The following is a 132114-nucleotide window of genomic DNA, read 5'->3' on the forward strand; positions in this document are numbered from 1 at the left end:
AGGTTCGTAATACCGATTTTACAAACTGAACATTTTGGACAGAAAAATAGTTTAAAGAGCAATTAGGAAAGAAGAGAGAGAGAGAATGAGAGAGAGAATGAGAGAGAGAAAGAGAGAGAGAGAGAGAGAGAAAGAGAGAATGAGAGAGAGAGATTATGAGAAATTATGAGAAATTATGCCCAAACATATAGTGGTCCCTATAAGCTTGGGGCTGCCATGAATTTGACAGTATCTTACAGGCAAAAAAAATTGTATTTCATATTACAGTACACATAATATAAATACAGTATCAAAACAAGTACTGTGTGATGACACACGGTACAATTCTGTAAAATTGTCTGTATTATACTGTAAAAAAGTAAATGCTATCGGAATCGGAATGAATGAATGGATGAATGAATACAATTAATTGAGCGGAGAGGTTTGTATTTTACTGTAATTACAAGGGATTGGTGCAAGCAGGTTGGCTACTTGATAAAGTGTTTACACATTACAACATATTAATGAATATTCGTTTTTTTTAATATCACTTGCACTTCTAGATGCTTAAACTGGCACCGACTACACAGCAAAACAGACCAAAAGGACATGGAAAAAATGCTCAACCATTTATGGTTTAAGACTTGCTGCCACTCTAATCTGCCCCCTATACAGTGCTTCAGAAAGTATTCACACCTGTCACGTTCCTGACCTTATTTCCTTTGTTAAGTATGTGTTTAAGTGGTCAGGACGTGAGCTGGGTGGGCATTCTATGTTATGTGTTTCTATGTTGGGTTAATTGTATTTGCCTGATATGGTTCTCAATCAGGGGAAGGTGTTTTACGTTTCCTCTGATTGAGAACCATATTAAGGTAGGCTGTTCTCACTGTTTGTTTGTGGGTGATTGTCTTCCGTGTCAGTGTTTGTACCACACAGGACTGTTTCGTTTGTTTTGTCTGTACCTGTTCGTGCGTTCTTCGTGTTTTGTAAGTTCGTTTGTTCAGGTCTGTTGACTTCGTTTATTATTTTGTATTTATCTAGTGTGCTTCGTGTTCGTCTTGTTTAAAATAAATCTATCATGTATTCAACCAACGCTGCATATTGGTCCGATCCTTCTCGCCTCTCCTCGTCAGATGAGGAGGACGACTTAGACGAGCGTTACAACACCCCTTTACTTTTTCCACATTGTGCTGTGTTACAGCCTGAATTTAAAATAGATTCCATTTAGATTTGTCACTGGCCTATACACAATAAATCAAATCGTATGTGAAATGCGCCGAATAAAACAGGTATAGACCTTACCGTGAAATGCTTACTTACAAGCCCTTAACGAACAAAGCAAGTAAGAAATTGATAAGAGAATTTTGTTCTCCAGGTACATAACCCAATTTAATTGTATTACTCAGTCTGCAAACCAGAATTTGTAAGATCCTGGTCGAATGAAACAGACGGAGGCCCAGCTACAATAGATAATCAAAAAGGTTTATTCACGGGAACGTCCTAAAGTCAGGAATACAAAAACAATTATTTTTATACTGACTTCTCACGCCCACACATTCACACAACCATACGCACACACACACACACACATGCATACAAACAGACGCACACACACACGCATACAAACAGACGCACACACATGTCCTGCTACCCAGCTGCCAGAGATTAGTGACCTTGTCCTTGAGACATATTCCCTGTTCTTCTCCCAAATCTCTAGTCAGGTCGGCACCGAGCTCAGACAGTCTGTGTTTATAATACCATAAAGACATATTGTCTTTACCCTAATTCTGACTAGACTACACATTTATTGATTATGATGTTATACATTCTAATCACTTCCATACAATTATATGTTTCAGGGCGGAATATTCTAATCATTCAATTAACCGATAATTCTCACCTAACAGAAACATTTGCTAAATAAACTAAAAGAAAAATAGTAACACAATAAAATAACAATAACATGGCTACATAAAAGGAGTACTGGTACCGAGTCAATATGCAGGGGTTTGGGTTAGTCGAGCTAATTGAGGTAATATGTACCATTCTTCTCTGCAGATCCTCTCAACCTCTGTCAGGTTGGACGGGGAGCGTCGCTGCACAGCTATTTTCAGGTCTCTCCAGAGATGTTCGATTAGTTCAAGTCCGGGCTCTGGCTGGGCCACTCAAGGACATTCAGAGACTTGTCCCGAAGCCACTCCTGCGTCGTCTTGGCTGTGTGCTTAGGGTAGCTTAGCATCCGATTCATCGGTCCACTTCCGTATTGAGCGCATCACTAGTACTTCCTGATTGAGTTTTTGCTCGTAAGTAGGATTCAGGAGGATAAAGTTATGGTCAGATTTGCCAAATGGGCGACGGAGAGGAGAGCTTTGTGTGTGGAGTAAAGGTGATCCAGAGTTTGTTGTTTTGTCTCTAGTTGCACATGTGACATGCTGGTAGAAATGAGGTAACACTGATTTCTGTTTTCCTGCATTAAAGTCCCCGGCCACAAGAAGCGCCACCTCTGGATAAGCATTTTCTTGTTTGCTTATGGCCTTATACAGCTCGTTGAGTGCAGTCTTAGTGCCAGCATTGATTTGTGGTGGTAAATAGACAGCTACGAAGAATGTACATGAAAACTCTTTCGGTAAATAGTGTGGTCTACAGATTATTGTGAGGTACTCGAACACAGGAGAGCAAAACCTTTAGATCTCCTAATATTAGAGATTGCGCACCAGCTGTTGTTAATAAAGAGACACCCCCCCCCCACCCCGATCTTACTGGAGGCTGCTATTCTGTCTAGCCGATCCACAGAAAACCCAGCTAACTGTATATTATCAATGTCCTTGCTCAGCCACGACTCTGTGAAATATAGGATATTACAGTTTTTAATGTCCCGTTGATAGGATAGTCTCGAATGAGCTCATCCAGTTTATTCTCCAGTGATTGCACATTCGCCAGCAGAACGGAGGTAAAGGCGGATAATCCACTCCCCGACGCAGTCAGCTCTTCATACGATTGACGGGATTTGAGCCTGGTCCGGGAAGAGCAGTATATCCTTCGCATCAGACTCATTAAAGAAAATAATTATTGTCTAATTCTAAGTGAGTAATCACTGTTCTGATGTCCAAAACCTATTTTCGGTCATAGCAAACAATGGCGGAAACATTATGTACAAAAAAAGTTAAAAACAGTGCAATTTTTTTTTTTTATTAAACACACAAAATAGCACAATTGGTCAGGAGCCCATAAAATGGCGGCCATCCCCTCCGGCGCCAATGTTAACTGATACCAGTTTTGACTTAAAGTGGCTTGAAAATCTATGGCAAGACTTGAAAATGGCTGTCTAACAATGATCAACAACCAACTTGACAGAGCTTGAAGACTAAAAATAAAGTGCAAATATTGTACAATCCAGGTGTGCAAAATTTAGAGATTTGCCCAGTAAGACTCACAGCTGTAATTGCTGCCAAAGTTGATTCTAACATGCATTGAATACTTATGTAAGCAAGATATATTAGTGTTTTATTTTTCATCTATTTTTTACAAATGTTAGCATTTTTCTTTCCACTTTGAAATTACAGAATATTTGGTGTGGATCATTGACCAAAAAAATCACAATTAAATCCATTTTAATCCCACAACAAAATGTGGGGAAAAAATCTAAGGGTGTGAATACTTTCTGAAGGCACTGTAGACATTTTGAATTGATGAAGCACTTTAAATACATAAGAGTTAAATTGTTGCAGCATCCTTACCCAGGGGTGCAACAAATATAGTCTCTTACAAAGCATACATCAAAATATGTTAATGAGCCAAACGCTCTAACCACTAGGCTACCTGCTGCCATATATGGTAGGGCACTGTATTCGGTGGGGTGGAATTACAGTACCATTCGAAATACAGCAATTTCCCACAATGCACCATAATTTACAGTATGCAGCAGTGAAAGATTTCTGATTTTTTTACTGTTGATAATACCTCAAATTACTGTATAATTTATAGTTTTCTGTTACAGTGTAGGTAGGCAGGTTCCTCACTTAAATTCACTGTGAATCTTTGATGCATAAAAAGCTAAAATTACATGATTTTTGATGGGTACGAGTCATAGCTTTCCAAACACTGAATTCAAAACACACTCTGACTGCAAGTAGCCTAAATACATAAACGCTAACTAAAATATAGTTATCTTCCTGGTCGACCTATCTGACAGCTTCGGTCTATTCCAGCTGTGATGCTCAGTATAAGTAAAGCGTCACTACAAAAGCTATCAAACACTTGTGTAGGAGAAAAAAATGTTGAGTCACTTACCAAGTCTACCATGAAACAATCGCCCTATATTTCCCAATGTGGTAATAGAACAACCTATGACAAAAACGCGCGTAATATTCCCGGTGGCAGAGAGTTTGGACAGCGCAGAGTGCGCGGCAGATGTCTGGAGCTCAGGGGAAACTTCTCATATGGATGAAGGGCAGTAAAGCCACCGGTTATTAAAGGTCATAGAAGAAGGTATTTCTCAAAAGTTCTTCTTCCCGCCTCTTGTCATCATCACAGTTCCAATTATCTAAATATTTGACCTCTATCAGACCGAGTTTTCACAACATTCTCGCTGAGAAATTAAACAGTTTGGAACCTAAATCTGTTTGTGCAACCCTACACTGCTTGTAGAATTTAGCTCACGCACGTGATAACACTTGAAAGGGAGAGAAGCAGAGCGCGCGGTATGGTGATATATGTATCCTAGTTCCAGAATTGATTCGCTCCAACGCAAAGCTTCTCAATGGACAAAAAGGCTAACGAAAATAAAACACCGTGCCGGGGTTATGTTGTTTTGAATTTGTTAACCGTTATTAGGTTGTGATTGAAAAGAGGTGAAGTGATGGTAAAGTCGTTCATTTTCAAAGGGGCGTTGCGGTGTTGGGCATGATCCTTTCACACAAGTTTAATACCAAAACATGTTCTAAGAATCCTACATCATGCCAGACACTATTTAGCATGTGACGTCTGCAATGCAAGTTTGATGTCAGTGAGAGAAACAACAAGGCAAACAGATGTTATTTTGTGTAGAATAGTTACATAGTATTGTCACATAACAAGGCATAATACACCATAACAATTCTACTTATATAAAGTAGCCTAGTCCATATTATAATCTGGGTGGTTTGAGCCCTGAATGCTGATTGGCTGACAGCCATGGTATATTTAAGCAATAAGGCACGGGGGAGTGTGGTATATGGCCAATATACCACGGCTAAGGGCTGTTCTTAGGCATGATGCATTGGCCATATACCACATATTCCACAAACCCCTGAGGTTGTAATCAGTAATGTAACTTTTGGATTACCCAAACTCAAGTAACGCAATCTGATTACTTTGTTAGTTTTGGATTACTTTCCCATTAAGAATCAAAATCACCTTTATTCGCCAAGTACATTTACATATACTCAGAATTTTACTTGGTGATATGGTGCTGCTAGTGATAGACAACATTTAGAGACATACAGTTGTTCGGTATATGTCTCATCCCAAATCCTGATGTTACCAGGTTCTGACCACTAGATGATGCTGTTCCTGCTATTATCCCCCAACGTTAAAGGGATAGTTCCCCCACATTATGAAATTACATCGGTTTCCTTGCCATGTAAGCAGTCTATTGACAAGTGTATGACAACAACCCATGCTTTGGTTTTGTTGGCCACTATTTCAAATGGTAACTTTTTTGCATTTGTGGCACAAATCCAATACAAGTCAATGGTACCTACAGTGCCTTCGGGAAGTATTCAGACCCCTTGACCTTTTCCACATTTTATTAGGTTACAGCCTTATTGTAAAATGTATAAAATCGTTTTTCCCCCCTCATCGGTCTACACACAACACCCCATAATGATCAAAGCAACAAAACAAAAAATAGACATTTTTGCTGATTCATAAAAAATAAAAACTGAAATATCATATTTACATAAGTATTCAGACCCTTTACTCAGTACTTTATTGGAGCACCTTTGGCAGCGATTACAGCTTTGATGCTTTTTGGGTATGACTCTACAAGCTTGGCACACCTGTATTTGGGAAGTTTCTCCCATTCTTCTCTGCAGATCCTCTCAAGCTCTGTCAGGTTGAATGGGGAGCGTTGCTGCACAGCTATTTTCAGGTCTCTCCAGAAATGTTCGATCAAGTTCAAGCCCGGGCTCTGGCTGGGTCACTCAAGGACATTCAGAGACTTGTCCCGAAGCCACTCCTGTGTTGTCTTGGCTGTGTGCTTAGATTCGTTGTCCTGTTGGAAGGTGAACCTTCGCCCCAGTCTGTGGTCCTGAACACTCTGGAGCAGGTTTTCATTAAGGATCTCTCTGTACTTTGCTCTGTTAATCTTTTTCTCGATCCTGCCTAGTCTCCCAGTCCCTGCCGCTGAAAAACATCCCCACAGCATGATGCTGCCACCACTATGCTTCACCGTAGAGATGGTGCCAGGTTTCCTCCAGACGTGACGCTTAGCATTCAGGCCAAAGAGTTCAATCTTTGTTTCATCAGACCAGAGAATCTTGTTTTGCATGGTCTGAAAGTCTTTAGGTGCCTTTTGGCAAACTCCAAGCGTACTGTCATGTGCCTTTTACTGAGGAGTGGCTTCCGTCTGGCCACTCTACCATAAAGGCCTGATTGGTGGAGTGCTGCAGAGATTGTTGTCCTTTTGGAAGGTTCTCCCATCTCCACAGAGGAACTCTAGAGCTCTGTCAGAGTGACCATCGGGTTCTTGGTCACCTCCCTAACCAAGGCCCTTCTCCTCTGATTGCTCAGTTTGGCCAGGCGGCCAGCTGTAGGAAGAGTCTTGATGGTTCCAAACTTCTTCCATTTAAGAATGATGGAGGCAACTGTGTTCTTGGGGACCTTCAATGCTGCAGAAATGTTTCGGTACCCTTTCCCAGATCTGTGCCACGACACAATCCTGTGTCGGAGCTCTAAGGACAATTCCTTTGACCTCATGGCTTGGTTTTTGCTCTGACAGGCACTGTCAATTGTGGGACCTTATATAGACAGGTGTGTGCCTTTCCAAATCATGTCCAATCAATTGAATTTATCACAGTTGGACTCCAATCAAGTTGTAGAATCATCTCAAGGATGGTCAATGGAAACAGGATGCACCTGAGCTCAATTTCGAGTCTCATAGCAAAGGGTCTGAATACTTATGTAAATTTTTTATACATTTGCACACGTTTCTAAACCTGTTTTTGCTTTGTCATTATCGGGTATTGTGTGTAGATTGCTGAGGAAATATTTGTACTTAATCCTTTTTAGAATAAGGCTGTGATGTAACAAAATGTGGCACTGTATATTAGCATTTTCAAGCTTCATGTTCAAATCATCATGAAAGTATCTAAACATTTATTGTGTAACTCAATCATGTTACTTCTAGATGATTTGGAAATTAAGCAAAACAATGCTAATAAAGGTATCATTGACTTGCATTGGACAAAGTGGCCAGAGAAAACCAAAGCATGTGTTGCTGTCATACCTTGTCCATAGACTACTTACAGGGTAAGGAAACCAATATGTCATTTTGTAATTTGGGTGAACAATCCCTTTAAAATTGAGAAGAGGGGGTTCTTTAAAAATCACCTAATAGCAGGAACAGCACCAATCTGAGATGGTGGGTGTCATGGCTTGCTGAAATGACATGGAACGACCCAGTAGCAAACAGACAGCACGGTATATTAGAAGTTGGATGTGTGTCATTATGTAATGACTGTATTATACTGTAAAAAAAAAAAAAAAAAAAAAAAAAGTAGATGCAACCATAATCAAAATGAATTAATGGCCATTTATTGAGGGGAGCGGTTTATTTTTCACAGTATTTTACTGTAATTACAAGGGATTGGTGCAAGCAGGTTGGTTGCTAGGTAAAGTGTTTGCACATTACAGTATATTAATGAATATTTGGTGATTTATATCACTTGCACTTCTAGAGGTCATAACAAATGATTCCTAACTGGCAGCTACTACAGGGCAAAAACAGACCAAAAGGAAGTGGCAAAATGCTCAATCATTTAAGATTTAAGACTTGCTGCCACTCCAATCTGTCTCCTACAGAAATTGATGGGGCGCTATAATCACATACGAGTTAAATTGGTACAGCATTCTCACTCATGGGTGCAACAAATACGGTGTATCCTCTTACAAGACACTCCTCAAAATATGTTAATGAGCCAGAAACAACAACACCATGCACCTAGTGGTCAAAAGGTTTTTGGTGCTCTAAAGATACGGTACGGTACTGTATTCTGTGGGGTGGTATTACAGTACCATTGCAAATACAGCAATTGTATGCCCGCCCACAACCTTTTCCCACAACGCACCATAATTTACAGAATGCTGCAGTAAAATGTTTCAGGGTATTTTAATGTTGATAATACCCCAAATTACCATATCATTTACAGTCATTACAGTGTAATCAGATTACATGTAATCAGTTACTCCCCAACCCACACACATCTTTGTTTTACTATCCTTGTGGGGACCAAAAAATGTATTCCCATTAAAATCCTATTTTCCCTAACCCTAATTGTAACCCTAAACCTAACCCTTTAAAGGTGTGTATCAATTTAACCTTTAGTTTTTTGGAAATTATTTCTTGCTGATATGAAAGATAAGGTCCTTATGCTTCCAAAACCGTACCGCAAGCTTTGCATGTTAATGTTCAGACCGAGTGTTGGGGCTTTAACAAAACTTTGTACAAAAGACTCTGTCCAATATAATGGAACGGAGACTCATGATCAAGGGCCAATTAAAAATTAGCTAGCAACAGCAAGCTAGCTAAATGTCCATGAATGTTTCATGTGTGTTTCAACCTGGCCCAAATTAATAGTTGGTTCACAGTTGTTTTTTGTATTTTAACCTGGGTGTCATGAGAACATCTGGAGGGGATAGGCAAAAATCAACATGTGCACGATTTGGTCAAGGTGTAAGCCTAAAGTAGCTTTTTTCCTCATGGGAACCAGCGAAATGTCCCCACTTGTCCTTGCGAAGACTTCTGGTCCCCACAATGATAGTAAAACCACACACACACACACACACACACACACACACACACACACACACACACACACACACACACACACACACACACACACACACACACACACACACACACACACACACACACACACACACACACACACACACACACACACACACACACACACACACACACACACACACGGGTCTAATGGTGTTTCCTGTGTTGCCGGTATGTTATGCCTTATCATTAAACTGATTGACAATGCACTGCACATTCATGGGATGACCCAAAATGTAATTCACCTCAGTATTGTAAAGGTCATGTAGGGCTTACTCATGCTGGAGATAAATTACATTCCTAAACTTCGACTCAATGAGACGTGTCTGGAAAATGTGTCTACAAAGCAACTCTGACGTCAATGGGACCAAGCTGAAGAAAATGTGAAATAGATAGAGGTTCTAAATAGGCCTAGATATTTGTTCCTAGCAAACAAGCAGTATTCATCTCCTGGTCATTAATCTGCAGTCATCTGCATCTGATCTAGCCATGTCTTGAACATATCCCCTACATGGTTCTATGTCTACCAACACTGTATGTAGACCAAAAGACCCTGTCTCTGAATTGTGCTGAAGGGTGCTATACCAGGTGCTCTATAGGCTTAGTATTTACACCTCAATCCCACCTACAGTGTCATTGTATTCTGGTACATCAGAAGTACATTCATTTCCAAGAGAATGCAACATTGCGTTGCATAGGCAGTTGCAGTGCGTTCTGTGTGGTGCGTATGTTGGATTGATCGAATGCATGCATCAAACTGTTTGCTTAGATGGCTTGACAGAAATGGTAGCAGAAGGTGAATGTTTAATTTTTTTAAGCAAATAGAAACAACCGTCCATCATTACTTTAAGACATGAAGGTCATTCAATGCAGAACATTTTAAGTACTTTGAAAGTTTCTTCAAATGCAGTCGCAGAAACCATCAAGTGCTGTGATGAAACTGGCTCTCATGAGGACCACTACAGCAAAGGAAGATCCAGAGTTACCTCTGCTGCAGAGGATAAGTTAATTAGTCATCAGCCTCAGAAATTGCAGCCCAAATAAATGCTTCACAGAGTTCAAGTAACAGACACATCTCAACATCAACTGTTCAGAGGAGACTGTGTGAATCAGGCCTTCATGGTCAAATTTCTGCAAAGAAAACACTACTAAAGGACACCAATAAAAAGAAGAGAATTGCTTGGGCCAAGAAACACGAGCAATGGACATTAGACTGGTGGAAATCTGTTTTTGAGATTTTTGGTTCCAATGTCTTTGTGAGATGCAGAGTAGGTGAACAGATGATCTCTGCATGTGTGGTTCCCACCGTGAAGCATGGAGGAGGTGGTGTGATGGTGTGGGGGTGCTTTGCTGGTGACACTGTCAGTGATTTATTTAGAATTCAAGGCACACTTAACCAGCATGTCTACCACAGCATTCTGCAGCGATACGCCAGTGGCACCGTCATTTGTTTTTCTAAAGGACAATGACCAAAAACACACCTCCAGGCTGTGTAAGGGCTATTTGACCAAGAAGAAGAGTGATGGAGTGCTGCATTAGATGACCTGGCCTCCATAATCACCCAACCTCAACCCAATTGTGATGGTTTGGGATGAGTTGGACTGCAGAGTGAAGGAAAAGCAGCCAACATGTGTGGGAACTCCTTAAAGACTGTTGGAAAAGCATTCTTTATGAAGCTGGTTGAGAGAATGCCAAGATTGTGCAAGCTGTCATCAAGGCAAAGGATGGCTACTTTGAAGAAAATAAATATATAAAATATATTATATTGTTTAACACTTTTTCGGTTACTACATGATTCCATATGTGTTATTTCATAGTGTTGATGCCTTCACTATTATTCTACAATGTAGAAAATAGTAAAAATAAAGAAAAACCCTTGAATGAGTAGGTGTGTCCAAACTTTAGATTGGGACTGTATTTCCAGATGATACTGCATACCATTTTGCGCAATGACTCTGTAGGTGTGATGCAGGCATTAGGCCCTGTCTCTGAGGCACAGGTCACTCGACCCAGATTACTGTACCTGGACACAGAGGTATTTCCAGAGGAGAGGTCGCTTTTTAAAATCTACATCCAAATGAGTGTGTCTTGCCATCAAGTTCCTTTAAATCAACTCATCAAATTGCAGAATTTCATAGTGCAAGATCCCTGAGCGTGGCTCAAACCTTGGTCACCATGATCGAGGGCAGGAGTCGTGATTGCTGCTCCAAGAAACCTATCTTGTTTGGTGGAACAGTTATCGGTTTTATAAACACTAGGCTTGCTACCCCTAAAAAAGCTACCTACCCCCCAACAAACTTTCTTTCAAGTCCCTTCACACGTCTGACATGACAAGGTCATCTTACCAGGTTCTCTTCACTTCTGACACCATTGTAGCATGTCAGCGGGAGTGTGTCCTCAAGCACGACTTGAACCGGGTTGCTTTGTCCCAGGGCAGCGGCTTTTGACACCTGGACCTGCTCCAAGAAAGCTAGTTCCCTTGGGGGAGCGATTATTGGTCTTATCAACTCTAGGTTTGTTGGGTTTGTTAAAATACTTCCATCACATGTGACACTGACCCCTCAGTGACATCTATTTTTTTTTTAATTAGTGAGGAATAAGTAGGAACAAATAGCCTTGGATATTACACACACACTACTCCACTCTTGAAGTGTTTGTTTGTGTTTGTATATATATGTGTATATATAGCCTGTGATTGCATCGATTGCTTCTAATCTAATCTATCATACACACTAAAAACAAATGGTTCTATATAGCGCCAAATAAGAGTTCTTACGATAGCGGATCTGTTTATGGAGCTATAAAGAACGCTTTCCGAAGGTTCTATAAAGAACCATTCAAAAAAGGTTAGAGCATCAAAAAGGGTTCTGCTATCGTTACGACCCTTTTTGGTGCCGCAGAGAACCCTTTTTAATTAATCTTTATAAATCCTTAATGGAGAATTGTTCTATTAAGAACCTATCTCAACGTCAAAGGTTCTACAAAGAACCTTTTGAAGAACCATACAGTGGATCTTATTCTGGTTAGCCACACAGTAAAAAAATTTAACTGTAAAGTTACTGTAAAAAAAGTACAGTATGTTACGGTAAATTCCAAAGAAACTTTGGTTAAACAGTAGATTACTGTAAAGAAGTGCTGTCTCCCTGGAACAATTGTTTATTTATTTTTTAAATGTCCAAGAGAATCCGACATCCTCCCCAGACCTAGTGCTGTTGCTCTAGGTCTGGGATTTCAGAGACTACTATCTATCACTAGCCAACAGGGAAGAAGTACAACCTACATGTAACTGCTGTCTTCCTCCTCCTCAGACGAGGAGGAGTAGTAAGGATCGGAGGACCAATGCGGAGCACGTGTTCATGCTCTTTATTAAAACAATCGAACACTGAAACAAAACAATAAACGACACGTGAAATAACCAACCGAAACAGTTCCGTGTGGAACACACAGACACAGAAAATAAACACCCACGAAACACAGGTGGAAAAAGGCTACCTAAGTATGATTCTCAAATCAGAGACAACTAACGACACCTGCCTCTGATTGAGAATCATACCAGGCCAAACGAAAAAAACAGCATAGAAAAACGAACATAGATAACCCACCCAACTCACGCCCTGACCATACTAAAACAAAGAAATAACAAAAGAACTAAGGTCAGAACGTGACACTACAAGACATAAATGGCTCCTAGCTTCCCATACATAGGCTTCTTTCTGCCCCTACACTGTAACACATTTCCTGTAAAATGTACAGTAATTTACTGGCAGCAATTAGCCAGTAAGTAACAGTAATTTATTTGACAGTACAGCTACTGTAATCCATTTGACGGTAATCCATGTTCCTGTACCAACATTTTTACTGTAATCAAATGTACAGTATTTTACTGGAATTACTGAACGCAGCTGTTGCTGTAGTTAAGAATACATTGGTCAACAAAATAATTGTATTTACAACAAGATATCTTATCATATACTGTATCTCTGACCATTTCTGGATAGTGCCAATACAATACTGAGATATTCATGGTAACTTGATACCATAGCAATGAAACACAGTATAATACAGTAAAAGTGTAAACTGTAAGAAAAATAATTATACAGTATTTTACTGCAATTACAAGTGACTAGAGCAAACAGGTTGGCATTTGCATTTTTCAGCATATTAATGATTACTAGGTATTTTATATCACTTATACTTCTAGAGGCCTAAACAAAGGCTTCCAAACTGGCCATGATTACAGAGCAAAACAGATCGAATGGACATGGGTAAATATACAACCATTAAAAGTTGTAAGACCCGCTACCAATCTGATCTGTTCTCTATATATATTGAACAAAAATATAAACACAACATGTAAAGTGTTGGTCCCATATTTCATGAGCTGAAATAAAAGATCTCAGAAATGTTCCATATGCACAAAAAGGTTATTTCACTCGTTTTTTGTGCAGAAATTTGTTTACATCCCTGTTAGTGCGCATTTCTCATTTGCCAAGAAAATTCATCCACCTGACAGGTGTGGCATATCAAGAAGCTTATTAAACAGCATTATCATTACATAGATTCACCTTGTGCTGGGGACATTAAAAGGGCACTCTAAAATGTGCACTTTTGTCACACAACAAAATGCCGCAGATTTGTGAGGGAGGGTGCAATTGGCATGCTGACTGTAGGAATGGCCGACAGAGCTGGCAGAGAATGTAATGTTTCTGTCTACCATATACCGCCTCCAACGTCTTTTTAGAGAATGTGGCAGTACGTCCAACCAGCCTCAAAACTGCAGACCACTTGTAACCATGCCAGCTCAGGACCTCTAGGTCTGGTTTATTCACCTGCGGGATCGTCTGAGGCGTTCTGAGGAGTATTTCTATCTGAAATAAAGCCCTTTTGTGGGGAAAGACACATTCTGATTCTGATTGGCTCCCCAGTGGGTGAGCCTATGCCCTCTCAGGCCCACCCATGGCTGCATCCCTGCCCAGTCATGTGAAATCCATAGATTCGGGCCTAATGAATTTATTTAAATTGACTGATTTCCTTCAATGAACTGTAACTCAGTAAAATCTTCAAAATTGTTGCATGTTGCATTTATAGTTTTTGTTCAGTATACTTTTAATTGTTAGTGAACTACAAACACATATCAATTAAATTGTTACAGGACTCTTACTAACGGGTGCAACAAATATAGCCACTTACAAGGCACGCCTTAAAATATGTTAATGAGTCAGGGATTCTTTCTCCTCCCACAATATTTCTCCACAATGCACCATCATTTACAGTATGCTGCAGTAAATATATAGCAAAACAACTATACAGTACTTTATTGTTGAATTGTATTCAAAATGAATTCAGCAATTGCTAATAGTGAATATTTAACTGTATATTACAGCATGCCAACTGATATTGCAAATTAGGCCTTAACAAAGGCTTCTAAACTGACAGTGACTACAGAGCAAAAGGATATGGTTTGCTTAAAGGTTTGAGACTTGCTGCCTCTCTGATCTGTCTTCTACATGAATGTAATTGCTAGGGAACCACTACCACATATCACTTTAATTGGTACAGCACTGAAGTGTACAACAAATATAGCCTCTTACAAGACGTCTCAAAATATGTTAATAAGTGAGAAACAACAATACCATGCACCCCCTACTGTTCAAAAGGCACACAAAAAATGCGGTATGGTACTGTATTCTGAATTACAGTAAAACACTGGCAGCAATTGACCAGTAACTTACTGTAGAGTTACAGGACAATATTTGTAGAATTCCAAAAATATAGTATATTACCGTATTCTGTGGGGGTACAGCATTCTCACTCACGGGTACAACAAATATAGCCTCTTACAAGGCACCATTATACCAGGGGCCCTATTCAATCTGTATCACTGAAGCAATACAAATGTATAGGGAACATTGCCTTTAAATTCCAATCTCGCTGTAATGCTGAACCTCCGCGATATGTATTGAATAGAGCCCTAGATTATCCGCACATTTATATCTTCACCTTTATTTAACCAGGTAGGCAAGTTGAGAACAAGTTCTCATTTACAATTGCGACCTGGCCAAGATAAAGCAAAGCAGTTCGACACATACAACAACACAGAGTTACACATGGAGTAAAACAAACATACAGTCAATAATACAGTAGAAAAATAAGTCTATATACAATGTGAGCAAATGAGGTGAGATAAGGGAGATAAAGGCAAAAAAAAAGGCCATGGTGGTGAAGTAAATACAATATAGCAAGTAAAACACTGGAATGGTAGATTTGCAGTGGAAGAATGTGCAAAGTAGAGATATAAATAATGGGGTGCAAAGGAGCAAAATAAATAAATACAGTAGGGGGAGAGGTAGTTGTTTGGGCTAAATTGAAGATGGGCTATGTACAGGTGCAGTAATCTGTGAGCTGCTCTGACAGCTGGTGCTTAAAGCTAGTGAGGGAGATAAGTGTTTCCAGTTTCAGAGATTTTTGTAGTTCGTTCCAGTCATTGGCAGCAGAGAACTGGAAGGAGAGGCGGCCAAAGGAAGAATTGGTTTTGGGGGTGACCAGAGAGATGGTGGGTGCTGCTATGGTGACCAGCGAGCTGAGATAAGGGGGGACTTTACCTAGCAGGGTCTTGTAGATGACCTGGAGCCAGTGGGTTTGGCGACGAGTATGAAGCGAGGGCCAGCCAACGAGAGCGTACAGGTCGCAGTGGTGGGTAGTATATGGGGCTTTGGTGATAGACTGCATCCAATTTATTGAGTAGGGTATTGGAGGCTATTTTGTAAATGACATCGCCGAAGTCGAGGATCGGTAGGATGTTCAGTTTTACACGGGTATGTTTGGCAGCATGAGTGAAGGATGCTTTGTTGTGAAATAGGAAGCCAATTCTAGATTTAACTTTGGATTGGAGATGTTTGATGTGAGTCTGGAAGGAGAGTTTACAGTCTAACCAGACACCTAGGTATTTGTAGTTGTCCACATATTCTAAGTCAGAACCGTCCAGAGTAGTGATGTTGGACGGGCGGGCAGGTGCAGGCAGCGATCGGTTGAAGAGCATGCATTTAGTTTTACTTGTATTTAAGAGCAATTGTAGGCCACGGAAGGAGAGTTGTATGGCATTGAAGCTCGTCTGGAGTGTTGTTAACACAGTGTCCAAAGAAGGGCCAGAAGTATACAGAATGGTGTCGTCTGCGTAGAGGTGGATCAGAGACTCATCAGCAGAAAAAGCGACATCATTGATGGATACAGAGAAGAGAGTCGGTCCAAGAATTGAACCCTGTGGCACACCCATAGAGACTGCCAGAGGCCCGGACAACAGGCCCTCCGATTTGACACACTAAACTCTATCAGAGAAGTAGTTGGTGAACCAGGCGAGGCAATCATTTGAGAAACCAAGGCTATCGAGTCTGCCGATGAGGATGCGGTGATTGACAGAGTTGAAAGCCTTGGCCAGGTCAATGAATACGGCTGCACAGTATTGTTTCTTATCGATGGCGGTTAAGATATCGTTTAGGACCTTGAGCTTGGCTGAGGTGCACCCATGACCAGCTCTGAAACCAGATTGCATAGCGGAGAAGGTATGGTGGGATTCGAAATGGTCGGTAATCTGTTAGTTGACTTGGCTTTGAAGACCTTAGAAAGGCAGGGTAGGATAGATATAGGTCTGTAGCAGTTTGGGTCAAGAGTGTCCCCCCCTTTGAAGAGGGGGATGACCGCAGCTGCTTTCCAATCTTTGGGAATCTCAGACGACACAAAAGAGAGGTTGAACAGGCTAGTAATGGGGGTTGCAACAATTTCGGCAGATAATCTTAGAAAGAAAGGGTCCAGATTGTCTAGCCCGGTTGATTTGTAGGGGTCCAGATTTTGTAGCTCTTTCAGAACATCAGCTGACTGGATTTGGGAGAAGGAGAAATGGGGAAGGCTTGGGCGAGTTGCTGTGGGGGGTAGGCGAGTGCTGTTGACCAGGGTAAGGGTAGCCAGGTGGAAAGCATGGCCAGCCGTAGAAAAATGCTTATTGAAATTCTCAATTATATTGGATTTATCGGTGGTGACAGTGTTTCCTATCCTCAGTGCAGTGGGCAGCTGGGAGGAGGTGTTCTTATTCTCCATGGACTTTATAGTGTCACAGAACTTTTTTGAGTTTGTGTTGCAGGAAGCAAATTTCTGCTCGAAAAAGCTAGCCTTGGCTTTTCTAACTGCCTGTGTATATTGGTTTCTAGCTTCCCTGAAAAGTTGCATATCACGGGGGCTGTTCGATGCTAATGCAGAACGCCAAGATGGTGAGGAAGGCATTTAAAAAAAATAACCAGGCATCCTCTACTTGACGGGATGAGATCAATATCCTTCCAGGATACCCCGGCCAGGTCGATTAGAAAGGCCTGCTCGCTGAAGTGTTTCAGGGAGCGTATGACAGTGATGAGTGGAGGTCGTTTGACAGCTGACCCATTACGGATGCAGGCAATGAGGCAGTGATCGCTGAGATCTTGGTTGAAAACAGCAGAGGTGTTTACATCTACCCTAAAAGGTACCGAATAATACAATCTGAGATATGTGTACCTCTGAAAGTACATTATGTATGTGTATTTAGATCTTTTTGTATACCTGCGAACAATACTCTACACTAACCGTACCTTTTTTCTGAGAGTGTATGTTGTTATGTATCTTATACGTACCAACCAGTCACCACATATGAAGTTAACTCTTAGGAAATAAAAGTTATTTATATTGAATCACATAGGGCTCACCACCTTCTAATAATTTATCAGCATATTATTAGAATATTTTTTTTAACCTTTATTGAACTAGGCAAGTCAGTTAAGAACAAATTATTATTTACAATGACGGCCTACCCCGGCGACACTGGGCCAATTGTGCACCGCCCTATGGGTCTCCCAATCACAGCCGGATGTGATGCAGCTTGGTTTCAAACCAGATACTGCAGTGATGCCTCTTGTACTGAGATGTGGTGTCTTAGACCACTGCACCATATGGGAGTATGCATACTAACTGAGATTCATTTCACTCAAACTGTCATTTAAGAAGTAGGGACATGACTTAAAACAACCATAGGAGTTGGCAAGAGAGCACAAACATATCTGGGACCACCATCCCATACTACTGTAGGCAGGCCTATAGGCATTACACTCAAATACTTGTGATTTATTGTTTTGAACCAGAGCTGTTTACAGAACTTTCAAGGATCACATGCGGTAAAGAGGTAGCCTAGTGGTTAGAGTGTTGGGCCAGTAACTGAAAGGTTGCTAGATCAAATCCCCGAGCTGACAAGGTAAAAATCTGTCATTCTGCCCCTGAACAAGGCAGTTAACCCACTGTTCTTAGGCCGTCATTGTAAAGGTTAAATAAAAGGTTAAATAAAAAGAGGTCAATGGAAACTTGTAGGGGAAAGATCCTGACTATCCTCACTGCCCCCCAGCAAAATGTGGCTATTGTTTATATGTGCATTTCATACTATGTTCAGGTAAAAATAGGATCAACTGCATTACAGTTAAAACCGACGTTGACTACCACCACCGATTTCGCTAAGCTACCGGCTTAATCGAATGGGACTACTTCTACATTTTATGCATCGAAAACAGCCAAATATATCAAAATTGGACTTTAGTAACCACATTGGGCCTGTTACAATAAATCAATCATGACGGATTTGACAAATATATCAGTTTGTTGAATGTGCGCCAACCCGGCATCCTTCTATCCACCATGGTCTGCGATCCATTGACCTCTTTACCGCATCTATGGAGTTGCAAGTGTGTCCTGTGTTTCTCTGCTGCCATGGCGACCATCTGTAGCAGTAGTAAGGAATGAGTGAGAATTTTGGTGGGTTGGAATAAATGCGTCTGATTGCATAGGATGCATTTCTGTTTCTGCCAATCCATGATCATCACCCTTAAAGTATTCACTGACTCTTATCCATGTTGGCCCATCTTTACGATGCCAGGTTCAGAGGGGAAAAGCATGATATGCAAAGCTGTATTCAGGGCGTGCACCGGTGTGGCTATAGTTGTGTGGTTATCAAGGCGCCCTGCTGTGCATTAAGCAGGGATCCCTAGAGAGGGATTTGAGCAGAGATTAAACCTGTCAAGCCTCTCTCTTCTACAATACACTGGAGGAATAACCTCCCCTCAGCCAGCAGCCATACAGAAGAAAGCTACTCCTACTGACAACACTACTAATTGTGGGTTATTTAACTGATTGCTAAAATCCGACAAGGATCTTTCTATATACTGTAGTGTAATTTGTCTCCTAGAGATATAGCCTATTCTTCATACCTTGCAGACAAATCCAAATTATTAGATAGGTACAGGTTTCAGCGCATACTGACTGAATACAAACTCTACGTTAAGTGAATCACCCCTGATCAAGCTGCAAATTGTCATTTTGTTGCCAAATACTCCCATTCACCATACTTGGGTCCAATAGATAAATCAAGTGCACCCCAAGTTTTTGAAATTAATTGTATTTGACCAAGTTCTATTATTCATATAGCATGATAAGCTCAATATGTTCGGAGTTCCAGTTCACTCCCACTTCCTCCACATATGTTGCAAGAGAAGGGAAGCATCTTGGGCCCCTTGTGTTTTACAGTATAATGGCTTTCTGTGGGGGACAATGGCGCTCTGTTCCAGACAAGTCAACAACCACCTTCTGTCAGCACCGTGGTTTTTCTTTCTTTTTTTCCTTCTTCTTTTTTTTTAACCCACCGCCACCACTGCCCTTTTCCCGGACCACAACTTCATTAGTAAATGCTTCGTATCTCGTTACAGAGTGAACACGAGGATCTGGCAAGCGCACGTGACATTTAGTGCACATCTGGAGATTACTATAGACCTATGCTCAATCAGGTGCGTCTAGATTATTATGGGATGGAAACCACAGGCGGCTGGTGGCACCTTACTTGGGGTGGATGGGCTCATAGGAATGGCTGGAATGGAATAAATGGAATGGCATCAACACATCCAACACGTCGTTTCCATGTGTTTGATAGCATTCCATTAAGTTCATTCCAGTCATTATTATGAGCCATCCTCCTGTGGTGGAAACCGAATACCTATTTGACCCAGGTCTGAACAAAAACTCTTAGAAATGTGATGTTTTTATTTGACCTTTATTTAACTATGCAAGTCAGTTAAGAACAAATTCCTATTTACAATGACGGCCTACCCCGGATGATGCTGGGCCAATTGTGCACCCCCCTATGGGACTCCCAATCACGGCCAGATGTGATAGAGCCTGGATTCAAACCAGGGACTGTAGTAACGCCTCTTGCCCTGAGATGCAGTGCCTTAGACCGCTGCGCCACTCAGGAGAAACTTCTAAATTTGACAGTTGGAGAATGTGGATGAAAGTCTAATTCTGCAGCGAGATAAATCTTGTTGGCATAGGTGGGTGCAAGTGTGTGTGCGGCCATACATGTGTGGGTGTGCATATGTGCTTTCCTCCGTACATGAATGTGTGTGTGCCTTCGGAAAGTATTCAGACCACTTTACTATTTTCCACATTTAGTTATGTTACAGCCTCATTCTAAAATTAATGAAAGAAAAGTTTTCCCCCTCATCAATCTACACACAATACCCCATAATGACAAAGCAAAAACACGTTTTTATAAATTTTTTGCAAATGTATAACAAATAAAAAACTGAAATATCACATTTACATAAGCATTCAGACCCTTCACTCAGTACTTTGTTTGTATTTGGTATTTGGTATTTTATTAGGATCCCCATTAGCTGTTGCAAAAGCAGCAGCTACTCTTCCTGGGGTCCACACAAAACACAAAACATAATACAGAATGACATAATACAGAACATCATTAGACAAGAACAGCTCAAGGACAGAACGACATAAATTTTTTTAAAGTCACATGTAGCCTACATATCAATGCACACACAAACGATCTAGGTCAAATAGGGGAGAGGCGTTGTACCACGAGGTGTTGCTTTATCTGTTTTTGGAAACCAGGTTTGCTGTTTATTTGAGAAATATGAGATGGAAGGAAGTTCCATGCAATAAGGGCTCTATATAATACTGTACGTTTTCTTGAATTTGTTCTGGATTTGGGGACTAGTGGTGGGATAAGTGTGTGTGTCAGAACTGTGTGTAAATTGACCATGCAAACAATTTGGGATTTTCAACACATGAATGTTTCTTATAAAAAGAAGAAGTGATGCAGTCAGCCTCTCCTCAACTCTTAGCCAAGAGAGACTGGCATGCATAGTATTTATATCAGCCCTCTGATTACAATGAAGAGCTAAATGTGCCGCTCTGTTCTGGGCCAGCTGCAGCTTAACTAGGTCTTTCCTTGCAGCACTGGACCACACGACTGGACAATAATTAAGATTAGATTAAACTAGAGCCTGCAGAACTTGCTTTTTGGAGTGTGGTGTCAAAAAAGCAGAGCACCTCTTAATTACGGCTAGACCTCTCCCCATCTTTGCAACCATTGAATCTACAGTTGAAGTTGAAAGTTTACATACACTAAGGTAGGAGTCATTAAAACTAGTTTTCAACCACTCCACAAATGTCTTGTTAACAAACTATAGTTTTGGCAAGTCGGTTAGGACATCTACTTTGTGCATGACACAAGTAATTTTTCCAACAATTGTTTACAGAGAGATTATTTCACTTATAATTCACTGTATCACAATTGCAGTGGGTCAGAAGTTTACATACACTAAGTTGACTGTGCCTTTAAACAGCTTGGAAAATTCCAGAAAATGTCATGGCTTTAGAAGCTTCTGCAAGGCTAATTGACATAATTTGAGTCAAATGGATGTGTACCTGTGGATGTATTTCAAGGCCTACCTTTAAACTTAGTGCCACTTTGCTTGACATCATGGGAAAAATCAAAAGAAATCAGCCAAGACCTCAGAAAAACAATTGTAGACCTCCACAAGTCTGGTTCATCCTTGTGAGCAATTTCCAAACGCCTGAAGGTATCACATTCATCTGTACAAACAATAGTACGCAAGTATAAACTCCATGGGACCACGCAGCCGTCATACTGCTCAGGAAGGAGACGCGTTCTGTCTCCTAGAGATGAACGTACTTTGGTGCGAAAAGTGCAAATCAATCCCAGAACAACAGCAAAGGACCTTGTGAAGATGCTGGAGGAAACAGGTACAAACGTATCTATATCCACAGTAAAACGAGTCCTATATCGACATAACCTGAAAGGCCGCTCAGCAAGGAAGAAGCCAGTGCTCCAAAACTGCCATAAAAAAAGCCAGACTACGGTTTGCAACGCACATGGGGACAAAGATTGTACTTTTTGGAGAAATGTCCTCTGGTCTGATGAAACAAAAATAGAACTGTTTGACCATAATGACCATCGTTATGTTTGGAGGAAAAAGTGTGAGTCTTGCAAGCTGAAGAACACTATCCCAACCGTGAAGCACAGTGGTGGCAGCATCATGTTGTGAGGGTGCTTTGCTGCAGGAGGGACTGGTGCACTTCACGAAATAGATGACATCATGAGGTAGGAAAATTATGTGGATATATTGAAGCAACATCTCATTACATCAGTCAGGAAGTTAAAGCTTGGTCGCAAATGGGTCTTGCAAATGGACAATGACCCCAAGCATACTTCCAAAGTTGTGGCAAAATGGCTTAAGGACAACAAAGTCAAGGTATTGGAGTGGCCATCACAAAGCCCTGAACTCAATCCTATAGAAAATGTGTGGGCAGAACTGAAAAAGTGTGTGTGAGCAAGGAGGCCTACAAACCTGACTCAGTTACACCAGCTCTGTCAGAAGGGATGGGCCAAAATTCACCCAACTTATTTTGAGAAGCTTGTGGAAGGCTACCCAAAACGTTTGACCCAAGTTAAACAATTTAAAGGCAATACACTCAATTCGTTTTTGGGTAGCATGTGAACATCTGACCCACTGGGAATGTGATGAAAGAAATAAAAGCTGAATTAAATCATTCTCTCTACTATTATTCTGACATTTCACATTCTTAAAATAAAGTGGTGATCCTAACTGACCTAAGAGGGAATTTTTACTCGGATTAAATGTCAGGAATTGTGAAAAACTTAGTGTCAATGTATTTTGAAGTTCCGACTTCAACTGTATATGTTTTGACCATGACAGTTTACAATCTAAGGTAACGCAAAGTAATTTAGTCTCCTCAACTTGTTCAACAGCCACACCATTCATTACCAGATTCAGCTGAGGTCTAGCACTTAAGGAATGATTTGTACCAAATACAATGCTCTTAGTTTTAGAGATGTTCAGTACTAGTTTATTTCTGGCCACCCATTACAAAACAGACTGCAACTCTTTGTTAAGGGTTTCAGTGACTTCATTAGCTGTGGTTGCTGATGCGTATATGGTTGAATCATCAGCATACATGGACACACATGCTTTGTTTAATGCCAGTGGCAGGTCATGTAATCGCTGCCAAAGGTGTTGAAGCACCTTTGGCTGTGATTACAGCACCGATGCGTCTTGGGTATGACGCTACAAGTTTGGCACACCTGTATTCAAATCAAATCCAATTTTATTGGTCACATACACATTGTTAGCAGACATTTATGCGAGTGTAACGAATTTGGGGAGTTTCTCCCATTCTTCTCTGCAGATCCTCCCAAGCTCTGTCAGTTTGGATGGGGAGCGCTGCTGCACAGCTATTTTCAGGTGTCTCCAGAGATGTTTGATCTGGACCACTCAAGGACATTCAGAGACTTGCTCCGAAGCCACTCCTTTGTTGTCTTAGCTGTGTGCTTAGGGTCGTTGTCCTGTTGGAAGGTGAACCTTCGCCCCAGTCTGAGGTCCTGAGCACTCTGGAGTAGGTTTTCATCAAGGATCTCTCTGTACTTTGCTCAGTTCATCTTTGAGATGGTTGTCCTTCTAGAAGTTTCTCCGATCTCCACAGAGGAACTCTAGAGCTCTGTCAGAGTGACCATCGGGTTCTTGGTCACCTCCCTGACCAAGGCCCTTTTCCCCCGATTGCCCAGTTTGGCCGGGCGGCCAACTCTAGAAAGAGTCTTGGTGGTTCCAAACTTATTCCATTTAAGAATGATGGAGGCCGCTGTGTTCTTGGGGACCTTCAGTGCTGCAGAAATGTTTTGGTTGAATTTACCACAGGTGGACTCCAATCAAGTTGTAGAAACATCTCAAGGATGATCAATGGAAACAGGATGCACCTGAGCTCAATTTTGAGTCTCATAGCAAAGGGTCTGAATACTTATGTAAATAAGGTATTCCGGTTTTTGCTTTGTCATTATGGGGTATTGTGTATAGATTGCTAAGGATTTTTCTTTTTTAATCCTTTTTAAAATAAATATTAAATAAAAACATGAACAGTTTTCCAAAATGTGAAAAAAGATCAGAGGTTGTGAATATTTTCCAAAGGCACTGTATGTGTGAGTCCTTAATTACCAGGCATATGTGATCTTATGACTGATGCTTCCATCTCTCAGTCTCTCTACATCTCTTGCCGGGCCCATTCCCATGGTCATTAACAGTATTTCTGCTAGATCTCAAGAGGGGAAGAGATTAGAGCAGAGGATGAAGGGAGGAACACAAACTATCTGAGAGTGAGAGAGAGTGGGGGAAGAGAGGAAGGGAAAGAGAGCAGCGGGCTACAGAGTGAGAGGGAAAGGGGGTCGGAAGGGTGAGAAAGCAAACAGGGAGAGAGAAAAAGAAAGACAGAGAGAGAAGAGAGTGCGAGGGCAGGGAGAGCAGACCAGAGAGAGAGAGAAGAGAGACAACTAGGGAGAGAGTGGTAGACAGAGAGTCATGTGATGTCTCACTGCAGACTAAATTTGATTGTCAGACACAGCTTTCATTATTCCACGTTCTTCAAGAATAATTACGTTAACCCTAGAAGCTAATCTTAGGTCAGGCTTGCTCACCCCCACCTAATGGTTAGGGTTAGGAATTGGGGATTGTAAACTGATCCTAGATCTGTGCCAGCTGCCTGACATGCTGACCAGACCAGACCAGACCAGACACCTCGCGTGCGGGAGCATCGCAAAATAAATTTAGAAATCCATGTTATTCAATTATTGCACCCACACTGCTCGCGCACGTCTGCGTTGCCAGGGGCTAAAATAGAAGTAATTCCTATTTATGACGCAGATCGAGCTGAAAGTCCTGCCTCTCCCATCTCCTCATTGGTTTATAGAAGCAGGTACCCACGTGCCATCTCCTCATTGGTTATACCCACGTGGGTGATTGAAAGACGAACTTTGTTGCCGGTTGTCGTGGTAATACAATGAAAGTTTAGATGCGATCCCCATATAAGTTCAAAGATGAAAAAGCCTGGAAGGAGGAGAGATGACTAGAAACGATTCGGTGTGCCGTTTTATGTGTGGATTAATTGTCAGAGTAGAGGTCCTTGTGCATTTCAGGTAAAATAACAACTCAATGTTTATATCCCAGGACAAATTAGCTAGCAACCGCAAGCTAGCTAAATAGGACAAATTAACGTTAGCTAGCAAGTGCAAGCTAACTAGCTAAATTGCCATAAATGTTTAATGCTTTTCGACCTGTCCCCAAATTAATGTCATTGGTTCAGAGTTTGTTTTGATATTTTAACCTGCGTGTCGTGATCGCGTTTGGTGTGGGGGGACAAAATAAATGTATGCACGATAGCGCACGCGCGCAGCCGGTTTGGGTTCCGTGTAAGGGCTTTACCTAACCTCTGGGAAGTCCTCCAGTGAGTGTCAGGCAGGGCAGCACAGCCAGTAACATGTCTAGGTAATTACTTACGTAGCAATTACAGTACCAGTCAAAGGTTTGGAAACTGCTACTCATTTCAGGGTTTTTATTTATTTGTACTATTTTTTACATTGTAGAATAATAGTGAAGACATCAAAACTATGAAATAACACATATGGAATCATGTAGTAAAATATTTGAGATTCTTCAAAGTATCAACCCTTTGCCTTGACAGCTTTGCACACTCTTGGCATTCTCTCAACCAGCTTCATGAGGTAGTCACCTAGAATGCATTTCAATTAACAGGTGTCCCTTGTTAAATGTTATTTGTGGAATTTCTTTCTTCCTTAATGCGTTTGAGCCAATCAGTCTTGTTGTGACAAGGTAGGGTTGGTATACAGAAGATAGCCCTGTTTGGTAAAATACCAAGTACATATTATGGCAAGAACAGCTCAAATAAGCATAGAGAAACGACAGTCCATCATTACTTTAAGACATGAAAGTCAATCAATCCGGTAAATTTCAAGATCTTTGTCAGTCGCAGAAACCATCAAGCGCTGTGATGAAACTGGCTCTCATGAGGACCACCACAGTAAAGGAAGACCCAGAGTTACCTCTGCTGCAGAAGATAAGTTCATAATTTTTTTTATTTCACCTTTATTTAACCAGGTAGGCCAGTTTTTACAACTGCGACCTGGCCAAGATAACTCAAAGCAATGCGACAAAAACAACAAAGCAGAGTTACACATGGAATAAACAAACATACAGTCAATAACACAATAGAAAAATCTATGTAAAGTGTGTGCAAATGTAGTAAGGTTAGGGAGGTAAGGCAATAAATAGGCCATAGTGGCGAAATAATTACAATTTAGCATTAACACTGAAGTGATAGATGTGCAGATGATGATGTGCAAGTAGAGATACTGGGGTGCAAAAGAGCAACAACAACAAAAATAACAATATGGGGATGAGGTAGTTGGGTGTGCTATTTACAGTGCTATTTACAGATGGGCTGTGTACAGGTACAGTGATCGGTAAGCTGCTCTGACAGCTGATGCTTAAAGTTAGAGAGGGAGATATAAGTCTCCAGCTTCAGTGATTTTTGCAAAGTTCCAGTCATTGGCAGCAGAGAACTGGAAGGAAAGGCGGCCAAAGGAAATGTTGGCCTTGGGAATGACCAGTGAAAAATACCTGCTGGAGCGCGTGCTACGGGTAGGTGTTGCTATGGTGACCAGTGAGCTGAGATAAGGCAGGGCTTTACCTAGCAAAGACTTACAGATGACCTGGAGCCAGTGGGTTTGGAGACGAATATGTAGCGAGGGCCAGCCAACGTGAGAATACAGGTCGCAGTGGTGGGTGGTATAAGGGGCTTTGGTGACAAAACGGATGGCACTGTGATAGACTAAACCCAATTTGCTGAGTAGAGTGTTGGAGGTTATTTTGTCACCGAGGTCAAGGATCGGTAGAATAGTCAGTTTTACGAAGGTATGTTTGGCAGCATGAGGGAAAGAGGCTTTGTTGCGAAATAGGAAGACGATTCTAGATTTCATTTTGGATTGGAGATGCTTAATGTGAGTCTGGAAGGAGAAGGGGGATTCGAAATGGTCGATGATCTGTTTGTTAACTTGGCTTTCAAAGACTTTAGAAAGGCAGGGCAGGATGGATATAGGTCTATAACAGTTTGGGTCTAGAGTGTCTCCCCCTTTGAACAGGGGGATGACCGTGGCAGCTTTCCAATCTTTTGGGATATCAGACGATAAGATGGAGAGGTTTAACAGGCTAGTAATAGGGGTTGCAACAATTTCGGCGGATCATTTTAGAAAGAGAGGGTACAGCGCAGCTGATTTGTAGGGATCCAGATTTTGTAGGGATCCAGCTCTTTCAGAACATCAGCTATCTGGATTTGGGTGAAGGAGAAGCGGGGGGAGCTTGTGCAAGTTGCTGCGGGGTGTGCAGAGCTGTTGGCCGGGGTAGGGGTAGGGGTAGCCAGGTGGAAAGCATGGCCAGCCGTAGAAAAATGCTTATTGAAATTCTCGATTATCGTAGATTTATCGGTGGTGACAGTATTTCCTAGCCTCAGTGCAGTGGGCAGCTGGGAGGAGGAGCTCTTATTCCCCATGGACTTTACGATGTCCCAAAACCTTTTGGAACTAGTGCTACAGGATGTACATTTCTGTTTGAAAAAGCTAGCCTTAGCTTTCCTAAATGACTGTGTATATTGGTTCCTGATTTCCCTGAAAAGTTGCATATCGCGGGGGCTATTTGATGCTAATGCAGTACGCCACAGGATGTTTTTGTGCTGGTCAAGGGCAGTCAAGTCTGGAGTGAACCAAGGGCTATATCTGTTCTACGTTTTTTTGAATTGGGCATGCTTATTTAAGATGGTGTGGAAAGCATTTTTAAATTACAACCAGGCATCCTTTACTGTCGGGATGAGGTCAATATCCTTCCAGGATACGATTAGAAAGGCCTGCTCGCTGAAATGTTTTAGAGAGCATTTGACAGTGATGAGGGGTGGTTGTTTGACTGCGGGCCCATTACGGACACAGGCAATGAGGCAGTGATCGCTGAGATCCTGGTTGAAGACAGCAGAGGTGTATTTAGAGGGCAAGTTGGTCACAATGTTATCTATGAGGGTGCCCATGTTAAGGGATTTAGGGTTGTACCTGGTAGGTTCGTTGATCATTTGTGTGAGATTGAGGGCATCTAGCTTAGATTGTAGGATGGCTGGGGTGCTAAACATATCCCAGTTTAGGTCACCTAACAGTATGAACTCTGAAGATAGATGGGGGGCAATCAATTCACATATGGTGTCCAGGGCACAGCTGGGGGCTGAGGGGGTCTATAACAAGTGGCAACACTGAGAGACTTATTTCTGGAAAGGTGTATTTTTAAAAGTAGAAGCTTGAACTGTTTGGGCACAGACCTGGATAGTATGACAGAACTCTGCAGACTATCTCTGCAGTAGATAGCAACTCCGCCCCCTTTGGCAGTTCTATCTTGACGGAAAATGTTGTAGTTGGAGATAGAAATTTCAGAATTTTTGGTGGCCTTCCTAAGCCAGGATTCAGACACGGCTAGGACATCAGGGTTGGCGGAGTGTGCTAAAGCAGTGAATATAACACATTTAGGGAGGAGGCTTCTGATGTTAACATACATGAAACCAAGGCTTTTACGGTTACAGAAGTCAACAAATGAGAGCGCCTGGCGAATAGGTGTGATGCTGGGGGCTACAGGGCCTGGGATAACCTCTACATCAGCAGAGGAACAGAGGAGGAGTAGGATAAGGGTACGGCTAAAGGCTATAAGAACTGGTCGTCTTGTGCTTTGGGAACAGAGAATAAAAGGGGCAGATTTCTGGGCGTGGTAGAATAGATAGAGTTACCAGCCTCAGAAATTGCAGTCCAAATAAATGCTTCACAGAGTTCAAGTAACAGACACATCTCAACATCAACTGTTCAGAGGAGACTAAGTGGTTTAGGCATTCATGGTCAAATTGCTGTAAAGAAAACACTACTAAAGGACACCAATAAGAAGAAGAGACTTGCTTTGGCCAAGAAACACGAGCAATGGACATTAGACTGATGGAAATCTGTCCTTTGGCCTGATGAGTCCAAAGTTGAGATTTTTGGTTCCAACCGCCATGTCTTTCTGAGATGCAGAGTAGGTGAACAGATGATCTCCGCATGTGTGGTTCCCACCGTGAAGCATGGAGCAGGAGGAGGTGTGATGTTGTGACGGTGCTTTGCTGGTGACACTGTAATTTAGTAATTTAGTAATTTATTTAGTAATTCACAGTAATTTATTTAGAATTCAAGGCACACTTAACCAGCATGGCTACCACAGCATTCTGCAGCGATACACCATTCCACTTGGTTTGCGCTTAGTGGGACGATCATTTGTTTTTCAACAGGACAATGACCCAACAGACCTCCAAGCTGTGTAAGGGCTATTTTACCAAGAAGGAGAGTGATGGAGTGCTGCATCAGATGACCTGGCCTCCACAATCACCCGACTTCAACCCAATTGAGATGGTTTGGGATAAGTTGGACCGCAGAGTGAAGGAAAAGCAGCCAACAAGTGCTCAGCATATGTGGGAACTCCTTCAAGACTGTTGGAAAAGCATTCCAGGTGAAGGTGGTTGAGAGAATGCCAAGAGTGTGCAAAGCTGTCATCAATGCAAAGGGTGGCTAGTTTGAAGAATACGAATTATAAAATATATTTTGATTTGTTTAACACTTTTTTGGTTACTACATGATTCCATATGTGTTATTTCATAGTTTTGATGTCTTCACTATTACTCTACAACGTAGAAAATAGTAAATAAAGAAAAACCCTTGAATGAGTAGGTGTGTCCAAACTTTTGGCTGGAACTGAACATGTGAGGGTAACCTGGTGTTAAATGCTGCCTCAATCCCTTTGTCTTTGAGTCGAGACAACACAACCGCATTAAAAACTGCCAGATCACCATTATTTTAGATTAGTGAATGAGGAAATGAAGGGGTTACAGGTCAGGGTTCAACCCATGGCTGGCTGATCTGGCTGATCCCTATGGTGGAAGTGAGACCTGTTGATGTTAATTACCTTCAGCTCCACATAGCTCAGGTCTCAAGATCAAAAGACAGAGACCAGTGTGTTCGGCAGACCTGGGTTCAAATGATGTCTGTTCTTTTTCAAATACATTAGCTGAGTTTGATTGAGCTTGCGTGATGCAATGGAGCCAATGAAATTGTCTCAAAAGTGCAAACCCACCCATATGGCATCTCACACTCCAGGCATACTCAATCTAACGATCAAAAAAGTACTTGACAGAAAACCAATACTGTTGGAACCCAGGTTGGTCTGGTGGATGGTGGCTAATCTGGTATAGAAAGTGTTAAACCCCGGGCGTCAGAGTATAAAGCTACGCTTTAAGACAAATCCTCAACTAATGAGTCAGGCATAAGCTCGTAACATAGCCATATTTTTTCTCTCTTTTAATCCCTCCATACTGACACGTCACTACTGTTTATATCTCAATAACATCTTATAACAGGGTGGGAAAAGAATGGGATCTTTCTAGTGTTAGTGTTACGTCCGTCGTCAATTGAATGAGACCAAAGTGCAGCGTGGAAAGTGTTCATCGTACTTTATAGATGAACACCAAAAAAACAACAAAATATAAACAAACGTAAAGCTCTGTAGCGCTAAACAGCAACTATACAAAGACAAGATCACACAAACTCAGGTGGAAAACAGGCTGCCTAAGTATGATCCCCAATCAGAGACAACAATAGACAGCTGCCTCTGATTGGGAACCATACCCCGCCAAACAAAGAAATAGAACACATAGATTGCCCACCCAAATCACACCCCGACCTACCCAAAAAGAGAAATAAAAAGACTCTCTAAGGTCAGGGCGTAACAGTTAGGTTCTAGTTTTCAGAGTACAAACTCAACAGACACTATGAAAGCTTTAAACCAAGTTTATTCTGCCCAGAGGGTCAATACAGCTGCATTAGACAAAGCCATGGTGTCACCCGTGGTAGTGTATACATACCCCACCTTGGGTGGAGTCTCCTCCTCATCGCTACACATTGCATCCTTATTGCTAAGCAGGGAGCTAAGAGATATGGGCCTTAAACGGTTCCTCCCCTTATCAGTACTGCCACATGTGACCGTTTTCCCTGCACTCAGCCCCTCCCAAACTTAATTTATGGCACCCCTCATGTCTCCTTTTATAACTAATGGTTAATAATAGTTAAAGCTCAAAAACCAAACCTATCACTAGTATGCTATGATGTTGCCAAAATTCCTTTATTTAACTAGGCAAGTCAGTTAAGAACAAATTCTTATTTACAATGATGGCCTACCGGGGAACAGTGGGTTAACTGCCTTGTTCAGGGGCGGAACGATTTGTTTTACCTTGTCAGCCCGGGAATTCGATCCAGCAATCTTTCAGTTACTGGCCCAACACTCTAACGACTAGGCCACCTGCCACCCCTAATCAACTATGACTGTTGGCTTATTGGGTAGGCATAAATCAAATAAAATATTGAATGTATAAGTAACCTTGAGGACGTACCTGAGAAGTTGAAAGGCATTTACATACTTCATGTTGACATAGTTATATGAAATAGATAATGATGAAAAGATAAATGGAAGTCGAGGCAAAGAGACCACACATACGATTACCACAGCATTTAACTCATGTTATTCAGTATTCACATTACAACATCCACATTGTTCAGCTAGTGACAATTTCTAATTATCTCAATATACTGTATATTTACTTTGTAATACATTATACCAAGAGGCACTTTCAGTAATTCTGGCCAAAAAGAAGCTACAGTATAGTGTCTAAATTACAAAAACAGTAAAAATAAATTAAGTTTATCTAAAAGACTTTTGTTGTCGTTTTAATTTGTTATATCTGTACAGCATGTATTTTGTACAAAATGGAACAATAAACCAGTAATAAAATGAAATACTTCACAAATACTGGTGAATCACACATCTGTTTTCCCCATCCTATAGGTATTGCTACATGTGTTAAGTGCAAGATACAAGAGAGAAGAAACAGTAATAATTATTCAGTTTGTGAAGTGTCGCTAAAGATAAATATATAAAACAAATCCCGTATGTCTCATTTAAGAAGGTGTAAAGCTCGTTTGGTTCTCGTTGTGGCTAATATGTGAGCCGATGATGATTATGGTAATCAGACATATGCCCACAAAGAGAGAGACATTTTGTTCATTCCCAATGGCACCCTATTCGCTATACTGTATAGTGCACTACTTTTGACCAAAGCCATATGGGCCCTGGTCAATAGGGAGCCATTTAGGACACATACAGAATCTGGCAATAGCCTGAAAAAACATCACACAGGACAGAGTTAAAACATGAAGCAAAGGCAAAGTCTGCGGAAGGATGTTGGGCTTCAAATCGTGCCTGTTGTTGTTTAAACCACGGGAGCTCAATGCTTTCAATGCCCAATTGCCCATGTTTAGTTCCTATTGTAGAGTTCCTGCTGCCCACTGATAGGGTGGAATTATGGGAATAGTAGTACTCTGAAAGAAATGTCAACAAGAGCATGTGACCACTATCACGTCCTTGTCAATTACTAAATGCCAAGATGTTATTCTTAATCTAAGGTTCTGTTCTGAATAGGATGTATTATGACCCACTTTGGAATTGCGTGTGAGCTCCCCTAGACAATTGCACATGACTTTGTAATTGCACGAGGCAGTCTACAGTTGGTGTGTGAGTGCGCATGTGTGTGTATGCGCGTATGAGTGTGTGAGCTCCCCCCCCCCCCAGCTCAGACAGATGGAATCGGAGAAAACAGAGCTAACCTCTCATCTGATTGGTGGTTACATGAATAACCGTGTTCTCACACACATATAACCGCGACACATACTGTAGAATCTCCATCACATACCAGTTACATAGCTGACCTTTGCAAATTAGGAATAAACACAGCCCTTCGGTAATACCACAAAACAAAAATCCCCACATAACTAACCTTTACAGAAATGTGAAATCTGATCAAAACAACTCAATGGAAACATAAGTTTAAAATATAAATCCTGGGTGTGTTTTGAACAACATGCATGTAGAAATAGAGGGATAAAAAAAGAGAGATGAAGAAGGAAGAAATGTTCTGGAGGACAAACATTTGGAGGGTTTTTGTCTTTAGGCGCTCAGAGGACTGTCAGACCATGCTGTCAAGCTGGCAAACACACACACATAGGGTGCCATTTGAGACACAGCGAGTGTCACTTAAAGACAAACCAATTATCCGCTATGACACACAGCCCTCTCTCATCTCTCTCTCTCTCTCTCTTCTGCTGCTGTCCCTCCCTTCCCTCTCCCGCTGCCTCCCTGCACTGTATCCGTGTGTCAGGGACGCACAGTGCTGTTGCCAAGGGTCATATCAATCCTGTGTTTACCGATACAGAGGGAAGCTAGCATGCAACAATAGACGAGAAGGAGGGAGGTAGAGGACAAAGTGTAAAGGATGAATCATTGTTCCAAGACCCAGCATCTGAAAGGCCCCAACCCTATTTCCCAACATGTGGACTCCTTTTCTCCACAGCTCAATTAAAGAACAGCGTAAAATTCCAGACTCTTGTCTCTCTCCATCTCCCATCCACCTCTAGTCTGCATGGAAACCAAGCAGTGGGGAAACGGATGTTTCTAGAAATCCATGTTGAGATATATACCACTCCAAAAGCTATCTGAAATCACAGTTGCTGACGGAACTCATCGGTTAGGTGTTGTCAGACTTGAATAGGTACAGTGGAAGTGTGGTCACATCGAGGAATTAGAGATGGACTAGTCATACATACTAGGAAGAGCAATATATTGCTGTCCTCCCATAGTAGATTATTAACGTTGGCCACCAAATCACATTCACAATACCCCTTGAACAAATGCTCCTGCAGAACAGGCACGCATCCACACACGCACGCACGCACGCACGCACGCACGCACGCACGCACGCACGCACGCACGCACGCACGCACACAGGTCATCATAGGCTGTGAATATTGCTTTTGCATTCACTCCATTGGGTCTGTTACTGTTCAGTTCCCCCTAGGCCACGCTGAAATCGTGAAAGGCCTTATTCAGATGAGGCAGTGACTCAGCAGATGTATAGGTCAGGGGTAGCAATGTCTGATTCCTCTTCTCTGTATCGTTTAATATGGGCCAATAACTATTTTAACGATTCACGCAACCACCTGGCCCCTAGCCCATCACAAGATGTTATGTCAGCTACAACACTAAATGCTACTGTTAAATAATGACCCATAACAGATCACACAACAAAGAGGTTGGTGTTTGAGAGAGAGAGATATAGAGAGAGATCACGAAGTGCAACTCAAAAGCTTCAGATACAGATTAAGTGTCAGTATTGCTTTAAACATTGTCATCCCACAAATAATTTTTCCTGATAATATTACCGGCTACAACAATCTGTTAAGGGTAGAATCTTCAAGGAGAACCAGACAGGCAGAAAGACGGAGGGACAGACAGACATTTTAATTGGCTCCTCATTCAAAGTGCCGTTTTCACAGAGACCATCAGTGAACAGAAAAGAGACATCTGACCAACCTTAGAAAACCCCCCAAACGCTTCTCTTCCGCCCCTCTTCATCTCCCTTTCTCTCTCATCCCCTTCCTTCTCCTATACCATTCTCTCATATCCTCTTCACTTCCCTCTCTCCTCTCCCGTTTCCTCTACCTTTCCCTCTCATCCTTCTGTCACCACCAATTTGTCTCTCTCTGGATATCAAACGGGGCTATGGAGCAATGGACAGCCACGTGGAGCCCAGCACTGACTGCAGCATGCTGCCTGGCTCAGGCTGGCTGGCTAGTTCACCTGGGCTGTGTCCCAAATAGCACCCTTTTCCCTATATACTGCACTACTTTGACCAGGGTCCATAGGACTATGGTCAAAAGTAGTGCACTATGTAGGGAAAAGGGTGCCTTTCCGGTCACACACCTGCTTAGGCCTGATCTGCCTGGTCATGTCATGGGAGCTGCCCTGGGCTAGGAGCTGGATGGATAGGGAGAGATGGGATAGCTGCAGGTAGATGTATCATGTGATAGCTACAATGGGGTAGCTACAGTTCAACCATGTTGGCCTTCTTCGACAGGTGCTTGAACCAGTTGGACCTATGGTTGAAATGTTGAAACTATCAGAAAGTTAATAAATACATCACTTATTTGTGGGAGTCAGCAAAGACACACTAAGCAGACATTGGCCTTTCTTGGTATGGATATTTTTACTACATTCTCTTTCTTCACACTTTTGTTTGCTTTGCATTCAGCCCCATGCGTGATTCACCATGTTCTATAGAGCAGAACAGTCTCTCTGTGGGTATGTGGAGTATATCTGTAACCGTGTTCTCTTGGTTGAACCTCAGGGCCCCTCCACATCTCCTTCAAGGCTTTCCAAGGGCCACCCAGCAATTAACTTTCTTTGATCACTTGACTAGCTGAAAGCTATTGGAGACCAAGGCCTGTTATCATTTCAGCCTGATGGAGAAATAGATGATATCCCAGAGTTCAATAGAAAATGCCGGGTTACGACTGTAACCTTGGTTCTCTGAAGGAACTGAGTGAGACAGCTCACTCGATGGGGAATTATGCTCGCTGAAGAGACTGAAAGAGAATCTGTGTACTTTCGACATTGCCTCTCTTGGCTGAAGAGCACAGAAACACAGGCTAGAGGTCAGTGTCCCATCATAAGAGTTTTACGAGAGAGTTCTACAAAATAGTTTATCAATGAAGACGGCTGTAGAGAATCTTTCAAAAAGGTGAATCTCTTTTTCAGTGTCATGGTCAGATTGACTTCCACAGATGAATCCAAATATGAATGCTTCTTCTCCAGTGAGGTGGTACATGTACTCATCTACTGGGTCAAAAGGCTATGAAGAGAGAGAAAAAATCTGCACTTATTAAACATCTTACATTGGAATACGTAACTAGGCTTCTGAATAATAGAAAGATCGAACTCCATAAGAAACCGTGTGATTCAGATTCAAAGTGATTCCCTTTGTAGTGTGCAGATAATCAAAGTACAGGGTACGTAAAATAAGAAAGGCAACAAAATAAAAGTCCCGCGCCATATTTAAAAAAAACACAAACGCCACCGAGAGTGAATATCTTACGGCCAATGTTAATAAAAATAAGAACGCAAAACCACAAACCAATAACACAAATAAAAGAACAATCACTTGTGTTGGTTGAAGCAACCAATGACAAAGGGTACAAGGACACTGTGATGAGGGCTCTGCGTTGGGTCCCATTGGGCAGACGTCAATTCAATGCCAATTTCACTGTGGCTCAACGTAATTTCATTGAGACGACGTGGAAACACCATTGCTTCAACCAGTCTGTGCCCAGTGGGGCGTGTCAGTGTTCCTGAGTCCTGTGGAACTGCGTAGGAGTGAGAGGGAAAAAAAGAGCCTGAATGACTGACACAAAAGTGAAGAGAGTGAAAGAAAGAAAGAAAGACAGAAAGAAAGAAAAAACATGGTAAAATTGGGAACAAGGAGAGAGATTAAGAATGTGAAGAAACACTGTGCTGTGGATTTTTCCCATGACTGAGTATAAAGCTTTTTTCAGAGCTACAGGGTTCTATGTTAGACTTCCCATTCCCTCTTCCTGGGGTAGCTAGCAAATCTTCTGATGGGTTTGTGTGTGTGTGAGTGTGTGTTTGCCTCCATGCGTGTGTGTGAGCACACTCTGTATCAACACTGGCCCTCCTCTCCCTAGTCCTCAGTCCTCTCCTCGCTCCCTGAGAACCAACACAGAGCGGACACAGCTTTTTCCCCGCACTTTCATCTCATTGTCCTCAGGAGCTAGTGTTTGTACTGTTTATTCAGTACAGTTTATTCAGTACAGTCCACTTTGTACACCTTGGTTCTGTGAGGGCTGTCAGGTGGATGCGGACCACTAGTATGGCCGGCTGTGTCTTGAGGCTGGCAGTGGGGTCAGTGTTCTGTGGGCCCGTATTGCGTTGTGGGCACCTCGTCAAGGAGAGGGATTCTGAAATGGAAACCTGATCCAATATAGTACGTATGTAAAACAATAAATCCCAACTCATCCTTAGCTTCCCCTCCCTCCACCTTGTTTTCTTTAGGCACATGTTACTCCAAACTTCTACAGTGTTGTGTCTAAGTGATTTCCTGGCAACCAAATATCAGGGGCCGCGTCTCAAACAACACCCCAATCCCTGTATAGTGGACTATTTTTGGCCAGCTAGTGCACCACATGGGGAATAGGGTATATTTTCTGACAAGAGTCAGAAAGTCTATTTGGGAGAGGGTATGAGTTTGGATAAATGTTCCATTTCCTGATCTTCAAGGGTCAAAGATAATCCTCTCACTCCAACTCCTCCTCCCTTTTCTCTGCAGTCTCTGATTGCTCGACCACTTCCTCTTCCTCTGCAAGCCCCGTCTCTTCCCCTTCTGTCTCCTCTCCCTGGCCATCTATTGGCTCCTCCTTACTGGCTGGCTCATCCTCCTCCTCGTGGATGGCTGTGATTGGCTCTGCGGGGTTGCTGAGGCAGTTAGGCGCCTCTCTGTCCGGTGTGTCCCGGGTTTCCGAGGCGATGACTCTTGTCCACATTTCGTGGTTGTCCAGAAGGTGCTGAGTGATGGGACAGAACACTCTCCTCCTGCTCTTCTTAAGCTTCACCACGTGCTTCTCTGTAGGGGGAAAAAATCCCTCAGAACAAAACCTACTACATCTCTATCCCCTTATACTGTACATGCAAACCCTTATCAATACAACCTCTGGACAGGGGTTACAAAGCAGGGTCTGATAACCTGGGAAGACCAAATACACTTAAGGCAGACCAGGTAGCCTCGTGTATTTGAGGCTTCTGCATCTACTGCTAATTACAAACTGGGTTGTTTGGGTCTTGGATGCTTATTGGCTGACTTGGTTTACTTGTTTACTATTCTATTAATGTTGGTAACCAACTTATAATAGCATTAAGGCACTGCAGTGTTTGTGTTATATGGCCAATATACCACGGCTAAGGGCTGTATCCAGGCAATCCGCTTTGCGTCATGCCAATATACCTTATTGCTTAAATCCACTACATGCATTATTGATGGGCACTATATCAACAATTCAATACCTGGGCCATTTCAAGCTGAGCTTTGATTTCAACAGGTTTCTGTTAACGGAGTTCTTTCAACTCAAAGAAGTTCAACATGAACGTCAACATGCTCTTACGGGAACTCTCAGAGCTAGTCGACGCATCCTCCTCTGCTGTATCCTCCTCTTCCTCCTCTGTCTCTCGTTCCCCCACCTCCTCTCCCTCCGTCCTCCGTGCGCAGGCGGGGTCGACCCAGTTCCCCGGCATGAGGGCGGCGGAGTCGTAGGAGGAACAGAGCGGCCCCACGATGTGCGTGATGAAGGACTCCTGGAGCTTGGCGAGCTGTGGCGCAGAGCGGTCCATGAAGGGGCTGATGGGAAGGCCCAGACTCGACTCCTCATCGCCCTGAGGAGTGGTGCATTATGGGTAAACATGGCAGAATGTTAGATATAAGCGTCTGAAAACCCACCTCTTCACAAAGTATTTTGATTAATCCCACAGCACCCCCCTCTCAACCCCACACCCCCCCAAAAAATATAATAACCTTGATTTTATTAAACACTTGTACTTGTCTTTTCATACTAGCACGGACTTTTCTGATAGCTACTTTACTGAGAAGAAATGTACTTACATTGACTGTGATATATGGTTGTCTCACCTAGCTATCTTAAGATGAATGCAGTGCACTAACTAAGTCGCTCTGGGTAAGCACTTCTGCTGGATGACTAATGTAAATATAATATGAATGACATCTTTACATCACCATTTGGCACGGAGGAAAGTCAATCAATCAATCAATCAATCAATCAATCAATCAATCAATCAATCAATCAGCCAGCCAATGACATGAGGGAAATTAGAGTCAAATGCAGGGCGTCACAGCTAAGGTACTAATACACAGAGAGAGAAAATGACCTTCAGAAATGATGTAAAACTACATTCAACTGCATTCTAACTGATGGTCGAAAACATATCAACATTTGTAACTCTCTCATTTTGTTCACCAGCCCGTCTCAGTCTCTAAGCTGGTAAACCAACGGCAACCGCCAGCGCGCAGAGCCTGTGGGATTAGCTAGCTGAATAATCAAAGCTTCAAACTGGGTCAAGAACATAAACAGCAAAACACACACGTCTATCCAGCTAGAGGAAGCCTACAAGTTCATCTATAGGTCCAGTATTGGCTGACTGACAAGATCACGTATACGCATGTATAGCAAAGTAATATATATGTGTCTGTTGACGTCAGGGGCTTATACACTCGAAGTGGACCGCAGCAGGCAAGGTCTCTTGTTGCCATAGTAACCAGCGGAGCTTTCGTCAGTCAGTGCAGTGGACTGAAATGAGTGTCTGAAGTGAAGAGAGAAAGAGAGAGAGAGAGAGAGAGAGAGAGAGAGAGAGAGAGAGAGAGAGAGAGGGAAAAAGAGAGAGAGGTGCTACTCTAGAGCAGAGGGGCGTGTTGAACCATTAAAACGTCTTCTAAAGACAGGTGTCAAGGAGAAGGTAAAGTTACAACTTAACCACTGATACAGGGTTAGATCTTTAAGATGTTTTCACTGTGTTAATGGTCAGCGTTAGGATTGTGGGTATTCTCCTACTGACCTTAGTGTGTGTGTGTGTGTGTGTGTGTGTGTGTGTGTGTGTGTGTGTGTGTGTGTGTGTGTGTGTGTGTTCCCCTGTGTGTTATTCGTTTGCATGTCTTGGCGTATAGTGCAGTCAGTGCAGTTGAGTGCTCTGTGATCTGATGTGTGGCTGCTGCTGCATCTCTGTCTGTGTGAATGACGACTGTCACTGATGACACAAGTAGGTCAGCTAGACTGCAGTACAACAACACTTCCTCTCTCTCTATCTTTTTCTCTCTCTCTCCTCCCCGTCTTTCCCTCTCTCCCTTTCACTTCCCTGTCTTCGTGTCTTTCCCTCCCTCCCCCTCTATCTTTCTCTCTCTTCCTCCCTCTCTCTCTCTCTCCAAGGACGCAAGCAGGTCTGACATTTGAACGAGGGTTTGGGTTTTTATCATTGAGTGAGCTCAGGCTTTGAAGAGACAGACAGACTGCGCTGTCAATCACAGTAGCACTGATTATAACCTACACCCTTGGTGCTCCTATCACTGTAGAGTGACATATTGTGCATTTTGTTTGTCAACACATCAACAATCGAATTGTCTCTCCATCAATGCCAGGGATCCCATTTTGAATAGATGATGCATTATGCAGTACATTGCCTACATACAAGGACGGTATGTGTTACATCAACACTACTGATAAAGAAACAGAAGACCAAAGTAATTCAACATTTCACATTATTCCTCACAGTCAATGAATAAAACCTCTCATTGAGTTCCCCCCAACCAGTCCACGTATTATATGGTCAACTAACAATCAAGCCACTCATTAGTTAAAAGTGTTAGTTCTGAAATACATCAAATAAGTGGACTGACTTGGGGTACCCAAGGATAGGTCTGGGAAACACTGGCATAGAATATTCCGGAACTGGTAGACCCAGTATGGCCACGATTCCACATCAGAGAACTTTGATTTGAATGGGAGTATCCATTGGTTCTATCTATTATGATGGGAATCGTATTAACGGCCATTGTTTACGTTGCCCATGCATCGTCAATGGTCCACGTGGTGCATTCTGGGCAATTCTGGGACAAGAAGAGCACTCCTTCAATGAGTGAATGGGAGTCAATTGGGCGCTAGTTCAAAACCCCAACGTAAGCATGAATTACGTGAACAATAAGTACAACATTAAAAATCTTTCCGAGATGTGAGATAATTTACTTTGTCTCTGCAATATCGTATAGCTTTGGAATCGTGACATTAGGTACTTTTGAGGAAAATAGGCAGGTTTCTCGACTCATACCCGGACTTTTAGAAGGGATTGCATGACGATTAGCTTAGCAACCACGTGACACAGCATGACAATGTGAACGCGATTGGTCGACAGTCTGCCGGGTGGGGCGTTACACGCTCCTCCATTCATTGCCCAATGGGATTCCTATCTCCTCCTTTCTCTAATATATCTGCCTACACGCTGATCGCTTTCTGACCTCTTAGAGTCGCTCTTCCTGATCAGCGGTGTGGTTGCTAGGCACTCGTCCATCTCTGACCAATGAGCAGCATTGCTACTGGAGAGTGGGCTGTTTCCAGGCACCTGTACCTCTTCACACTGAGCAGAACTGTGATGGACTCATGAAGTGGCCCGCCTTCTATTTTAGTCCCAAGTGGAACACATTTCAATGTAATTTGATGGAGAAATATAATGGCCCCTCTACACCCTCTCAAGTCTGTCATAGCTATTTATGCAGAAGGTAGTGTAATGACCATTTCATGATCAGGCAGAAAACTATCTGTATTTCAGTCTTCTCGATGAAACATTGTGGACAAAGGTCAAATTTAGAGTACAGTATCCCTTTCCTGCATTGAGGTATGTTTTCTGATGCACATCTCACGCCGGCTCCAGGGTGTTTTACTGTAACCATGATTGCATTCTGACCCCAGTGCAGCTCAGTGTAAACAAGCGTAACGGTAGGGTCGGTATCTTCTGGCAAACCTAGACCTAATAGATGTACCTGTTCATAGAACTCATTGACGATGCCCTCGGTCCACTGTAGATGCAAGTCCTTGTGTTTCAGTGGGCCGTTGATGTCCGCCAGTTTGATGCACATCTGACACACCAGCAACCGGTCGTTCTCATTGGACCAGTCAATTCCCGAACAGCCATCATCACCCACCTGGAGAGAAGCAAGGGTTAAATGACTCTCAAATGTCTTTCCTTGTGTTCTCACATCCTCTATGCCTACCTCCTTTCAACCTATCAGAGAGAAGCGAGGAGAGCATAAGAGGAAAAGTTCTGAGTAAACAAACCTCAGATCTTCTCCTACAGGCTTGTTACTGACATACTGTAAGTTGTCAATCACCAGAGAAAATGACACAGCGCTTCAGTCCATTCAGCTGTAGATACGTTGTACATCAAAGAGAAATGGAGAGATTAGAAGCTCATGACCATTTGTTCTGTTTACCTTGGCGTTGAACTCTGCCAGGAAGTCAAAGTGTTTCTTGAGGTCGGTGGCGAGGATGGCCTCGATGACCAGGAAGCGGAAGCGTTTGAACTCCACATGCTCCAGGTTGCCCAGGAAGTTGTACTCTGGCCGGGACATGAACAGGTTCCAGGCCGACGCAGCGTGGTGGTTCTCTAACACCGAGCGGTCGTTATATAGCACGGCCTACAGGGGGAGACAGAGAGCAACATGTCACTCATTAGTTATCGTTGGTGCATCTCAGTGGTCCCTTTGTCTTCCTACATTTATCTCTTCAGTGACCTGAGAAGAACACAAGATATGAAAGTATTATTGGTGGACATCTACCGGGACTTTGCTTTCACCTTTCCAGTTCCTTTAGTTAGATCCATCCATCCATCCTCTCCCTCTCTTCTTCCTCCCTCCTTCCCTCTCTCCCTTCCTACCTGAGGAGCGCTAGTCGCCACGAGGAAAGCGTTGGTCCGTCCAGGGTGGTCGTAGTCGTGCATGGCTGCAGCCACATACAGAGCCATGAGCTCCAGTGACGGGATGAGGCCAGACAGACATCCATAACCCTCCTCCATCACCGCAGACATCTTAGAAACCAGGAACCCTGTATGGCCTATATGGCTGGGGGTGAGGAGCCCACTGTCAGAGTCTGGGGACACACACACACACAGGGATAGAAGGGTCAAAGAGATAAATGAGGTGAGGGGTGATGGACATTGTCATAACAAATCAGAAACTTTAGTACAAAACACTTGGGTCAATGGGTGTTGTGTGTGTGTGTGTAAGGGTGTGCGCGCGTCAGCGTGCTAATGTGTGAGCAAATGTGTGTATGGGATGACATGAGCATCAGAAAACAACATGAATGACAGACAGCCAGCCACCCTGCCCCTCAGCCATCAGAGTAGGCCATCTGCCAGCCCAGTCAGACAGGTTGTGTAAAGAACAAACAGGTCAAGACCAGCGTGTTGACATTGGTGTCTGTTGTATTCCTCTGGAAGAGATAGGCTTCTATGGAACAGCTCTACATAGAGAACGAGAGGTAAAAGAACTGTCGATGACCATGAACTAACGGTCATCTGATCTCACTGGAAACATTGTTCTGGGAACTTCCACAGCCTCCGGTCTGAAAACTGTACGGCTGATGTAAGACAATATTATGCCATTTCACATAAGCTACTGATGTGGTTGGTGTGTATGAATGAATACACAGCAGCTAATTGAGCCCCAGAAGGATGCCATCAGCAACAAGCATACAACAGTAGGCTTATAGACATAGGATATTAGCCTCCGTCGGAACACAAAGGAATGGAGAGTGGAGGAAAGGAGTGTGCGCACACGCGTGTGTGTGTGGTTGTGTGTGTCCGCGCATGTGTGTACGCTTGTATTTGCACATGCGTGTGTGTGTCCTCACCAGAATCTGAGCTGTGGTCTGTGAGGAGGTTGGGCAGGCCTGGCACGGCCTGGGTGGTGAGGTACCACACGGCATGGAGCACGTCAGTGGCATGGATCCTGTTGTGGTCTGCATGGAGAGGGAGAGGAGATGCCAACTGTAATACTAACTTAGTCCACTGGATGATAATGAGACCTCACAAACCATACAGAAACAGGTGGCGGTAGAGGGAACAGAACGTGCTGTGATTGCATTGAGAAAGCCAACACCTTCCTCTTGTGGATAGCATAGGCAGTGCTACCGCCACAGCTGCACAGAGTTTGGATTACGGTAGTTTCAATTAAATGTTTTTGATATTCTCGAGTACTCGATGTAACTGTGTGTGCATTTTCAAAGCATATTCACATAGATGATTGATGGTAACGTTTGCTCACATGGGATGTCCCTGTATCCGTTCTCCAGAGCATGGAAATAGTTCATGAACTCCTTGACAGGAATCTTGAACGTCTCAAACAGTTCCGTGTCCTCAAACAGGCGGTAGGAAACCTGGAACACACATAGATCAGCCTTATCCCATCCACCTAGTTAGTCTCTTCACACCTGAAGCTGTGATCTGCTCATGGGTCTTTCCCCGAAATGAGTCCCCTTTGTGTCCCTTTGATATTTTAAGTAGAAATTGTGCACCAATATTGAATTAAAAGCCTGTTATATTAAATCAAGTGCACTTTAATATAGACCAAATGGAAAATTCAATACATCTGATTGTTTTCTACGATTAAAGACTTTCTGCAAAATTCTGCATTTTGACATGTCCCTCTGTGTATAACCGTGTGAGAACTTTGGGTCGACAAGGGAGGGGTGGGTGGAGAAAGTGATTTTAGGCTATATAGGTCCACTAATACAGGACTAGTAAAGGCCCAGTGCACAACTCCAGCACCCCTACTTCCTGCGGCTATGCCTCTGTGCACCGTCTGTGACTTCTAGCAAGATTTTAACTCACTTAATCCCAAAATGGTCACCATCATTGTAAAACCGTAGTTACTTTGTCGCTTCGATAAAGTCATTTCTAAAGCTTATTTTTTATTTCATGTGATTAAGGTCAGCCCTGTTAAGTGAACTGAATTCTCGTTTTAACATGGTAAAACTATTCCTTTTAAATATTTGTTTCAAAAGAAAAAATGTAACATTTAATAATCAAATCATAGTGTAAAAGTAACTTTCCAGTGAAAAACTCATTTTTAAATGTATAATCTGTTTCCTCATAACCGATCAATGTTGTTGACTCATCATATACTCGTATTTGTGGCCAAAGCATAAATTGGAGAAGAAAAACACATCGTCAACCCTGTTACGGTCAACCGTGTTACGGTCAACCCTGAAACAGTCAACCATGTTACGGTCAACCCGGTTACTTTATTTGGCACTTAATAAAGTTATTATCTATGCATAGTCACTTTAATAACTCTACCTACATGTACATATTACCTCAATTACCTTGACACCGGTGCCCCCGCACATTGACTCTGTCCGGCACCCCCTGTATATAGCCACATTATTGTTATTTACTGCTGCTCTTTAATTATTTAATTCTTATCTCTTACTTTTCTTTTAGGTATTTTCTTAAAACTGCATTGTTGGTTAAGGGCTTGTAAGTAAGCATTTCACTGTAAGGTCTACACCTGCTGTATTCGGCGCATGTGACAAATACAATTTGATTTGATATTATAGTCATTTTTTTATGAACCTCTTGAGATGAGAGAACATGTTTTTTATTAAGTTGAACATGTGCTATTCATGACAGAATGTTAAAATTAGGTGAAATAGAAAGTTGTTTTTCACCAAGTTACACTTCCGAAATGGAACTCATTTCGTGGAACGACCCTACTGCCGTCTTGGTTTACAGTACACTGCAATTCCAATTACTTGTAACTCCTGTTTCAACCAGTAGATGGGAGTGTAATCCCACCCATATCTCACAGTGCTTTATTCACAGGCATCCCTCGATGGCCAAATTGGTGAGTGGATTCCTCTGTCTATCAAAGCCCCTAAGTTATGGAATAGCTGTTCCTGTCATGTAGACACCATTGAGGCTTTTACATCACGTTTAAAACCCCACCTTTCTAGCTTGGCCTTTAATCAGTGACTGTTTTAACATCATATGTGTTTTATGTTCTTTTTATTCATACTTTTTACTGCTTCCTGTTTGCTTTAACTATTTTTCATTGCATTGTCATAATGTATTTTCTTAATTGTGTTGCGATTTTAAATGCATTTTAAATAAAGTTTGATTTAAAGTCTGAGCCATTCTCTCTTGGTTCACGATGGACTGTTTTCACCACAGTATTCTTACCTGTTCACTTATCCATACCTGGATGGGTCTGGGTTTTTCTCACTTGGCTCTACAGTAGCTAACCTTACCTGGCTGAGGATGCAGCCTAATCTCCACCCGGTTGAAAACTATCCTCACCTAGCTAAGTCTCACCTGTTCTCACCTGACTAAGGCTGTATCTATCCTTACCTGGTTGAGGACGCAGCCAGACTGTCAGTGTGTCTCCTCTGCCAGGTTGAAGGTGTGCTGTTCTCACCTGTACTCACTGGTTGTCACCTGGCTGTAGCCTGTTCTCACCTGGCTGAGGCCTGTTCTCACCTGGCTGAGGCCTATTCTCACCTGGCTGAGGCCTGTTCTCAGCTGGCTGAGGCCTGTTCTCAGCTGGCTGAGGCCTGTTCTCACCTGGCTGAGGCCTGTTCTCACCTGGCTGAGGCCTGTTCTCACCTGGCTGAGGCCTGTTCTCAGCTGGCTGAGGCCTGTTCTCACCTGGCTGAGGCCTGTTCTCACCTGGCTGAGGCCTGTTCTCACCTGGCTGAGGCCTGTTCTCACCTGGCTGAGGCCTGTTCTCACCTGGCTGTGGCCTGTTCTCACCTGGCTGAGGCCTGTTCTCACCTGGCTGAGGCCTGTTCTCACCTGGCTGTGGCCTGTTCTCACCTGGCTGTGGCCTGTTCTCACCTGGCTGAGGCCTGTTCTCACCTGGCTGAGGATGCATCCTGAGCGGCCGTGTGTTTTCTCCACCAGGTTGAAGATGGGGAAGTTCCAGCTGTTGAGTTGAGTCATCAGAGGATCCAGCTCTGACATCACCAGAGGCTCTGGGGCCAGGATAGACTGTGTGTCCTAGAGGTCAGGGGTCAGGATCAAGGGTCATTTCAAGTGGCTATGGGTAATAGTATGTTACAAGTAGGGTAGTGCACTTTATAGGGAAATAGCGTGTTATTTGGCATTTGCTCTTCGAATCAAATGCATCATTTCATAATGTGTTGATTGATTGATATTGCAGCCATGAAATGTTTAGCATATTTGTAGACCCATTTTCATTCCACTCAATGCATTTCTATAGAGGAACCTACCTCTGGAGGTGGCATTAAGGGTTGCAGGACAATGCCCTCAGGCTGGTACGACCTGCACCCGTCCTGGGTGTCCGAGGGCTTCTTGGCCCCCTCCCCGTCCTCCTCGTTCTGTGCAAAGTCACTGCTGTCACTGTGGTTGGTCTCGTAGGTGCTCTCACAGTCTGACGACGCCACTGCCGGGTCATCTTATAGGACAGGACAGATCAGGGGTCAGGGGTTAAGTCCGGTGGTTGGCACGCCCACGACGTGGCAAATAGAAATGTAACACTAAGAGAGAAGACAGATATGGAGACGTAGAGACGTGTCCTTTTACTACTTACCAGGGTGGGGTATTCTGTCCCCTTTGTCCATAGATCCCTCCCCATGGCTCAGCCTGCTGTACGGTCTACCACAGCTGAGAGAGGGACAAAGGACAGATACATGAAGGATATTCAAAACATGTAAACAACTACGATGTGAAAAAAGGCTCTACATTTATATCTACTGGGAGAGGAGAAAAGAGAACAAGATCCGTAGCGTTAGAGGAAACACGGCCAGATAAAAAGCCAAAGAGTCCAGGTCAGTGATCACTTCTCACATCATCAGACCAGCTGTTCTAGCTGAACCAAGATCAAGGACATTATTCCTCTCAATACAGCCAGAGCCAGGGGTGTATATTTGTATTTATTAAGGATCCCCATTTGCTGTACTCTTCCTGGGGTCCAGCAACATAAAGGCAGTTAAAAACTTTTCACAAAAAATTAAGTTTGTGCCCTCAGTCCACTACTCCACTATCACATATCTACAATACAAAATCCATGTGTACGTGGGTGTAGAGTGCGTTTGTTATCATGTTGATCTGTTTGCGTGTGTCTGTGCCTGTATTTGTGTCTCTTCACAGTCCCCACTGTTCCATAAGGTGTATTTTTATATTTAAAAAAAAATCTGATTCTACTGCTTGCATCAGTTACCTGATGTGGAATAGAGTTGCATGTAGTCATGGCTCTATGTAGTACTGTGCGCCTCCTATAGTCTGTTCTGGACTTGGGGATTGTGAAGAGACCTCTGTTGGCATGTCTTGTGGGGTATGCATGTGTGTCCGAGCTGTGTGCTAGTAGTTTAAACAGACAGCTCGGTGCATTCAGCATGTCAACACTTCTTACAAAAACAAGTAGTGATGAAGTCAATATCTCCTCTACTTTGAGCCAAGAGAGATTGACATGAATATTATTAATCTAGGCACTCCATGTACGTTTAAGGGCCAGCTGTGCTGCCCTGTTCTGAGCCAATTGTAATTTCCCTAAGTCCTTCTTTGTGGCATCTGACCACACGACTGGACAGTAGTCCAGGTGTGACAAACCTAGGGCCTTTAGGACCTGCCTTGTTGATAGTGTTGTTAAGAAGGCAGAGCAGCACTTTATTATGGACAGACTTCTCCCCATCTTAGCTACTGTTGCATCAACACGTTTTGTCCATTACAGTTTACATTCCAGGGTTACTCCAAGCAGTTTAGTCACCTCAATTTGCTCAATTTCCACATTTTTCATTACAAGATTTACTTGAAGTTCAGGGTTTAGTGAATGATTTAACCCAAATACAATGCTTTTAATTTTTGAAATATTTTGGATTTATTTCTTGCCACCCATTCTGAAACTGACTGCAGCTCTTTGTTAAGTGTTGCAGTAATTTCACTCCCTGTAGTAGCTGATGTGTATAGTGTTAAGTCATATGCATACATAGCCTTTACTCAAAGCCAGTGGCATGACATTAGTAAAGATTGAAAAAAGTAAGGGGCCTAGACAGCTGCCCTGGGGAATTCCTGATTCTACCTGGATTATGTTGGAGGGGGCTTTCATTAAAGAACACCCTCTGTCTTCTGTTAGACATCGATAACGTCAACTAACAAAACTGCTCCCACAATCTTTTTATCATCAAGTTCTCTCAGCCGATCATATCCACTAGTGCAAACCGTAACAAAACGTTTCACAATGGAAACGAGAGTTTCTATCGGACAAGTTCAGGTACAGTAGGTCCCTCCCCGTTTGTTTCCGTTTGGTTCCTAGTGAATACACCCCAGTACTCCCTTCCCATGTCAACAACACAGCCCTGGTCTCCATTACTTACTTTATGGTTTCCTTTATGTCCACCATCTCAACACTTATAACCCTCCCACATTCAGCCATTCATTATTGTCTTTATGTATTTCTTCTGTGGTGGACTTTTCTTCCTTAGATCACTCATCTTAATAACTGAACATCTTGTCGATGCCATAAAGACAACCTATACTCCTTATCCACGTCCTCTTGTCTTAGAATATTGCAGCGGGACCTTCTCTGTGACTCTCTGGCGTGACTCCATATGCCTCAGAGGAAGTATTTTTCTATCTATTTCTCTCTGATCTCTCTCTCTGGTGTGAGTCCATGTGCCTCAGAGGAAGTCTCTTCATCTCTCTCTTTGACTCGCTCCCCCTCTCTCTCTCTCTTTCTTTGACTCTCTCACACTCTCTTTCTTTGACTCTCTCCCCCTCTCTCTCTTTGACTCTCTCCCCCTCCCTCGCTCTCTCTCTTTGACTCTCTCTCTCTTTCTTTGACTGTCTCACTCATCTCTCTCTGGCGTGAGTCCATGTGCCTCAGAGGAAGTCTCTTCATCACTCTCTTTGACTCTCCCCTCTCTCTCTCCCCTTGACCCTCTCTTTCTTTGACACTCTCCCCTCTCTTTGACTCTCTCCCCTTCCCTCGCTCTGACTCTCTCCCCCTCCCTCGCTCTCTCTCTTTGACTGTCTCACTCATCTCTCTCTGGCGTGAGTCCATGTGCCTCAGAGGATCTCTCTCACTCGACGTGACTGGTTACTCATCTCTCGCCCTTTGTAAGACACATGCACACAGAACAGAAACACACACAGGACAGTGAAGCCGCATGATGCCGTTAAACAACGTCTCGTCTCCGATTCAGCGAGGCTGAGCTTATAGCTACATGCACGACTTCCTCAGTCTTTGCTTCAGTGTCTTCTAGACAGCGCTGCCAATGATCAGTGAATTAGCGGGCAAGAATGCGACGTTCAAGCTTTTCTCTGTGTGTATGTTCTATATATGGTACCTCTTTGTGACAGCAAAAAGAGCAGTATCTGTTTAGTGTATATCTGTAAGTACGTGTATGCTACCTGCTGCAGAGAGATGGTGGCCCCCAGTGTGGTGTGGTGGAGCTAGGTGCACTGATGCTGTGTGTTAAGGCTCTGTGTGGGACCTGGGGGTCCACAGGCCTCTCTCCCTGGCTGTCCACAGGGTCCGGTAGGTCCACAGAGCAGGACTTGGTGGTGGGGCTGGAGACAGGGGTCCCCTGGACCGGAGGGGAGTGGCAGGGAGAGGCCAGAGGTGATATATTGGAGGGGGGGTAACCTGGAGAGAGAACAGGGTTATTAGGAGGGAAGACTCGTTCAACGAAATGTAACAAATCAGATCACAATTTAAACAAAGACAAAATAGAAATTGCACATACTGCCAACACACAGGCACACATGCACCGACACAGGCACACACTGAATGGACAGAGAATGGGTTAACCCGTCTCTTGCATCTCTTACATGGCCCCATAACATTTGAATCATTCTAAATGACCTGTTCTGTTCTGATGGACTAAAATATCACTCTCTGTTTGTCACTCAAAGTGTCTACACACACACTCACTCACACACCTGGTCTGGTCATTCGTCTGTTGTAGAGGTGGTTGGAAGTGGCTGAAGCAGAGTAGGAGGCAGACATGGAGCGACTCTTCGAGATGGTGAGCATTACAGAGCTGTTCCACGACTCACTGTTCACCGTGCTGGAAAACACACGGGATATCAAAACCTCAGTAAGTCCCAATACTCTAACACACAGGATATCACAACCACAGTCTGTCTGCACTGTCTGTTGAATGCTGTTATGGTGAACTGTGTTGCCTTTTCGCTATTAAACAGAGCATCTATTCAACTTCCATTGTCCCTGAAGAGTAGCAGATCAGACACTATCATAATACCATCACCTCCACAACATGAACCCTCCACTCTTAGAGAAAAAAGGTGCCATCTAGAACCTAAAAGGGTGCTTCCACTGTCCCCATAGGAGAACCCTTTGAATAACCCTTTTGGGTTCCATGTAGAACCATTTCCACAGAGGGTTCTACATTGAACCCAAAAGGGTTCTACCTGGAACCAAGAAGGGTTCTCCTATGGGGACAGCCGAAGAACCCTTTTGGAACCCTTTTTCCTAAGAGTGTACTGGGTGGTGACTCCAGCAGTATTTTACGCCTGCTCTGACACACAGGATAAAAATCTCCCTGGGACATTTATTCTAGAATGTTTAGTCTCCAGGAAGCCGCCAAAGAGCCAGACTGAAGTCTGCAGATACCGATCTGACTTCAGGATTAACTGTTATACTCTGAGCTTCAACCAATATCTCAAAAAGAGGAACAATTTAGATGATAAATAATAGCACCAAAAGGGATGTTGTTTTGGCCAGAACAACACAGATTGGGCCCCGGAGAGTACAGCCAGTTCTGAGTCTGACACAGAGTGGAAATGTAATGAATCGCAAAACTGGTGTGCATTATCATCTGTATCTCTCAAACAATCCTATCATCTCAGGTTAGGTGGTTTATTCTGCATATTTCTTACACATATCCAAATCTTTAGGATCTACAAAGTGCTAGGAGGTAGGGGTTAGAGAGTATAGGGTAGGAAGTAGAGGACTAGGGTCAGTTTAGGATTGGGCAACAGACTGCTGGATGCTGTACAGATGAAGGCCAGCTGCCGTGGAGGAGCACTCGACAGGACTGAAGCCACAACCAGACCACAAACAGTCTCCTTCAAAGACAGGTATACACATATAACAGCCTACATTCTCCAGTTCAAACTTCCACATGACCCATCCATCATTCACGACTTAAGAAAATATATTGCACGTGCATTATAGGTCTAATATTTCACTATTGTGACGGCCATAAAGGAGGAGGGTTTGCAGCTGGGGAGGGCCTTATGAGGACCGCTGGCCTCAGGATGACCCCTACGAGAAGCTACTCGAGCAGCAGGAAGCAAGTCTGATGTCTGGATGTGGAGAGAAATAAAGACGAACAGAGAGAGAGAGAGAGGGAGTCTATCGAGGAGGAGAGGGGCTGCTACCTGCATGGTGGTCGTCTAAGAGTGAGAAAAAGAGGGAAAGACGAGGGAAATGTGTGAGAGAGGGAGAGATGGAGAGAAAAGGGTAGTAGATGATAGTGCATGCTACCTGCATGGTGGACTGTCGTGGAGGGGTTTGATGCTGGCAGAGCGGTCTCTGCGTACAGGTCCTGGCTCTATGGTGGGAAGACCTGTAGCTGAGGTGGTGGTGGTCCATGTAGAGGAGATCCTTCTCAGCAGGCCTGGAGGCAGGCTCCGTCGCAGACGCTACAACACACACAAAGTTGCGGGTCAGGTCCAGCTCTCTGAACAGCTAATCAAATCAAATGGTATTGGTCACATACACACATTTAGCAGATGTTATTGCGGGTGTAGCAAAATGCATCTACTTGTAAACATTTGATTCTCTACTGTGCACCAACAACATCCTGGACAGGAGACCAGAGGTCAACCACTACAGTACAGACATTATGAAAGGAGAAGAACATTTGAGGTAGGCAGATGATGGTTTTCCGGTTGATAAGGGAACGTGACAGATGGAAGACCTGGAGGAATGTCCTCAGAATCATTTGGTCGGAAAAGTGTTACTCTTTAACCACAGTAAAATGTGGCAAAAAAAATCTATGCCAGGTCAAATCTTCCAATGACTGCATGATTCATTATTATCAGTTCAAATAACATGCTTGAGAGATTAGTTTAAATTTATTTTATTTTGTGATGATACAAAGCATACGGGTTAGTCTAGTATTAACTTCATCTTAATGAAACTAATTTTATCCATAATTTGGATAGATATGTTTTAAAGCACCATTGTACATTGACTAAAGAGAGAGAGAACAGAACCAGAGAAAAGCCTTGCTGACAGGAACATTAATATTTCACTCTTTCCTGGGTGGGTGGGTGTGGGTGTGTGTGTGTGTGTGTGTGTGTGTGTGTGTGTGTGTCTCCCAGCATATTAATCCATCTGAAACACACACACCCTGTGCACACCCTTATTTAGTCTCACCTCCGCACTAAGTGCCTGCATGCATTTTGAAGTGCTGGCCTTGTAAAATATTAAAAGCTTTCTGTGGGAATGTCTGTCAATGTTCACTACATTATAGGGTCATTCCAGCATGGGGAGGTGAAATGGGGATGTATGTGTGTGGACGAGTTTGAGAGGAGTGTGTATGTGTGTATGTATGTATGTATGTATATATGTATGTATGTATGTACAGTTGAAATCGTAAGTTTACATACACTTAGGTTGGAGTCATTAAAACTCGTTTTTCAACCACTCCACAAAGGTCTTGTTAACAAACTATAGTTTTGGCAAGTCGGTTAGGACATCTACCTTGTGCATGACACAAGTAATTTTTCCAACAATTGTTTACAGACAGATTATTTCACTTATAATTCACTGTATCACAATTCCAGTGGGTCAGAAGTTTACATACACTAAGTTGACTGTGCCTTTAAACAGCATGGAAAATTCCAGAAAATGATGTCATGGCTTTAGAAGCTTCTGATAGGCCAATTGACATAATTTGAGTCAATTGGAGGTGTAACTGTGGATATATTTCAAGGTCTACCTTCAAACTCAGTGCCTCTTTGCTTGACATCATGGGAAAATCAAAAGAAATCAGCCAAGACTTCAGAAAAAAAGTAGACCTCCACAAGTCTGGTTCATCCTTGGGAGCAATTTCCAAACGCCTGAAGGTACCACGTTCATCTGTACAAATAATAGTACGCAAGTATAAACACCATGGGACCACGCAGCCGTCATACCGCTCAGGAAGGAGACGCGTTCTGTCTCCTAGAGATGAACGTACGTTGGTGCGAAAAGTGGAAATCAATCCCAGAACAACAGCAAAGGACCTTGTGAAGATGCTGGAGGAAGCAGGTGCAAAAGTATCTATATCCACAGTAAAACGAGTCCTATATCGACATAACCTGAAAGGCCGCTCAGCAAGGAAGAAGCTACGGCTCCAAAACCGCCATAAAAGAGCCAGACTATGGTTTGCAACTGCACATGGGGACAAAGATCGTACTTTTTGGAGAAATGTCCTCTGGTCTGATGAAACAAAAATAGAACTGTTTGGCCATAATGATCATTGTTATGTTTGGAGGAAAATGGGGGAGGCTTGCAAGCCGAAGAACACCATCCCAACCGTGAAGTACGGGGGTGGCAGCATCATGTTGTGGGGGTGCTTTGCTGCAGGAGGGACTGGTGCACTTTACAAAATAGATGGCATCATGAGGGGGGAAATTATGTGGATATATTGGAGCAACATCTCAAAACATCAGTCAGGAAGTTAAAGCTTGGTCGCAAATGGGTCTTCTAAATGGACAATGACCCCAAGCATACTTCCAAAGTTGTGGCAAAATGGCTTAAGGACAACAAAGTCAAGGTATTGGGGTGGCCATCACAAAGCCCTGACCTCAATCCTATAGAAAATGTGTGGGCAGAACTGAAAACGCGTGTGCGAGCAAGGAGGCCTACAAACGCGACGCAGTTACACCAGCTTTGTCAGTTAGCGATGGGCCAAAATTCACCCAACTTATTGTGGGAAGCTTGTGGAAGGCTACCCGGAACGTTTGACCCAAGTTAAACAATTGAAAGGCAATGCTACCAATACTAATTGAGTGTATGTAAACTTCTGACCCACTGGGAATGTGGGAAATAAAACCTGAAATAAATCGTTCTCTCCTATTATTCTGACATTTCACATTCTTAAAATAAAGTGGTGATCCTAACTGACCTAAAACAGGGAATTTTTACTTGGATTAAATGTCAGGAATTGTGAAAAACTGTACAGTTGAAGTCATATATCTTAGCCAAATACATTTAAACTCAGTTTTAAACTCAGTTCTTCACAGTTGGGATGGTGTTCTTCGGCTTGCAAGCATCCCCTTTTTCCTCCAAACATAACGATGGTCACTGGAATTGTGATACAGTGAATTATAAGTGAAATAATTTGTCTGTCAACAATTGTTGGAATAATTATTTGTGTCGTGCACAAAGTAGACTTGCCAAAACTATAGTTTGTTAACAAGAAATTTGTGGAGTGGTTGAAAAACGAGTTTTAATGACTCCAACCTACGGGTATGTAAACTTCCGACTTCAACTGTATGTGTGTATGTTTATGTGTGTGTCTCCCAGCATATTAATCCATCTGAAACACACACACCCTGTGCATCCCAGGACAGTCTTGTCACCCTACTCTTTCTAAAGCCCCTCTCTCAGGACCATGGATTAGTATTTCCATTGGTTATAACATGAGTACAGTCATTGTCGTCCTTATGACATTTATATGACCTGATGGTGAGATGGACACAGTGTGATTGGCTCACAGACTCAGAGGCTTGGAGCAGGATTCAAAGGGTTGCAGAGATCCAGATGTCTGATGCTATCGAGGTGAGCCATGTCTCTTCCAGTTACTCACAAAGACAGTCTGTGTCACAGCCAAGGGGGAGGGGTCAAGTCTCGTCCTATCAGGGTCTGGCCCACTTCCTCATATCAGCCCTGGTTTGTGTCTAATGGGCTCTAAACATTACCTCATTGAATCTATTCTGTAATCTATCTGGGTCTAAAAGCATGTCAATACTACTTTGCTATGCATAAGGTTCTAGTGAATTAAACAAAAATATAAACGCAACATGCAACAGTTTCAACTATTTTACTGAGGTACAGTTCATATTCGGAAATTAGTCAATTGAAATCAATTCATTAGGCCATAATCTATGGATGTCACATAAATGGGCAGGGGCACAGCCATGGGTGGGCCTGGGCGGGCATAGGCCCATCCACTTGGAAGCCAGGTCGACCCACTAGGGAGCCAGGCCCAGCCAATCAGAATTACTTTTTCCCCACAGAAGGGCATTATTACAGACAGAACTACTCCTGAGTTTCATCAGCTGTACGAGTGGCTGGTCTCAGATGATCCCGCAGGTGAATCCGGATGTGGAGGTCCTGGGCTGGCATGGATGTGAGGCCGGTTGGACATACTGCCAAATTCTCTTAAACAATGTTGGAGGCGGCTTATGGTAGAGAAATTAACATTACATTCTCTGGCAAAAGCTCTGGTGGACATTCCTGTAGTCAGCATGCCAATTGCCTGCTCCCTCAAAACTTGAGACATCTGTGGTATTGTGTTGTGAGACAAAACTGAACATTTTAGAGTAACCTTTTATTGTCACCAGCACAAAGTGCACCTGTGTAATGGTCATGCTGTTTAATCAGCTTCTTAATATGCCACACCTGTCAGGTGGATGGATTATCTTGACAAAGGAGAAATGCTCACTAGCAGGGATGCAAACAAAGTTGTGCACCACATTTTAAAGTAGTAAGCTTTTTGTGCTTATGGAACATTTTGGGGATGTTTTATTTCAACTCATGAAACTCATGGGACCAACACTTTATATGTTTATGTTTTTGTTCAGTATATTTAATACAATTCATACATTTTCTGGTGAGATCTTCCATATTATGCCATTGTGATATACACCTGGGATGCTGTTTTTCACTACAGTCTTATACAAATCATTGGTTTGGCTGCATTTGTCAGAGGAAAAGGTTTTGGGGAGAATTCAAGCATAAATAACTTCTCTAATCTAACACCATTATCATCAGAGGTACACAGTGTGAGCAAAGCAGCTTTTCCTCTGGACTGCATTTAGCTAGTCTCTCTCTGTCCCAGGCCCTCAGACTGAGTTACCACACACACACACACACACACACACACACACACACACACACACACACACACACACACACACACACACACACACACACACACACACACACACACACACACACACACAAAACACAAAACACAAAACACAAAACTCCAATATTCCGGAGTAGCACATCTCTTCTCTGGAATTTCAGAAAGTGTTCTGTCTAGCAGACTGAACGTCGAAACAGCTTTTATACAAGAAACAGAGATGGAACTGCACAACCAGACATCCCCTAAAACAAACCAGTATTCTGATCCAAGGGAAGAAGGAAGGAAGTAAAGGGGCAGTGTGGACTGGGTAGCAGATGTAAGGGCCTCACCTCCTCACTACGACCTTCTCTAAATTGTGTTTTGATTACTTTTAACCATCAGAGAAAGTAAGAGAAAGAGGGGGGGAGAGAGAGAGAGATGGACACTTATGTTGGACGGACACGGTTTTATTCACATGGACTCTGTGTTGACACAGCTGTGGAGAACCCCAGATAAAACAGCAGCAGCTCAGGAACCAGATGCTCTCGGTGGTGTTTGTCTGCACTCAGAAACAGACAGAATGTCAACTTTAATTCACAGGCTGAGAGTCTAGAGTGAGAGGAGACCAGGAATGTGGTCAACAGTCTAGCTAGGAGAGTAGAGCCCTACAGTATCAGATACAGTAGATGGTGAGATGAGACAGAGGGGTTAAGGGGTAGTGGGGTCTAGACTGCTGATGTAAAGCTAAACACTGGTGTGGGTAGCAGTTATAGGGAGTAGGGTAAGGGTTTGGGGACCGATACACGTGATATAAGGAGCTATATGTCTGTAAAGACGTGGCTCTTATGATATAATGACCCCAGAGATGTAATTTAATGGGTACACAGTAGAGGTCAACCGATTAAATCGGCATGAGCGATTAATTAGGTCCGATTTCAAGTTTTCATAACAATCGATAATCAGCCTTTTTGGACACCGAATATGGCCGATTACATTGCAAATAGCGAGGAAACTGCGTGGCAGGCTGACCATCTGTTACGCGAGTGCAGCGTCAAAAGGACCTTGCGGCTGCAAGTAGCCAAGTTAAGTTGCTAGCTAGCATTAAACTTATCTCATAAAAAAATCTATCAATCTTCACATAATCACTAGTTAACTACACATGGTTGATGATATTACTAGTTTAACTAGCTTGTCCTGCGTTGCATATAATCAATGCGGTGCCTGTTAATTTATCATCGAATCACAGCCTACTTCAACCTCGCCAAACGGGTGATGATTTAACAAAAGCGCATTTGCGAAAAAAGCACCATCGTTGCACAAATGTACCTAACCATAAACATCAATTCCTTTCTTAAAATCAATACACAGAAGGATATTTTTTTAAGCCTGCATATTTAGTTAAAAGAAATTCAGGTTAGCAGGCAATATTAACTAGGGAAATTGTGTTACTTCTCTTGCGTTCAATGCAAGCAGAGTCCCGGGAATATGCAACAGTTTGGGCCGCCTGGCTCGTTGCAAGCTGTGAACTAATTTGCCAGAATTTTACATAATTATGACATAACATTAAAGGTTGTGCAATATAATAGAAATATTTAGACTTAGGGTTGCCACCCATTCGATAAAATACAGAACGGTTCCGTATTTCACCGAAAGTTTGTTTTTTCGAAATTATAGTTTCCGGATTTGACCATATTAATGACCAAAGGCTTGTATTTCTGTGTTTATTATATTATAATTAAGTCTATGATTTGATGTTTGATAGAGCAGTCGGACTGAGCGGTGGTAGGCAGCAGCATGCTCGTAAGCATTCATACAAACAGCTCTTAGCAATGCTTCCAAGCACAGCACTGTTTATGACTTCAAGCCTATCAACTCCCAAGATTAGGCTGGCAATACTATAGTGCCTATAAGACATCCAATAGTCAAAGGTATATGAAATACAAATGGTATAGAGAGAAATAGTCGACGCGTCATAATTCCTATAATAACTACAACCTAAAACTTCTTAACTGGGAATATTGAAGACTCATGTTAAAAGGAACCACCAGCTTTCATATGTTCTCATGTTCTGAGCAAGGAACTGAAACGTTAGCTTTTTTACATGGCACTTATTGCACTTTTACTTTCTTCTCCAACACTGTGTTTTTGCATTATTTAAACCAAATTGAACATGTTTCATTATTTATTTGAGACTAAATAGATTTTATTTATGTATTATATTAAGTTAAAATAAAAGTGTTCATTGTTCATTCAGTATTGTTGTAATTGTCATTATTACAAATATATGCATAAATATCGGCCGATTAATCGGTATCGGCTTTTTTGGGTCCTCCAATAATCGGTATCGGGAAAATCCTTATCGGTCCACCTCTAGTACACAGCATACACTGTGCATTATGACTATGTTCATAGTTGACTAGCCACAATGACTAATGCAATGCTTGGGTGTCTATGAGCCATGCCACGAACCCAACGTTTTTCCCTGATCTGAAAACGTCACCTGACAAGGAAAAACTGGGCCCGAGTTACAGCCTACATAACCTTAACTACATCAGTGGAATCCATAAAGAGTTCAATGAGGCTGTTTAAGCTTCTCTGGGTATCCTGCATAGCATCACACGCTTTATTTAGTCTCACCTCTGCACTAAGTGCCTGCATGCATTTTGAAGTGCTGGCCTTGTAAAACATTAAAAGCTTTCTGTGGGAATGTCTGTCAATGCTCACTACATTACATTGTCCAGCATGGGGAGGTGAAATGGGGATGTATGTTTGGACGAGGTTGAGAGGAGTGTGTCTGTGTGCGTGTGCGTGTGTGTGGAGTGTGAGAAGTGCTAACTAACAGAAAATATTAACATTCAGGGCGTTCTCATTGAAAATGTAGTTAATTAAAATCGGCAGAATAAAAATTTACAGATTTGTCATGCACGCACAAAACCTGTGTGCATGTATGTGTGTATGCGTACATACTATACATACGTACACGTGTTTATAAAAGTACAGTAGCCTTTACCTTTGGGATAGCCAGTTTCTCTCTCTCTGGCCAGTCCTCGGAGTCGGAGCAGGTGTGTGTGTCGCTGAGTGACTGCAGAGGGTTGATTCGAGGCCGGTGCAGCGGCTGCAAACTGATCTGGGTACTGAGCAGGTTACTGACAGCCCGCAGGGTACTGCAGGTGTTGGGGGGCAGAGAGGGGTCTGCCAGCAGGTCTGAGATCAATCCATGGGCTTCCCCCATCACCGCTATGTCCACCACCACACTGGTACCCGACGACTTTAGGTAGAGAGAAGGAGAGAGGGAGAGAGAGGGGAGGGGGGGTGGAGAGAGAGGGGGAAGGAGAAGGGACAATAAGCAAGGGAGTGTAGGGGAGAGAAAGATGGTGAAAGAGAGTCAGTTAGCGCATCTCCTGTTCAGGAAAGCTGACGCGGTGCAAAGGTGACGCTATCACTATGCTAGGCAGACGTCACCGCATGCTGACGCACACCGATTCTGCCTCTGCCCTGATACGTACTGTACCTGTGTGTGGGGGGAGGGGGAGATTGCAGAGGAGGAGAGACAAAGAGGGCCAACAATGAGTTTAAGAGAGAGGGGGGGAGAGATATGAAAGGGAGTAAGGGGAGAAGAAGGGGACATGATATCCTCCTTTAACTAATTTAATCTCTGTGTCAGAGAAAACACAACCAGTGTGTAAGGAGGAAGGCTGTCTGAATCTTTGTGATTCATCCTGCCATTCCTTGGAATCCACATTCATCCCATACATATCCCAGGACAGTGTGTGTGTGTGTGTGTGTGTGTGTGTGTGTGCGCGTCTGTGTCACTCCAGCTCCCATTGAAAACTGTGTATTGGCAAGGCCATGATAGAATAGACAGACCAGTGGTTGCTGTGGCAACAGACTAGCTTCTGTGGGTCACACACACACTAAACAAGCTGTTTGTGACAGGGGCCTCGATGTTTTGGCAGCCAGATGCATCCAATCTGACATCTGACATTAAAGCAGACAGGAAGCCATGTCGGGGAGACAGTTTCACAGCAGGACACTGCTCTTCAATGGGATGTCTTTGCGTCTGCAACGTTATCCATTTTGGAGTCCATGGAGGTGGGATCTTGCCAGTGTAAAGCCGGAACTAACAAAGACAGCTAAAGCTCAATACAAAACTATTGCTCAACACAGAGACACATATAAAGAAAGTGCATAAAACGTTCAGACCAAAAGCCAGGCTACCACACTAGTGCTAGCACTAGTAAAAATAATATTTAGATACGATAGATCTCTTATTAAGATGATGGAAGAGCAGCTGACAATGTTTAGTCTCTAAGAATGGACGCAGCTAATCTTATCCAAGACAACTCTTAACTCCATACGAATCAATACAGCTGTGTGTACTGAGGCAATATAGGTCAAGCATCCGTTTGAGGGTCACACACACACACACACACACACACACACGGGCACGCACACACACATTGTTTTTTTAATCGCTTTGGTGCAAGTTTGTGGTACATTTTCACAACTCTTAGCACAAAACTCAAAACAGATCAACAAACATTTTTTTTCTAAAAGTACAACACGAAAAATTATACAGTCACCTTTTCGCCCAGACTTAGTGTTTCATCTAGAAATACATGTTTCACATAGCAATACATGTTCATACAATGCTCACATTATTTTTATGACTCTTCTCTTTTGTTAAAATACATTTTACTATTACTTAAGGGGCTTTCACACCAAATTGGTTTGATGCGTTTTAAACTTTAAAAGAAAAATCTCTTAGTTTGGTTGGTTTGGACTGGTGTATCCACACTCAGGAGCGCACTAAACAATGCACCGTGGTTCACTCCAAAAGGGTTGTCTCGGTCCGATTCAATTCGTACGGTGGTGCGGTTCACTGTAGTTGAGAACGCAGTCTGGACCAAACACAGGATAAGAACCAAAGTTCCGCATTATTATTGGTTGTTTGACTGCGAGCATTTGATGAAATACACACATCATAAATTGAGATCTCGGAAACATTCTGCTAATAGCAGGGCATTTATGAGCGCATCCCAGCTAGCAATGAGGAATTGGCCCAGAAGCGGCCCTCTTCTGGGGGTCCAGACCTGATTGACAAATAGTCAAACTCTGATTCGAACTATAGCTCAAAACTGTGTAATCCGACTGGTAAATCGATAGAATTTGACATGTAAAATGTTTTTTTTTACTACAGATTTTGAGAACTACATAATGAAAATGTATGTTTAGTAGAAACAAGTATGATACATACTCGAATGTACTACTATGATGATGACTATGATTTTACTTCAAAGTAAGTATTAAAAAGATCAACGATGTGCCGTATGTAACAAATCAAAATCACAGTTTATTGGTCACATACACAGACTAGCAGATTACAGTAGGTGCAGCGAAATGCTTGGTGTTTCTAACTCCTACAGTGCAGTAATACAATATCAACCCAATACCACTATGCAAATAATCCAGAAAGTCCAAAACAAGAAAATTGTTTTATCTCCTATACAGTAAACATGTATCCAAAGTATAGCATGCTTTAATAAAACTGCATTGGCTAACGCAGTACTGTAATATATGTAATTTACGTAGCAGACAGTTTTACCCAAAGTGACAACAGTCCACACATTTTGGTATGTGACGCCATTGGGAATCGAACGAACAATTATGGTGTTGTTAGTGAATGAACTGAGTCACGTACAGGTCCACTACCTGCCATCCCCATGAGTGTACCACGCTCCTTATTTAAATAGGCAAATCAGTTAAGAACAAATTCTTAGTTACGATGATGGCCTATCAGGGAATAATGGGTTAACTGCCTTGTTCAGGGGCAGAACGACAGATTTTTCAGTTACCGGGCCAACGCTCTAACCACTACGCTACCTGCCGCCCCATGAATGAGGAATGGAATGATATCAATTCAGACTTACAGTATGTCAGGCTTGGATTTGCCATGCCAAAAGGTTTTTCCCCAGGTGCATAACCAATGAGGATATTTACTGTGATTTCGATGAGAACCTATGGCCAAATGCTCAAGACGACTTGACGCAAACTAATGCCTGCTAAATATGATGTTTTTCATTTTTTTCATTTGATAACATTGTGAAATACATGTCTTCAATGATCACACATGGGATATACATTTTGGAAATTTGATGTTCAGTCAATTTTAATAGGCAGTGCTATTGTATTGCCTAATGTGAAAACAGTGTAATGTACTTTAATTTACAGTACTGTAACATACTACATTCAAAGGGTCATTTTTTTTTGCTATTGGATTAACTGGTTATAACTACATTAAGAAGATATCATTATGCTGTGTTTTGGTGATTAAACCAATGTACTCGTTATATTTCACAGTAAACATATTTTGGATCAATGCTTGTGTGATGAAAGATGTCTGCAAACAAAATGAATGCACAATGAAAGGGTTTGAATGTAAGACTGGCCGCGTTACAAGTGCTACCATTTTGGAGTTTAGAACAATAAAGAAACGATGATTACCACGACACACAGCACGGCCTCCCGTGTCTTTCCACTTTGATAACAAAACAAGTGTACTCAACGTAACACTCAATTGTTCTTAAGGGGATAATATACTCCAGCTAGTTGTGATCACAGTAGTTAAAAATATATATATATTTAAGGAGGCAAACCCTTCCCTAACCCAGACTACGCTGGGCCAATTGTGCACCGCCCTATGAGGCTCCTGATCACGGCCCGGTTGTGATACAGCCCGGGATCGAACCAGGGTCGGTAGCGACGCCTCTAGCACTGACATGCAGTGCCTTAGATGGCTGCGCCACTCAGGAGCCCCGGGAGTAAGAGAGTGGTGGAGTCACTGGAGACTAGACTAATCTAACACATCATAACAGTACACTGTTAAGAGTACTGATCATTGCTGCCTGGAACATCTCCGGCTTTGTGACCATGCCTCTGTTGCTGTGTGTGTGTGTGTGTGTGTGTGTGTGTGTGTGTGTGTGTGTGTGTGTGTGTGTGTGTGTGTGTGTGTGTGTGTGTGTGTGTGTGTGTGTGTGTGTGTGTGTGTGTGTGTGTGTGTGACTGCTCTAACTCCTACAGAGGTGATAATTGTATAAATAACCTAGGGAGTGATGGGAGAGGATGAGAGCAGCCTGGATAGCAGTGACCATCTCAATCACACAGGGACAGTAGAGGGAGTCACAATAACACAACATGACAACTCCACAGCAACCTGTGCACCGCCCTATGAGTGTTGGTGAGACATGCAGTGGAAGAATGGAAGAGCTGGTGTCTTATGTCGTATCTGTATCTGTCACTTGTGCATTCTGAGGGACCACACAGCAACATCTCATGCTAGGACCGAGGGTTGTGGAACTCTGTTCTATATATCACAAATACGACAAGAGGGACAGATGGTGTTTTTTCTTGTTTCAGACGTTAGACAAAACTTGACAATAAATCCATGTTGAGTTTCCGATCAATAAGCAATGGAGCGGAGACCCACATACCACTGTGTGTGTGTGTGTGTGTGCTCCTCTCTGTGCGTGCCTGAGACCACCCGACAGCATTCGCCAGGGCGGATCAATGTATTGACCTGTTAACCAAAGCACATGCTTCATGTAAAAAGGTCATCCAAGCCATGTCAGAGCAGACCCATGATGGGCACCTCCTGTCATAGCAGAGTTGGGCCATAATGGACGCCTGAACGCCAGTTGCCTGTCAACGTCAACATGCCGCTCTCGCTGCAACAAGATCTCATAGTTTCCCTTCGAAATTCAAAGTATTATGGATGAACTTCTATTATTTTTTTTAATTCATTTTATTTTATATATATATTATTATTATTTATTTATTTTAAATTTATTTTACCCCCTTTTTCTCCCCAATTTCGTGGTATCCAATTGTTAGTAATTACTATCTTGCCTCATCGCTACGACTCCCATACGGGCTCGGGAGAGACGAAGGTCGAAAGCCATGCGTCCTCCGAAACACAACCCAACCAAGCCGCACTGCTTCTTAACACAGCGCGCATCCAACCCGGACGCCAGCCGCACCAATGTGTCGGAGGAAACACCGTGCACCTGGCGACCTTGGTTAGCGCACACTGCGGATTCACACACAGGATTCGGTGGTGCGCAATGAGACAAGGATATCCCTACCGGCCAAACCCTCCCTAACCCGGACGACGCTAGGCCAATTGTGCGTCGCCCCACGGACCTCCCGGTCGCGGCCCGGCTGCGACAGAGCCTGGGCGCGAACCCAGAGTCTCTGGTGGCACAGCTAGCGCTGCGATGCAGTGCCCTAGACCACGGCGCCACCCGGGAGGCCCTTGATGAACGTCTATTTTTGAAGCGTTAATTCCACGTGGTTATAGGGTTAAAACAGAAACAACTCAAAGGGTAACAGTTTAGCCTGCTGGTTTTCTGTTCTACCTGATCATTAATTGCATCAGTTCCTGATTAGAGGGGAACAATAAAAAAAATTGAGGTCCAGAGTTGAGTTTGAGGTGTTTAGGCATTCATTCTGATTGGTTAAGGTTAGGGCTATGGTTTGGGGAAGACTTAAAACAAATCATTAAAAACAACGTGCTATTACCAGGAAAACACACACATGCACACACACAGTGGTATGTGGGTATCAGCTCTCTGCTTCATTGATTCGGGCTCCCGAGTGGTGCAGCGGCATCTCAGTGCTTGAGGAATCACTACAGACACCCTGGTTTGAATCCAGGCTGTATCACAGCCGGCCGTGATTGGGAGTCGCATAGGGCGGCGCACAATTGACCCAGCGTCATCTGGGTTCGGCAGGTGTAGGCTGCCATTGTAAATAAGAATTTGTTCATAACTGACTTGCCTAGTTAAATAAAGGTTAAAAAATGTTAAGTATTCTCACGGCTTGCTAGAACATTGTGAACTGCAGGGGCGCAGCAAGCTCCAGCCTCATGAGTTTGCACCCAGTGCTGGGCAATCGCTTTTAATCTTTTTTGTGAGTGTAGAGGAAGGCATATATCGACGTTCTCAGGATCTTTTCAAACGTCCGAAATGGAAGTTTATTTCTAGTGATCAGGCTGCTCTCCAATCTTCCTGGCCCCCTACAGCTCTTTTGCTTCTCTTTCTTTTCAGTCCCGTTCCTCTCCTCTCTACTCTCTGTTTCCGGTCTGTACCCATTCAGCAGACGTGTTAAGTGTTAGGGGAAAAAGGATTTGTTTAGTAAAGGCACGTCCACAGCAATAGGCTAAGCTCTTGGATGTCGATTAAGGCTGCCCCCCTCACACCTCCCTGATTCAGAGGGGTTGGGTTAAATGCGGAAGACACATTTCAGTTGAATGCATTCAGTTGTACAACTGACTAGGTACCCCCCTTTCCCTTTTTCTTTACTGTACAGAGCAAAGCTGGAATTACTGTAAGCAACATCATTAGAATCAGTTCCAAGCACCAAGAATCACTCTCCACAGACCTGGGCAATAACAGACACAAAAACACACATCCACACACACTCCCCTAACAGCCTTGGTAAATTACACAGTGCTCAGGGAAAGCGTCACAACATTGGTATTTGGTATTTCCTTCCCTGAATTACTGCAAAAACACAAACTGTAGAGTTTCTTCCTGACCACTGATTCCTCTGGAACTTTTTTCACACCTTTGCAACTGAGAGGAGAGGTTTTTAACCATTCATATTTCATAGTGGAGCCATTTCAACCAGGGAATCTGTGAAAGTAAATAGCCACAATAAACTGTGCTTCATAGGGTGAATCTCAATTGTCTAAAGTGGTATCCTTTCCATATCTACTTTCCTTCCTACAGATGTTGGATTTTAATGAGACCTATATTGTCACAGCAAAATAAATCCTGCAACAACCGGATTTGAACGTGTAGTCGATAAATGTTGCTTGATTGGTGGATAGGCTATGCCAAAGGTATGATACATGAAAAGTGCAATACTGTTAATATAACCGTGTCTTAGTGTGGGTTTTCATAGAATGTATGTAAATCACAAAGTGTATGACTTTGTCTACGTGTGTCTGTGTGTTTCATCACAGGCTTCAGAGTCAGATGTGGCCAAACGTAAGAGAGCTGACAGTAACTCTATATTGAGTGATTTATTTTGAGCGAGAGGAGAGAGAGTAAGTGGATGGGAGACCTTGCAACTCCTTTGTGTGGGAGGCTTCCGCTCGCTCCATCTCTCCTCCCTCTCTCTATCTCTCATGTCTCTGTCGGCCTCCAATAATACTCCCTCTTAGTGCTCGGTAAACAGAGCAGCATCATAAACAACTGACCGCAGCAGAGCACAGGACGGACATTTCCCACATTCTCAGGTCAAACTGCTGTGTGATCAGATGAGATACCAGATAAATAAATACACAGACACACACGAACATGCATGGACACAGCCAGGGGAGTACACACACACACACACACACACACACACACACACACACACACACACACACACTCTTTCTCGCTCTCTTTAGCAGTACACGCACTTTGGAGATGTCTTATAGCAGTTACAGAGAGTTGAAACAGGGATAGACACCAGTGTCCCACTGCTGTACAGAAACTCTTATGTAAACAGTACAAATGATTCATCATGACCATCTTGTTTACTTAAACACCTCGTATTAACTCCTCAAACACTGGAACCCTGATGACTGACTCACCAAACAGATCTAACAGCAATGCAGAAAGAGAGAGCTAATAGATTCCTCAAAGTAGCCTGATGCTCTGATACAGATAGATGTGGAACAGCTAGGGCATGGGCCCCAATTGGCACCCTATTCCCTATGCACTGTAGTGCACTACTTTCGACTAGAGCCCTGTAGTCCCTGGTCAAAAGTAGTGCACTACATAGGGAATTTGGTACCATTTGAGACGCAGCCTCGCTCTATTGCTGTGCGAAATCAGCTCAACCTGAACAAAACCCATTAGAGTTCTCTTCACTCAGGTCTTTACGACATCCTGTGGATGTGACATTCAATGGACTCCGTGTGGTTGGCTCATGTCCCTGGGAGAGAGAAAGGGGGGGGGGGGGGGGGAGGGAGAGAGAGAGAAAGATACTGTAGATAACAAGGTAGAGAGTGTGGGCCTGTGTGTATCTTCTTTACGTGAGTACGTGTGTATTTAGGCCAAGCAAGTGATAGTGGGAGCCGTTATAGCGGAGACAGAGGTCAGGGAGTGGAGAAGTATTGATCTTGATGGGTTTAAAGACCGATCGCAAACAGACCAAGAACACAGAGAGGAGTCATTCAATGTGTGCACGCACACACACACACACACACACACACACACACACACACACACACACACACACACACACACACACACACACACACACACACACATATATAGGAGAGACCCAAGGGAACAGGGTGTCAATATCTGTCATTGATGGAACAGCTTTAGAGTTGTAGAAGAAGTCCTGTAAACCCGGGCCCTTATTTCACAGTAACTACATTACCTATGTGATCTTGCATACAGGTTTAAAACTGCATACAGAGGGGGAAAAACTATGCAAACTAGAAGAATCCATTTCCAGTACACTATAGAGCAACTTTTGTTCTTTCCATCGAAATGGGACGTGTTCTCTCTCTTTTTTTCCCATCCCTTCTCCTCCTCAGAGACACTGAAAGGCACATGAGACCAGTTCAAGCGTAAGCACGGTTGTGTGTAATGTGTGAGGTTGTTTGTGTACATGCATGTGTGTGTTTGTGTGCACGCGTGCGTGCGTGTACAGCTGGTGAGCTGAGTCCACAGGCAGAACTGAGTTAGCCAGGTGGAAAGTGAACAGCCCAACAGTTACAGACTGCCTGACATCCTCACTGCAGCACTCCACTATTGCTACTGTCAACAATACACTAATACGGTATTACCCCAGTACTCCACACTATTGCTACAATCAACAATACTCTAATACAGTATTACTACAGTCAACAGTACTATAATACAGCATTACTACATTAATCTACCCTATTACTACAGTTAACAATACTCTAATACAGTATTACCACAGCACTCAAGTCTACACTATAACTACAGTAAATATTACTCTAATACAGTATTACTACAGTCAACAATACTCTAATACAGTATGATCACAGTACTCTACACCAGGGTTTTGCAACCCTGCTCCTGGAGAGCTACCCTCCTGTAGGTTTTCAATCCAACCCCAGTTGTAACTAACCTGATTCAGTTTATCAACCAGCGAAAACCTACAGGATGGTAAACAACACTCACTGTTACAGTAATACTACAGCACAACACTCACACATTCCGATAGCTACAGAACAATCAGAAGAAATGTGTCAAATAAAAGTGCAATAATAAAGCTTTGTAGTAAAGTCATCCTCCAACGACGGGTGGTTTAGCCTACTTTGAGGGATGCGCCAGAAAGGATGGCTGCCGTTTTACAGCCTCCTAACCAATTGTGCTATTTTGTGTGTTTTTCCGCATTGTTTGTAACTTATTTTGTGCATAATGTTGATGCTACCGTCTCTTATGACCGGAAAGAGCTTCTGGATATCAGAACAGCGATTTCTCACCCCGAACTGGATAAAGATTTTTTCTTTAGTGAGTCTGAGGCAAAGTATATAATGCTGCCCCCAGACAAAGCCCAAATCCATGTCATTTGCATGAAGAAAAAAGGGAAATACAGGGGGCGGAGATCAGGGTGCCTTGAGAGAATTAGTTGGCGAGTGGGTAACCCGCCTCTACCAGCCGTTCTATTGGCCAACGTGCAATCACTGGAGAATAAACTGGATGAGCGCCGTTCGAGACATTCCTACCAACGCAACGGGACGTTAAAAACTGTAATATCTTATGTTTCACCGAGTCATGGCTGAACGACGACATGGATAACATACAGTTGGTTGGGTTTTCCGTGCATCGGCAGGACAGAACAGCTACGTCCTGTAAGACGAGGGGGTATTTGTTGTCTAATATTAAGGTAATTAAATCTGTTCTACCTCATTTCTACCAGCATGTCACATGTACAACCAGAGGGGAAAAAACACTAGAACACATTTACTCCACACACAGAGACGCATACAAAGCTCTCCTTCGCCCTACATTTGGCAAATCTGATCATAATTCTATCCTCCTGATTCCTGCTTACTAGCAAAAACTAAATCAAATCAAACTTTATTTGTCACATGCGCTGAATCCAACATGTGTAGACTTTACTGTGAAATGCTTACTTACTAGCCCTTAACCAAAAGTTAACTTTATTTAAATAGGCAAGTCAGTTTTAAGAACAAACTCTATGGGACTCCCACAGCCGGTTATAACACAGCCAGGATTCGAACCAGGGTGTATGCAGTGCCGCCTCTAGCACTACGATGCAGTGCCTTAGAGCGCTACGCCACTCGGGAACCTTTTAAGACTTGGTGCTCCAGTACTGCTTGTCGTGCGGTAGCAGAGAAAACAGTCTATGACTTGGGTGACTGGAGTCTTTGACCATTTTTTTGGCCATCCTCTGACACTGCCTAGTATATAAGTCCTGGATGTCAGGAAGCTTGGTACCAGTGATGTACTGGGCCATACGCACTACCCTCTGTAGCGCCTTACGGTCAGATGCCAAGCAGTTGCCATACCAGACGGTGATGCAACCGGTCAGGATGCTCTCGATGGTGCAGCTGTAGACCTTTTTGAGGATCCGGGGACCCATGTCAAATCTTTTCAGTCTCCTGAGGGGGAAAAGGTGTTGTCGTGACCTCTTCACGACTGTCTTAGTGTGTTTGGACCATGATAGTTTGTTGGTGATGTGGACACCAAGGAACTTGAAACTCTTGATCTGCTCCACTTCAGCCCCGACGATGTTAATTGGGGCCTGTTCGGCCCTCCTTTTCCTGTAGTCCACTGTAGTCTGTGTGTTACTTTTTGATTTGATTTTTTTACTTTTAGTTTAATTAGTAAATATTTTCTTAACTCTATTTCTTGAGCTGCATTGTTGGTTAAGGGCTTGCTAATAAGCATTTCACACGTGACAAATTACATTTGACATTGTATATGTTCATTTACACAGTAATTATTATTCAATGTTTCCTTCCCGGGGATTTGAACTCACAAACCTTAATCACTATGATAAATAATATAGTTTTTCTTGAGTTTACTTTTAACAGAGCTGAAATTCACTTTGAAGTGCAAAGTATAGAAATACAGGTGAAATCAGTCATTGACACAGACATGGTGGAGTAGCAGTAAGCTTGGAATGCTATGAACCAAGCGGTTGAGCGTTCAAATCCCAGGTGAGGATGTGTTGAATAATAACTTGTCTGTAAATGAAAGGGCACAAGGTAATCACGTGTGTCAAATATGTTGAAACCATTCGATGTTAAAAGCACCATTTTAATGCGTGGGTGTCCATAACCTAAGTTCTCAAGTTGGAGCTAAGTTTGGGCCAACCAAAAATGTTGTTTAGGTAACACTTTGACCGAAAAGTTTAGTAAACTATAAAAGACTGTGGAACCAGTTACTAAATCATAATTAGTTGAATCAACAACAACAACAACAAAAATGGTGTACACAGTTGAAAACATACATGCTGCCTCACAACATAACACAGCGGTAAAGAACCCACCTGTTTGGGAGAATGGGTGGTCTCCTGATAGCGTCTCATGGTACACGATGTGTACCCCTTGTTCATCATAGCCACAATGCACACAACCAGCGACCAATGCTTAACATCAAACACCCGATACCCGACTCCTATCCCTTCCTCTCAGCCGCAGTAGCTGTCTTCCTATGGTGCCTGTCCTCCCTCCTCCTCAGAAAGTAAACGGTCACTCCTCTCTTCTCTCCCCCTCTCTTCTCCTTCCTCTCTCACACCCTTCTCTCCTCTGCCCAACTGTACCACATAGGCAGTCAGTCCCAATAACCCTCTGGCCCTCGCCTGCTCCTGCCTCAGCCAATCCTGTGAGAGAATGCTCCTAGGTGCTCCTCCACCCGTCGCTCCGTCGAGGTGGGCAGACAGACAGGAAGCATTTATATAGAAAATAGCCTGTTGCTAGGAGACGCAGGGGCAAAGAGCAAAGTGAGTCCTACACAATATAAATAGTTGTTTGGGTTAAATTGGATGCAACAACGCATCATGCCGTCCTACGTGTTTCCCTTTTATTATTAATAGTGTGAAAAGACGGGAAAGAATAGAAGTGGGTTATTTGCATTAGTACAGTGCTACCCACACATCACAGTAGTTTCAGTAGTCTAAATTGGCTTCATCCTCTCCTCGTGTCCTCTCTCTTTCATCTGCAGTGACACTGAAGACAGCTGAGAGGAATGGGACGAGGCTTTCACCAGGTATTTGCTTTCACCAGTACAACTCTTTCTCGTGAGTAAAAAATGAATAAGAAGGAGTGATGAAGGACAGGATATGAGCAGAAGAGATGAGGAGAGGAAGCCACGTTAGACTATTGAGAGCATGGCAGTGCATTCATCAATCAAATGTATTTTATAAAGCCCTTTTTAGAGCAGCAGCTGTCACAAAGGTCTATACAGATAAGACTTCGCTATTCAACTTTTTTCTAGGTTTAGGAATTCATTCCGAATGGGTACGGTAAGGGTTAAGGTTTGGGATAGGGTTAAAAAAATATGTATAAAAAAAAGAATAGTGCCTAGTACTGGGATTGAACACACGACCCTCAGAGCCAGAGCTCGTTGGTTACGCCTATCCACTATCCCCATCCGCAATGCCCTAGCAAGCCGCAAGTCTACTTAATGGTAATAGTGTTTACTGTTGCTCCTAGTGGCCGGTTTTGAAGGCATCTCCCGACGCCCTGGGGATCTGGACGAACGTCAAATATTGCCTTGGATCTCGAGTGACCTGGCTGGACACCCAACCTAAAACACCAAAGAGCAAGCAATGCAGATGTAGAAGCACAGTGGCTAAGAACAACTCCCTAGAAAGGCAGGAACCGGGCTCCGAGGGGTGGCCAGTCCTCTTCTGGCTGTGCCGGGTGGTGATTATACGAGTACATGGTCATTTAGGCAAGATCGTTGCTTAAGATGTTCAAATGTTCATAGATGACCAGCAGCGTCAACAGTTTTACACCTCAGGACTAAATGTCAGTTGGCTTTTCATAGCCGAGCATTCATATCAGGGACTGAAGAGACACGGGGGGGATGAGTGATACATTCTCTTCTTCCCCTGAGACCTACTCTTGCGGAACTAAAATAGACACATATACACACGCTCCCATTCCCAGATGGGACAAGAATGGAATAATGTCAATAACTCAATATTTACCTCCTTACACACGTTTCCATTGATAGAATTTTGGGGGGAATGTATCCCTATAAAACCAATGAGATGTGCAGAACCAAGATGTTTCATGCACATGTTTATGCACATACACACACATTGTTCAGCCAGTGCTAGTGTCATTGTTCCTGCTATCAGTACCAAGCCTCCAGATTCTACAAGGGCTCAATACATTCTCCTCCTGCCAACACAATCTCTCACAGACACGACACATTGTGGAAGGTTGTGATTGACTGGTCGATCAGTGTGTGCATGTCTGTCTGTCCGTGTGTGTGTGTGTGTGTGTGTGTGTGCGTGCGTGTAAAGGCTTTGCTTCTCCTACAAACTGTAATCAGTCTGAATGTATCATACAGTGCCAGCATGTCTGTACACTATAGAGAGACTTAAGAAAATTAAAACGTTTTTTTGTGGTGTGTGTGTGTGTGCGCACGTGACTGTGTAAGCCACTGTCATAGCAATCTTTCCAGAAATAAGATACACGATCTACAGTATTTTACCCACAATTCTGATCTGTCCCCTCTAGAATAATCTCCAGTGATTCACCATTTACTGCAGTCTACAGAGTTCCATAATATCCTACTGTATACCTATAGCGTCACCATCATCTCTAATAATAACTAAGGAAAGGGAAAGGGGGATACCTAGTCAGTTGTACAACTGAATGCATTCAACCGAAATGTGCCTTCCACATTTAACCCAACCCCTCTGAATCAGGGAGGTGCGGGGGTCTGCCTTAAATCGACATCATCGGTGCCCGGGGAGCAGTTGTTGTTGGGGGTTAACTGCCTTGCTCAAGGGCAGAATGGCTTTGGATTTGAACCACCAACTCTTTAGTTACTGAGGTTGACACAGATCTAGAATGGAGTTTATCCTCCCCTAATCCTAACCTTAACCACTAGGGGAGAAAACCACCAACCTTAGATCATTGTTTAGGGATGCAATTTTATATTACTCCTTAATTGCCTGGGTCTTAAAGGGAAACCAGCCACCTAAAAGGAAAGTATTTCCTGATCAGACAGACAGCAGTAGCCCCATCTGACCAGGGGAGAGGGGGAGGGAGAGGTGAAGAGGGGGAAAGGAGGAGAGGAGGGGATACGCACACAAGCACTGGTCAGTCAGGTGGAGAAGTTAGAAGTAGCTTTATTGATTTCTCGCTCCGTCAGTGTTCATTCAGTACGGTTAGAGAGAGAAGTAGCATCCCCCCTACCCCTCCTCCCTCCCCCTCTCTGTACTGACCTGAAGTGTTCATTCAATAAAGGGTTAGAAAAAGAAGCATGTTCCCCCTTTCTCCCCTTCTCTGCCCTACCTGGGATCCCCGGGCACCCCTCTTGTGGTCCCATTCAGTCTGTGAGATCATCTGGGGACGAGAGGGAGACACCAGTTTAGAGGACATTCATCTCCAGTATCTTTAAGCTTTCTTCTCTATCATCCTCCACTATCTCTTCTCCTCCTCCTCCTCCTCCTCCCCCTCTCCGGCGAGGGCTAAAAATACATGCGAGGTGGTGCTGGTGAATGAAAAGAGTGCATCCCCTACAATTGCGGGCTTCATCAACACATCCCTCTACCCCCCTCTCATTCCTCCCCTTCTATTCCTCTCTCCAACCCTTTCTATTTTGATCAACCATGCTAGGCTGTCATGTAATTTCACAGTGAGGCTGGGGCGTACTGAGCCTTTCAGCACAGCATAATGGCCTCTGCCAGGCTCAAACTTTAATCACTCTAATTAGCAAATAAACAACATACAGTACTAACATAGACATGCACGTACACACACTAACCTCCATCCCGAAGGCACGCCATGCTAAGTGCAGGCTCGTTTACACTCGCTGTCGCCAGACAGGAAGCATCGCAGGATCAACATCACAGCATTAAAGCATCATTGCCATTTTGGACACACATTGCAGAGACTAGTTTACCCTGATCTTCATGGTAAGGCAGGGGCAGGAGAAGAGGGAATCCACAAATTGACTGAAATGTACAGTAGCTTGAATATTCTCATGGTTTGAACTGATGTACAACAAATTGAAAGAGTCCCTCTAAAATCAGTGACATTGTCTCTGATTTGAGTTTCTGCTTTTCTGAAAAGAAGAGTGTCCTAGTATTATACAGTAAGTGTCCAGTCTTTTACAGTCTGATGGGGCGACTTAACTCAGCTGTTGAGAATGAGTCCTGCATTGACTGGCTGACACTCTGAGGACGGCTGGCTGTATGTCACATATGGTAACATTACGTAACACTTATTGGTGGGGTCCTCACCCAGATTCCCATTGAGCCACAAACTCAACCATGATTCTTTTTAACACACAACCTTTTCAAAGAGGGAGAGAGAGGGAGTCAACGGAAACATTATTTATCTATAAAAGGATCATTCAGATCATTTTTCTCTGGGTATTTTTTTTTTGTCTCTTCCACTCTCTCGTCCTGTAGCGTAGAGGAGAGGATGGTACTGTAGTCGTCGATGGTACTGTAGTCGCCACCACTCAACATCCTGGTTAACTAGACAGGTGTTGTATGTACTCAATACAGCTGGAAAAAAAGTATATTCTGATTCTAGTCCACATATGTGTTCTCTCCCTCTGACCACACTGTAGTTAGCTGCGTATGTCGTTGCAATATATATACACATAGGTTTTAATACCATGAAACATACAGAGAGGCTAATGATCAGAGAGAGAACCTCCTGATCTTCTCCATGGTTGGATGGTGAGTCTCAGCCAAGTACCCATTACGTTAACCAAGTCTACAATGTACGCTATGTCCGACAGCTTTGAGGTTCTCTCATCTGTCAAAGACTTCTCTCAAACGTCAACATTGTTTATGGCTATTTTGCTGAGCTTCCATTAAAAACCTACAGGTCTATATGTTATATTATGGTCTGGCTGGGCTGTTTTCCTAGAAGTACAGCAAGAGCAACTTTAAGTAAAAAATAGAGGCCCGGGGCTGTACCTTTCATTTTATTGAGTTCTCTGGTAAAATCATTAGAGAAGTCGCATTTGAAACGGAGCAGTGTTCCTTTCCATGGTTCAGGATCTTAAACGGTTTACAATTTTATCCAGGGACAGCTTTAATGTATCATATAAATAACAGTCATTTAGGAGACACTTTTATCCAAAGTGACTTATAGTTGACACATGATACGGTAGCCCACTAAGGAATCAAACCCACTCTACTCCAGTGATAGAGACTGTGTACTAGTCACTACACGCTAATCAACTGAGCCATCAGAAGCATTCAGTTCTAAACAAGTTACCAGTAACAGAGTAACTGGGTCCCGTGTGGCTCAGTCTGAGTCCCGTAATGGTAGAGCACGGGCGCTTGCAAAGCCAGGGTTGTGGGTTCAATTCCCACGGGGGACCAGTAATGAAAATGTATGCACTGACTATTCGCTCTGGAGCGCGTCTGCTAAATGACTCAAATGTAAAAATAAGTCCCTGGGCAGAAGAACAGGATGAATCGGACCACCACTGAACCAGAGGGGAGTGAGTAAGCGGTGAGTGTACAGCTCATGAAAATCTAATGAGCAAACGGAGAGCCTGATATGTCCTCCTACTAACTAACTCTCTCTCTCTGTGTTTTGTTCATTTAGATAGAAAGAGAAAAATAGAACATGTAAAAACTCTCAGGGAGGATGACACAGGATGAAGGGAGCATGATAGAGGATGACAGAGCTGCAAACCAGAACTCTGTCTGTGTGTTATTAAATGACAGACGAGGCAATCTCCTTAATAAGAGGATGATGATGCAGTGTGTTTAATTTACCATGAATGAAACACCGCCACTGGAAATGCCTCTCTCTTCTCTCTCCAGTCTCTCTCTCTCTGTGTATCTACAGCCTCAAATCTCAATCTCTCTCTTCAGTAGCTCTCTTTCTTCAGTATCTCTCTCTCTCCCTCCAGTATCTCACTCTCTCTTCAGTATCTCTCTCTCTCTTTCTCCAGTATCTCTCTCTCTTTTTTCGGTCTCTCTCGCTCTCTTCAGTATATATATAAGTTACCAGTAACAGATAGTAACAGATATATCTCTTGAGTATCTCTCTCTCATCTTGCCCTCTTCTCTGTGTGTCTTCCTTATCTCTCTCTGCCCTGCTCATTGGTGTCATATACAATAGTGCTGCGGGGTTAGACTCATAACCCTCATATCGCTCTCTTTCTCCAGTATCTCTCCCTCTTTCTCCAGTATCTCTCCCTCTCTCTCTTCAGTATCTGGCTCTCTCTCTCTCTTCAGTATCTCCCTCTCCAGTATCCCTCGCGCTCTCTCTCGCTCTTCAGTATCCCTCGCGCTCTCTTCAGTATGTATATATCTCTCATCTTGCCCTCTTCTCTGTGTGTCTTCCTTATCTCTCTCTGCCCTGCTCATTGGTGTCATATACAATAGTGATGTGGGGTTAGACTCATAACCCGCAATCCCCGTGGTTATATCCACGGGGCGGGCGGGTTTAGGGTCATGAAATATGGCGTGGACGAAGGGTGGGTGGATGAAGGGTGGGTGGATGAAGGGTGGGTGGTGTGTGGGTTAAACAAAGAGAAAACAATGCACTCAAAATCCATAAATGTATAATTCTGCGCAATTAATATCTATAGGTTACATTTAGGTTTTTCATTCATTATTTTTATCTAGCGTTAATGCGTAGCCTAAGCCTAATCTTTACGGCCTAACTTTACGCTCAACAAATACGCGCCAATTACTTTTGGGAACTTGGGCAGAAAGAATTCACGTCGATCCACCTGAGAGACAAAAAGGACAATGCCGGAGTTGAATTCAATAAGAGAAAAGCTGCGAAATGGAGAGTTGAAAAGAAATAGATGGAGGGCCAGAACAGTAGCCTGATGTTTGGGAAAGATTTAATGAAGTAGTAAAAGAGGATGGTAGCAGTGCTGGCTATGTTATGTGTGATGATTATGAGGTGCTATACAAAACTCGACAGTCACAAGACGGGGACTTCACAATGGCATGTCGAGGGAACTGTAGGCTACTGTTCAGATGGGTTAAATGGAATAGTAACTGAAATCTAGAAACTGACTGTAGGTCTACAACCTCTCACATAGCCTAATATAATATTAACTCCTGCAGAAGTAAGCATTTCTTACAGTAAAAGTATACACAAAATGTACATTTTGACTCGGGAACAAGAGTGGAGAAATATGATTGACTTATTTCAGCATCTTGAAAGAATACAGGTCTATAAAGGTGCTCTCTTTATCAGCATCATAAAAGCTGATAGTACTATCAAATACATAAAATATGCATACAAGCCGAAATCATATCAGAAACATGTTGGGTAGTTTTCACAGCTTTTAATTCCTCTAAAACGGGTCAAACTGATGTCATTTGGAAATTTTGCACAAAAAATTGTTATTGCATTTAACCCCGGTCCCTAAACATCTTTGTAGCGTGAGAGAAGCAGAGAAGGGAAAACTTTACCAATGTCAACTAGATTGAATCATTCTTTCATTCTATCGATTTATGACATTATTCCGGTGAGCAAGGACTCATTTAGTATTCTAGGGCAACAAGTAATGACAGAAGAGAAGCTGCATGCATCTAACTACAGACAAGTTGACTAACAAACAGCCTACCAAAATGTCAGAAATCTGAAAAGGCACGTCAAAACATCACTTCGTCATCTCTGACTGTACAGCGCATTTTCTATATTAGCGGGATAGCGTCGTGGCATCAGATTTTCACTTGATCACATATAGTTGGGTGTTTGCGGATGGGTTATTAGCAATTGCAGTTGGGTGTGGGTGAACAAACAGCTGACCCACACATCACTAACACACACACCTCCACCTGGTCAAACCTGTATGTGGGCCCTCCACTCAGCCCCACTGCTCCCTCAGATGGCCTTCATTACGGCTCTAATGCACTTTTAATAATGTAAAGATATGGGAGGGTAGGAAACCACTGGGGCCTAAATGCAGTGTTATGCCAGATTACCATTCACAGCTCTATGATTCATACATAACCAGCATAATAGTTGTTTTATGATGCCCGGGGCCACGGTAATATCATGCTCTATCGATAGCTTCATATCAATGTAGGCTCCTTGACTGTCCAAACTCATGGCGATTACATTGTCACTTCCAACCTAGTGCCAGCAGGGATAACTACCCCTTCATGACTTTGCCACTCACTCACTCGTCTCTCTCTCTCGTCTCTCTCTGCCTCAGCGGTAATTTAAGCTCTGGTTTTCAATCAGTTCCATTCCAGGACTTGGGACGACTTTCTACCTACTTTTTTTAGTTTCTCCTCGTTAGGGGAGGTTGCTAACGATGTGGGGTGCTGCTTTTCACCTGCAGGTGGAGCTGTTATCCTGACCTGGGCCTGTAGTCTAGGATCCGTTTAGCATTTTATGAAAAACATTAAATGGACAGGTGGGTACCTGATCCTAGATCAGAGCTTATACTCTGAGATGGTTTATGAATACGTGCCCTGGGCTGTATTAGTGTAACAGTCAAACACTCCTCTGACCCAGCTTGAAAACAACACATAAAGCAGGGAATTTGCTGCCTCTTTCCAGACTCCTTCTCAGGGCGTTAGACACTGCAAACTACCCCTGTATTTCAGCGAAACTCTACCCCAGATAGTCGAGCCCTCCTCTCCTCTCTTTGTGGACTCTGGAAAAGACCAGTCACAGACCGGAGTCTTGGGCTGCATTTCATTCCAGATAGTCCATCCCTCCACTCCTCTCCTCTCTCTGTGGACTCTGGAAAAGACCAGTCACGGACCTGAGTCTTGGGCTGCATTTCATTCCAGATAGTCCATCCCTCCACTCCTCTCCTCTCTCTGTGGACTCTGGAAAAGACCAGTCACGGACCTGAGTCTTGGGCTGCATTTCATTCCAGATAGTCCATCCCTCCACTCCTCTCCTCTCTCTGTGGACTCGGGAAAAGACCAGTCACGGACCTGAGTCTTGGGCTGCATTTCATTCCAGATAGTCCATCCCTCCACTCCTCTCCTCTCTCTGTGGACTCGGGAAAAGACCAGTCACGGACCTGAGTCTTGGGCCGCATTTCATTCCAGATACTTACTCCCTCCCCTTTCACCAATCCAGTCATCTCAGATCTACAAAAGGGATGTGAACGAGGGCAAAATCTACAATGCAACAAAACCTTTTGCAATGAAATGCAACTCAGAGCTCACAGACTCCCTCCACTACCTGTTATTGTGGAGAAAGGCCAACTGGACACGGAATTGGACGACAGACGCTGCCAGTCAATCCCCAGGACCCTCATCAGGCCTTCTTGCTCCAGTGAGAATGGGCCTGAAGCCTGAAACCCTGTCACGTTATAGGAGGGAGGAAGAGAGACGGGGCTGTTGCTGCTAGACTCCTGGCATAGATTCATTAACTCTGGGGGGGGGGGGGGGGGGCAAGCGGGGATCAGACAGCCAGGAGAGGAAAGGCAGGGCTGCTGGAGGTTTGCTTTTAACACTTTTGGATGCTATATGATCAGACTCACATTCAGACACACACACAGGTGCACCTGCGTTTGCATGGGCACGCGCACAAACACACACACACACACCACGAATCTGGAGATAGTTTTAACAGTGTTGGCTGCTAAACAGGATCTAGATTCCTTGCTAGTAACCCCCCCTGAGAGTTTCAAGGCCTTCCAAGCCCATTAAGAAATAATGGTACATTCATGCTGCCCATAGAAAATACTTAGCGTGACAGTAATTGCAACCATGGGGCTGGTGTTTCTGTGATTCACACATATCGGTCTTGTCCAACACTTCCCTGTGTGAAAATGCAACACGTTCAACTGGTGAAGATGACAAAGTTGTCGGTTCGATTACTGCATGGGTCACACGTACTGAATATATATCAAATGAATACGAGTCCCTTTGAATAAAACAGTCTGGTAAATGACAGTTATAAATGTCTCATAAATGACAGGTGAGGTTGATCCTAATATGTCTGCCATGGATTTTTTAGCAGCTCACATACATGTTATGAATATTGACACATTCCACTGTGTTTACTACAGTCTGCTTCCATGCACACACACACACACACACACACACACACACACACACACACACACACACACACACACTACAGGCCTGTGTGTTACATTCCCAGTGTAAATATTTTACAGCACCAGCAGGTCTGACTGACTGCTAGTATATCCTGTATCGACCAAGACCTTTAAAACCAACCAGTGGTTCCATACAGTAAATGTCCATGCAAAAACACTCAATGAAACGCAGCTCTGAAAGGGACTCCATGTGTTTTCCTCAATTTCACCATTCAACAAAATCAGTGGCACCACAGCAGCATTCACACACACCACATGATTACATGTTGGAGCGATGGGTGAACAATGGAAATCCTGAGGGAAGAGGGACCACATACATTGACAGAGCTGTAAAACACTAGGAGACATACATGCTGCAACAGCACAACCATGCCTCTGTTACACCAGCCACTGGACAGGAAAACCCACAGACGAATATAGAGAATGGATGGACGACAGTACTCGGACCGTGGACACATCAATAAAACCTGGTTGCTAGAAGCCCAGAGTCGGGACTGAGGCTGAAGCAGGAGAAATAAACTGGGGTATATGTGACTGGAGATAGGGCTGGTGTATAGGGGAAGGGACGAAACAAGGGAACAGGTGTGTCACCCAAATAAACAAGTCCTTGTAAGGAATAAAGGCCTTGGAGAAGAGGGTATATGTTGTGAATGGCCTGACCCTGTATGAGTGTCTTTAGACTGTTCTGAAAGGACCCCTGGCTGAATGACATGACGGGCGGGCCTGCGTCACACCGCACCTGCACGTCACGACTACACCACTACACTATGGAAGAACGAGAGAGAGTGTGTGTTTGTGAGAGAGGGAGTGAGCGAGCGACAGAGAAAGCGGGAGAGAGAGACAGACAGATAGAGCCCTTGGCTGAGTGACAGACAGATAGCCCTCACTCCCTCCCCTCTGCCCTCCCTGCGCGTCACGACTGGACCACTCTAGGCCTGAAGAGGGCCCAGGGCTCATCTGCATAACGAGGTGAGACAAAGCCGGCTGGCCAGCAGCTGCTACGAGGGGCCTCAGCTGTAAACAACAGACACAGGGCCAGGGAACATTTACATCATCATGTACATCAGACAGCTAGCTACATCTCACGAGCGCAGTTATTAACCAATTAAGGTCTCAAGAAACTATTTGTCTCAACTTCAACTTGTCTGTAATGTCTTATTCGTTATGTGTCGGCACCCAGTAAGACTAGCTTTCGCCATTGGCGCAGGCTGACGGGGATCCTAATAAATCTAAAATCCTAATAAATCTAAAACTTTGATTCACTGCCACATTGACTCTGTACCTTAAGAACATTATACGCCACAGGCCTCATCCTTTATTTACCATCTGTCTAGGGCTCCTCCATCCTCTGTCTCCCTGCTCCATTCTTCAGTGTAGTGCGTTCTTATCTAATCATGTGTGTGTGTGTGTGTGTGTGTGTGTGTGTGTGTGTGTGTGTGTGTGTGTGTGTGTGTGTCTCTCTCTGTTGGTTTCGTTCCAGGGTCCAGATTTTTCTTGACAGAGACTGAGGGGTCCCAAGAAAACATGTACCACTGGGAGCTTCCTTCCTAGAAGCTGGCATCGCCATTGACCTCTTCTTCTGAAGAATACATCTTATATCTCAGCCACCCCTAGAGAGGGTGAGAGTGAACAGGGGACAAGAGGGAGAGAGAAGGGAGAGAGTCTGCAGAGAGGCAGCACTCGGTGTCCCCGGTGGGATTATATAAAGCATTCTTCTCGCTGGAGGAAACACCTGATCCTGCACAGCTGATCTGGGTTCAGTCATCATGCTGGAACACATACTCACTACATCACAACTCCTCTCCTCCCTCACTCTCTCCATCGATATTCCTCCTCTCCCTCTCTTACTCCCCCTGTCCTCCACACTCTCACTCAATCTATACTCCCCTACCTCACTTTCACATCATTTATGTCACTCTCTCTCTTCCCTCACTCTGCATCTATTCCTTCTCACCATCACTCTCTCACTCACAGTGGAAGTCATGTTGATGGGTTGCGTTGAAGGGACCCTTTGAACCGGGCTGATGACTCACAGAGAGAGACCACTCATCTACGTCCCCATGGGCCATCAGCTGTGCTTACTGATGCTAATTGTGTCCGGCCGCCTGTCCGTCTGTCTGTCGATCAGTACGGAGCCTGTTCTGGGATTGCTTATTGATCACATTATCTTCCTGCGTCATTCAGTACCTCACAGACCTGCTGTGTACCGGGGGAGGGAGGGGAGAGGTGAGGGTGACTGAGGGAAGGCGGAAAAGAGACGAAAGAGATGGAAAGGTTGGAGAGGACGAAGGGGTGAGGTGAGGAAGAGGGAAAGGGGATGTGAAGGGTGAGGTATAGGGGAGAGGTTGGTATGACGGAGGGAGAAGGAGGAGGAGAGGTTGTGGGAAGGAGGAGTGGGTAGACCACACGTTAGGAGCATGTGGATCTCGGTAACGCATCTGTTGGGTCAGAAGAGGCATTAAACTCAGAGCCTGAACATCAGATCGTAATCATCGGTCTGTGGTATTTACAGTTTGAAAACCTACCAACCTACAGGCCCATTAAACTTGAATGATTCTCAATCAATGTTCTGAATTAGTATAGAGTCAATACCGTAACAGGCTGCTAGAGGTGGAACATTGACAGGCTATTTTACTACAGTATAATCAAATTTACTCTACAGAATTAAACGAGACGTTTGCGTGCAAAGTGCATCTGGTGTGATTTTCCTGACCTTGCCCGCCAGTTAAAATTACCCGTACGAGTGTATTTAATTTCTTTCTTACATTTTCTCTGAGGTAGTGAACTGCAAAGTACGCAGTAGGCAGAAATTAGATTGCAGCTTCCAATTGGCTCATTCATCCCTGCCTCCTCTCCCCTGTAACTATTCCCCAGGTCGTTGCTGTAAATGTGAATGTGTTCTCAGTCAATTTACCTGGTAAAATAAGGGTAAAATAAAAATATAAATTAATTTCAAAACATATCCAGGAAAAACGCACCAAAATTTGACATATGGGCTCGTGCCCACATTAACGTTGTAAAGACGGAGGCCACCCTGAAACAGGCATATTTGGGCAAGTGGGCACCTTTTTCCATCTGGGAAATGTTCACTTTTAATGACAGAGGGTATTACTCCACAGATGAATTTAACAGAACCAGACAAATCACTGGCTCTTAGTGCTCCATGAGAACCGTGATGAACCAGAGACAGAGGTCAGATCACTACACACAGACGGACAGACAGACAGACAGAGGCAGGTTAAAAGTCTGCTATTTGGCACTACTCCCATTGATGTCTGAAATGGAACTACCACGTTAGAAAAAGGCCTGGATTGACACTTTATGTAGTGTACTACCATGGACAGTCAGACAGAAACAGGGTCGTACACACAGAATAGGACAAACCCATTTTAAGCAAGGAACACGCGTCTAGACAAGACACAGGAACATTTGAAGTATAGTGTGCACTAAAACAGACATGTAAAAGTATCAAAGCTGGGTGAAACAACAGAAGAGGATGCACTGTAGGTGCTTCACTCTCTGACACTGGCCTGACTCTCTATCCCCCTTTAGACTATGACTCATGTTGTTGCTTCCTGTGAGTGAGTGTGAGTGACATCAGTCTCGTGTGTGTGTGTGTGTGTCTGGAAGCCCTCTGTCCCTGTCCAGTCCCCTGGGGCAGGTACAGTCCCTGTGGCAGGGCTACTGAGAGGGGCAGAGAGGGACTCTGGATGACTGTGATTGGGTTAGAGCGGGTCTAATGGCCTGGCTATTGAGGAGCTACATTAACCCTTCTTACCCCTTGCCTGGACACACCACTGATTACATTGGGAGCGGTAATAGGGACGTGTCTGGTGTCCTAAATCACTTCCATCGGGATGAGCAGACACCCAAGCAGCGGGAATCGGTGGTCTACGGGGACCAACACACTGACAAACAGTCATTATCTCAGCTCCAGATACGGATACATCAGTCTAAACTTAGTCCAAAGATAGACTTTCTGCCCTCTGGTTCAAAAAGTGGTTTCTGTTTTCATCAGATTTGATTTGGATTCATTTCCATGACAATGCTGAAAAACACCTAAAGTAGACAGACTCCCTCTGGTCCTATATAAATCAACTACATCTCCCATGGTTCCGCCCTCTCCCAAGCTGCCTGCGTCATCAACACCAGTCCCACTGTGCATCAGATGCAAACAATTACCCTCCTGACCTCAGAAACACAAAGAATGAGGTTGGACTGTGTAGTCGGCCCCATCTGCTGCGGTGCACCACATACATACGTCAATGGATCGTTTCTCACTTGTCACAGAACAGTCTGAATCACAGTTTAAACGTCTTTACACAGACCAAATGAAAAAGACACAATCCCACAATGCAGTAAGGAGTTGAAAAACAGACCTGAGCATGAGGAAGGTAGAGAAAAGCAGGTTATTGTTTTTCGTCATGTTCTGGAAGCAGCTCTGCAGAGTGGTCAATAGCTGGCAGCGCCACAAACTCGGATTTTAAATGTAACCCAAACATTAACCCTAACCATACTGCTAACCCTAATGCCTAACCTTACATTTTTGTTTCCATTAATATTTACAATATAGCCAATTTTGACTTTGCAGCTGGCCTATCTAAGGGGAAATTGCTTAGATCTGCCTCCAGAACAAGACTCATGACAGCAAACATAAATCTGCTAGAGAAAGAGGGGGAAATGAAGAGAGAGAGAGAAACAGAGAAAACAGAGACATAAACAGAGGAGAGAGAGTGAGAGAGAGAGAGAAGGAGAGAGAGGGAAACAGAGAGCGATTGACAGGGGGGGAGAGGAAGGGGGAGAGAAAGGTCACCTTCAGTAAACTAGGGAAACCTGGTTTGCTGACCATGATGAATTGTGTGTGGGCTGAGGTCACAGCCTCACGACACAACTCCTATGGGGAGACTGTTCCGTCTCTATAAGATAGGGAGCGCGTGCTTACATGTTACATGATTATGTACTCTACCGTGCACCTTAGAGACCTATGTACATAGTCATTGAACACTGGTCACTTTAATAATGTTAACATACTGTTTTACCCACTTTATATGTATATACTGTATTCTAGTCATGGCTCATCCTATATAACTACTACTGTACACACCTTTTCTACTCATATACTGTCCATACCGTGCCACGCGTGCTCCCTCTCCTGCCTCTAGTTACTCGCATAAAGACACACACCTGGACTCCATCACCTCCTTGATTACCTGCCCTATATATGTCACTCCCCTTGGTTTCTTCGCCAGGCGTCATTGTTTCTGAATCTGTTTCATGTCGGTGCGCTGTTTGTTTAATTTATTTATTAAACGTATTCAGTCCCTGTACTTTCCCGACTCTCAGCGCACTCGTTGCAGAATGACGCCTCACCAAACGGAAGCATCAGGGAGTTTTTGTGTTGGAGGTGATGTCGGGTCCGGGTGTCATGACCGAGGTAACCGGGGAGGTCTCAGCCGGCTCATCAGGCTCTCGTTCCGTCAGATTTCTGTGCCTCAGCGGAGGCGACCGGTCCGCTCCTGCTCCCCGGGATCGTCCGTGTGGTTGGCGTCCTGCGGCTGGAGCCGAACGCGCCGGGGAGTGGATACTGTCACGTACGCTCTCTCTCCGGCGCGCTAGATCGACATGTTCCCGCGCCTTGGCAGGGGTGACCGGTCTGCTCCTGATCCCCGGGGTCGGTGTCCTGCAGCTAAGGCCGCGCGTCGGGGAGGGAGGTACTGTCAAATGTGCTCCCTCTCCGGTCTCTAGTTATGCGCATAATGACACTCACCTGGACTCCATCACCTCCTTGATTACCTGCCCTATATATGTTCCTTCCCTAGGCGTCATTGTTTCTGTTTCTTGTCTGTGCGTTGTTTTATTTATTAGAACACAATCCCTGAACTTGCTTCCCGACTCTCAGCGCACACGTTGCATACTGTCTATACACCATTCACATACATACAGTACAAGTCAAAAGTTTGGACACAACTACTCATTCAAGTGTTTTCATTTATTTTTACTATTTTCTACATTGTAGAATAGTGAAGACATCTATGAAATAATACATTTGGAATCATGTAGTAATAAAAAGTGTGAAACAAATTTAAATATGAGATTCTTCAAAGTAGTCACCCTTTGCACACTCTTGGCATTATCTCAACCAGCTTCATGAGGTAGTCACCTGGAATGCATTTCAATTCATTAACAGGGTTGCCTTTTTAAATGAATTTTTGGAATTTCTTTCCTTAATGTGTTTGAGCTAATCAGTTGTGTTGTGACAAGGTAGGGGTGGTATACAGAAGATAGCCCTGTTTGGTTAAAGACCAAGTCCATATTATGGGCAAGATCATAGCACTTGAAGAAACTTTCAAATTCTTGAAATGTTCTGCATTGACTGACCTGCATGTCTTAAAGTAATGATGGGCTGTCGTTTCTCTTTCCTTATTTGAGCTGTTCTTGCCATAATATGGACTTGGTCTTTTACCAAATAGGACTATCCTCTGTATACCCCCCTACCTTGTCACAACACAAGTGATTGGCTAAAACGTATTCAGAAGGAAAGAAATTAACTTAAGAACGCACACCTGTTAATTGAAATGCATTCCAGGTTGCTACCTCATGAAGCTGGTTGAGAGAATGTCAAGTGTGCAAATTGTGGCTATTTGAAGAATCTCAAAAATAAAATATAATTTTGATTTGTTTAACACTTCTTTGGTTACTACCTCTACAATGTAGAAAATAGTCTAAATAAAGAAAAAGTATTTGACTGATACTGTATTTATTTATATTCTGCACTCTGACATTGCTTTTTCTTTATTTTACTTTTGGATTACATGAATATTGTAATTGTATTGTGAGACATTGCTGCATTGTCGGAGCTGAAAACATAAGAATTTCGCTGCACCTGCAATAACATCTGCAGAACTGTGTGCGCGACCAATAAACTTTGATTCAAGTCATCACTGTGCTGTGATGGTTGCCCGAGGGTGAGTGGGACCTACGCGTTCTAAGTGTGCATTGCGTGTCTTTGCGCCTGCGTTGGCATGTGCATGCATAGATGTACACTACCGTTCAAAAGTTTGGGGTCACTTAGAAATGTCCTTGTTTTTGAAAGAAAAGCAAACAAAATGGTCCATTAAAATAACATCAAATTGATCAGAAATACAGTGTAGACATTGTTAATGTTATAAATGACTATTGTAGCTGTAAACGGCAGATTTATTATGGAATATCTGTGTGGTGTTCTGTGAAGGGAGTAGTACACATCGTTATACGAGATCTTCAGTTTCTTGGCAATTTCTCGAATGGAATAGCCTTCATTTCTCAGAAGAAGAATAGACTGACGAGTTTCAGAAGAAAGGTCTTTGTTTCTGCCCATTTTGAGCTTGTATTTGAACCTACAAATGCTGATGCTCCAGATACTCAACTAGTCTAAACAAGGACAGTTTTATTGCTTCTTTAATCAGACAACAGTTTTCAGCTGTGCTAACATAATTGCGAAAGGGTTTTCTAAATGATCAATTAGCCTTTTAAAATGATAAACTTGGATTAGCTAACACAACGTGCCATTGGAACACAGGAGTGATGGTTGCTGATAATGGGCCTCTGTACGCCTATGTTGATATTCCATTTAAAAAATCTGCCGTTTCCAGCTACAATAGTCATTTACAACATTAACAATGTCTACACTGTATTTCTGATCAATTTGATGTTATTTTAATGGACAAAAAAATGGGCTTTTCTTTCAAAAACAAGGACATTTCTAAGTGACCCCAAACTTTTGAACGGTAGTGTATGTACACTATGTATCACAGCTGGATGCCTGAGGGAAATATTTGTTATGTTGTGTGTCTCACTGCATGCATTCAATTGTATCTAGCGTGTAAAATGTATGTATGTGTTAGAATTTTGCCATTTGGAAAAGGTCCTGCTCTTCCATCTAAGAGAAATTAAAGGTCTGTTAAACATTGGCCCTGAATCAGTGTTATTTTCATAGAAAACGCCAGACTGGAGATGATAGAATCATGATGCGTGGTTTCCGCAATGTGCACCGCTTCACTTCATTTGCCAAGCCGCATTAAGAGGCAATCCAATGGCTTCATGTATCCAATGGCTTTATGCACACACACACCGTTCCTTCCACTGGTTCCCTCTAAGTGGAGCGTTTCCCATGCTAATGGCAAGCCAGTCTTAGGATACTGGCGTCGCGTAGCTCTTTACTGCCATTACTGTCAGAGAGCATCACATCACGTGCGTCACGGCTCGCGAAAGCGGCATCCTCCGTGACGTTCGATCCCCTTTCACCGCCCAATGATTGATGTGGTATGTGGCGTGAACGTTAGTTGAGTAATTGACTTCTCATGTAAAGTGAAGATTGAGACACAGGAACTCCATTTCCTTTATTATCCCTACTGTGTTGCATGCTTCCATCTCTGAGAAGAATGGATGAAAATCTATTCCATAATGTAGGCCCTATTTCCTTTTGCTGCAAAATATTATAATCATAATATTATGAATTATCAAAATCCATCAGTAGATGAATAAAATATCTCCAAACTCCATAGTCCAATATCATCCAGCATATTTACTATTGAAATTATAACAGTTTGTATTGAAGGGTTGTATGGGTGCTTTCTGACTGTACTTTTTGCTGTTTGTTCCTGTTTTATAAAGAACACAGCGCCACTGAAGTCTGACAGCTGTTTTAGCCGACGTGGAGGGAAGGATATGTTCTTGATTATCTAAATAAACACAGAACGTGCTGTGTTCAGAGGAAGAATGGCTCTTGGACAATTTGTGCAGGATTGGAAGTGTCAACATTTTAACTGGGGGCGTGTGGGTCTCGGTGGAACAGCCAGAGTTTAGCCAGGCATTATACAAACACTCTGCCTCTGTTTTCTTAGATCGCTGGAGGAGAGGGAGGGAGAAACAGAAGTGGGGGAGTGAGTGAGTGAGTGAGTGAGTGAGTGAGTGAGTGAGTGAGTGAGTGAGAGAGAGAGAGAGAGAGAGAGAGAGAGAGAGAGAGAGAGAGAGAGAGAGAGAGAGAGAGAGAGAGAGAGAGAGAGAGAGAGAGGAGGAGGGAGATGGAGAGAAAGAGAGATAATTCACCCAACCCTGAGTGAACTCATTCAGTTTTCTTACAGTCCTGAGAGAAGCTTAATAAGACACAGCTGGAAGCTACACAGACACACACACACACAAAACTAATATAAACAGAATCTCTGCACGATCACTGTGCAGTGTTCATGGTCGTTTTTAAATCGTACTGTATACACATCTCATGCAGTGTCTGCATTGGAAAACTGTATTCAAAAGACAACAACCAACTCATATTTCATATGACAGATTGATGTGCATACAATCAATCAGTATCTTTAACCTAGTTGTTAGAATGTTTGGCCAATAACCGAAAGGTCGCTGGTTTGAATCCCTGAGCCGACAAGGTGAAAAATCTGTGCCCTTGAGCAAGGCACTTAACCCTAATTGCTCCAGGGTTGCTGTTGATAATGGCTGAACCTGGCCATGACCCCTCTCCAAGGGTGTCTCAGGAAGAGTTGGGATATGCAAAAAAACATATTTCCAATTCCCACGTGAAATAGGACAAATATAATCACCCACCAAATTCTTAGCATAAGGGTTTGGACATCTGATTCTGCAGTGAGACTGAAAGCTTGTTGCTCTCCTTCCTCCCTGATGCCTGCATGTTGCGCCACTCAAACACCACATGGTCCCTCCCCCGCATTCTGCTAGAGCTCCTGTTTCCCTATCCCTCTGCTTTTGCATGAACAGCTTCAGTTAATAAGGTAGCTCCAAAAAAATTGCTTTTCTGCTTCTTCCCGACTGGGTAGGACCCGACTGGGTCTTTACAGGGCCGGGTCTGGTTGTTCTCTGGTCCGTTTGGATCGGGTTTCCATATTTTTTTATTCGGGTAGGGTCAGGGGAGGAATGTGCCGGGTCCATTTTGTAACGGGTCCAACTTTTTGGATCCGAGAAGACCTCTAATGTACACACAGTTTCCAGGAAGCCTGAACACTTTCCATGAATGGCTTGGGCTGCTTGACCTTCTGGGTGCTCAACCACTGTCTGAGTGAAAGCATATTAGCAGAGACGATTATATGCCTGTTGTTTCATCCATGTAACAATGATCTAATCATCTAAGCTAGTGTATCATTCTATTCTCCGTCTCTCAGACCAGTATGCTGCTATAATGCATAAAAGTCACATTTCGGCACTAATTCTAAATGATTAAGTTAAGGGTTAAGGTTTGGGATAGGGTTAAAAAATACATATACAATGAGTGCCTAGCACTGGAATTGAACATGCAACCTTCGGAGCTCACAGCTTACGCCCATCCACCATCCCTGTCCACAACACCTTAGCAAAACCTCAAGCATACTTGATGGTAATAGTGCTCACTGTTGCCCCTAGTGGCTGGTTTTGATGGCATCTACTGACCTCCTGCTAGGTTATATATCATCCAATCTGATTACATAGTACATATATTGACTGTAACAAACTGAAAAGAGAAGGAGGCTAATTGAGGCTACATAGGCTGCACTTTCCCCCATCCTACACAATTACATCAACTCCATAGAGTATTATCAGCCTACCTGTTGGCTCTTGGTGGTTGAAACATCCTAATTTAACTTTTAATTGCATCTTCCATTGATCTTCTAACTTGCTTGCCACGACACACACAGAGCCAGAGGATAGTGGCGCTTTGATGACTCGTGATTGGCCGACAACAACAAGCTACACGCGGTACTCTCGTGAAAAGCCTAAGCAGCAGCATGAGTCGCATTCGGGTCTGTATGGGTCCTTACCCATACAAATCAGACCCGTGACAATCAAATCAGCTCCGAGGGTCAACTACAGAATTTCGGACCCGGCCCGGTCGGGACCCGGGTAATCGGGTTCAGGTGGACCCGTGAAGACCTCTAGTGTACACTGACTTCCCTGACCACCATTACGGCTTTCCTGGACCTCTCCATGTAATAGTACTCTCTCTCTCTCTCTAGATGCCATTACGGGTCTACCCCTGCTCGCTCTCCCTGCTGTGACCATGGATCAACCAGTGCTCAGCCAACCCAAGGAGGCTTTCTCCACATGTCAACACAGCAGGAAACTCCATCACCACCATCACTCTACTGGACAAAACACACCGTACTTATCTCTCTCCCTCTAGAGTTTAGACTGTGTGTGTGTGTGTGTGTGTGTGTGTGTGTGTGTGTGTGTGTGTGTGTGTGTGTGTGTGTGTGTGTGTGTGTGTGTGACCCCTGCAGGGTTGGATCTAATGGCGCTAACGGAGGTTCTGTGTTGTGGTGCTGAGACCATAGGCGTTGCCTGTCTTTGTCCTCCAGGGGCCTGTTTGTTGAGTGTTACAACTCAGAGCTTCGACTTCAGAGTCAGAGTGTTGTCCTCAGGGGGCACAAGAACAGCACAACCACAAGAGACATGTTGGTGAAAAGATTTGAGCAGACCTGTACATAGAGTACATATAAAACTGGGTAAAAGTGTAACCACATCATGAGCTCAAGTGGGGAAGAGGTTTCCTTTTCCTGTATAATTTGCATAGATGAATGAATGAACATCCAGTTGTCTATTGTTTTCATTCAAATGATGGCTCACACAAAGACAAGTAATATCTACTCAACAAACAAAAGGTCTATGAAAAATATTACATGACAACCTGAAGCTTATTGAGAATAGCTGAAACAGGAATATTCTGAAAATCTAAGCTGAACCACGCTAAAAATAAGGTTTTTAGAAAATGTATTACAAATAAAAAAATATTCAGACCCTTTGTTGAAGTACCTTTGGCAGCGATTACAGCCTTGAGTCTTTTTGGGTATGACACTACAAGCTTGGTACATCTGTATTTGGGGAGTTCGTCCTATTCTTCTCTGCAGATCCTCTAAAGCTCTGTCAGGTTGGATGGGGAGTGTTGCAGCACAGCTATTTTCCGATTTCTCCAGAGATGTTCGATTGGGTTCAAGTCCGGGCTCTGGCTGTGTCACTCAAGGACATTCAGAGACTCCTGTGTTGTCTTGGCTGTGTGTTTAGAGTCGTTGTCCTGTTGGAAGGTGAACCTTCGCCCCAGTCTGAGTTACTGAGCACTCTAGAGCAGGTTTTCATCAACGATCTTTCTGTACTTTGCTCCGTTCATCTTTTCCTCGATCTTGACTAGTCTCCCAGTTCCTGCAGCTGAAAAACATCCCCAAAGCATGATTCTGCCACCCCCATGCTTCAGGTTTCCTCCAGATGTGACGCTTGGCATTCAGGCCAAAGAGTTCAATCTCGGTTTCATCAGACAAGATAATCTTGTTTCTAATATAGTCTGCGAGTCCATTTGATGCCTTTTGGTAAACTCCAAGCGGTCTGTCATGTGCCTTTTACTGAGGAGTGGCTTCCACCCCCCCACTACCATAAAGGCCTGATTGGTGGAGTGCTGCAGAGATGGTTGTCCTTCTGGAAGGTTCTCCCATCTCCACAGAGGAACTGTGGAGCTCTGTCAGAGTGATCATCGGGTTCTTGGTCACCTCCCTGACCAAAGCCCTTCTTCCCTGATTGCTCAGTTTAGCTGGGCAGTCAGCCATAAGAAGAGTCTTGGTGGTTCCACACCAATGTGTTCTTCAATGCTGCAGACATTTTTTGGTACCCTTCCCCAGATCTGTGCCTCGATACAATCATGTCTCGGAGCTCTACGGACAAATATTTCGACCTCATGGCTTGGTTTTTGCTCTGACATGCACTGTCAACTCTTGGACCTTATATGGACAGGTGTGTGCCTTTCCAAATCATGTCCAATCAATTGAATTTACCACAGGTGGACTCCAATGAAGTTTAATAAACATCTCCGGGATGATCAATGGAAACAGGATGCACCTGAGCTCAATATCGAGTCTCATAGCAAAGGGTCTGAATACTTATGTAAATAAGATATTTCTGTTTTAAAAAATATATATAAATGTGCAAACATTTCTACAAACCTATTTTCACTTTGTCATTATGGGGTATTGTGTGTCAATTAATGAGGGAAAAAAAACAATTTAATCCATTTTAGAATAAGGCTGTAACGTAACAAAATGTGGGAAAAGTCAAGGGGCTGAATACTTTCCGAAGGCGCTGTAGATCATTTTCCCGGTTCTGATTCTGTTCCTAGAAAAATTACGTTATTTTCCGGTTTTCGGTTCTGTTCCCTGAACCGGTTCCAACCCCTGATAAAAACAGCTTTTCTAGGAAAACTGAACTCCCCTAATCCTTTGCTTCCGAGTAATACCACCACCAGACGCCCCAACGCCCATCACAACAACATAATCCAATATAAGAAGGGCTTCTGCCCTGAATGAGACTGGAGAGAGAGGGAGAGGGGGAGGGGGGAGACAGAGAAAGAGAGAGGGGGATAGAGGGAGAGAGAGAATGGGAGAGAAGGGAGAAATAGAGAGGAGGGGAGAAAGAGAAGGAGAGAGAGAGGAATTAGGAGTGACTGGATGGCTGGAGGAAACAGTGAATGGCTGGTGAATGGACGAGAGAGCCATCATGCCTGGAGGACCACACTGACATAAACACAGACAGTAACAGGCCCCACCGTGCCAAACAGCACAGCTAACCACATGATCTTGACGATTGTGTGTGTGTTTCTGTGTTCTGTGTGTGTGTGTGAGGAAAGCGCATGGTGTGTGTGTTCTGTGTGTGTTCCCCTCCTAATGGCCCGTACAGACGTCAGAGCCGTGGTCTGTCCCCTGGTCTGTTCCACAGATGAGCACTAACGATGACGCTCCTTGCCTCTCACAATGTCTTCCCACAGCCACAAAAACAGCAAAAAAGAGAAGAGGAGATGGAGAGACAAACGAGAAGACAAAGACGGAGAGAGAGACGGAGAGAAGAGAGAGGAGTTCAGAGAGAGGTAACTAAGGATAAAGAAAGTGTGAGAGGTGTCTCCTTTGAAGGGTATGAAAGTACGAAGTGCGTTGCCTGTTGGATTGGGTGATTGGGTTTTGACGCTTGTCAATGTTCAGTGTTCGCAGAACGTAAACTCACACCACACAGGCAACCATAACAACCACGAGTCAACCACAGTGGAACACCAACCCGGTGGGCCCAAGTGATCACCTAAATAGGCTCAAACATCTCGGCACACGTCAAGCTAGGATATGCTCCAGTATGATAGCCCACCACAGCGAGCGGCGTTTTGGACCACCTTGTTCTGCTTCCCATAGGGATGCACACACTATGCTTGACATTACAGGGTGAAAGGCAGTGGTTAACTACAGTTGGTTATCCAACCTGACAACCTCTGGGACCACTGTTTAACCCACGGAGGCAGGACAAAGCGCCTGGGTGCATATGTCGATCATGACTCGAGCTATGAACACACACACACACAGGGTGTGTTTTGCAGGTCTGGTAGGGATTACTAGTGTCACTGCTCCTGTGTTTATTTGACCAGGCCAGCCCTCCCGTTGGCTGCCCGCCTGCCTTGTACGCTCTTCTGCACGTCTGTTTGAAATGTCAGATGGGCAGAAAACGAGGGAGGGACGAGAGCGGTGTGTGTGTGTGTGTTCTGCCTCGGAGCTGGCCATGAAACATAAACCAACAGCTGCAAAGAGCAAATGTCCCCCTTTTACTTGTCAAGAGATGAAAAGAGCTTTCTCTTTGTTTATGAGAGAACGATGCTCTTTTATGGCTCCTTCATTATTTAGAGAGCTTGGTAACACCGTTTTTACTGAGCAATGGAGTCTAACAGCAGACCAGACCAGTGAACTTACTCATCTAACGGACAAAGCTTACATCAGTCAGACAGACAGACACAATAAGTATTAGAAAACAATTTCATCCAAACCAATTTGAGAGGCATTGAATTTGGTGGCTCATCCTAACTGCTGATGGGGCGATGGTGTCAAAGCCAACTCTCCAGTACATGCCCGACGATGAGCCCTCCCAGGCCCGGGGACCTACTAAGTGATTGGATTAGCCCAATGTTCTGACTAACGAGATGTATTGACAGTGTATATTTATATCATCAAATCATCCTTTCTGATAAGATCAGAGCAGTAGTGGTAATAAAATAGACTGCAGGATAAACCTTGTAGATAGGATTTATGGATAAAGCATGGATAAATGCTTTTGCACATAGCTAAAGCACAGATGAAGAAGGTAGCTAAAGCGCGTAGCATGGAGCACAGGTCAGGTGGATGGATCTGCCGACTATGTGGGTCTCCTGTGGGGGTGGCAGGGAGGGACCGTGAACAAAGTTACGGGCCTAGGACATGGGCTTTCAGTACTTTGAGATGCATGAGTATAAAGAGTGTATTTCTAAACACAAACGACCATCCTCCACCCCAGCCCCACATAATGGCCCGTTCGGGCAAATCAGGCCAAAATGAATGCGTGTGAGCACACACACACACAGATCTGCCTTACGTAATAGCTGAGGATGCCACTCCCTCTCTAACTCCATCTTTCAGAGGACACCTGGCATCTGTCCTCTGAAAGATGGACTGAGAGAGAGAGTTAGAGAGAGAGTTAGAGAGTGAGTTAGAGAGAGACACAAATCTACAGCTTCGCATGCAGAGTGAGATGTAGAGGGACAGGACATTGGGTCTTATGTAATGACCAGTGCAGTTTCTGTGGGTTGGTACAGGGCCTTTCCTACTTTGGTTGAAGGGAAAGGGGAGAGATGGTTGGCTCTTAATTTCATATCAGTCCCCATCTCCCTGTGCCACTAGAGTTAACACGTTACCCTGTGCCACTAGAGTTAACACGTTACCCTGTGCCACTAGAGTTAACACGTTACCCTGTGCCACTAGAGTTAACACGTTACCCTATGTCATCACGCCAGAGACCTCTTGCTGCTCAGACAACAGGTACTGTACCTTAGTGTCATGGAAGTGTCATCGTCACCTCAGAGAAAGGAGGAGGAGAAAGAGGAGTGGGATAGGGTTCTGGGGATCTCTCCAGCTCAGGGTCTTGGAACAGTGACACCTCCCTTCACAAAATGTCACATTCCCACTTTCCTTTTCACACCCCTAGCCGGACTCGCAAGCTCCCTCTGTCACACGTAACACACTTGTAAAGTGTTTACTGTTCACACAGTACATCACACACACACACACACTCCCTCTCTGTGATACACACAAATACACATGCTGTGTTGTCCCAAGTTTTTGTTATTTTGCATTTATAAGCAAATTCTGCACAGCGTCATCAGCCCAGCAGCTGAGGTAACGAGGCACCAGTCAGCCATCTCTCTCTCTCACACACACACACACACACACACACACACACACACACACACACACACACACACACACACACACACACACACACACACACACACACACACACACACACACACACACACACACACACACACACACACACACACACGCAATTGTTATTACAGAGCATTCATCTGGCCTGGGTTTAAAAGCGACTCTCTCTGCTCTGGAACCCATTAGGCCTTCTGGAAGTAATTAATGGGGGGTGGTTTGTATTTGTGTGTGTGTGTGCGCGTGTGTGGCAGCTGGGACACACCTGAGGATGAGGACACCTGTTATTTTGCATTTATAAGCAAATTCTGCACAGCGTCATCAGCCCAGCAGCTGAGGTAACGAGGCACCAGTCAGCCATCTCTCTCTCTCACACACACACACACACACACACACACACACACACACACACACACACACACACACACACACACACACACACACACACACACACACACACACACGCAATTGTTATTACAGAGCATTCATCTGGCCTGGGTTTAAAAGCGACTCTCTCTGCTCTGGAACCCATTAGGCCTTCTGGAAGTAATTAATGGGGGGTGGTTTGTATTTGTGTGTGTGTGTGCGCGTGTGTGGCAGCTGGGACACACCTGAGGATGAGGACACCTGAGGACACACCTGAGCACCCCCCCCCCCCCCCCCCCCCCATCCTCCACACCAAAACAACCGACACGATAGCTACTCCGGTTGAAAACCTGTCAAAAAAAATGTATAATCTGGTTTATCCCTTTGACCTCATAAAACATATCCAGTGAATGAAAAAGCTGAGAAATGCAGTGTGTCGGCAAATAAAAACAAACAAATATAAAAAGGCCTAATGTTCACCAGCATGATGAGGTCATCTTCAAGCGCCTTCAGTCACTGTATTCAGTCCCTGCATACGTCTGTGTTCAGAATGCCTTGACTTGTGTACACAAAATTACCACCCAGATACCAGGGAATAACTACTTCTCCAACAACACAGAACAGAGCAGGTCTGGCAGGCTGGCTGGAGGATAGGGCAGAGTGAACAGCCACTGTCTTAGTGCTTTCTCTACTTCACTCTGTGCATTTCAGGCCTCGCATACAAAACATACAGTGTCTTCAGAAAGTATTCACATCCTTGACTTTTAACCCACATTTTGTTGTGTTACAGACTGAATTTAAAATGGATTCCATTGAGATTTTGTGTCACTGGCCTACCCCATAATGTAAAAACATTTTTACAAATTCATAAAAAATTAAAAGCTGAAATGTCTTGAGTCTATTAAGTATTCAACCCCTTTGTTATGGCAAGCCTAAATAAGTTCAGAAGTAAAAATGTGCTTAACAAGTCACATAATAAGATGCATGGACTTCCTCTGTGTGCAATAATATGACTATGTCTACCTCATCTCAGTACCCCACACATATAAGTATCTGTTTTTAATTACACTTTGGATGGTGTATCACTACCACCAGTCACTAAATAAATACAGGCATCCTTCCCAACTCAGTTGCCAGAGAGGAAGGAAACCGCTCAGTGATTTTACCACGAGGCCAATGGTGACTTTTAAACAGTTACAGAGTTTATTGGCTGTGATATGGGGAATGGGTCAACAACATTGTAATTACGCCACAATACTAACCTAAATGACAGAGTGAAAAGAAAGAAGCCTGTATAGAACAAAACATATTCCAAAACATGCATCCTGTTTGCAATAAGGCACTATTTTATTTAAATGTTTTATTAAACCTTTATTTAACTAGGCAAGTCAGTTAAGAACAAATTCTTATTTACAATGACGGCCTAACAAAAGGCCTCCTGCGGGGACGGGGACATGGGATTAAAAATTAAAAATAAACGGCAAAGAAATTAACTTTATTTCCTGAATACAAAGCGTTATGTTTGGAACAAACCCAACACAACACATCACTGAGTACCAGTCTTCATATTTTCAAGCATGGTGGTGGCTGCATCTTGTTATGGGTATATTTGTCATTGGAAAAGACTAGGGAGTTTTTTATGATAAAAATAAATTAAATAGAGCTAAGCACAGGCAAAATCCTAGAGGAAAACCTGGTCCAGTCTGCTTTCCACCAGACACTGGGAGAGAAATTCCCTTATCAGCAGGACAATAACCTAAAACACACAGCTAAATATACACTGGAGTTGTAAAGTTGCTTACCAAGACGACCTTGAATATTCCTGAGTGGCCTAGTTACAGTTTTGACTTAAATTGGCTTGAACATCTATGGAAAGACTTCAAAATGGCTGTCTAGCAATGACCAACAAACAACCTGACAGAGCTTGAAGAATTAAAAAAATTATAATGTGCAAATATTGTACAATCCAGGTGTGTCAAGCTCTTAGAGACTTACCCTGAAAGACGCACAGCTGTAATCACTGCCAAAGGTGATGCTAACATGTATTGACTGAGGGGTGTGAATAATTATGTGAATTCAACATTTCTGTATTTCATTTTCAATACATTTGCTAAAATTTCTAAAAACATGTTTCACTTTGTCATTATGGGGTATTGTGTGTAGATGGTTGAGGGAAAAAAAAGTTCATCATTTTTTAATTCAGGCTGTAACAACAAAATGTGGAATAAGTCAAAGGGTATGTATACTTTCTGAAGGCACTGTACATGTACAGCGCATTCGGAAAGTATTCAGACCCCTTCCCTTTTTCCACATTTTGTTACATTACAGCCTTATTTTAAAATTGATTTAATTTTTAAAAATTAATTGTCATCCTTGAGATGTTTCTAAAACTTGATTTGAGTCCACCTGTGGTACATTCAATTGATTGGACATGATTTGGAAAGGCACACACCTGTCTATATAAGGTCCCACAAGTTGACAGTGCATGTCAGAGCAAAAACCAAGCCATGAGATAGAAGGAAATGTCCGTAGAGCTCCGAGACAGGATTGTGTCGAGGCACAGATCTGGGGAAGGGTACCAAAAACGTTCTGCAGCATTGAAGGTCCCCAAGAACACATTGGTCCCCATCATTCTTAAATGGAAGAAGTTTGGAACTACCAAGACTCTTCCTAGAGCTGGCCACCCGTCCAAACTGAGCAATCGGGAGAGAAGGGCCTTGTTCGGGGAGGAGACCAAGAACCCGATGGTCACTCTGACAGAGTTCCAGAGTTCCTCTGTGGAGATAAGAGAACCTTCCAGAAGGACAACCATCTGTGGAGCACTCCACTAATCAGGCCTTTATGGTAGAGTGGCCAGACGAAAGCCACTCCTCAGTAAAAGGCACATGACAGCCCACTTGGACATGAGAAACAAAATTCTCTGGTCTGATGAAACCAAGTATGAACTCACATCTGGAGGAAATCTGGCACCATCCCTACGGTGAAGCATGGTGGTGGTGGCAGCATCATGCTGTGGGGATGTTTTTCTGAAGCAAGGACTGGGATACTAGTCAGGATTGAGGGAAAGATGAATGGAATAAGGAATAAAGAAATCCTTGATGAAAACCGGAAAAACAGGACCTCAGACTGGGATGAAGGTTCACCTTCCAACAGGAAAACGAACCTAAGCACACAGCCAAGACAACACAGAAGTGGCTTCGGGACAAGTCTCTGAATGTCCTTGAGTGCCCCAGCCAGAGCACGGACTTGAACCCAGTTGAACATCTCTGGAGAGACCTGAAAATAGCTGTGCAGCTATCCAACCTGACAAAGTTTGAGAGGATCTGTAGAGAAGAATGGGAGAAACTCCCCAAATACAGGTGTGCCAAGCGTCATACCCAAGAATACTCGAGGCTGTAATCGCTGCCAAAGGTGCTTCAACAAAGTACTGAGTAAAAGGTCTGAATACTTATGTAAATGTGGTAGCAGTTTTTTATTTGTAATAAATTAGCAAACATTTCTATCCTTTTGCGTCCACAGAAATAGTTAGAACCCATGACCTTAAAGATATCCGGGGCCAAAACAGCTTCCGTTAAGAAAACCATCCAAGTTTACCTATACTATTCAATGTTTTTAAGATGATGCATCTGAGCATTATCCCTTCATCCATACACAAAGCTGAGCTAACTTATGACTCATTAATAGTTCCAAGACATCTGCAACCAATACTAGTACATTGTTGTCTTGCCAAAACAAGACAACTTCTTGGCTTAAGCAGAAACAGGCAAGTAGCCTACTGTCCCTATCCAATCCCAGACCCATTTCTCATGATAAAGATCTGATCCAACCTAGCAGCAGGTTCTCTTTGGCTCCAGGAACAGACAGCTTAGTGCAATTCACTGCATTGCGCACGTCTCCATTGTGTTGTGCGTAAAAGCAACATTACACAAGCAAGGAGAGTAATGGAAGTGAAAAAACACTACCAGCTGCATGTGATGCAATTACGCTGGCAATTACCTGATAGACAACCACAGCACCAGGCACTGTGGAGCCTTAGAGGAGCCAGGGAGGGAGGCAGGGGTCAGGCAGGGCAAACACTGCCGCCCAGCAGACTGATGACAGCGCAGAAGCACTGGGCAACTCCGAGGGCTAGCCTGGAACCCTCTTGGTCCACAGAAAGCTCAATTAAGAAATGTATGAGATTTTATTCCGACGCATCAACAATCTGCAATGTCAATTTTTCAAACCTTTATTTGGCCAGGTAAGCCAATGAGAACGAATTATATTTTACAATAAAGACCTGGTTATACAGTATGAACATTTATAAACACTCATCGCTCAAACACACACCGAACCCAATAACGCTGCATGTTCAACTGGGCCATAGTAATCAACCACAGTGACGTGATCGGTGGACAGGAGCTATGGTTTATGAGGACTCCTCCATGGTTTATGAAGACTCCTCCATGGTTTATGAGGACTCCTCCATGGTTTATGAGGACTCCTCCATGGTTTATGAGGACTCCTCCATGGTTTATGAGGACTCCTCTATGGTTTATGAGGACTCCTCCATGGTTTATGAGGACTCCTCCATGGTTTATGAGGACTCCTCCATGGTTTATGAGGACTCCTCCATGGTTTATGAGGACTCCTCCATGGTTTATGAGGACTGTAGTCATCTGGAAGGCTTCTCAAGGACAGTTCTCCAATGCTGCTGATATAGGGGCTTGAGCCATTATAACTGGACGCTATTGTAGACATTTAGAGAAATCTATCATATTTTATCATTACACTTATGATTCATCGGAATTCACACAATTGATCACATTAGCTGTCTGTTCCCTCCAATGAACAGAGAAAAACACCCGTTGCATAATTATTTTAATAAACGCCCCGTTTCAACAACAAAAAAATCGGACCATGCATCAGTCCACCTCCTCGTACGCTGACTGAGACTCCTCCACACCTCTCCTCCTGAACATGGCATTGTGCTGTGCTGTGTTACACGGCAGCATTTAACCCACTTCTCTCTCTAATTAAAATAGACTCAGAGAAAACAAACCCTGCACCAAAATCCTTCAACCTTTTTCTCTCTAGCCTCTCCCTCCCTGGCTCTCACTCGTTTTCAGACGGACAAACAGATGTACAGACCTGATTTCTGTTAAAGGCTGGCTTTCTCTCCCCCCTCCCCATCTGCCGGGCATATTTTCAAACTAAAACACACCATTGAGTGGGTAACAGTACGCTCCTTGTCTGGGGCCAGGGGCTCATATGGCTGGCCAGCAGGGTAGCCACTCTGTATATGGGGAGAGGGGAGCACGTTGAGGGGAGAGGGGAGAGGCTAGCAGGGTGAGGGGAGTAGGAAGTTGGAAGCAGGGATAGGGGAGCAGGGGAGAGAGGAGGAGGGGGTAGGGAGCAAGGAGCGGGGGAGATGGGATCTGGGCAGCGGCCAGTCCAGGTTAAAAAAACAAGCTGCCTCTCAGCAGTGGGCTTAGTAGCCCTACAGCTAGTCAGCTAGAGTTGGGGCTCGAGCTTTCTCTCTCTCTTGCTGGTACACTCATACACACAAATTCTCAAAAACACACACAGATGCACAAGCACACATCCACATGTGGGTACACAATTGTGCATACACATTTTGCTCACACCTTGTATAGGCACACACAAACCGTAATGTGGGCAAACCAGTATGGTACTGACACACACACACACACAAACACGCCTTCACAATCATGCATGAATACATACGTGGACCATACGCTCAGCTGCCCAGGCAAGCGTACAGACACATCCCATCTCTCCTGTTTCACATGTGAGTGATGTTGACGTGAGGCTGATAATGAACTCCTAATGAGGAGGATAAGTCAGACTGTGACAACCGGAGGCAGAATCTCTCTTTGGGATGACTCTGGTCTCTAACTCCCGACACAATACTGGCTTTTCATAGGCTACTGTGAGACTATACAGGCATCTGCTATGTTTCACTAGTGAATGGAAAGCGAAAACAACTTCAATCCTAATGTACCTTCAGGTACTGGATAGAAAAAAACAAGTACATGGAAAAGAACCATTGCCTATATAGGAGACACTATCTTGGCAGCCGCGGCAGAAACTGTAGAAATGTTTAAGTGTTTGGAGTGAGTGTGTGTTAGTATTTGAGTGTGGTGTCTGTTAGTGTTTTGGTGAGCAGAGCGGCGCTGTGGTGTGTTTATAAGAACAGTGGTGAGGTTTCACAGGCCAGCTAGGCTGTTGTCCTGTTACGACTGACATCTTTGGTAGACTTGGCAGGAAACTGTTCTCCCTCCTCCCTTTCTCTCCATCTCTCTCACGTCTTTCACCACTCTCCATCCCCATCCTTCTCTTCCCCACTTGCTCTCTGCCGTCCATTCCTCCCTCCTTCTCCACCTACCTCTGGCCTGAATGAGGGGGTCCATTCATTCTTTTTTTCTTCATAAGAGCTACAGCTGCACACCTGGTGACAAAAGGGCATGGCTCTCTCTTCTCTTGCTCACTGTCTACCTTTCTTTACCTCTCCTATCCTTTACCCCTGCCTCTGTCTATCAATCTACATCTTCCTTTGTCGCTCCCTCTCGGCATCTCCCTCCCACTCTCTTCTTCCCCTGCATCTCTCTATACCTCCCTACCTTAACCTCGCCGTCTCTCTTCCTCTCCAGGACCGTGTACTGGTGGTGCTGTTCTCTGAGACTTGGGTCGCTGTGCAGCGCTGGGTTTTTTAAATGAATGAGGTTTGGCAGCCGGCAGCCCCATCAAACAGCTGAAGCTACACATTCCTCGGACGCCCTCTCACAGTCGCAGCTAGGCCCCTCTCACTCACAACCAAAATAAGGTTGGCCGTGCTGAGCTTGTGTGTGTGTGTGTGTGTGTGTGTGTGTGTGTGTGTGTGTGTGTGTGTGTGTGTGTGTGTAAAAGATCCCTCTGTCCATTCACACACAGACAAGCTCAATTAAACAGAGAGGGCTAGGCAGACTAATAAAGTCAACATTCAGCATGTCTAGTCATCAGGTAGAAAAGACACCCTCTCTGCTTCCGACAAGATGAAAACAGGTGAATGTACACTATGACAACATGTAGAGGAATATGCTCAACACACACACAAGCTCGGCACGGCCAAGCTTATTTTGTTGGTGAGTGAGCGGCCGAGCTGCGACACACACACAAGAAGCCACTACGTTAAGTACAAACCGGTTCTAAGTTAATCTGTTTTTGTACAGATGTAGGATCTTAATTTGAGCCAGATTGCTACAGCATGAAAATAATCCTGCAGCAACAGGAAATGTGAATTATTATGTGGATTATAATTCATGTAAATTTTTGTAGGGGTTGATACATTTTTCTTAAGGGAAAATCAAGTCTGGAATTTCAAATTGAGATCTACAAATTTCAGAAGCCTTTTTAAACCTCAAATACATTACAAGCTTTACAACGTTCTCCTGCAACAGGGGGATCAAAATAAGATCCTACATCTGTACATGATCCAGGCCCTTTTGGGGACTATAGTCTGAACTTATGAGGGCAGATAGAATAGTCCAGCCTACTAACCTTGTATCAGTGGCACAGAAATTCAGGAATCTATGGCACAGAGCGTAATGTGGTGGGTCTCTGTGGGAATGAATGTGCGTCATTGAGAGAATAGTGTTTCCCTCAAATAGATTCTCGCTGCACCCTTTTCTCCTTCAAATTTAACTGAATCACACCCTCTCTCTCTTTCCTTTCTCTATCTGTCATTCTCTCTCTCTCTGTCATTCCCTCTCTCTCTTTCCTTTCTCTCTCTATCTGTCATTCCTTCTCTCTCTGTCATTCCCTCTCTCTCTCTCGCTGTGGCATAGAAATATTAAGACGTTTGATAATTAGGTAATATACAGTTCGAAAATTGAACAAAATTCAGAACTGCTTGGACTGTTGGAGCCCCATTCCCCAACTCTTTTTCAAGCATTCAACTATTTTAGCAGAAGCATTGTTATAATGTATGGCATTGTATAATATACAGTCCTCTGTGTGTGTGGGTGGGGAAAATGAGAAGGAGAACCAAGGCAGAAACTAATCTCATAAAATGGAATTTTTAAATGTCCTACTTACAACTTCTCTATTCCTGAGCCAACGTTTGGACTGAATCCGCACCAAACTCACTAGAAAAGGCTATTTCCTCGAATCATATCCCTCTAGAAGCCTCTGCTAAAACACAAACAACTTTTGCAGCTAGCTAGTCCACTGCAGCGCTGCCACAGAGCTACTCACACTGTCTCTGCATCCACTCAGTCTAAAAGGAGATTTATATCATGATATGTTATTAGAAGTGCTCTAACTCTCTAAGAAATCCCCTAGAATTCATTAAAAAGCTATTTATGAAGCAGCAATCTATCTGAAACGGTTTCATCTGACATTACAATGTCTTCCTCAAACTATACATGCTATATTATACAGAGGGTAATGATTTACTAAGAACTGAATGTTCATAAAGCCTACCGTACACATTTATAAATGCATCGTAAACGTGACATTATGGCTACATTGAGCAACACAATGGCGACAGGAGAGTTTGAAGTAGCAGTGGAGGACTTCTTGGAGCTGTTTGATGCTGCAATGTAAAGCAAAAACACATTCTGGCAGGCAGTCAGAGGAGGCTGGCTCATAAATACTGCAGGAGGTCAGGTTTATGAAAATCTATGCTTCTCTGAGTTGAGCGAGAACTGCACCCAGAGGAGAGCTGCACACACAAGATTAGTTTTTTTTTTAACCCTTGGGAAAAACATAAGGCTGCTTCTCAAATTATACCCTGAATCAATTTCCATTGCACTAAAAAGCCATTCACTATAGAGAATACAGAATAATGTCCTACCATCATAGGTGACATTTGATAATTTCCTATACTGTACAGCACATACAGTGACCCTGGTGACCGGCGACCAGGCCCTGTTTTTCAGACAGACTTTTTTGATCCAGCCAGCGAGCCTCTCCTGGTGTAGCTAGCCTTCTCTCTCAAGAGGCTTATGCAACTCACTTCAAGGAGACGCCTGTGGAGGACAGGACACGCTGCCTGGCCTGCCGCTCCGCACAGCACTCACCCTGACCAATCGCAAGGCCTCTTGAGTATCAAAGCTCCCGAAACCAAGTCCTCAGAGAGGGGGGCCAATTTGTCAGACCTCGTGTCGTTGTGTGTTGTTAGTGAGGTTGATCAGCATCATTGAACATGATTCGATCAGACGACCCATCGCTAACACACTGTGTACAGTTCAAAAGGGATGTGCCCAAAGTCACTCAACAGTCAACACCAAAACACATGGCCTAAACAAGTTGCAATAAACATCCGTATGAAGCTATGGGCCAGCTCGGGCCTCTTACTTAAAAATAAGTCATTATATTTAAGACTTTGGACAGCGTGCTCATCCTGAGTACAAAGTACAATATCCTTGTGGATATCCATGTGGATTTTATATGTTCAATGTTGTTTTTTATGCTCCTTTGCTGCAAAACCAATTTCCCTCTGGGACAAATAAATGTGAAACCTTTTGGAGAGTGTCCGGTATCTCGTCTTTAATAGTGGGACACGCCTTCTGCCAACACAAAACGTCTGCTTGGATAGTATCTCAACTTGGATACCTTTTTATTTTTGTTTTATTCTAAACTATCACCAGAGGGCGTAACGTCAATGGGAGGCAACACAGTAGTAACTGCTGAGAAGGTGTGGAGGAGGTAGAGCTGTTGTGAAAGTTTTACCCTTGAAGATCATCGACAGCAAATCTAACATTTATGAGATCAGTCGTCGTTGATTCACTTTGTTGTAGAATTCACAGTTGAGATGATGCATTATGAACACTACCCACAGGTCTGGTTGACATACTAGAGTACCTCAGCTTCATATGGATGTGTTCATTCACCTCATACATGCTGAGGAGGATACAAAACGTTGCCAGCAGTACAGCATGTCTTCTCTGTTGTACAGCTTATAAAGGCTGTATACTTGGGGAGTCCCACACACAACACTTGTACATCTGCATCTAAAATGTAGCAGATGTACTAACTTTGGATTGCAATTCAATGATGAGAGAAGATTTCAGATAGTATTAAAAAAAAGTCCAGCATTGCACAAAATCTGTTCTTAAAGACAGGAAACCCTTCTCAGGATACACAGTGTCCTTAGACATTAAATAAACAAAGCACGAGGCTGAATAAAACAATAGGCAAGGTCAGTAAATGCAATTGAATACAATAAAAAGATACTCTAAAATGTGTACCTTCACATTTAAGATTAATTTCTTATTCATATAAATTCAAGCCGGTCTGTAGAACACATTTCCTGGTAACTACCGTATAAAAAAAACATGAATTACAGTAAACCATGCAGAAATGTATTTGATATCAGTCTCTAACTACTGATAAACTTTTAAAATTGGTGTGAGCTGACGTGAAAGCCATTCCTCCGAGCCAGAGCCACCCGGCCAGGTCAAACAAAAGGCTGGGTTTGAGGGCTGGTTATCAGCCCTGACTCTGTCTCAGGTGACCCACCCTGGCATGACTTACTACCTGAAGGGCAAAGCAATCCATACACATACTTGCCATTTGAACAGTGGCCTACATTAAAATAGAACAGAAAAAGGCAGGCAGGGTTGGAACATGCATGCAGAGAGTATTTCCCTTTAATAGCGTAGATAAAGTGCTCATGATATAACCAGCGCAAGTAAACACACGTGTTCTATATTCAGAGTAGCCTATAGGAAAACGTGTCAGAGAAGAAGCTAAGCTTTGAGGCATCCCGCAAAGTAATTCAAAGGACCCTCTAATGTAATAATAATATGCCTAATAATAATAACAATACTAGTCATAATCATAATACATTCGGGCACAATGCATAAATTGTGGGCACATTTTTGTGTCATTCCCTTGCTCTAACCCAAACGAAAAAAAAAGCCAAACATTCAAATTATAGCTAAGCTTTTACCTGTTCCCGTGGAATGCATGGGAGCGAGGTCCTTCGGTGGGACTTGCTGTTGCTGTGACTGTGCGCCATGTCTGAAGAGACCACTGAACTGGACATCCGTCGCCTTTTAAACACAGGAATGATATTCTCTTCCTTCCCCGCTGTCACGTAGCTACAACCCGCCCCGAGTGGCACTGAGCCCGTCAGGAGCCGGTCAACATACCTCGCTAGCAGGACTCCCAGCACTCCTACCAGGTACGCCAGGTAGGGTCTCCAGCTGGCCCGGATCTTGTTGAGGGAGATGAGAGACACAGTTCTGATGATACTGATGAAGACGATGACGGAAACCCCCTGTCCGAGTCTGACCACCATCAGCGCCCCGACGGCTAGACAGGACAGAACCACCACCGTGGCGGTGAACGACAACAACTGGTCCTCCGCACCGTGCAGGAGAGACTGGGCCGCGGCTTCGCCGAAGTGACACACTGCCCACAGAAACACGGCGGTCCGGATCAGCACCCCGCAGCGGATCAGGTACAAGCCAACCCAAAAGAAGGCACATACGAGAGTGAAGACGGGGGACACCAGGTACCAAACGTTCAACAACAGTTCCACCACACAGGTCGCCACGAAATGAACTAGAGATCCAGACTCGCCGTTATTCTTGCTGTTACTGCTGCAACTCTGCTGCTCCACGTCCCAGTCCACCAATCTGACCAGCAAAGCAAGAATAACAGAGACAGAGCCCACACACACCGCGGACGACAGTCTTAGGGAACTCCATATATCTGCGAGTCTCAGCCACGACTGGCAGCCCGCGTCCTGATACAGAGGGGTGACACATGTTTTCACATAGCCGTTGCGCTCCACCGCCCGCGGGCATTTCTCATGAGCGCTCCTTGATATACCTCTGCCGCTGTCAGTTTCCACTTCCATCGTCATCACACAGGGGGGGACGAAGGAAGCGGCGTGAACTATATATTCGCAGTGTGTAAATGTGAAAGGTTCAGTGCATTTTCATACACCATGTTTGACAGAGAGAGCCATAACGCGCGGCAGTGTGTGGGACTGTGCGCTACTGCTTGCGCGCTTCGAAATTATTGACCCATTTCTCCCCAAAACACACATAAAGTAGGCCACATAAAAATACTGAACACGAATGAACGAAAACTCGTACTGGAAAAAGTAACGTTTCACTGTGTAGCCTTCAACAAACCACATAAAACATCCCCATATTTTCTATAGTCCTCTCTGCGCGAGAGCAGCCTCCATCCAGTGAACCAGAAAGAGCAACTCTTGACGATTCGCACATCTAGGCCACTGCCTGCATCTCCTCTCATCTCCCTCTATCTCGCCCTCCCGCACAACACTCTCCTCTCTCCTTTGTGCCGCTCCGTCTGTTCCTCTCTCTCCGTATTATTTATCCCTCACATTTCTTCTGCTCTTCATAGGCTAGGCTACTACTCTCCTCTTGAAGAAACAGCAGCGGAGTTTGCTGAAGCGTGGCATACTGCTGCCCGGACGTAAACCATGTTTACATAGAGATTTCCTGACGTTTTAATTTTAATTTTAAAGGAGATGAAATAGAGCCCCGGCTTGGTCCGGTGGCTCAAGAGGCGTCACAAAACAAATCAATGATGATGGTGATGGAATTTATTATAATTATGATAATGAATGCAATAGAATTAGGCCTATTTCCACAAACATCAATTATAACATTTTCTGTAGGCTATGCTGGAAATAAATACCATGATGTCATGATAGTCGAAAATGGCTCGTGAGATTCCCAGTGCCGCTGGCAGAAGATCTCACGTTTTTTCTATGGAAGGTTGAATAATGCATATTAAAGTCACTTGCATCATGGGCCACGTCATCCAATCCATATCCTGAAAATATGATCTCAACTTACACCTCTTCTCTCAGAGCGTATTTTATGAAAGCAATTAACTTCAGAGGGTAACTATTCGGCTATCTTTCACTTTTGATGATCTTATCAAAGTAATTGATTTTAGGGTATAAGCCAAATAAATGTATTGTCATGAAAGAGGAGTCCAGGCAGGTGCAACTGAAGGACAATTCACATGATGTAAGACTGGATCTGACGGTTTGTGATATGGGAAGAATGGCACCCTATTCCCTATATAGTGAAAAGTAGTGCTTTACATAGGGAATCTGTGGCATTTGGGACCCAAGTTAGATTTTGTATATAAACTCCTCACCTATTTTGGTAGAGTAGAACAGCTTTTGTAAACAGTGTATTCAGAGAGGAAGGTGTTTCAGATTGTGTTTACAGTATGTCACAGGTAGCAGTCACACATCCAACCTCCCTCCCTACCAGCTCTGTGTTGTCACATTGTACATTGTTAATGCTTGACCTTACATGCACTTTTTATTTAACCCTTATTTTAACAGGTAAATTGACTGAGAATACATTGTCATTTATAGCAACAACCTGGGGAATAGTTACAGGGGACAGGAAGAGAGATGAATGAGCCAATTGGAAGCTGGGGATGATTAGGTGGCCATGATGGTATGAGGGCCAGATTTGGAATTTATCCAGGGCACCAGGGTTAACACCCGCTAAGTGCTAGGTCATCTGGTCCAAATTCACCAAGACTGTCGTGAAGAGGGCACGACAAAACCTATTCCCCCTCAGGAGACGATTTGGCATGGGTCCCCAGATCCTCAAAAAGTTATACAGCTGCACCAACAAGAGCATCCTGACCGGTTGCATCACCGCCTGGTATGGCAACTGCTCGGCATCTGACCGTAAGGCACTACAGAGGGTAGCGCGTACGGCCCAGTGCATCACTGGTGCCAAGCTTCCTGCTATCCAGGACCTATATAAATAGGCGGTGTCAGAGGAAAGCCCATAAAATTGTCAGAGACTCCAGTCACCCAAGTCATAGACTGTTTTCTCTGCTACCGCACGGCAAGCGGTACTGGAGCGCCAAGTCTAGGACCAAAAGGCTCCTTAACAGCTTCTACCCCCAAGCCATAAGACTGCTGAACAATTAATCAAATGGCCACCGAACTATTTACATCGACACCCCCCCCCCTTCCCCTCCATTTGTTTTGTACGCTGCTGTTTATTATCTTTGCATAGTCACTTCACCCCTACCTACATGTACAAATTACCTCAACTAACCTGTACCTCCGCACACTGACTCGGTACTTGTTCCCCCTGTATATAGCCTCGTTATTGTTATTTTATTGTGTTACTTTTAGTATTTTTTACTTCAGTTTATTTGGTAAATATTTTCTTAACTCATCTTGAACTGCACTGTTGGTTAAGGGCTTGTAAGTAAGCATTTCACGGTAAGGTCTACACTTGTATTCGGCGCATGTGACAAATAAAGTTTGATTTGATCTTTAGTGACCACTGAGAGTCAGGTCACCCGTTTAACGCCCCATTCGTAAGACGGCACCCTACGCAGGGCAATGTTCCCAATCCTTGCACTGGGGCATTGGAATATTTTTCTAGACCAGAGGAAAGAGTGCCTCCTACTGGTCCTCCAACACCACTTCCAGCAGCATCTGGTCTCCCATCCAGGGACTGACCAGGACCAACCCTGCTTAGCTTCAGAAGCAACATTGTACATTGGCACTCAGGTGTTATACAAAAACACTCAAATACGAACTGCAAAGCCCTGCTCTCCAACTTAACCTTAACATGTTTATTGGACAAAAGACAGGAATAGGCCTGGGCTGATGGATCTCACATGGCAAGGACCCTTTCTCTAAGCAAACAGCTCTGAGCAGTCGAAGATGAAGAGAGTGTGATGTGTCAAACAGAGACCACCGCTAATATACCCAAGCTAAAATAAACATGTGACTGACTCCAGATCAGAACATACAAGGAGGTGTGCACACACAGACAGACCTCTGTACATTTTGTGATTAACCTGAGTGTTTCGGTCGCCTAGTTTTATGAGTGTTACACCGGAGCCCTACCACAAAGGCTGAAATCATCTGTATTCTGGACCTGTTAGTTATTTAGCACCCCCTAGTGGCAGTTTAAGTTCAGCAGTCTAGAATTTATCCTTTTGTGTCATGTGACAGGAAGCAGTTTCAGAAGTGAAGCAATGTGTAAGATGTGCAAGTGTGACAGAGTAGTTACAATCCTTCAACATCCTTCTTTATAAGCTTTGTATGATGTAATGTCTGTAAGTACATTTGTTAATAACACAAGAAAAATGTTTATCACATAGAATTTTCATGTTTCTGTAAAACCCATAAGAGAGGAACCTCCACGTGGAGCAACAAGGATTAAAGAGTCAGCGGGCTGTCATCTCGGTGCAGAGCAAGCCATCACGACATCGCCAGTTTAAATCTTCACCCTGCTTGCCACACTTACCTCACATCATCATGGCAGAAAGTAGTAAGGAAAATGCTACGCAGCAAGACGAAAACATTAAAGAGAAACATGGAGCATTTGATGCACAGTCTAAGTTCTCGCTCTTACAAATCAGTCAGTCAGTTCGAGGTCGTCAGCCAGTTCAAGGGCTTGTATAGTCATCGGCCAAGCCAGAGCAGCTTATGCGAAGAGAGAGATAGACATTAAGTTTGAGAAGGCACTCCATTGAGAAGGCCCAGCTCCATGGAAGTTAAGCTCATCCCCTTCCTCTTCAGAGTATGGCGGGGAGGAAGAGGAACCGGCCAATCAGGAGGTAACATTAAGTGTACAGAGGTATGTGGAGAAGGAATGAGCGCGAGAGCATGCTCCAAGATATGCCTTGTTAATCTGTTCTCCAAAGGACGTCGTGAAAAATCCAAAAGGATGTACGCTATACTGGATGAACAAAGCAATCGGTCTCTAGCAAGATCAGAGTTCTTCGACATCTTCAAGGTCAAAGGTAGTTCTTCACCATACACACTCAAGACGTGTGCGGGACTCACAGAGACAGCCGGCAGGAGGGCCCATGGTTATGTTGTGGAGTCAGTCGATGAGAAGATGAGTCTCTGCCTTCCCACACTCATCGAATGTAACCAAGTCCCTAACAACTGCTCAGAAATTCCCACTCCAACTGCAGCTCACCACCACAGTCACCTGAAACGCATCGCAGACGAGATCCCACCTCTGGATCCTGATGCATACATACTTCTCCTCTTAGGCAGAGATGTCTTGAGAGTACATAACGTCAGGAACCAAAATAAACGGTCCAGACAACGCTCCATTTGCCCAGAAGCTAGATCTAGGTTGGGTTGTCGTCGGGGACGTGTGTCTCAGAGGTGCCCACAAACCATCCCAGGTGAGCTCGTTCAAGACATCCATCTTGGAAAATGGTCATCCAACCTACCTCAGCCCATGCAATAGTCAGGTTAGGGTGAAAGAGAAGCTCAGATACAGAGCACAGCAGCAGATCCTCGACGAGCCAAACCTGCAAGACAACTCACTGACATTTACCGGAGAGAACCTGGGTCGGTCAATCTTCTGTCGCACCACTAGCGATCACAAACTTGCACCTTTGATCCACCTTCGATATTCCTTCAGATCATGGACAACGAGGTCTGCCAAGACAGCTCCAACAGCTGGGTCGCGCCCTTGCCGTTCCAGACACCCAGACGACGGCTTCTTAACAATAGGGAGTACGCTTACAGTCGTTTCACCTCACTCCGTCGTACTCTTGCAAAGCGGCCTCAGATGAAGGAGCACTTCCTAGAGTTCATGCAGAAAATGCTCATCAACGACCATGCAGAGGTAGCGCCACCACTTCAGGAAGGTCAAGAATGCTGGTACCTCCCTTCGTTTGGAGTCTATCACCCTAAACAGCCAGACCAGATCCGTGTGGTGTTCGACTCAAGTGCACCAATCGAAGGAGTCTCCCTCAATGATGTACTCTTCACAGGCCCTGATCTCAACAACAGCCTGCTGGGGGTACTCATGAGGTTCAGGAAAGAAGCCGTGACCATCACTGCTGATATCCAGCACATGTTCCACTGCTTCGTGGTGAGAGAGGATCACATAGACTTCCTCCACTTCCTGTGGCATCGCAACAATGACCCCAGCAGTGACATTGTGGACTATAGAATGTGTGTTCATGTTTTCGGCAATAGCCCGTCCCCTGCTGTCGCCATATACGGCCTAAGGAGGGCTGCCAAGGAAGAAGAGGATGACTTTGGCCGCGATGTGAGAAGCACTAAAGTCATTCACTACTGAAACAGAGGCCATCAGTGTCCTCAGTCGAGCACAGAAATGCTTGCGCTATCCAACCTCAGGCTACACAACATTGTCTCCAACAGTCCTGTGGTGATGGATGCTTTTCCCCCTGACGACCAGGCCAAGGACATTAAGGATCTAAACCTCTTCACTGATGATCTCCCCTACAGCGCAGTCTAGGAGTGTCTTGGAACATTACGGCAGACACATTCACATTCCAAGCCGTAGACGGCAAGAAGCCATTCACACGCAGGGGAGTGCTCTCTATGGTCAATAGCCTATATGATCCACTTGGCTTCCTAGCCCCTGTCACCATACAAGGCAGGCTACTCCTCAGAGAGCTCTCTACGGGAGCGGAAGATTGGGATTCACCCCTTCCCGCAGACATGGAAGAGAAGTGGAACAAAGGGAGAGATTCACTTCAAGACTAATAGGTGCTCCAAATACCTCGCACCTACACGTTTTCCCTCTACCTCTAATGCTCAGCTCAAGGAACTTTGTGTCTTCGCAGATGCATCGGTGAAAGCTATTGCAGCTGTAGCTTACCTGAAGGTCACCACTCAAAATGGAAAAAGTGAAGTCGGCTTTGTTTTTGGAAAGGCCAAGCTGGCTCCAAAGCCAGAACTCACTATCCCCAGTCTGGAATTATGCACAGCCGTGCTGGCAGTCGAGATTGCAGAGTTGATAGTTGAGGAGATGGATCTGAAGTTTGACAGCATCACATACTATTCGGACAGCAAGGTGGTGCTTGGGCACATCCAGAACCGAACAAGGCGGTTCGACGTCTACATGAGCAACAGAGTTCAGCGTATCAGGCAATCCACGTCTCCAGACCAATGGAGGTACGTGCCCACAGATCTCAACCCAGCTGACCATTGGTCTAGATCCGTAACAGTAGCCCTCCTCAGCAACATGACATGACTGTCTGGATCATCCTTTCTTCAGAATCCAGCCCTGCACTCCTCCAAATCTCTAGAGTTGTTTGACCTTATCAACTCTGCTTGCAACTCTGAGATATGGCCACAAGTGACTACTGATGTCACTCAAATCTCCAAAAACCTGCTGAGCTCTGTTCCAAGTGGAACAGTCTCATAAGGACAGTAGCACGCTTAATCCAGATAGCTCGGACCTTCTCTCAGCTTGCACAAGAGAGCAGCTGCCATGGGCACATCTGTCTGAAGAACCCCACTGAAGAAGAGCTGGAAAGAGCCAAAGTCCTTCTGATAAAGAATGTCCAAGATGAGTGTTATGCAGAGGAATTTAGGTGCATAGCAGCAGAGCGCAGTATTCCTACCGACGGCAGTCTACGAAGTCTGCATCCTATCGTTGACAGTGACAGACTGCTCAGAGTTGGAGGCCGAATCGAACAATCTAAATTAGGAACAAATGATGTCAACCCCATCATCATTCCAGGTTGTCACCACCAACCTTGCTTGTGCGTCACCACCATGAGGCTGTGAATCATCAAGGGAGACATTTCACAGAAGGTGCCATCCAAGCAGATGGACTCTGGTTGGTTGGAGCTAAGAGATGTATCAGTGGTGCGCTCTTCAAATGTGTCACGTGCAAGAAGCTCCGCGGGAAGACAGAACACCAACAGATGGCAGAACTGCCAGCTGACTGGCTACAGGTAGCACCAACTTTCACCTATGTAGGCGCGGACGTTTTTGCGGCCGCACCAGAGGAGGACGCACCATTAGCAAATGGTCGGCAGTGATGTTCTCGTGCATGTACACATAGAAGTAATTGAATCACTAAGTGCTTCCAGCTTCATAAACGCCCTGAGAAGATTATTCTCAGAGGCATAGCAAAGCAGATACGTTCAGATTGTGGTACAAACTTTGTTGGGGCTTGCCGAGACCTGAGGATGGAAGGTCAAGCTCCAGTTCAGAGAGCGTGGAGAGGTATCTCCAAGAACAGAAATGTACCTGGGTATTCAACCCACCTCACTCATCCCATATGGGTGGTGCATGGGAGCGGATGATTGGCATTGCACGTCGTATCCTCGACTGCATGTTCCTCCAAGTTAGATCTTCACGCCTTACACATGAAGTCCTGACAACACTGATGGCCGAGGTCACTGCTGAGATGAATGCCAGGCCTCTCATCCCAGTATTTTCAGAACCGGAATCACCCCTCATCCTCACTCCAGCTATTCTCTTGACCCAGAAGACTGGCATCCCCCCTCCTCCACCAGGCACGTTTGGGGAAGTAGAACTCAACAAGCAAGAGTGGAAGCAGGTACAAAGTCTAATGGACAACTTTTGGAACAAGTGGCGGAAGGAGTATCTCTGCACGCTGCAGAGCCGACGCAAGTGGCAGGACAAGAGGCCAGATCTTAAAGAAGGGGATGTTGTCTTAATGAAAGACAGTCAGGCTAAAATAAATGAATGGCCTATGGCCATAATTGTGAAGACCCTTCCCAGCCGGGATGGGATGGTTGAGGAAAGTCAACGTGAGAATTGTCAAGGAGGGGAACTATGAAGGTCTTCTCTCGGCCTATTTCCGAAGTGGTTCTCCTTCTTTCTTCGGAAGACCCCAGTGGTCAGAGTTAGGTTTATGTGGGATCGTTAAAGACCCCAGACGGGGAGTGTTCTGGACCTGTTAGTTGTTTACCACCCCCTAGTGGCAGTTTAAGTTCAGCAGTCTAGAATTGACCTGTTTGTGTCATGTGACAGGAATCAGTTTCAGAAGTGAAGCAATGTGTAAGATGTGCAGGTGTGACAGAGTAGTTACAATCCTTCAACATCCTTCTTTATAAGCGTTGTATGACACACTGTCTGTAAGTACATTTGTTTGTTAACCAAAGATAAATGTTTATCACATATCATTTTCATGTTTCTGTAAAATATGAATAGTTGAGTTAGCTACTTTGCATTAGCTTCAATGCTTTTTCTCCCTAGGGATACCTAGTTGAGTAATATCAAGCATACAGTTGCATTCTAGTAACTTTATTTTATATTTGGCTCTAGATTGAATACTCTTATTCCTTATTTCATACATTTAGTACAGTTATTGTGGAAGACATTCTATGCTCTATACTACTGTAACTGAAAACATGTACTTTTGTGTTTGTTGCAGTTTCACACTGGGATTCAAGTAAACTTCCAAAACGGCACCCTGCTTCCCAGTTATTTGAATGAGTGTTTCGCTAACTGGATAGCTGGATAAGGGCTACTGTATATTTAGCGAGTCCAGTATAATCTGTTTATGGTTCATAGACAGTCTTGTTATGTATACCTACACTGTAAACACACTGTACTTACATAGGTATTACAATGTTATAATAAAGATGGCTGGTTGGAGTGCAGCACCTCTCCTCTCTGTCTAGCCGTGCTTTGCTCAGTGGTGCTGAGGGCAGACCCTTTTTTAACGAGACACAATAGTTAGCAATCAACACAAATAGGACCAATTCCATTTCACAGTAGGACCAAATCCATTTCAAACCGACCCAAAGAGTTGCCTAGATGGTAACACCACATTACATTATTACAATGTTATTACTACACAAAGTCAATGTATTGCATTGTAGGACCAGTCTCTGTAACCTTAGCAGGATGGCCCTGTCTGCCTCTGCTGGACCATGTAACCTTTTTCCTGGCCCTCCCGGGTGGCGCAGCAATCTAAGGCACTGCGTCACAGTGGGCACAATTGGCCCAACGTCTTCCGAGTTCGGGGAAGGTTTGGCCGGCTGGGATGTCGGTGTCCCATCGCGCTCTAGCGACTCATTGTGGCGGCCGGGCGCATGCACACTGACTTCGGTTGCCAGCTGTATGGTGTTTCCTCTGACACATTGGTGCGGCTGACTTCCGGGTTAACTTCTTATGGCTGCAGGGGCAGTATTGAGTAGCTTGGATGAAAGGTGCACAGAGGTGCCCATAGTAAACTGCCTGCTCCTCAGTCCTAGTTGCTAATATATGCATATTATTATTCATATTGGATAGAAAACACTCTGAAGTTTCTAAAACGGTTTGAATTATGTATGTGAGTATAACAGAACTCATATGGCAGGCAAAAACCTGAGAAGTTCCACTTCCTGTTTGAATTGTTTCTTAGGTGGCAGATTTTCAACCAAGCTCTCATTGAAATTACAGCGAGATATTGATGAGTTCTCTCTTCCTACGGCTTCCACTAGATGTCAACAGTCAATAGAACTTTGATGACTTTAATGTGAAGGGGGGCCGAAGGAGACAGGAATTAGTAATCACTGCCATGAGGTGACCACGCATTGAACACGCGCCTTCACATGAGGACCTCCATTCCACCGCTCTTCTGAAGTCAATCTAATTCTCCGGTTGGAACGTTATTCAAGATGTATGTTAACAACATTCTAAAGATTGATTCAGTACATCGTTTGACATGTTTCTACTGACTGTTACAGAACTTTTGGACATTTCGTCACGTTATAGTGGATGCGCTTTGTGACTTTGGAATTGTTTACCGCTAACCAAAGTAGCTAATTGGACATAAATAACGGACATTATCGAACAAATCAAGCCAATCTTTTGACTGGTACTGTTAATATATATATATAATTATACCTTTCTCCTGTTGCTCTAAAAAAAAAAAGACTACTGGGAGAGGAGAGGAGGATGGAGGGGGCATTGATGGAGCTGTGTCAGGAAAACAAAGGAGAGGAGATGATCAGAGGGGAAGAGAAGAACAGGGAGGAGAGAAAAAGAAAAGAAAGGAGAAGAGAATAAGAAATTAGAAGAGAGTGGTGGAGAGACATGAAAAGGCAGGGGAGGAGAGATTAGAGGAAAGGAGAGAAGAGGACAAGGGAGGAGAGGAGGGACTGTACAACTAAACCGTATGAGCCATGTATTATGATGCACATAGTAGCCCACTTTTGAACCTAATTAACCCCTACTAATCAGCCAGAGCTCAAGGTTCAAACTCCTCTCCAACTGGATCAACAAATCAAACATCCCATTTCTGGGAACAGTGTAGCATTTGGAGGGGATACAGATTCCTCCATCCATGCAGCAAAAAGCTACTAAAAACATCCTGTATTTTTCTAAACACAGCCGGTGAATTTTTAACCTTCCCAAACGACAGTGATTCATAACCATAAGAGGGTTTAATTAAGGGTCAATAATGAGTTCATATCACGGTTGAGTTAGACCGTGGTTCCTGACAGCGAGGCTGACCTGTGTTTGAACCCTGGGAGCAGTCAGGCAGAGAGGCTGCTGAACTGAGGCCTGAGGCTAAGTACCTATATCTCCGTGTGGGCTTTGTTGTGTAGTTAGGAGCCTCGATGCCACTTCTTTATCCATGTGTTGGCTTTAGTCACTTGGCTCTCGAGTGGTGCAGAGGTCTAAGGCACTACAGTCTCTGGTTCGAATCCAGGTTATATCACATCCGGCCGTGATTGGGAGTTCCATAGGACGGCACACAATTGGCACAGCGTCGTCTGGGTTTGGTCGTCATTGTAAGTTAGAATTGGTTCTTAACTGACTTGCCTAGTTAAATACAGGTTAAATAAAAATAAAAAAACATTCAGGAAACCAGGCTAGTTTTGTAGAGACTGGATCGCTGAACTGGAGGTCACACGGGGTCATTTAACACATTATGAGGTGAGGAAGGCCTGGTTACTCTGGCTCCAGTCAACCCTCGCTCTGTGTAGCCTACAGTCTATGAATGTGAACATTTTAGTTCATCTGATGACTCATCAACCAGACAAAAGATCCACTTTCAGAAAGCACGAATGTTTCACAATGGAGTTCAAGCACTCAATCAACCCCATGGGCAGATCAGTATGTTGATGGCAGATATCCAGGTGGATGATTCCCAGGTATACATTACCAGGGTCCCTTTGATGTCCATGGGTCTCCTCTCCTCCCCCCTTCCCCTCCTCATTACAGTTGACACACACACACACACACACTGTGAGTGTTCACACATATTGCCTGCTCCAGAGTTACTGGTGTCGTGAGCTGTGAGCTTGCTGAATGAGCAGCAGCAGCATCAGCCCCTGTGTGTCTACAGAACTGAGACTGCCCCCAGCCTCAACTTGCTACTGCAAAGAAAGTAGAGGACATTTTGAATCTCCATACTCCCAATGAATCAACACAGCTGTGTCAGTTCCTAAGAAACTGTCGTAATTAATATGAAATGTTCTTAATATGGACAATAATATTTTGGTTACACTTACTCAACATTAATTCCACTTATACCTGTGTAGAAACATTGTAATTACACTAGTAAAAATATTGTATTAACATGCTGTTACATATTACTAGTGATCTATACATTTTTAGTTTCTAAATGGACAAATGGAGATTTTTTTGTTTTAGGCTAAACCCACTAGAATGCCTGGGAGGGACTAGTCTGCTGCACCTGTAGTGGAGTGTTTGCTTCGCGGTCACAAGTCACTTATTCTATTACAAGATTTACACTTTCACTGTATGTACATGGAATACTTCTGCTTCTCAGGTCAATTCAGAATGCACTGCTATTTCCATAACCTTTTCAATAATAATAATAATACCACATAAAACTATTTGTCATGTTCTGACACTCTGGCCAGTGCGACGTCATAGGACGGGTGTTTGCTCAATGGCTGCCAGGACAAACAGCCAGCATCCCCCTCCTCTTTAAGAGAGGGCACACCACACTGGGGTAGTGTGTTTGTGTGTGTGTCTGTGTGTTGGTGCATGTCTGTGTGTGTGTGCGTGCATGCGTTTCTGTGTGAGGAGGGGCCTCCAGGGGCCCAGAAAGAGATGACTTCATTCTCAGCTCAGTTCCTGCCGGGGGCGATTAGATGTTTTCCTAAACTCGAGGAATGTCGTTAGAAGGTGCTGCTCTGATGCTCTCGCTCAGTGGTCCAAGGGGCCACTCTTAAAGGTGCTTCAGAAACATCCAAGAACGCCTTTACTCTCTGAGCCATGTCACCCACAAACAGCCTCTGTGTACTTTTCTGTAATGTAGATTTTCCAACCTGATTTCCTCAAATCAGCAGTTGAGCGATGTTGCTGGATTTTGTTTTGTTAAACGTTAGCCTGGTAAATGGAACAAATGTATTGTGTGACATTTTCAGTAGGGTTGTTCCTATTACTAAGGTGGAAGGGGAGATTGTTCTTGTGCATTCATTATTATGAGTATATATGGAGGACTTATATCGTGATCTACCTTTATGCTACAGTATCCCTACAATTATCCCTGAAGTATTGTTAAAAATGGAGAAGATAAACATGAATGGGTTATGATGATAGCGGGTGACAACAGATTCCATCTGAGGGTTTCACATGCTGCAGTCTGTTGAGGAGAACATGATCCAGTAACAGCATGGTTACAGCATGGTTATTATATTACTGTAATCAATGACTCATGCTAATGGACAGAGCAATTAGAGGGCAGACATACCAGCTGGAGGCTCATCTGCCTCAATTCACAAACATAGTGTGTGTGTGTGTGTGTGTATAGCCTCAACATCTTACTGCTATAGCTTTAGCTGACCAGTGTAACAGAGGGCTTCAACAAACACTTTTTACCATTTACATACCACCAACCTTTTGCTTGACCTCTTGTGGTTTTATCACACATGCAAACATATCCCTAGAAAACTAAAACAAGGCACTGTCTATCCAGCCTAGGTCTGTGGATAGATGACACGATATTGCATTTGCGTAAAGGCCACTCAAACTACTGGAGGAAGTGGACCCTCTCTGTTTATTTTCGAGATGCTAAGAATTCTGGGTTTTTACTGCTAGAGGAAGTTGCTCCTAACCAGAGATCTAGGATGTCGGTCTTTCGCTACATTATGATTTTGTATTTTTTATATACTGATGTATTTTTCATCACTTTGCTGACAGGCAGAGATGATTAAACCTCTACAAAGAGTCCCTGGTTCCTCAGCCTGAAGATGAATGGAGGGAACTGATTTTAACATCAAAGCGTTAAAGATGCTTTCTCACTTTTTTTTAATGAGACAATTTTGGTAACATGATTTGTGGTGCATATTTTTTACAACGGTTTAGAAATTGCATTCGAAGGAAATATCCTCTGCAATTAACTTCTCACACTCCTGTTTAGGGTTTCAAAAATCCGTTAACTTTCCCCAAATTCCCCGGTTTTCCAGAAGACTCTGCTGGAAGATTTCCAGAATCAGGATTTCGGGAAAAACAAAATAAAAAATTATAATTTAATACATACAAAAGGGATCTGCTAGCAGAAACAGTATTAGCTGTAAAACAGCAGTTTTACAGCTAATTTCCTGCAATTCTACACATTTTGCAATGACTTATGTCTTAAGCCATGTTAACATGATATCTGAGTTAGAGTGACAAAATCTAAATGGGGGCCCCCAGGAAGTCAGGGCCGCTGGGCACACGCCATACGTGCCCGGCTGGTAATTCGGCCGTGATTAGTACAAGTTTAGATAACTGGCTAGACTCATTTACCAATCTAAAAATATTTAACTGACATGGGCTAACTGAGTGACTGTCAATGAGTGGCATACTGTATAACAAGAGAGAAACTGCTGATGCACAACCACGTTTAGAAATTGCACCTTGTGTATTCTACTATTCTCACTCAACAGTTGAGACTGAGTTCCTAAAATCTCTCTATATATTTATTTGTTTACTTTTAAAAAATGACCCGTGCGCTCATATCTATACTGAACAAAAATAGAAACGCAACATGTAAAGTGTTGGTCCCATGTTTCATGAGCTGAAATAAAAGATCCCAGAAATCTTCCGTACGCACAAAAAGCTTATTTCTCTGAAATTCTGTGCACATATTTGTTTACGTCCCTGTTAGTGAGCATTTCTCATTTGCCAAGATAATCCACCCACCTGACAGGTGTGGCATATCAAGAAGCTGATTAAAACGGCATGATCATTACATAGGTGCAGCTTGTGCTGGGGACAATAAAAGGTCACTTTAAAATGTGCAGTTGACACACAACACAATGCCACAGATATCTCAAGTTTTGAGGGAGCCTGCAATTGACATGCTGACTGCAAGATTGTCCACCAGAGCTGTTGACAGAGAATTAAATGTTCATTTCTCTACCATAAGCCACCTCCGTCGTTTTAGAGAATTTGGCAGCACATCCAACTGGCCTCACAACCGCAGACCACGTGTAACCACGCCAGCCCAGAACCTCCACATCCGGCTTCTTCACCTTCTTCACCCTGACAGCTGATGAAACTCAGGAGTATTTCTGTCTGAAATAAAGCCCTTTTGTGGGGGAAAGTTCATTATGATTGGCTTGGGCCAGCTCCCCAGTGGGTGGGCCTGGCTCCCAAGTGGTTGGGCCAATGCTCTCCCAGACCCACCCATGGCTGCGCCCCTGCCCAGTCATGTGAAATCCATAGATTAGGGCCTAATGAATTTATTTCAATTGACTGATATCCTTATAGGAACTGTAACTCGGTAAAATCATTGAAATTGTTGCATGTTGCGTTGATACTTTTTGTTCAGTATAGCTATGACTCTGACAGCTTTGTCCTGTGTTTCAATCCAACAAATCCAAAAAATAAGAACAAACTATTCACAAAAAAATGATGTAAACCTAGCACAGAGCAATTTCAACATTGCTATAGATTTTAAATCTATACACTTTAAAGATTACCACCAGTAATTCCTGCTTCAAGGCTTACTCTTTTCCCCAGGAGAGGGTAGAGATTTACATTTAAACTGGATTAGTGTTTTATTATCTTCCTTACTGCTCTGCTCTTCTCCTCTGCTAATTGTTTCCTTATGATAGAGGGCTTTTGTTTATGCGTTGGTGGAGCAGGAAATTCTCAATTTCCCATTTTCTCTCCTGTACTGCAGTGTAAATTACACAGACAGGCCCGTTCACACCAACAGTATGGTTAACATCGCAATGTGCAAGACTGTACTCCATGGATTTCTGAAATACCTGTATCTCTTGATCCATGATGTATATCTCTGTGTGCACACTAGGGGCTTGTTAGAAAGGGAATGGAGTTATTTTAGAATACTTTAGACTATTGAGATATTACCCACGCTCATAATGATTTTGACCTCCGACCTCTAAAGTATTACAGCTGGTAACAGGTCATTTCCTGCCCCACGTCCTCCATGTACCGGCTCAGTTGCATTCTAGACTTCTGCTCCTTTCCTTAGAGAGATGGATTACATTGTCAAAACTCCCTAGTCCCTAGACGCTAATCTATGGTCAGTTTAGTAGCCCCTACCCTAATGGATAAATTAGGCTTTGGGTAGGCCAAGCTCATCCTAGATCTGTGTATGCATATCAGCAACCCCGACTTCCCATAGTGAGATAGGAGACTTCCAACCCACTCAGTCAGTGACGTCCATCTCCTCTCTCAGCCCAGACGTTTCAATCACTCTGATCTAATCTGCACAGCTGCAGGGAATCCAAGGAAAACCTATTATTCTCACTAGCTGGTCTAAATAGAAAAGAAAACAGCATTTCCTCCAGGCGGCCCAGTGCGTTGCAGTGCGGACCTCTCTTGCGTCAACAGGAGATAAGCCAGGGCTGCTAATCCTTTAGGAATCCAGGGATAAAAGGCTGGTTATCAGCAGCTGATTGGGGCTGCTCGCCCCACCCTCCATCCCGGTCTGTGTCCCTGCTCAGAGACCACTACGTATAGGTCAGGTGAGAGAGAGTCTGGAGTCTGGGAACATGACAGTGTGTGTGTGTGTGTGTCTACATGTTTGCAGATACAAACATCCTTGTCCATGTTTCTTTGTGACACACACACCCACATGAACTTATCAGAGAGGTGAGAGAGCGAGAACAAGGTGGATCCTAGTGGACCCCATCCAATCACTCATCTTCCATCTCCTCCACATCAATTTTCTGGTCACCCTCTCTATTTATAGAGCAGATTTTCACCTGACCTTCATCACGACTATAATGATCACTGAAGTAGCCAGGGATGGGTTCCTACCGCCTGCAAACACGCAGAGGAAAGAAGCAGAAGGCCATCCAAGACCTCTATACCAGGCGGTGTCAGAGGAAGACCCTAAAATTGTTCAAAGACTCCAGCCACCCAAGTCATAGACTGTTCTCTCTGCTACCGCACGGTAAGCTGTACCAATGCACCAAGTCTGGAACCAACAGGGCCCTGAACAGCTTATATCCCCAAGCCACAAGACTGCTAAATAGTTAACCAAATAGCTACCTGGTCTATTTGCATTGACCCTTTTTAACTCATCACATACGCTGTGGCTACTGTTTACTATTGTTCACTTTATTCGTAGTTATATGTACATATCTACTTCAATTACCTCATACCCCTGCACATCGACTCGGTACTGGTACCTCTTGTATATAGCCACGTTGTCGTTACTCATTGTGTATCTATTAATACTTTTATTATTATGTGTTTTACTTTCTATTATTTCTCTACTTTCTTTCTCTCTGCATTGTTGGGAATTGCCCGTAAGCATTTCGCTGTTAGTCCACACCTGTTGTTGAAGCATGTAGTTAATAAACTTTTATTTGATATGTCACTTAGGTTTGCCATTTAAACTGGGTAAATATTGAAGAGTTGTGTTTGTTGTTTTTGTGAATTTTAAAAATCATGGCCTTAGCTGCTCTTGTATCCTTTACCAAATGCCAGTGAAATTGTGACTCAATGAATGAATATGACATATTGTCAGTGGAAAAAATAACTATGCACAAAGCCAAGACGTCTGATTTTGATTATGGAGGACATTGGACAATAATGCCAGCAGTTGCACACCTGTGAGCTGTGGCAGATTTAGGTATAGGCGACATGGGCAGCCTATACCTAAAGGGGGGGTTCGCCCAGGGAGCCATACAACCTAGAACCGCCACTGCCTGTGAGTGAGTCTGCGCTGAGGAAACCTGAAACTGAGAGTCAACTGCATGTTTTCAATTATTTCATATGATGAACTGGAACATTTCAGATCTGGAGAGAACATACTTGTTATTGAAGCTCAACGTTAGAGAAGCCTGAGCTAGAAAACGGTCTATTCAAATCGCCGGTGTGTGTTCATAACCCCAAATGATCTGATTTTCATCACTCTGTGTTTCCAGCCAGAGGCCATTGCCAAGGGAGTGACGACCCAATCAGTTTTCCCATCAACCCATGAAATAAAGTCCCTAATAAGGGCAGGAGCCATCCATGCAGCAGGCATGCCGACTGATGAATAAAACACACACACACACGTATGCACATGCACATGCACAAACAAACACACACAACCTCAATATCCATCCATGCCATTCATCAATATGTAAATCAAAACATTTTCATAACTGGCCAAAACAAAAACCTTTGAACATGGTTAGATTGGGGCCAACTGGTGGTATTAGAGTTGTGGATTAGGAGATAGGGGAGGTAGTAGGAAATAAGGGTAGATCCCGGCTTAAAGACTGATCAGCATTTACACATACATGCTCATGTGCACACGCATACGTGCACACACTAAACCAGACTGTACTTGCGAAGGGGGAGGGTGATATCAAGACTCATCAGCATTGTGTGTTTGACTAAAAGCCCTTATAGTCATCCTGCCATAGAGCCGCAGCATCATTCAACTCTCTGGTTGCTTTGAACATTATGCTAATTGCAATACCTGATTGGTATTCAGTATCATCTGTTGTTTATCCCACAACAAGAATAGATTACATGCTCTACAGTCAGGAGAACTTACCTTGCCACAAAGAAAATATGTGGCCTGCACTTTTATTCAATAGATTTATTAAATGTATTCACCTATATTCTTCTTCGACATTTCCCACTGGGCACACACTGGTTTAATCAATGTTGTTTCCACGTCATTTCAATGAAATGATATTGAACTAACGTGGAATAGACGTTGAATTAACATCTACGCCTAGTGGGATGGCTCTTCTGAAAAGGAGATTCCTATTTCAATGGGACTCATCTGGTTAAATAAACGATGGATATAAAGTATAAAATGTCAATTTATGTGTACTCGTTCTTATCAAAAAGCATTCTAGAGATTTACATTATAGAAAAGGATGTAGCAATCACAGGAACATACTATTGGGGATATATATATATATATATATATATATATATACACACACACAGTAGCAGTCAAAAGTTTAGACACCTACTTATTCCAGGGTTTTTCTTTATTTTTACTATTTTCTACATTGTAGAATAATAGTGAAGACATCAATACTATGAAATAACACATATGGAATCATGTAGTAACCAAAAAAGTGTTAAACAAATCAAAATATATTTTATATATGGAGATTCTTCAAAGTAGCCACCCTTTGCCTTGATGACCGCTCTGCACACTCTTGGCATTCTCTCAACCAGCTTCATGAGGTAGTCACCTGGAATGCATTCCAATTAACAGGTGTACCTTGTTAAATGTTAATTTGTGGAATTTCTTTCCTTCTTAATGCGTTTGAGCCAATCCGTTGTGTTGTGACAAGGTAGGCGTGGTATACAGAAGATAGCCTTATTTGGTAAAAGACCAAGTCCATATTATGACAAGAACAGCTCAAATAAGCAAAGAGAAACGACAGTCCATCATTACTTTAAGACATGAAGGTCAGTCAATAGTGAACATTTCAAGAACTTTGAAAGTTTCTTCAAGTGCAGTAGCAAAAACCATCAAGCGCTATGATGAAACTGGCTCTCATGAGGACCACCACAGGAAAGGAAGACCCAGAGTTACTTCTGCTGCAGTGGATAAGTTCATTAAAGTTACCAGCCTCAGAAATTGCAGCCCAAATAAATGCTTCACAGAGTTCAAGTAACAGACACATCTCAACATCAACTGTTCAGAGGAGACTGCGTGAATCAGGCCTTCATGGTCGAATTGTTGCAAAGAAACCACTACTAAAGGACACCAATAAGGAAGAGACTTGCTTGGGCCAAGAAACACGAGCAATGGGCATTAGACCGGTGGAAATCTGTCCTTTGGTCTGATGAGTCAAAATGTGAGATTTTTGGTTCCAACCGCCGTGTCTTTGTGAGACGCAGAGTAGGTGAACGGATGATCTCCACATGTGTGGTTCCCACCTTGAAGCATGGAGGAGGTGGTGCTTTGCTGGTGACACTGTCTGTGATTCATTAAGAATTCAAGGCACACTTAACCATCATGTCTACCACAGCATTCTGCAGTGATTCTCCATCCCATCTGGTTTGCGCTTAATGGGACTATCATTTGTTTTTCAACAGGACAATGACCCAACACACCTCCAGGCTGTGGAAGGGCTACTTGGCCAAGAAGGAGAGTGATGGAGTGCTGCATCAGATGACCTACTTTGAAGAATCTCAAATCTCAAATCTATTTTGATTTGTTTAACACTTTTTTGGTTACTACATGATTCCATATGTGTTATTTCATAGTTGTGATGTCTTCACTACTATTCTACAATGTAGAAAATAGCAAAAATAAAGAAAAACCCTTGAATGAGTAGGTGTCCAAACTTTTGACTGGTACTGTATTTATATATATAAAATCTGTTTTACGCCCAAAAGGCTAAATGCTAAGGTTACTGACACAGAATGAGTGTTGTTGTGTTTGAAAACCTTATCACAGAATGCTTTGGGAGAGATAAAGCAGAGGTCAAAGGACATGTAAGGATATTTATCTATTGTTATGTTCTTATTCTTTAGCTAAGAGGATTTATGAAGATTATCACTCTCTCTAATGGCAGTTTAGGAACCCCTGCATGTTGACTATCAACATCATGAGTTCAGAGGGCACTAGATAGATTTGTATTACTCTCAAAGTTGCCACTTCTGTGGAGGGATTACGTCAAGTCCAAGTTACATAACAAAACAGCATATGACAAAAGGGCAGCACAGCAAAATATCCTCACATCGGATGTATGGGACTTTCATCCGTGCAATATCAAATAGAACATGATAAGGAATAGCAATATTTGATTGAATGAAGAAGAGATTGTCGTGTCAATGCTCAGTATGCCATTTCATCCGTTAGGAAAGTATAATCTTGTTTTTTTTTTAAACTTTGTGAATACTAGCGTGAATACCTGAGCAAACATAACCTCCTAGTGTGGGAAACAGCCAAGATAGATGTACTGTATGTTGTCAAAATAAGAAGCAAATTGTAGTTACAAAGGAGTTTCAGTCCAGGACGATTGTCTCAATGTGCCTTGAGAAAGTTTGGAAGATCACAAGCTTTCATCTGGTCCCATTTCTGTTCAACAGAGGACATGTTCAACATTTCCGTTCCTTTTCCATCAACAGCCAGCCCAGTGCGGCATTCCCAGTTTTTCCACAGTCAGTCCCAGCCCCAGCCAGGATCAGTAAGAGAAGGTCCAGAAATGTCAACGTTGTCTAGCACTGGTGATGTCATTATCAGTTGACATGGACTTTGATGGTTTGGGACAGATAAAAACACTACAGACTTTCCCTCGGGAGGTTAATGGTCTAGTCCACAGGGAGACGTCTTTACCTCATTTGCACGCACTGTATATAGACTTTTTCTCTATTGTGTTATTGACTGTATGTTTGTTTATTCCACGTGTAAGTCTGCGTTGCTGTTTGTGTCGCACTGCTTTGCTTTATCTTGGCCAGGTCGCAGTTGTAAATGAGAACTTGTTCTCAACTAGCCTACCTGGTTAAATAAAGGTGAAAAAAAAAAATGGGACTGGGACAGAGATTTCAGCTGCTAAAGGACCTGATCCAAACGGACCAACATACTCACTTTATAATGTGGCTCAGTTAGTAGAACATGGTGCTTGCTATGCCAGGGTTGTGGGTTCGATTCCCATAGGGGACCAGAACACAAATGTATACATGTATAAGTTGCTCTGGATAAGAGTGTCTGCTACATGACTAAAATGTAAAAACATTCAAGTGGAGTTCTATTGTCAATTCAGGAAATTAATTGAAAATTCAATAATTAAAGAGTGTTGAATTCCATTTATTTTATTGGAATTTCAACATGTCCCTGAGCCTAAAGAGACAAACATTCTATAAAGTCAAAAACATCCCATATCATCTCAGCTGAGGTGCCACTTGTGGACACATACCATAAGTGTTTGGAGGGACATTTGTCATGCAATGTTTTTGACAAAGCATCTTGATGGCTTCTTATGACAATAACCAAACATGGACACCTCACACATACTGTAATTTGCAGTACTTATTGGCAGTTTGATTTCTGGGGTGTGGATATACTCTATATTTCACAATTTTAGGCAGATTCAGTTTCCATGGAGCTGGCAGATCCCCGATTAATTAGGTGATGTCCTCATTAATCAATGTTTGAGCTAATGAGAAGTGATCACAGTTGTGATTGGCTGACCCTAGAGCTGGCCAATTTAAACAGCTAGTTCATATTGACGTGACTCGAGTCAAAACACCTCAAAAACAGGGCCCATATTTAGGAGTGCTGATCTAGGATGTTTTTTTCATTTTATAATCGTAATTAATAAGATGATATGGAGCGGGGTGATCTGATCCTAGATCAGCAAACTTTCTCTGAGATGCTTTTTGAATACCAGTGAACTATTGTGTCCCTTAGCACTTTAAACTTAGACACTTTTTTGGTGCAACCTGGTCTCACAGCATTTCATATTATTCTGTACATAAATCCAAGATGCTCCATTTAGAATGACATGTTATGGAATGTATTAATTTGTGGATGTCCATGACCCATTTCGTTTGATATTACATTTACATTTACATTTTAGTCATTTAGCAGACGCTCTTATCCAGAGCGACTTACAGTAGAGTGCATACATTTTTATTACATTTTTACATACTGAGACAAGGATATCCCTACCGGCCAAACCCTCCCTAACCCGGACGACGCTATGCCAATTGTGCGTCGCCCCAATATATTACGATAGGTTAAAAGGTTAAGATTAGGGTTAGGATTAGAGGAAGGGTTAGCGAAAAGGGTTAAGGTCAGGAGAAGGGTTAGCTAAAAAGGTTAAGGTTAGGGCTAGCGTTAGATAACATGCTAAGTAGTTGTAAAGTAGACCAAAAGTAGTAAGTAGTTGAAAAATTGATAATTAACAAAAATGCTATAGTCGTCCATGATGAGATTTGAAATCACAGCCTTTGGGTTGCTATACGATAACATTATATTCCCACCCATCCACCCTGACCAACCACACACTTTTGATTTTGTCTTAAGTGTCCATCTGTTATAGGTAACCCTACCAAACGTAACATATCGTACTAATTAGTGTTCCAGATTTACTTTTACTATGTTACGGCTAGTATATGAAACCAGGCTATTTTGTGACACATATACAACACACTCTAAATCACCTTTTCACCTG

The 132114-nt window shown here is 43.6% G+C and overlaps 1 protein-coding gene across 1 annotated transcript; it reads right to left on the minus strand.

The window, feature by feature from the left end:
- Positions 1-36337: 36337 nt before the first annotated feature.
- LOC120049081 (cGMP-inhibited 3',5'-cyclic phosphodiesterase A-like) lies at positions 36338-109669 on the minus strand. Its single transcript, XM_038995327.1, has 16 exons — positions 108755-109669; positions 74467-74517; positions 59935-60192; positions 52346-52503; positions 50776-50891; positions 50245-50479; positions 47426-47499; positions 47106-47290; positions 46732-46872; positions 44141-44252; positions 43728-43835; positions 42754-42965; positions 42311-42514; positions 41861-42022; positions 38376-38694; positions 36338-37891 (listed from the first exon to the last, which is right to left on the minus strand). The coding sequence occupies exons 1-16, from the start codon at positions 109667-109669 to the stop codon at positions 37566-37568; spliced, it is 3576 nt and encodes a 1191-aa protein (XP_038851255.1). The 3' UTR covers positions 36338-37565.
- Between the last annotated feature and the right edge of the window lie 22445 nt (positions 109670-132114).

This window comes from Salvelinus namaycush, chromosome 6, assembly GCF_016432855.1.
Source record: "Salvelinus namaycush isolate Seneca chromosome 6, SaNama_1.0, whole genome shotgun sequence".
NCBI classification, from domain to species: domain Eukaryota; kingdom Metazoa; phylum Chordata; class Actinopteri; order Salmoniformes; family Salmonidae; genus Salvelinus; species Salvelinus namaycush.

Bases quoted from the DNA above. Each gene is read 5' to 3' on its own strand.
- LOC120049081 (XM_038995327.1), bottom strand. From the start codon at position 109,669: ATGGAAGTGGAAACTGACAGCGGCAGAGGTATATCAAGGAGCGCTCAT. The intron at 74,518-108,754 runs GTAAAAGCTTAG...TCTCGTCCCCAG, and splicing joins CATGCATTCCACGGGAACAG to ATGATCTCACAGACTGAATG. The intron at 37,892-38,375 runs GTTAACAGAAAC...TTCCCCCTACAG, and splicing joins CTTTGAGTTGAAAGAACTCC to AGAAGCACGTGGTGAAGCTT.